The following is a 144179-nucleotide window of genomic DNA, read 5'->3' as shown; positions in this document are numbered from 1 at the left end:
GAATAGTCACATAAGTGTCTGACTACTGTTAGAATTTTTATTTTTATTTTTTATGCTAAATGCACTGTAATAAGATTTCTAGATTGGAATATGGTGAATTCCATATTTCTCAGACCATGGGCCAGGTGTCTTATCTTTGTGTAAATGACACAAAACTTAATGTTTATGAAACCCACAAATCTTTAGTTTCACATTGGTCTTTAAGCCACTCTTTGTCTTACAGTTTTATCCCACCTCTATTTCAACTACAGGAAGGAAATCGTTACACACACATTATAGATAAGCTATCCAAAATACAGGGAGATTAAGGTACTATGCCTGTGGTCATGCTGAGAGTTAATCAAAATTAAAATGCATAGCTCTGAGTTCCCAGGCCACCTCTCAGCCCCTGGAGCAATGCCACTTTGCACCATAAAATGTCTCTATAATTTTAAAAATTTATAATGTACTCAGCAATTTGCATATCTGAGTATGAATTACAAACATTAAAATTGGCTACAACTCCTCATCACCCAATTACTAACAAGAAGCACCTAAAAGGTCAAAGTCATGAAAGACCAAAGTAAATAGATAGGTATGCACCTTTTGCTAAACACCTTGCATACAATCCAACATGTATTCATTATTTTCTGACACTAGAAGATAGTTCAAACCTTGGTTTATTCACAGTAGTTGACTTTGAATTATTAGGATAAATTATAATAACATTTCAAAAATTATTTTAATGTGATTCAGTCATGATGATATCAACTTTAGATTCAAAGTGTTAGGGGAAGGTACTTATATGCATACAAGGCAATAATAAGATAAAATGTAATTTTGAATTAGAAATTGGTACATTTATTTATTTATTTTTTTGCAAATTGCACACTTATTTTTAAAGTTGGTAATATAGGGCCCTATATAAAAAAAGGGCCCTATAGCATTATAACAAATATTAAGCAATGACTAAATACATTCTAGTTTTGGAATTTATTTTTATGAACTTTTATAATAGGAAGTTTTCTAGATTTTTTTACTTTTAAACTGTTTTGTTCTCATATTTTGTCCTATTATGGTTCTATTGTTTGGTTTCTAGCAGTCAGTCTCAATGGAACAATTAACCATATAGAATGATAAGAATACTAACTCAAGAAAATTGTCAAAAGAACAAGGAAAATCCAGGATCTTTTTAAAAAGGCTGATGGTCTCATGAAAACTGTAATTAAAGTATGCGTGATTTTGCTTCTGTGTCTGTTACACAAATCTACCAGTTTTGAATAAAAGAAAATTTGGGGCCCTACAGTGGATTGCAATGGGGAAGCACTTTTATTCTCTAGTCAGTGATAATAAAGTATAACTCCTCAGGGAGGGACTTTCCTCCTATATTATTTGTACCACCTTCCTTTTATATGCTGCTAAGGTTGAAATTAGTGTTGTCCCTCAAAGTACATACGATTAATAATCAGTATTTGAACACAGTTTGGGGGCTAATTACATAAAAATTGATATTAAAAGAATACCACCAAATTGATTGAATTTTACAGTTTGCATTTAGTTTTAAAATTACATGGGTTGAAAGGCATTAGTAAGAAACAATAAAAATCCATTCAAAGCTGCTAAAGCAAATTAAGGTTTACTAGCCCTTTGAAAGACAAATGAGTCAAGCGCTGCAATGTAGAGAAAGCAGTAAAAATGACTGAGATTAACTATAGAATCCAAATGTCAACTGTAACTGCAAACTTATTCTCTAGAGCATTTGAGATCTTACTTCCCAGTAATTGTCATTGGTTTTGGCTCAAATAAACTCTTATAACTATTCTCTATAGGTTTGGATGTTTCTTATCAACACTCTGAAAGGTAGAGAGAAAAAAGCAGGCTGGGTAGCAGACATGGAGATCAAAGGAATGACACAGTGGTGAGTTCCCTGGGTTTTATTTTATGATTAGTACTAGAGGCCATTGGGATCGGACCTAAACGGGAAGTCGGACATCCCTCTCACAATCCAGGACTGCAGGCTCACAACTGCTCACCTGCTTGCCTTCCTGATTGCCCCTAACTGCTTCTGCCTGGCAGCCTAATCACCCCTTAACCACTCCCATGTCAGCTGATTGATGTCTAACTGCTCCCCTGCCAGCCTGTTTGCCCCCAACTTCCCTCCTCTGCCGGCCTTGGTCACCCCTAATTTCCCTCCCCTGCAGGCTTGATCACCACCAACTGCCTTCCCTTACAGGCCTGGTCCCTCTCAACTGCCCTCCCTTACAGGCCTGGTGCCTCCCAACTGCCCTCACCTGCTGGCCATCTTGTGGTGGCCATCTTGTGTCCACATGGGACAGAATCTTTGACCACTTGGGAACAGCCATCTTGTGTGTTGGAGTGTTGGTCAATCTGCATATTACTCTTTTATTAGATAGGATAGAGGCCTGGTGGATGGGTGGAGGCTGGCTGGTTTGCCCTGAAAGTTGGGGGTTCCCTTGGGGCATAGAGGTTGCCTGGGCGAAGGGCCTGTGGTGGTTTGCAGGCCAGCCATGCCCCCCAGCAACCCAAGCAGAGGCCCTGGTATCTGAAATTTAATTGAAACTTTGTAGCCTGGAGTGGAGCCAAGCCTTCCGCTCACTCCTTGACAGCAGCCATTTCTGTTGGAATTTATGTTTCTTCTATAATTGAAACTTTGTACCCTTGAGTGGAGGCCTGGGCCCGCCAGGGTGTGTGCAAAGCTTGGCTTCCTCCATTGCCAGGGAAACCCAAGCCTCCCTCCTGCTCTCTGTGGCTGCAGCCATCTTGGTTGGGTTAATTTGCATAATCATTCCAATTGGCTGATGGGTGTGGCTTGTGGGTATAGAGGAGTGATGGCTAATTTGCATGTTACTCTTTTATTAGATAGGATATTTCAGACTGGATGCTGGAGAAATACCAGAAAACACCAATAGGTCTAGACCATAAAGCTTAGTAAAAGCCTGTTCTGTCTTACCAACAGAACAGAAAAAATAGCCTCGCTGGACAGAAATTTTTAGACAATGACTGCCCTGCTCCATCAAACACCACAGAAAAATGTAAGCCTCTAATTCCTTACCCCTCCAGGAAAGGCCAAGTGGGGAGCCTCAACTTCTACCTTTGCCTGGTTGTCAAAGGCACCCAATCCACCCTCTGAAATTAACAGGGCAAGATGAGTAGTAAGTATATTTATATGAAGAACACACTAAACAAAATAAAATTAGCTTTACTGAACACACACACACACAAAAATAATGCTTAAGACTACAAAAAAATTAAATCAATGACATAGAGGCTAAACTTTAGAAATGTTCCCAGATATATAAATGACTACATAGAGAAAATATGAATTAGAATCTAAAGAGTTTAAACATCATAGCAAACAGATCAGAAACAATAAGCAAAGATAGAATAGAAAAAAAAAATTTCAAGATCTAAGAGAACTAAAACTCAAGTTGTCAAGGCTAAACATATAACTGGTAAAAATTAGGAACAGAGATTAATCCCTACACATAGCTTTGTACAAACCTTAAATTTCTTGATTGATTCAGGAACTTGTAAACAATCAGTACAAACATGCACACATGTGTATACATGGATGCCCATGTGTATTTGCTTTGGGAAATAATTAAAATTGGATTTCCTTTGCAGAAACAGTTATGAAAGCACAGTTGGGGAAGTTTCTATAGAACTTTTAGAGGAAAAGGTAATATTCCAATAATTTTATAAAGTTATGTAATTGTTCATGTGAAATGGCAACTAGAAGACATTCTCAGATACCAAAAGCCACAGAAAATATGTCAGCGAGGTATAAGTTCTGAAAGGCTACTAAAAGATTCTTTTCAACTGGAAAATGAATCAACAGTAGATTGTATCAGATAGAAATGAGAAATGAAATCCAAAATGAGAGAAAACTATAAACATATATGGAGAAAACTAACTGGGAAATGGTTTATATTATCAAAGTGGTTAAAAGGTAGAATTTTAAAATATCAGAAAACTGAAACTTCTTTTTTTAATGACTCCAGATTAAATTAGCAAGAACCAGTGAAAAGAGTTTTAGTGTAGAATGCCAAAACATGAAGTTTCTTGTTGTCCCTAATAAAGTAAGCATTCATTATTTTAATTAATCCAATAAAATAAATGGAATTTTAGCCTTAACTGGTTTGGCTCAGTAGATAGAACATCAGCCTGTGAACTGAAGGGTCCCGGGTTTGATTCCAATCAAGGGCAGATGTCTGGGTTGTGAGCTTAATCCCCTGTGGGGGGTGTGCATGAGGCAGCTGATCAATGACTCTTTCTCATCCTTGATGTTTCTCTCTCTCCCATCCTCTCTGAAATAAAAATTTATTTAAAAAAATAAAAATATAAATTTAGTTTTAAGGGAAATAGTATATTTTAAAACAAGATGTTTCCTTTACAAATCATTAAAGTATACAATCCTATAGAATAAAACCCTAAGATGCAAATCAACTGAACAGCAGAACAACTGAGTAGCTATGAGCTGGAGCTCAATGCAGGAGCTGCCCCCTGGTGGCCAGGGCACACCCACAGGGGGAGCACCACTCAGCCAGAAGCTGGGCTCACAGCTGGCGAGCACAGTGGAGGTGGCAGTAGCCTCTCCTGCCTCCTGGGCACATAGATTCAGCCCCTTCGAAGAGGAGCACACATCTTCAGTTAATGGCCAGTCATCTGCACCACAGCCATGGACATAAATTGTTTCACTTAACTAAAAATCAAAGATTCCCAGGTTGAATTAAAAAAAAAAATTGTCAGATTATAAAAGATACGGTTTAAACAAAACAATAGAGATAGTTCAAACAAAAGTAAAAGGGACTTACATAAAACAAACTCAAGCAAGTAGAATTTACGACAATCACTTAAAAGAGAAAATATTATTTTATTCCATTTTTCCCTATAAAAGAGAAATAAAGACCCCCATTCAGATGAGGGTGTAGTTGGTCCTTCCTTTTCTGACAGGATTCTTTCTGCTTCCTGGCCGAGCAAACGCAGGCAATGCCTCTCTGGTATCCTGTGAATACCTTATTGGTGCCATCTCACATTCCTGAAGCTACTCAAACTGTCTGTCCTCATATTCTCTCTCACTACGTGTATCCACATCTCATCTCAGGCTCTTTAGTCTACTGTACCCACCTCTTGCACACCCCCATTTCCCATCATGCCTGGCTTCCTCTTTGACTCGCTGGCACTGAGCCCAATTTTCTTCTAGCAGCCTTGGCATCTACCAGAGCTTTGGGCAATGTCATTCCTTCCTCATCAGGTGATCTTCCTGGTCTTCAGCTGCTGATTGCTTTCTTTCTGTGGGGCCTGTGTCCCCATAGCTGGATTTTGGCCTACCCAAGCCAGGTCATCACATGGGAACTGATATTAAGTGCCAGATAACAGAGCCAGAATGGCAAAAGCATGAGGACAAAACTGTGTTAGAACCAAAAAGAAATGAATAGAAGTAGTATTATACTTAGATATTTTAACATAGTGCTATCACTCTGGGATAGGGCAACTCGGCTAAAATAAATAAGATTTTAAAGAATAAAAAAATGAATAGCTTAGAAATCTAACAGATTGAAAACTATACCACCCGAATGTAATATAATGTAGAATTCTTAAGATCCTCTGGAATAATACAGAGGCAAGAGTATTTTTTTAAATTCTTAGGGGGAAAAAAGGTATAATTTTAATTACTGCACATGAAAACAATTCTATACTAATTAAAACAGTAAAGTTCTAGCATAAAAAGAGATAGCTAGGTCAATGGAACAGGAAAAAAGACTCTAAATAGAGTATATTGTGTATAACAAATTAACATATCCTAAGGGCTTTACAATTCAATGGGGAAGAAAAGGCTTACCAATGGCTAGTTTGGGATAATTGGTTGGCAATTTAGGAATAGGATCGATTGATTTTGACTTTCTTTTATGCCATATACCAGTGTTTTTTCTATTTACTTCCCCAAAACTGAGTACATTCTCTCAAATATAAGACCAGGGATAAAGGAAAGCAGGAGAGAGAGAGAGAGAGAGAGATGGAACTTAAATTTCTATGTAAGATTTTTGTTTGAAGAAAGTTTGTCTTTGGCTTTTTTTTTTTTAAACCAAAAGAAAGTAAAATGTTTGAAATTTTTCCATACATCAAACTACATTTAAAGGAATAAAATACCATTGAAAATAAAATACTTAACATCTAAGGGAACACATAATTCACTTGTAGTAAAAATGTGAAATAAGTAGAATTCTCCTAAAGTAGATGCTAGAGAAAACATAGAGAAGACTGAGAAATGACTAGATAATAACTTAAAAATTTACATTAAAATAAACCAAAGTAAAAAGTGATTTGTGTCATATTTGAATTTTAGTGTGTTAATTCCTTACTTTTGTATAAATGAATTATAAATTCTATTTCAATTTTAGAAAAAAGTAAATTATGTGGGTACCTATGTCCAAAAGGGAAAAATCCTCATAAATATCAAAACAATAAAGGGAATGTGGATGAGGAATTCCAACCAATTTTGGCAAAATGGAAGGTGGGTTGAGGCGTGGAGGCAACTGGTGACAGAGGGCAGAGGGGCGGGGCCTGCAATGTGTTGAGTGGGTTGATTGCTCTGCCCTGCTGAGCCCCACAGTGGAGCTCTAAAGCATCAGGTAGTGAGACATGGGGCTACAGAGAAACAGGTTCAAAGGCACACAGAATTTACTCAAGTTGTTTCCACCCCATCTAGCTCCCTCCTTCTTACAGATGTACAAGACACACATGCAGAATCCCCAGAAGTTAAGCATTTATTGCCCACCTTAAAAAAGAAAACGAAATCACAGTTTCCTATTCCAAAGAAAACAAACTTTTTTTTTTTTTGGGGGGGGGGGGGGCGGGGAGGGAGAATACAAGAGTGTGATACAGCTGCCCCATAGCAAAGCCGTCCTTCCTTGCTTTAGGACCTCTCAGCATGGTGCTGGCTTCCACACCACTCCCCCCAAACCAAGCATGCCAGTGGGTCAAGTCTGCCATCTATATGAAGCCTATAGTCATTTATTGTTGTTGTTACATTCTTAAGCACAAATAAATAAAATATATCATCATTTGGCATTGTGCAAAGCCTGTAATATGAAAGAGAATAATAACAAACTATAAACAGAAGTGACCATCAAAGAAATACAGATTGTAGGCACAGAAAATAAATTAAGAAAAATAATCTGTGATGTCTCATGAATATTTTATAGCACTATATTTCTAAAGTATAAACAGGATGCTATTAAAAGATGAGTGTCAATTGGAAAATAAGAAAAACTAGTGGAAATTAAAATATAATTGCTAAACACAGAAATAACAAACAAACAGGGGAAAACGAATAACAGTGCAAAAATGCAAATTATGCAAATTAATGCAAAAAAATGTCCAGCTTTGTTGCGCTATTAAATTAATAAAAGCAACAAAAAATTTAATAAAAATACTTAATGCTGATCTTGAGAAAGGAAAAAATTTGGAGCTATTACAATATCTGAGATAAAACCATACTATAAGGCCATTATAATTGAAACAGCCTGGAATTGGCGTTAAGTACAGGCAAATAGATCAATGGAACAGAACAGACAGCACAGAAATAAACCCATGCCTTTATGATCAAATAATATTTAACAAAGGAGGCAGAACATACAATGGAGTCAAGACAGTTTTTTCAATAAATGGTGTTGGGGCCGAAACCGGTTTGGCTCAGTGGTAGAGCGTCAGTCTTTGGACCGAAAGGTCCTAGGTTTGATTCCGGTCAAGGGCATGTACATTGGTTGCGGGCACATCCCCAGTAGGGGGTGTGCAAGAGGCAGTTGGTTGATGTTTCTCTCTCATCGACGTTTCTAGCTCTCTATCTCTCTCCCTTCCTCTCTGTAAAAAATCAATAAAATATATATATTTTTAAAAATAAAATAAATGGTGTTGGGAAAATTGGACAAGTGTATGCAAAAAGGAAGGAGGAGAAGGAGAAAGAAGAGGAGGAGGAGGAGGAGGAGGAGGAGGAGGAGGAAGAGGAGGAACCAGACCACCAACTTATACCACACACAAGAATAAACTCAAAACGAATAAAAGACTTAATTGTAAGTTGCAAAACCTTAAAAATCCTGGAAGAAAACATAGGCAGTAAAATCTCAGACATCTCATATAGCAATATTTTTGCTGATATATCTCCTAGGGTCTCAAACCTCATACTTTAATTTTTTTGAGAAGTAGGAAGCAAGCTCATTTAGGTAAGCAAATTGAAGAATATGGTAAGATGTTGAAATGTCACTGAATCCAAAAGGGAGCTGACAGGGTATTATATAATCTTAGGATTGTGGGACGGCACTGAGGCCCCACACTAAATGTGCAATAGTACCAGTCAGATGATCCTAAGATTTTTCTCTGGATGTTCCCAGCATACTAAGGGTAGCAGAGAAAGTGGTCTGTCAGTTTGGCCAGGATGAGAAGGTGCCAAGTGGATGTGCTGGAGGAACAGTGGTTGAAGAGGCTGGAGATAAAATAGTTGATGTAATGAACCATGTAGTTTAGGCCGGGGTGGAAGGGTGTTAAAAAATTAGGGAAAAACTGATCAGTCAAGAGATTTTTATCAAATAGAGATCAGGTACAGTGAGAGTGGGCCTTTACCTACAATAGGTTTATATTACCATTATTATACGAAAAAATAATTTGTAGAATTTTTTTTAAATTCTCAAGAATCTAAAGTACTTGCATTACAAAACAAACAAACAATCAAAACTTTTACCCTGGAAGAAAAGCTTTTTTTGGGGGAAATGCTTATCTATCATTTTGTTTATAATAGTGTTAGCATTTGCTAGCTCAAATCTAATAAAGCCCTCTCCATGAATGCATCATTAATAAAATCTTCAGAATGGCTTCTCTTAACATTTTCCTTTTGATTTCTCATGATTTAATTAGAAACATCTTTTAAAAAGCTGGTTTTACTGTGGTAGTATCACATCTGCATTTTCAGCAGTATGCAGTTTAATCACATTGGGTTATAAAGTGAAGCTCCCAGTACTTATTGGATTATCTAGTAGGACCCACACATTTCCTGTTTTTAGTGCCCCTGAGTCATCATCTTATATTTGTTCATCAACATTTTAACTGCCCCTCTTTTAAAAAATGTAATTTGATAGTTAATTTTCTAAACTTGTTATTCTTTTATGTCTTTTCAACGTAATGACATTTCATGTCTTTGATAGTCTTCATCCTGCACCTGAACTCTGTTCTCTCACAAGTCATTTTGCTCTTTTTAGCTCATTTAAAAATATATATATTTTGATTGATTTCAGAGCGAAAGGTAGAGGGAGAGATAGAAACATCAATGATAAGAGAGAATCACCAAATGACTGTTTCCTGCATGCCCCCCACTGGAGACCGAGCCTGCAACCTGGACATGAACCAGGGACCCTTTAATCCACAGGCCAACACTCTATCCACTGAGCCAACCTGGCTAGGAACTTTTTACCTTATTTTTTCAATTTTTGTATAGAGACTTGATAAACTTCTAAGAATTAAATGTCATGATCATCAGTAAAATTGAATTAGCAATTTTATGCCACATCATTGGACAGTTTTAGAATACACATAAAACACTATAGTGACAATTTTGCAATCGGTAGCATGACATTAAAGATGTCCTCCAAAAATGTATACACATTTTAATAGCTGATAGCTCAATTTTGAAAATGAAATGCATTTTAATAAACACTGCCTTTATAATTATTCCAAGTATGTGAGTGTATACATTTTGGAGGATACCCTATATATGTGATCTGTTGGTTATTTTGAAAGCAAAAGAATGTTTCTTTCATTATTTTTGAAGGAATGATTTCTTTTCCACTAAAGAACAATTCTCAGATATTTTAATACTCAAAAGAATGGTAAACACAATTTGTAGGTTAAGTGCCGGCTTAAAGTTTTTCATTCATTGTTGCTTATCTGTAACAGAATCAAACAGTATAAAATGGGTCACAAACCTCTTAGTAAAGAACTAAGGTTTGTTTCCTGCTCACCCACCCCACCCTGATTCCTTGATCCCATCCTCATCTTAGTAGGTGTCTGCAGAACACAAATTGAGTGTATTTGACCCCACGGGATGTGGCCTCAGGGACTGAAACACTTAGCACTCCAGTTGACTTTTTAATATATCTTATTGATTTTTTACAAAGAGGAAGAGAGAGGGATAGAGAGTTAGAAACATCGATGAGAGAATCATTGATCAGCTGCCTCTTGCACACCCCCCACTGGGGATGTGCCTGCAACCAAGGTACATGCCCTTGACCTGAATCGAACCTGGGACCTTTCAGTCCGCAGGCGAGGCTCTATCCATTGAGCCAAACCGGTTTCGGCTCCAGTTGATTTTGATGCAAGAGTCTCAAGATACCTTGCAATAAGATGGGCAAGATAAGAAATACTGGAATAAAATCTCAATGCTGCTGCAGCATATCCAAATTGTAAACAAATTGGTACATCATTCCAATAGTGCAGTAAGGAAGACGACCTTTCAAAAAGAGATTTATCCTAGACAGGACAGCTAATCAGTCTTCACGTTCTAGTCCATAGAACCCATAAACCATGCCAGAGAGATCCAAGTATCCTATTTTAGAAGACTTCCATATAATAAAATTCTATAGTATTGATTACACCTCCTGGTGATTATAATGTTAATTATTATTATGTTCTTGGGTAAAATCAGAAACTTGAGCTCTCTTGCTCCTATATTTCCCTTTCTGCACATTTTTTCACCCTCAACTGCTTCTCTAATTTCTTCTTTCAACTTTTTAGTTTCCCTCTCTTATTCTACACTTTTTCTAACCTATATCTGAAAAACATTGAAACTCCTTTTCATTAAAATAATGCAACAATGATAAGGTTCAATGAATAATTCATTTTAAGAACTATTTTTATTTTAAGGTGAGGAAAACCTTAAAGAAACACACATTGAATTTTGGTATTATGGAAACAACTAATGATGTACAGTTGGTTTTGTTGTTGTTGTTTGTTTTGCTGTTCCTTTAACTATACCGCCCTGGATGGCTATGACTGGTAGCCAAAACTATTTGTGGGTTGTTTAAATACTAGGATCATTATATGTATACTCCTTATCACTGTATATGTGCTGTTCTAGTTTGAGTGCTGAGAACTCCATGCTCTGATAATTTCTGAGATATAGGGAAGCAGAATAAAATTGTCCACAATGGTTTTAAAAGCCAGTTGTTACTCTTTGTCCACAGCAGAATAATAATAATAGTACTTGTCATCACTTAAATAGTGCCTTTCATCCTCAGACATTGAGGCACTCCAACATTGTTACTTCCCATTATTTGAGTGAATTTCTTTTGGAAGTCAGGGCAAACTGAGAATCACATAATACATAGTTAGCTATGCTAATTTTGTTTTCTTTAACAAGTGTAAAATAAATAGTCTACTAGAAAGCCAGATATCTTGAAGATAAACCTCTCTAAGGTAGGTTATTCGAAACAGATATTTTGTTCTATATAAATGTTATTTTTTTAAAAAAAATATTCACACAGACATAAATCTTAGACTTGATTAACCAATGCTGATTTCTTTTATTTTGGCTCCTATTCTGTCAGAGAAACAGAAATAAGCAAATTGCTTGCATACAGAAAAAAATGGTTTTAATGAACAGTAAAAGTACAGATTTTTAAAGCTTTGATGCTTTCTAAATTTTATGAGTAAATTTTGTGGAAAACTGTAAATAGAGCATAATCATTTGAAAAATAGAAGCCTTTGTTATTAGTAATTTAACTGTCATGGTTATACAAAGCACCCTGCTGTATAGACAAAGGACTGAAAAAAAGTTACCTGAAGAGAGTTTTTGGCTATTGAAAGAATAAAAACGAAAGCAATGGGGTGAATTTTTGTTTCACAGATGCAAACACTGAATGCTAAATCTGAGGGAAAATCAGTTTAGCCTGATAACCGGATTACTCAGAACAAAAATAGAGAAAATTAAGAACTAAAGAGCAGAAAATTAAGGTGGAATACAATTCAAAGAGCAAGTAAATGATGTAAGCTTTCATTTTCTTCCCCCCCCCCCAGTGTCCAGCTAATTAAAATTACAATCAAAATGAAAGAGTCTAAACTTGTAAATATCTTTAGCTAATGATGTCTTTTTAATCATCTTCACATTCAAAGACTTCTTTCATTCATTTAGGTCTTTACAATAAAATGAAATTGTTTTTCCCTGTAAAAACCCTCCTTTTAATTTTCCTTATCTGCTTCCTTTTATATTATGTATTCTGTAGTGTGCGTTTTTTTCTTTGCCTCTCTCCATGCCAGTTTTTTTTTTTTTCCCCCAGCTTTTTCTTTTCCTTTGAACATACTTTACAGGAGGCAGAATTTGTATAGTTGCCATGTTGTATTATTTTATTTTACAATTTAACTGCCCATCCAAATACAACTTTTCTAGGCTCCCTCATACACAAAGGGCATAATTATTCATTAGATAATATACACCTTATAAAATTACACTTTAAAAAATTAAGTGGATTCAATTTTCTTACTAAAAATATTTCTCCATTTCCTTTCCCATCAGAGATGATTTTTAAGCTCCCAAGCGAAATCACTGCTGAAAATGCTGCTGATAGATGGACATGTTGCTATACATCTGAGTTTACAAGTGTATTATGCTTCAAACTCTTCTGGAATTTGTATTTGGGAACCTAGGAAGTGAAAAGGTGCTAAGGAACATAAGGCCCAAAATGGTGGAATCCTTTAAGTTCTCAAGCTCAATACACATTAATTGGGCACCTCCATTCTATACACCTTGTTGAGAACTTGTTCCTGAACCTAGAGGTCGGGTCTGAGCTTCACATAGCACCCAATCTCTCTCTTAATTAATTTCTGCTCTAATTGCTTAGGTAGCTATCTTATTTTCTGGCTTGCTAGCCCACAAATGTAAGTTAAACCTTGGCACTAAAAGTGTGGATAGCAGCATTCCCACAGCCTAGGAGCCAATCGAAAATACAGAATCTCAGGCAACAAATCAGACATACTGAATCAGATGTATTTCATCTTAACAAGAACCCTAGGAAATGTATGTGCACATTAAAAGTTGAGAAGTACTTCTTAACGCAATCACCTCTAAACATTCTAGATATATGACTACTTCTTTTGGCCCCTTTGTATTCCTTCAGGTCCCACCAATGAGTGGAGAATAGATTGGTATAATGTCTATGGTAGGAAAGGAAGGGATTGGTTTTCATGCCTGGTCAGCATCGGACCTAGCCTAGGATGTCATTTCCCATGACCTGGGTCCATTCCTGATAAGCTGGCTACAATGCCTAAAGCATGCAGCCTGACTTAGGTGGTGATGATGGTGTACCCTCTACAGCCAACTTGTCACTATCAATGCCTGCCTCCTAGATAAGAGAACAGCTTGGTCCAACCTCACTCAGGACCAAGCACAAGGTCAATGTGGGCATGTATTTGGAGGTAGGGGTGGTGTACTTCTACTTTCCACAGCCAAGAGTAGATGCTCCCAGCAGGCATAGGTACATTTAATCTATCATATCCAGCACTGCCAGAAACATTTTGGTTCTGCTGATAAGAGAGGAATCTAATACAATCTCTAAGAACTCTCCTACATTCATTCATTCCATAAATATAGCTGCTGCTACCTGGCTTTCCTCTTACCTCTCTGGTGACTTGCTTTCATTATCTTTTGATGGCCTCCTTTTCTCTACCCAGCCTTGAAATGTTTGAGTTTCTCAAGGCAACCTCTTCTTTTCTTACTCAATTGTCTAGATTTCATTCTATGTTAATGGCTTCAATTACCACCTAAATGCAAAATACTCCCATTTATATCTCCAACCCAGATCTTTCCTCCATGCTTTAAATCCATATAGCTAGTGCCCATTTTTCATATCACTTGGACATTTCACAAGCATCACAATCTCTTTATATTCAATACTGAACTCTAATCACTAACTAGTTCTTTCCCTGTTCATGAGCTTAGTAAATAACTCAACTATGCTTTCAGTTATGCCCATCTTATCTCATAGCCAATTAATCATCAAGCCTTAATGATTCATATTTCTATCTTTAAAATCCTTTGGTTTTTCCTGTATTGCATCATCATCAGCCCTGTCCAATTATCATCATAGCTTATCCAGGCTACTTCAATGGCCTCTCAATGGTCTTTTGCTATCTCCTGGAATGTATGAAAATATAACTTAAAAGATGGCCCTGGGAAAGCTCATTCCAGATAATCACTAGAAACATCCAATGACCTAGTTCAAAGTTAGTAAAAGCAGTTTTCTAACTAGTCTTTTAATTAATCCCTATCTTCACTCTGACACTTCTGTTATTAATACTACAGCCACTAAGATTTTATATAGCAAGCATTTTATATACTACTAGAAGCCCGATGCATGAAATTCGTGCAAGGGGCTCAGCTCTCACAGCTGTGGTAGCTGCCCTGGCCCTTGAAGCCCTGGCTTTGTACATAAAGTTCCAACCTGAAGCAAATAATCCTGCATTCCCAGACTGAAAACTAAGACCTAAAATACCTAAAAATTTGATATAAAAGTCAATTTTATTAGAAGCCAAATTAAAAAAAATTGGCCCATGTTTATAGTGCTTTGTTAACCTCATTTTAGAAGTTATTATTATAAAATTTTATAATAAACACCAAACTGTGTCATAAAAATTAATGCCTGTGCCCATATATATTTCACATATAGAGTATCCCCAAAATATGTATATATACACTTTGATAATTAAATATAAAGGCAGTGTTTATTAAATAGATTTCATTTCCAAAATTGAGCTATCAGCTGTTAAAGTGTGTACACATCTTTGGGGATACCCTGTATTTATATGTATGCTCACGTGCCTCTGTATGAAAGATCATGGCTTAACCTGAGTCTCATGATTATTGTTCTGGTGCTTTCTCTCACTCATTTATGGGCTCAAAGAACAAAGGGATCAGAAGAATTGTCTCTTTTATCCAATCTATTTGATGCAGAATTCCTTGTATACAAACCAGTACATTATATTACATAATTAAAAAAAACAAACACCTGTTATTTTATATTAGATTTAAATAATCTTATTTGGACCTAGTTTTAATGGCCCACTTTCTTGAGTGCCAGGTCACTTTCAGATTCATATGTGTTGCTGTTGCACAAGTTTTTTAAAATGTAAGGCTCAGAATCTTTGACACATCCCATAAGATATATAAGCCTAAAGCTAATAATATATTATTTTGAGGGTTGTTTAAAGAAATAGAGTCTATCAAATCCTGACAAAAATCTTTTATGAATGGAGTAAACAAAGTATTTTTCCCTGGGGAAATATTTTCCTGTGACATTGCAGAGCAGCATTTGTCAAAATAAAATCTTTTTGAAACCCAAGGGTTCAGTTTATAAGATGACCCCATGAAAAATGCTAGTACTAAATTAACTAACATTGTTAGTATTAAGAAAAATAAAACAATTTATGATGTAAGAAATATCTCATCAGTACCATCGATTTACATTATTTTCTTTAGTAACAATTTTAGTATTCATGTATTTTGATGGAGGAAATCTCCTATAAAAAATGATTACTCTTACTCCTTCTCTAGTATAATCTTAATTGTATATTTTTCATACTCTCCTACTGAATGCCAAGTTAAGTAAAGTATTCTAAAGGTGTATTTTATTGGTACCAATATTTCTGGGTTTTAAAGTTTACTATTTTTGCCTCCTGGCAAAATGCCTTTGCAGAATGATTCAGTTCATGTTTTCAAAAAACAGGAATACAAAATTAAAATGCAAATGTTTACCTTTCATCTCCAATAAAAATACAAAATTTAGATTTGACAATTTGAACCTATCCATATGATTAAAATCATATTAAAACATCTTTCACTTGTCTTTTGTATTAATAGCCCACTGACTGGTAAATCCACCATATCAGGGTAGAAAAGAAAAGATAGTTTTTGCTAGCAATTTTTTTAATTAATTTTTTTTAGTTTGGGTAGGGAGGCAGAACAAATGCATATGAAACAAGTAAAAGTGCGTCCAGAGAGACATCAGCAAGTACAAATCACTATAATGCTGAGTCTTCATATAGCACAAAATCAAGGTGCTGATTAAATGTAGATTAAAATTAAGGTGTAATTAGAATGATTAAAATCACTTTTGGAGCCAGGATTTGAAAAAGTAAAAATATATGAATTGGAAGTGAGGGCAGAGCTTTCTAGTGCAAAGAGTAGGGCAAAGACATGGAAAGGAGCAAATAATAGATGGGTCAAGAACTTCTAATGGCCAGAGCAGAGGTTGGATGCAAGATATACCCCTTTTGACCTTCTCACTCCTTTAATCTTACAATCCCATTTCGTTCAGTCTAGCACCAATCACTTCTTTGCCCATTCTGCATAGTCCCATGGTATACCACCTCAATCACTCTGTGACCAGAACACTCAGTGCCTTATACCCTGTCTTGCTTCACTACCCTCCTGCCGACATGGTAAATTTCAGAAATCAGAGGAACATGCACAGAGGTCTGCCTGTGCAGTGGTCGCTAGCAAACTGAACAACTATAGCCAAATCTGAATCTCTCTCTAATGTGACTCACAATCCTGCTCTCAAGCACTGATTCCTCTTCTGTCTTTTCATCATAATCTTAACTTTCATGTTAAACTATTTCTCTGTAATTTTTAAAAAAATTACCAATGTTGCAAAATAGAATTTCCTCAGGTAAGCAATAGTTCCTCTTCTCCATATACAACTCCTCTGAAAGCTGCACTTCTGTTTGTAACCACTGGTAAATCCCCAAATTTGCATCAATCTAATATTTCTGTTCTAAAGTCCAGTATGTTGAAGAAAAACTCATTCTAATTCATATTGCGCCTATAAATTCATCATCTCTGGTTTCATCTGGGCTTTTAGAGCCATTTGACAAAAATTCTACATGCCTCTTGTCTTTTGCAATGCCCTCTCCATGTTCTATTCTCTCCCTTCCAATTCCTCCTCATGCCTCTTTCCCCATCACCACTCTGTTGATGAGATCATTGACCAAATGCCATGCCAGAAGGCCATCCTGCCTACCTGATTATTAAGGGTTCTCCTCTCCATCTCGGGCCTTCTGTTGAGTATTTGTTCGAGGTACAAAATTTTCTAGGTTCTGGGATTATTGTAAGAGATCCAGTCCATACATACACCCATTCCATAAGTTTGCTTTTTACCAATTCTTTGATCTCGTTCCTTCCAAATTCTAGATAATGCATACTATTAGCTCCTGCCCAGGAATCAGTACCTACATCCTGACCTCAGGCCGGATCATCTTCTATGAAATGTATTTAACATGTACAGCACACTAAAGCCATTTCTACTCTCCATTACCCTAAGGGCCAGCAATCTTCTTCCATCCAATAGAGGCATTCAGTGTGGAACCATCCTTAAACCAGGATACCTCACTTCCTCCACTACCTAAATCAGGATATAAAATTGCCTTTGACAACCTCAGTCAATTGTTCATAAGAAACTTTCCCTAAGATAAGCCGGGACCGGTTTGACTCAATGGATAGAGCGTCGGCTTGGGGACTGAAAAGTCCCGGGTTCGATTCCCGTCAAGGGCATGTATCTTGGTTGTGGGCATATCCCCAGTAGGGGGTGTGCAAGAGGCAGCTGATCGATGACTCTCTCTCATCGATGCTTCTAACTCTCTATCTCTCTCCCTTCCTTTCTGTACAAAACCAATAAAATATATTAAAAAAATTAAAAAAAAAAACCTTTCCCTAAGATATGAATGTGAGTTGAAATGAATATTGCAGTTTGCAGAAGGCATAGGGATGGAGATCATATGCAGTTATTAAATTACTGGGCACCACAAACTTTATGGCTGGAATAAGATATAACATAGTTCATTACAAGTAGCATGAACCAAATGAAATCCCATGTTCAGTCTCCTTGGAACTCATATCAAGTCAGGAACTTTTTCACACAATGTTAACTTTTGAAGACAGCATGGCTTTTGTCCAAATTTGAGGGTCCTTCTCTGTGTATCTCCTACCTAGAGTTAGCAAATGTCTATTCAGTATTTGCCAACTATAGACCTATTCACAGTTACTTGCACTACAACAGACCAGGTAGTAAGTTTTATTTTATTATGGACCCCAATTATGAATGGGTAACCTATCTAATAAAAGATTAATATGCAAATTGATCATCACTCTAACACACAAGATAGCTTCCCCTATGTGGTCAAAGATGGTCGCCCCCCCATGTGGACACAAGATGGCCACCACAAGATGGCCAGCAGAAAAGAACAGTTAAGGGTGACCAGGCCAGCACGGGAGAGCAGTTAGAGGTAATTGGGCTGACAGGGGAGCAGTTAGTCGTTGATTAGGCTGGCAACGAAGTGATTATGGGCAATCAGGCAGGCAGGCAGGTGAGCAGTTGGGAGTAAGCAGTGGGATATCCCTGAGGGGTCCCAGATTGGAGAGGGTACAGGCTGGGCTGAGGGACACACACACACATACACACACACACACACACACACACACACATTGGAGAGGGTACAGGCTGGGCTGAGGGACACACACACACATACACACACACACACACACACACACACACACACAAACCATCATGAATTTCATGCACTGGGCCTCTAGTAATTTGAATAATCTTGATAATGGTCAGAGTAAGACATACAAATATACACATTTCATATTTAGATAGCCATTTTGAAAGGAGTAGCTTGGAATGCCATAAATCCTCAAACATCCATCCCTTTTCTGTCAGGTAAGAGGTCTGTAGTTTTAGAGAAGTTCACAGGCATACATGTGACTTACAGAACCATCCAGGATCATTTCTACTTTCTGATCTTCATGTCCTATTAACATGATGTTTTTGTGGATATTGGATAAAAATGATGTATTACTTGGATCAAAGTGGTAACATGCTCAAGGTTCCAGAAAACTAGCTGCTACATACAGTTAGAGAGCTGACATATCCCTGAGGCATGACAATAAAAATTTGTTGGTGCTTCTATCAACGAAGGTAAACTTCTGGTGATGCTTACACCAAGTGGATAAAAATGTCTTTGCAGGGTCAATAACAGCACCATAAGTGTTGAAAAATACATTGATTTATTCTGGTAAGGAGGAAAAAAAACTAGACTAATAACCACTACTGGACCCTCTGTGATCCACAATCATTCTCCAAGGCCTTTGAGATTACAGAAGCCAAATCACCCTGTTAATTAATCACCAAATTTACAACTTTCAGAAAGCAACCTTCAGGATTGTAATGCTCTTCTTCGCTCCTTATTTTGCCAGAAAAGGAGAATGCCAAAGGCCTTCTCTTAGACCTTCCTAAAATACTAGCCTTTACTTATGACATAAGAAACTGTGTGGGAATCTGCCATTTTCCTATCATATCCATTCCAAGAATTAACTCAGGATCTGAGACAATGACACCAAGAAAATATTGGAAGTCCCACTCAGGCTACCATTTTCAAAACTCAGGTCAGAACTCCATTTAAAACCTGGGCTCCGTAATGATCCCCAATTCTGCCAAACTGACTATAATTGGATTACAAGTCCCCAGGAATCAGTGACCACGTGGGGCTGTAACCGATATTTCCAGAGTTGAAGTATTTCCCTTTCCTCGGTGCACATCTATTCGGGTTAACGACTGGCAGCCCCATTAGGAAGGACAAAAGCAGAGCTCGCAGTATGCCTGGGCACTGTTACAGCAGGGTCTTTCCTCATAGGTACCAGCCTCCCCTGCACAGGGTCGGTGAACCCAGAGTTCCCTAGCACCTTGGCTCCAGTGAGGCCTCTGTGCATCAGACCTACAATAGCTTTGGTTAAATAAATCAAGGCACACCTTAATTGGCTGTCTGTCTATTTCATTCCCGGGGACCCCATGATTAATTAACCACAGTCAGAGATTTCTGCTACTGAAGGCATTCCCTGATCCCTGAGTGCAGCATCTGGCTATTAAAACAATACCCGCTTTGCTTCAGACTGTTAACAGTCATCACCTGGGCCAGGCCTCAGCTGGCTTCTCACATCCCCACTGAGATCAGGAATACCATTTTTATTATATCTCCTTCCAAAAGCATTCCAAGCTGAAGGGGAGGTGGGGATGGGGGGGGGGGGGGGGGAGAGGGAGGGGAGAGCCAGCAAAGCACTTTTAAATATTTGGGTATTTCCCTTTTCACTTGATTTTTACTGGCAAAGGAGACTAGTTTTCAGGGCCCAGCCAGGATATAGAGGTGAGACACATGATCCATTTAATCTACTTTTTTTTTAATTTAATTTAAATTTTTTTTTTATTTATCTCCCATAGTCTTTAAATTTTTCCTTCTACATTGTGCCAAGGACTTTCTGGCCTTTTACTTTACCCAAAGAGATCAACAGTGGGTTTGCTTGCTTTAGGAAACCCAGAAAAACTGTTGAAACTACAGTCAACTGCTTGAGCTACCACACATAATGCAGTATGTCTTATTAATAAACTGAATATAATGAATGCAGTTAAGAAAAAAAAATCTTAGATTTCCAACACTGGCTGGCTGCACATAAAAATAATATGAAGAGGTATGTTTTTTGTTTATTTGTTTTTAATATGATGCTTACACTGTCCACTCCCAGATGTTTAAATCAGAAGCCCTGGGGTGAAACCAAGCATCCGTGTTTTCTTAAAACTGCCTAAGTGAATTGGATCCACAGTGAGATTCATGGACCAGGTCTGTAAAAGTTCTCAGTTACTCCTAAGGTTTCTATTACCACTTGTATACTAATGTGTATATTTTTTAATCCTTCTAGGATCTATCTTTTAAGTTTCAGCCCGACTTTCCCCCACTTTTTCAAGAATCTGGAGGCTTACACAATATAAAAGGAATTATCACAAATATATGCACTTACCATGTACCAGGGACACTGCTAAAAAAAAAAAAAAAAAAAAAAAAAAAGTATCTTCTTTGTGTAGACATTTGATTGCCTGTTGTGAGGTTTCTTAACCTTAGCACTACTGACATTTTTGTGCTAGAATATCCTTTGTTGTGGGGTGGAGGAGCTGTCTTGTGGATTGTTTAGGAGCATTCTTAGTCTCTACCCACTGGATTCTAGTAGCATCCTACTACTGTCTCCTCATTGTGACAACCAAAAATACCTTTAGATATGGGCCAAATATCCCCTGGGCATCAAAACTACCATGGCTGAGAATCACTATTCCGAGGTCATCTCTGCATGAACAGTTCACACTTACTTACATTTTAATGTGTTACATATTAAATATATCAATTTTCTCTTTCTTGTTCTTAGTGTTGGATGTTTATCAGTTTTGTACCATTATCCAAACTTCACCACCCAGAAATCTCTCTTTCCCAGGGCAACTGCATATGCTTGCGAAATTGTTTTGTTCAGTATTCAATGTTTTCATATTGCTCTTGAGTGTTAATGTTTCTTAAGTCTCTTTTAAAATTGAACGGTCCTTTTCCCTCCTGTTGTCTTTCCCCAACCCCCTTATTCCCCATCTATCAACTAGATAAATAAATAGGCTCATTTGTCCTGTGGTATACTTGACATTCTGGATTTGTCTGATTGTCCTCCTGATGTCATTCGGCTTGTTCCTGTGTTACCAGGAAACTAGAAGTTACATCCAAAAGCTTCATTAGTTTATGTCAAGTATTTTTGGTGTTGTTCTTATTGCCAAACATCTGTTGACAATGTGTGGCTATGTAGCTTTTAACTAAAGAGGTGTCAGGTGGTGATAGCCTAATCCCACCATTATTAAGTTGATAATTATTCATTATGTTAATACTTATATCATGATAACCTTTCATATTCTGGTTTAAGAATCTATTGGTACTTATTGCCTAAGTCATTTCTTTCTTTAGAAATTATAAAATGGCCATATTTTAGAGGTCCATTTTGACACAATTTGAATATCAATTAGACATCTGAAGTGGAAATAACTTGTAGTAGTAGGTATGCAAGTCTGAACAGTGGGGTGAGAAAGATACATTTAGAAGTTATCAGTATGGCCGAGACCGGTTTGGCTCAGTGGTAGAGTGTCGGTCTGCGGACTGAAAGGTCCCAGGTTCAATTCCGGTTAAGGGCATGTACATTGGTTGCGGGCACAGCCCTGGTAGGGGGTTTGCAAGAGGCAGCTGGTCAATGTTTCTCTCTCATTGACATTTCTAGCTCTCTATCTCTCTCCCTTCCTCTCTGTAAAAAAAAAAAAAAAAAAAAAAAAAAAAAGTTATCAGTATGTAGTAGATTTTAATATTCATATGCTATGTAGGATTACTGAGAGGAGAGGATATGCTGAAAAGGGGGACTAGCAATAAGCATTGAGGTACCCCAACTGTTACAGCTGGATGAAGAGGATATGTCAAAAAAGGCTGAGAGCTTAGCTGAGGTGTCTCAGTGGTTGAGCATCTACCTATGAACCAGGAGGTCATGGTTTGATTCCCAGTCAGGGCACATGCCGTAGTTGAGGCCTCAATTCCCAGTGGGAGGTGGGTGTGGGTGCAGAAGGCAACTGATCAATGGTTCTCTTTCATCACTGATATTTCTCTCTCTCCTTCTCCCTTCCTCTCTAAAATCAATAAAAAAAAAATATATATATATATTTTTTTAAAATGGGCTGAGAGGCAAGATCACCTCCTTAATATCATTTCTCATAACTATTTCTTTAGCACCTTCTCTGGATTATGGTAATCATCTCCTAATTGATCTTACTCTATCATGCTTCACAGAGCTCTCTGAGAAGTTTTTCTAAAAATCAAGTCTATCAAATCAGTTCCCAGATTTACAAAAGCAACATTAATAACTCTACAAAAGCCCAAATATCTACTGTCACCATGTGATACTCTTTCTGATGTTTCTTTCCTATCTCTTCACCTTCCATCTTGCCCTTCCCCATCCCTCACCTGAAATACTTGCTTTTACTTTGTTTTACAGTACTAATTGATATTTAATTTAGTAAATAATCAATGAGCCTTTACTATGTACCAGAAAATATACTAAGCAATTAGGGAGAGGGATAATTTTCAGCAGGTAAAAAAGGTTCCAAAAAGAGGTAGCATCTGAGGACTTTGAAAGAAGGCTAGAGGTTTCACGGGGGGGGGGGGGGGGGGGGGAAAACTTCAGTGTGCATTATAATCACCTGGAGTGGCTTGTTAAATCACAGGTGGTGGGGCCTCTCTCCCAGAGTTTAGGATTTTTTGGGTCTGAGATAGAGGGGTGAGAATGTGAATTACTATAAGGTTCCCAGGTAACGCTGATGCTCTTGGCTGCAGAATCACATTTTGAGAAGCACTGCTTTAGTGCCATTAACATCGAACTGCTGCAGCATTCTTGTTTATCCCTAATCACCCAGAACACTGTGACACATTTGTCAAACTTTAAGGGTCTTTGAGAAGTCTGATTCCACTTGGAGGCCAACAGAGATGGGAAGGGGGTATATATCTTATTCATCTTTGCACAGCTTTGGCATATTACAGAGATGTTTTGCAAATACCATTGATTGGATTAACAAATAACCATGCAGAAACTATCAACAAGTCCCTTACTTAATCAATCCTTAGTAAAAGGGAATAGATGATTACCATTCCTAAGTTAGAAAAATATATAGAAAGTGTTAAAAAAAAAAACAAACAACAACAATAACCCCAACTTTGGTTCACCAAGCGCATCAGTAATCTTTCCTTAGATCATGGTGAGTGCAGTGTATCAGAATTCAGTCTGGTGTTGACCTCAATCTGGATCAGTGCATAGATACTTATGTGTCTCTCAAATACAAGAACACTGAATCGATTTGTTAAGCCACAAAACTGCAATACATTGATATATTAAATGGAATGTAATACATTGCCCTTATATGATATTATGACGTAGAGAATAATACACCTATTATGCTGTATGCTGAGGGCATGCAGGCGACCCTGTAGAGCTGGCTAACAGGGGAGGCGGGTTCCGGGTAAGCCATTGCATACTGGGAGAAATGCAAGGCCAAAGTTGTACAATAGCAGCATTTCCATAACCTCAAAGGACAACACCAGAAGGGTTCCTGTTGCCTTCAGGGCCAGAAGGATCTTGCTCACTGAGATCTGTGAAGCCCAGAACAGCCTTCCCTCCCGCCTCCCCTGGGGGCCAATGCTGGCCCCTACCGAGCCCCATCTATCTCAGCTGGGCTCCAGCCCAGGTGGCCCCGCTCGCAGGAGACTTTCACTTCCGCCCTTGGGCTCCTCCAACTTTTTCCCGCCAACGTCCGGGCTTCCGCCCTCGCCGCCCTAAGGCCGGCGCGACTGCGCATGTGCAGGGCCCGGCCGCCGACCAAGCCCCCCCACCCCCCCAGGCGCCGCGGACGGCGAGCCATGGAGGAGACGGAAGGGAGCCTGTGGCACCAGTTCCCGTTGCTTCTGCCCCAGAACCTGGCGAAAACCGTGTATGAAGGCTTCATTACCGCGCAGGTATTGCCCGGTGGGTGTGGCTCTCTCGCTAGGGCAGCCTCCCTCTCGGGGCGCAGGGCCGCCCCACATGGAGTCTGACCCGAGGGGGTGAGGAGCCCTGACTTACGGGGATTGAGAGGGACGGCAGGTCACGACTCCCCGGACACTATAGGAGTTTGAGAACCGCCGCCGCCGTCGCAAGACGCCGGGGCCAGCGTCCCCGCGAGGGCCCGGGCGTCTGGAGACCCGCGCGCGGAACCTGAGCAGCGGGGGCGTGGCCGGGCGGCGGGGGCGTGGCCGGGATTTGGCCACGCCCCTAGGCCCTCCCCTCTCTGAGTTGCCTCCTTCTCAATGCAGTGGCTGCCCTACATTTAAACTCTGCTCTCTTTTTTGAATTTTTGTGCCTAGCTCTTTCCTCACACCACCGGCACCCACGAAGGTTGGCGGCCGTTCACGGGAATCCCTGCTCATTGGTGTTTCCTGTAGAAGGGACATTTTGGAGGAAAACCTTTTTTTGGGCCCTGTTGCAAATCACGTGTACCGGACCCACCATTTGTGAATTTTTGTAGGAGATTTTGACAACAGAATTGTGTTTGCAGATTCCAGATCGCCTCTCTTGTGGAGTTATTACATGGAGTAACACACGTGTAGGGGCTTTGACGTTTACAAAGCGCTTTCCAAGTACACCATCTCCATATTAACCTCAGCCCCTTAAGGCAGGAATTGAGGAAAAAAATCATTATTCTTGTTTCTTCGTTGAAGAAGTCAAGGCATGGGAGAATGGGGAGGTTTAGTTCCCTTTTCCATGATCGCAACAGAACCCCTTAAACTCGGGCTGATTCCACACCTGGATCTTTCCTCTCTGCGTTTGCACCAAGATACCTTAGGTTAGGATTAGAGTGTAGACTTTTGTTCCCTGACCATTATACTCAACATCATGCCCTCTCCCCAGTACACATATTTTTTTGAGGATTAGGGCTATATCCTAGGAATTACCATTTGTTTTCAAGGCTACTTATAAAATAACCTCTTAAAAATATTGAATTATCAAAATCACTTGCTAAATGAAACTTTTACCTATCCCTAAGAATGGTAGGTGCCAAACAGCTTGAGATTAAGTTGCAGACACAATGACCCTTTATTCCTAAATACTTCAGGTATATTTCACGAGACCAATGACACACGCAGACGTAACCATAATACAATTCTCAAAATCAAGATATTTGACCATGATATAATACCACTATCTAATCGAGTCCATTTACATTTTTTTTAAGTGTTGCAATTACATTATTTTGCTCCCTACCATCTGATTATGTGAGATCTCATATTTAGCTGTCTCTAACATGAAATAGTTTATTAGTCTGTCTTTGGTTTTCATGAACTTGCCATTTCTTTAAATATAAATATATTTTTTACAGAGAGGAAGGGAGAATGATAGAGAGTTAGAAACATCGATGAGAGAGAAACGTCCATCAGCTGCCTCCTGCACATCCCCAGTAGGTACATGTCCTTGACTGGAATCAAACCTGGGACCCTTCAGTCACAGGACAACGCTCTATCCACTGAGCCAAACCGTTTAGGGCTGAACTTGCCATTTCTTAAGAGAACAGGTTAGTTATTAGGTAGAATGCCCCTCAATTTGAGTTTCACTGATGTTTCTTCAAGTTCAGATTATGCAATTTGGCAGAAATGCCCCAGAAAGAATGTTGTGTCCTTTTCAAGGTATTTATATCAGTGGATCTGGTTATTGATAGTGTTTCCTCTGATCACCTATTTAAGTTGGCATCTTTCAGTTATTCATTTGCAATTAATATTATAAGTATTGTACTTTTAGGGAGCTGAAACATTAAACTTAAACTACATACCAGTGCTAAAGTTGTAGCATTGTTGACTTTTGTTTGATTCAGTTAATACTGTGAGAGTTGCCAAATGATTTTTTAGCTCTATCATTTTTTTATTAATTGGCATTCTATGATAAGGAATAGCTTTTCCTTTCCAATTTATATCATAATGGTGTCATGATTTTAAAAATAATTTATTTAATGGGGTATCATCATTGCAATCCTTATTTTTATGTTTATATTGTCCCAGATTTGGCCAGTAAAAGCACATTGTTATTGATATACATTTTGAAATTAAAGTTTTGAATTTCCCTCTTATCACTGTTAAAATTATTTTATGGATGCTAACATGTAGTGATATATCATCATTGTTCAGAACTTTCATAATTTCAAATTTTAGTTCCCTTGCACCTAGGAACTATTTAATAAAAGATTTTTACAAAATTTATCATGGAAGTTCGTTTTTTAAATTTTGTTAACTAATTTCTAGTTTTATTGCATTGTGATGAGATCATATTGTTTATAAAAAGTTTGTGGTTCTTACTGATCCTGTGATCTTGTGTATGTGAGAGAAATTCTTGAGTGATTAAAAGAAGGTGCTTTCTCTGTTATCAGATTATTCCTTTCCTCTTGAGTGAGCTTTGATAGTTTGTTTCCTATCAAACCTAGAAAGGACTTTGTTCATTCATCTAGGTTTTAAAATTTATTGGCTTAAAAGTTACTTATAACATTCTGTTTATCATTATTGTCTTTAGGCTCTGTAATGATGCTCTTTTTATTGGTTATCTTATACTGCATAACTAATTAGTTCAGAGCTTAGTGGCTTAACATAACACATTTATTATTTCAAGATTCTGTGAATCAGGAACTTGGAAGTGACTTAGCCGATGTTTCTGGATCAGTGTTTCTTAGGAAGAAGATGTTGGCCAGGATGTCAGTTATCTAAAAGCTTGACTAGAGCTGAAAGATTTGCTTCCAAGATTGCTTATTCACATAGCCATTGGCTGGAGGCCTCAGTTTTTTTTTATTGCTCTCCGTTAGGAAGGCGTCAGATCCTAACCACAAGGACCTCTGCAGTATTGCTTGACTGTAATGACACGTGGCAGCTAGTTTCCCATGGCTAACTAGTGAGTGATGGGACAGAGAGATCAAGCAGAAAGCTGCACAGTGCCTTTTCTCCCCTAGCCACTGATGTTAACACATATTTATTCAGCTTTGTTCTGTTAGTTAGAAGCAAGTCACAAATGTAGCCCATAGTAAAGGAGGTAATTGAGACACCAACACTGAATGATGGAAGTATTAAAGACATTATGTGCATATTTTATAGCTACCTCCTATCCCAATACTGATAATGGTATTTTGGGTTTCTTCTGATGCATTGGGATAGAGGCTTATACATTTTATTGAAATGATTTCTTCAAGAATCCACTTTTGATATCATTGATTTTTCACTATTTCTGAAGTACTAGTTGAGGTTATTGTAGGATACTCTACTAGGATTTCTCACTATTAGATTGGGGTTATGGGTTTCTGAGAGAAACATCACAGTGTAAGTACCATTTCATCACATCATATTAAGGGTAAAGATTATCAATGTGACATATTACCATTGATGTTGACCTTGATCATTTGGCTGAACTGGTATTTTTCTGGTTTATCTACTGGAAAGTTACTATTCTGCCCTTCCATTCCCCCCTCTGCTACCCCTACACACACACACTTTCCATACTATACTTTTTTCCTTCCCCCATACTGTACTGTTTGGGAGGAAGTCACTATGAGCAGTTCCATTAAAGAATGGGGAGTTATGCTCCCTTTTGAGGTAGTGTTATGTACATAATTTATTCAATTCTTATGCATGGGAGATTAGCTTAACTCCCATTTATTAATTCACTTATTGATAACAGTATGGATTCATTAAACTTATTTTATACTTTGGGTTGTAATAAATTCTTATTTTCTTTGTTGCTTAAATTGAGAGCTTTGGCATTGACAATTACCCTTTAAAGAGATTTTTGAAAAATAAGAAAAGTCTTTATATTTATTTGTTATTAACTGTTTCTGGCACTCTGTTGTATACCAGATTTCCATCTGATTTCACTTAATATCTTCCTGAGTTCCTTTAATATTTCAGGTAGTGTATGTCTACTGATGATTAATTTCTTCAGCTGTTTCATGTCTAAAAAATTGTTTATTTGGATTTTTGAAAGATACTTTCATTGGGTATAAGATTCTAGGTTGACTTTTTTTTTCTTTTAGTGCTTTAAAGATGTCACTTCACTCTCTTGCATTATTTTCTACAAGAACTCTTTTTTTTCTTATTCTTCCTAGTAGTGTGTTATTTTTCCTTTGGCTGCTTTTAAAGTTTTTAATTTTATCTTGGTTTAGTTTTATTTATGTTTTCCCACCACAGAGTTTGTGCAGTTGTTTTTGTTTGTTTGTTTGTTTTAGATCTATAATATAAGGTTGTTTTTCATTTAATTTGGAAAAACTTTAGCCATTATTTCTTAATTTTTTTTTTTTTTTCCCCTCTCTTTTACCTGTATTGGAGACTTCAAATACATGCATGATAGGCCAATTTAAGTTGTTGCATAATTCATTAATGGTCTCCTTTTTTTTTTTTTTTTTTTAACAATCTCTCTGTTTATTTTTGGATGTTCTATTTCTGTTTCAGGTATACTAGTATCTATTTTTGCTAGGTTTAATCTGTTAATACCATCTAGCATATTTATCATGTTAGACATTATATATGCATTTTTAAATCTTTTATTTTTAAAAAAAACATTTATTTATTTTTTAAATATATTTTATTGAATTTTTTACAGAGAGGAAGGGAGAGAGATAGAGAGTTAGAAATGTAGATGAGAGAGAAACATCAACTAGCTGCCTCCTACACATCCCCCACTGGGGATGTGCCCACAACCAAGGTACATGCCCTTGACCCGAATCAAACCTGGGACCTTTCAGTCCGAAAGCCAACGCGTTATCCACTGAGCCAAATCGGTTTCGGCTTTTTTATCTTTTAAATATGGGTCTTCCTTTATATCTCTCCCATGTATATTTAGTATACTCATGCTCTCCTTTACCTTCTTGAATGTCTGTAATATTATACTAACAGTTTAAGAATTTTAAAGCAGTTTTATCATCTGTTTTTGTATTTCTCTTGACTTTTCTTTTTATTATAAATCTTATTTTCCTGCTTCTTTGCATACCTGGTATATTTTGATTGAATGCCAGACATTGTGCATTCTACTTGTGGTATGCTAGATATTATTATTATTATTGCTAGATATTATTTATTCTCTTAAATATTCTTGAGATTTCTTCTAAGCAGCAGTTACTTGGAAGTGGTTTGATCTTTTCAATGTTGGCTTTTAAGCTTTGTTAGGCAGAGAAAGAACAGACTTTGTCTCTATGACTGAGGCAACACTTGTATTTGTTGGCTTTAATAGTACAAGGTTGCCCACTTCGATGGGAAGAAGCTCAACCTTGTGTGAGCTCCAAGATGGTTTTGCATGCTCCATTCTCTTGATTCCTCAGCTTTGGGTGGTTTTCTCACATCCATGTAGCAATCACTATTTAGCTAAAGATTCCTTTGGAAGAATCCTCTGAAGTTCTCTAGTTTACTCGGTAGTTCTTTCTTCTCCATGTATTTCATCTTTGGTGCCGTACATTATGAATCCTGCATACCTTTCCTTCCCCTAATTCACCCCTTTCTTCTTAAGCCAGGGAGAATGTTGGGCTCTATTTCATTCTTCATTTTTGCCCTGCAGCCTGAAAATTCTCCAGGCCATACAGCTGACTATTTACAGAGATTTTCTCATTTGTTTCCCTTTTTCAAGGATTACTGTCCTATATAATGCCTGTTGTTTGATGTCTGACAAATCATTGTTTCATACATATTTTGTCCAACTTTTTAGTTTGTGGGATAGTAAATTCTGTATTTTTTTAAAAATCATGGATAGAAGCAGAAGTTTCCTAAAAATTGTATTCCATTGTTGCTTTTTAAAATCTTCCTTTGAGAAGTCTGATGCCAAAATTATTCTGTCTCCCATATAAGTTATTTGACTTTTTTCTTAGAAGCTATGTACTTTCTACCTTATTTTAAAAGTGTTTTCATTAAGATAAACCTCAAAGTGGGCATTATGAGTCAGTTTTCTCATGTGTCCAGTTGTCCTTTTCAGTATGTGAATTTTCAGAAACTATACTTGGATTATAATTTTAAATAGTATTTTCTTCTATTTTGTTTTCCTTTTTATATTTTCCAATTATTTGTATATTATATTTCCTATACTTGTTTTCCACTTCACTTTTTTCTGATTGTCTTTAATTTTTTATTAATTTGATAATTTTTTTGGTTTTTCTTTGCCTCTTCTGAATTTTTTTTATTCTATTGTTTGTTGAATACCTTTATTACATTTTAATATCTTTTTATATTTTTCTTAATTTTTTTTAAAAAATTCAATTTCTGTCCTTGGTTTTTGAATTTCTGACTCTGGATATAAACACTCAAAAATATATAACTCAGCATTGTAATTTGTTTATCTCTGCAGTTTTGCATGGTAGACTGTCATCACCTGAAATGTTTTGAGTCTCTTATTCTGTTTTTGTCTCATAGTAGTGTGGCACTGATGAAGTCAATAGCTTTTAAGTTTGGAACTGTTTGTTTACAATAGTTTATAAAATTATTAGTTCAGGAATACACTGTTCTGTCAGTGAAGCAAAGTACAGTTTATTTAATGAATGATGTTTTTGTCGTGCTGAGGGGAGGAGTTGAGTGTTTCTATTTTGTTACATAAGATCCCAAGTTGCCACTCTTACTTGTTTATTCCTCCTAGCACGCAGTTTCCAAAGTATTTTTCCCCCTGCCTTTTTACCATCTTCTATTCCTACATTTCCTTTCCAAGACAAACGCCTTGTCTTTTGTGTTCATGTTTAGTCCCTTCTCTGTAGTCAGTGTTCTACCATACTCTGATCTACCAGATTATCTATTATTATTTTTTTTTGTACTTGGTCCAGTCCCCTCTTCTCTCTTCCATGCATTTTTTCTGAAACTCTAGCCATCTAAAAGGAGTTGCTGTTGGAGTTCCAGATTGGAAACACCTGAAAAGCGATCTATATATTTTTTTCCTGCAGTAATTTGAAATTTAGTGTTCTCTGCTTTCTGATTTTACTGAAGATGAGGTGTGTGTGTGTGTGTGTGTGTGTGTGTGTGTGTGTCTTTGTTCTTAATATTCATCTATATAGTGTTTTGGGAGGATGTGTGGAGAGCAATTATCAGTACTTTGGTTTCCTCTAAGCCTGGAAAATCTCCTTTTTGAGAGCAATTAAGAAAAAAAAGCTAATTTGGATATTTTCTTATCATCATAATCAGAAACATATGATGGCATGTGACATGGCATTTGACCTTTTAAAATGGCTGGAGTTTGCAAATAAGGGAGTTTGAAATTTTATTCTTTCAGATAACAGAGCAGTAGAGAAGTTTTACTATTTTTCATGTAAATTTTGAATTCCAGATTGTTCTTACACCTATGTGTGGGATATCTATAAAGTTAGGTTAAAGTTACTACATAATACCTCTTAGTGCTTTAATGAAATAGTGAATTATTGTTACTTGACCTTTTGAAAAGGTCAGTAGTACATTTTGTTTCATTTTTTTAAACGACATTTAAATGTAATGAAAGTCAGAACTGTAATATTACCATGAAAGTAAAGGTTATGGGGTACATTTAATTGTGTTCCTCTATTTTTGAAACTGCTTTGAGGGAGACTGTGCTAAAATTCTTGAGGTAATTGTTTTTCGAGAATTTTATTACTCTTTTTCATTTTATTCTGTTGGAGTAAAAGATTATAATTCTGTTTGTCCTTTTCTGCCTACCTTTGCTCAGATTTCATGTGTATTATCCTATTTAAGTTACAAAGTTTAAGCTGCTTACTCATCTACTTTCTCAAGAAAGTAAAACTGAATATATTTCTGAGGACAGTCTTTCCTTCCTTAGACTCTTGAGTAAAATTTTATGTATTCAAATGTATAGCTAGTGGATATGTAAGTTGAAAGAAGTAATGTAATATGTTAACAATTTTATTAACTGTCTGCAAATGTGGGAGAATTAAATACACTCTGATTTATGAAAATATTTCTCTGATGTTTACATATTTAGATTATTTAACCAAATGTATTTTTATTTTATAAAATATAAAACATTGGAAATATGATTCCTATAATGTATTACATATTATTATTTTTCTTATCAACATCATGGTTTCTATATTCAAAGCAATTTGAAGGAATTTTCTTTTTCATACATTTATTTCCCAAGAAATACACTAACAATTTCTTATAACTCTTATGTTTATGTGAGTGACTATTTGAAAACAATTTTAGTGTTTTGATTTCCCAATAATTACAAAGCTTTGGACAATTACTTTTCCTCAAATGCAATATTATGTTGCTTATATTTTAATAGGTATAAACATTTAGATGAAGTTCCGTTTAGAAAATAAAGGAAACTTTGTCTTTTCTATATGATTCTAAAATTAAGTGAAACTCATAACATTACATGAAAGGTGAGAATTTGAACCTTTTCAATATTTTCCGCAGGGAAGAGACTTCCATCTTAAAATATTGTTGCCTGAAGATTTGCAGCTGAAGAATGCCAGGTAATGTGTTTTGTCCTATACTTGCATCTTTATGGAATGGGAAATCAGTCAATCTGCTATAAACTGATTTCAGTCATTAGAATTTTGCTTAAAATGCTTATTAGTCATTTCTGATTTTCCCAAGTCATTGTGCATTTGTAAATGATTTTCCCTGGTGCTGAAGTACTTTTCAAAGGTGACACATAAATTCTCTACTTTTTTTTTTTTTAATTTAAAGCAGTAAACAGCAACTGTGAAAATTTTACTAACAAATATTGAACTGAAGTATAAAGTGAAAATACAAAATAATTATCATTAGTACAGACAGCCTGTCAAGGAATGTTAAGAGATGAGACTAGAAATTTAGGTAGTGCTCCAAATCTCATTTCTGCTCCTAAATATCTCTAGGAGGAGGGGGTAAGGAAGACTCCGGAGGCATTTACAAGTAGAATTGATGGATTTTGTGGCTGATTAGAAGTGGGAACTAAGAGGGAACGAAGAGTGGAGATACTTTCCAAATTCCTGGCTGAGATCACTAAGCTAGAGAAGAGGGCGTTGATGGAGAAATTGTTTTAAGACATATCCAGTGTGAAATATAAAGACAGGCTATTCCGTAGTAATAGAGTATTGGCGTGTTAATTCCAGTGTGATTCTTGGAATGGAGATGCCTGTGGAATTCACAGTAGGCATGGGTTTGGAGCTCTGAGTACAGACAGACTTTCAGCGCTGCGTGTGTAGGGTGGAAAGAGAAAGCCAGTGAGGGTATACCCAGTGAGGGTAAATAAAGAGGACCTTGGAGGAAGACTAAGGATTGACCAGAAAAGTAAGGGGAAAAACTGAAGCCAAACACAGAGAGACTTAAGGAAGGAGTGGTTAATAGTGCTGAGTGTTGCAAAGGGATCATGTTAGAAATGATTAGGTTTTATGAAGACAGGTGTATTGGGTTTTAGCATGGATGAGTGGGTAGAAAGGAAATGTAAGCAGTATAAACTACTTTGTAGAAAAGGAGTGCCCAACGCTGGGAAAACTCAGGCCTCCCACTTCTAGGTAAGTTAAATCTCTTCCTGGAAGAGTTACTTGCCTAACAATGTTGAAAGCACAGCTGAGATGATCCAGTAGATAGATGAACATTAACTATCAGTAACACAATTAAAAGGCTGTATCCTTTTGGTTATATTACTCTGGAATTTGAAGAAGTATATTAAGATCTAAACTGTTGGTTCTATTTAACCACCTCAGAGCAGAATCTGGTTCAGTAGATAACATTGCTATGTTTTAAAAAAGATGTACTGTTTGCTTGTCATTTATTGATTGCAGTTATTTATATTTTGAAATAAAATTAGTACTGTTAGTTTGAAAACTTTGAACTTTATAAGTGGTAAAAATTTTATTAACTTTTCAGAATTATGTTGGTCATTCTTTTCTGTGCTCATGCCTGTTTGTCTTATCATACATGTAAGTTTTTTCCTATTCTGAACAATTAACACATTATTTTATTCCATTAAATTTTAGATTACTATGTAGTTGGGAGCTAAGGACAATACTTTGTGGATACCAACAAATAATACAACAAGTAAGTACTTTAAAAGGTTTATGTTTTAAGCAAAGGTAAGGAATTACTAAGTTTACTTTTTTAAAAGTCTTACTGTGCAGAATCCTGTAACAAACTAGTTGCTAAATTTTGTAGGTTTAATATCTATGAAATATTTTAAGGATCTATGCATTATGTAAAGTGCTCTTCTGTCTCAGAATCCTTAGCACATCTCTGGGCAGCATTTATATCCAAGATTTCCATCCTTGAGACTTCAGGGTCTTCAAGTACATTTACCCTTATCCATATCCGTCACTTTTTGAGTGATTTTTTCTGCTAAGACTGAATAATGGTGGTATAAAGAAATGCCAGGACCCATTTAGGAGTTGTAGGATATCTGTGACAAAAATGGAAATGTAGTTCTAGATTAGTAACAGAAAAGATGTGGAGATCACTTTAGGATCATGTACATGGACATAATAGGAGTAGCTGTAAAGGCCACATTAGTGAGATATAGGCAGGATTAATTTAGTTATTTTTAAAATTATTGTATACTAGTAACTGGAAGTTTGTACCTTTTGATCACCTTTACCCATTTTACCCACCCTCTGTACCCTGGTTTAGTTATTCTTAATGTTTACGTTCCTCTACCTGAAAATTCCTTTAAAGAGTAAAGAAACTTTAAAACAAAATCATTGTTACTAAAGCAAAGGAAAAGAATGAAATGCTTCTTGTAGAAAAATAAATTAACTAGAAATGCCTTTCATTTGTATGCTTTTCCCTCTTATATTTTCTCTATCTAAAAGGCAGATTATTATCTATGATAACTGACAATGACAGAAACTCTCACATAAAGCATTACCGCACCAAAAAGAAATAATAGGAGAGAAACTATTTGATTGTAGAATGTAGGCTGTAATTGCTGGCAGTATAATTACAGCCATTTTTTAAGGGGATGCTTAAATTATTTCTTCTCTCCTCCCTCCCCCCCCCCCCCCATTGCTCCCTCCCTGTCTCCTGTGTCTATTTATATTTTACTAGAGGCCAGGTGCAGGAAAGTTTTGCCCGGTGGGAGGGGGCATCCCCTCAGCCCAGGCTGCACCCTCTCCAATCTGGGACTCCTCAGAGGATGTCCGACTGCCGGTTTAGGCCCGATCACCGGGATCCTGGACCACTGGCTTCTAATTGCTCACCTGCTGCCTGCCTGGTCACCCCTAACTTCCCCTCCCCCCACCCCCACACCTAGCCTTATCATCCCTAAATCCCCCCACCCTCCTTGTTGGCCTGGTTGCCCCAAGCAGCCTGTTGTTCAGTTGTTTGGTCATCCCTCACTAACCCCCCCCTTGCCAGCCTGGTTGTAGGCAGCCATCTTGTGAGAGTGTGATGGTCAATATGCACATTACCTCTTTATTATATAAGATATCAAAGTTTAAGAAGTGAATCTATTGAGATATTTAATAAGATATCTGGTTTTCTTCACCAATTCACCAAGAAGGTTCCTAAAAAAGTCCTAATTACTTAATCTTCTTTCTGCCCTCCAGTTGGTTATATAGAACCCAATATTAGTTGAGTCTTTGTTTTATTCCAAGTCCAGATGAATATCACTATTCTTTGTTTCATTTTTTTTAATTGAGTTCAAAGAGGGAGGAAGAGAGAGAGAGAGAGAGAGAGAGAGAGAGAGAGAGAGAGAGAGAGAGAAACATAAATTATTAGAGAGAATCATTGATCTGCTGACTCCTACATGACCCATTCGGGGAATTGAGACCACAACCCAGGCATGTGCCCTTGACCAGAATCGAACCTGGCACCCTTCAGTTTGCAGGCTGACACTCTATCCACTGAGCCAAACTGGCTAGGGCTCTTTGTATCATTTTTAACTAGTAAATATGGGTCAGGGGGTCGGCAGCTTTTTTCAGTGAAGGACCAGATAGTACATGTTTGAGATTTTGTGGACCGTAAGTTCTCTGTTACAGCCACTCAACTATGCCCTTTAGCGCCAAAGCAGCCCATGACAAGAAGTAAAGGAATGGCTTAGCTGAATTTCAGTACAGGTTTATTTACAAAAGCATGCATTGGCTGGATTTAGCCTCTGGACGTATACCTTGTATATAACTTATTACTCATTTTTAACAAATTGAGGGGAAGGGAGAGATATTATATAGAAGAAGAGAAAATCAAAGATTTGTTCTAAAACATGAACACACTCAAAGTTGTGTTAAGATGTGAATCTTATGTCTCATTCATTATTGCTAAAATACCTTAGATTATTATTTTTGTTTCTAAAGAGAGTGAACAAATTCATATATTTACTTTGTCTAGAACTGTGTAGCTGTAGTGAGGGCATCACAAAAAGTAACAAAAATACAATATTTTGAATTCAGGCAGTGAAATGATAAAGAACTTTAAGAAAACTATTTAAATTAATTTTTTTGCTTTCTCTTATTGTATAGTTATTTTATTTTAAGAATGATTTCTAAGAAATGGAATAGTGATTCTTTTTAAAAATATATATATTTTATTGATTTTTTACAGAGAGGAAGAGAGAGGCATAGAGAGTTAGAAACATCAATGAGAGAGAATCATCCATCAGCTGCCTCTTGCACACCCGCTACTGGGGATGTGCCCGCAACCAAGGTACATGCCCTTCACCGGAATCGAACCGAGACCTTTCAGTCCATAGGCCGACACTCTATCCACTGAGCCAAACCAGTTTCTGCAAGGAATAGTGATTCTTAACTACTCATTCTACTTTAGAAGTTTTCTTTTGCCATTTTGTTATATTAGTTTTACCTTATTGAAACATTGACTCCTTTTGAATTAATATGGGTTAATCATGAAAGGACAAAAATAATAATTACAGGTCATCTTTAAGGTCAATAAAAATAAAAATAGACAGTATTATAATTATTGATTAATTGCTCTAACTAGATATTTTTAGTTGTATAGATTTGCCTGATTTTTATATTTTATGTGCCTATTTCCACTTTCTTCACTCCCTTAAAAAATAATGATGTGGTTTGCTAGATTTGCTAAACTTGACAGTAATTGGTGCTAAAGAGAGGAGTGTGTGAGTTTTAGGTGACAGTCTACCCAGTTCAGTATATCTCACAAGAGTAGATTTTAAGTTCTAGTTTACTCTTTCAAAATGAAATTCATAGGAATAGTAAGGATGTTGACTAATACTTCATTCTTATACTTTTATTATGTAAATATAATTAATATTTTTCACATTCACATAAGTGTGTATTTTATTTTGGTTTCAGTGAATGGAATATTCATTGTACAAGTGAAATTAATTGGAAATGTCATTTTGATCTAGAGAATGAAGCACTCTCCTGATCTAATGACCTTTATGATGGAGTTGAAGATGGTCTTGGTAGGTATTTGTTTTCTAACACTTACCATAAGTATTGATTGCTTTTGTAATTCCTGTATATTTTTTATCTTACTGTGAAAATCTTGGTTTCTAGTATTAACATTATTATTATTTTTGGTATATTGGTCATTTTATTTCAAAGAAATAATCATTAATTCAAAACTAAAATACTGAATTCATCTCTGAATCACAATATTTTCTTTAGTACATTTATTACTATAATTCTGAATAACATGAGATCATATTTTTTAACTTTCTAAAGAAATATGGACAGTATTGGTGATATTATTACACACTTATGATAGTGTATCTAAAAATGGAAGAATTATTAGTTTATTTGTTGGGATTTGTTATTAGTAATAGGGTTCCTATAATACAATCACTGAAAAAAGCATTGATATCTCAATGAAATCAGTAGTTACTGAATTTGTTCAGGAAATTTTGTAAATCTTCTATGGAGTTTCCTAGTAATAATTGGGCATATAAGAGCTGTTCTGTACACATTTAATAAATGAACAATTACCCATATTTTTAAAAACTGTATGAGGTATAGGTTATTGTATGCCTATTTTAGAGCCGAGTCGTTAACTGCCTAAGACCTCAAAACTAAGAAATATTCACGTTAGGATTTAAAAGCTCTGAGTGTAAATACTCTGCATTCTTTCTATTACATACCTTTGTGTCCTTCTCCACAAAGAAGGCTTTGCTTCTCTGCCTTTGCTTTTTTCCTGTTATGGTTCTACGATAGGAGTGACACGTCTGACCTAAGGAAGAAGGCAGAGTTTACAAATATAAATTTAGGATTAAAATACTGTTTTTATTATTATCCAAGTTTCTTTTTACTTTCAATATTTGAGGGAAGTAATAATTAAAATTTCTGAATAAAAATAGAAATTTCAAAGGAAATACTATACACGTGTTATATGTATAAGTACAGGAACTGTAGTGACATATTTTTTTTAAATAGATAATCTTAGCAAAACAAATATATCTTTATGGACCATCAGGTTATCATCAGATATCATTAAGTGTTTAGTTTGTAAAAAACAAACTCGTGTTTTCTAGGAGTTTACCTTCTAATCAAATTTAAATTGATACTTTGGGCTTTAGAAATCTGCTTTTTCAGGCTTTTTTATTTTTAAAATTATAAAACAGATTTAGAACTTTATTAAAGTACTTCCAGTTAATAGTTCTGATTTTGAAATATACTGTTTTTTAAAGTCTGATTCTTTTCAGTGTTCCCTAAATTTGATAATATGTTATCCTTGTTAAAAAAAAAAAAAAATATAAGCACTAATAATTAAACATATACTTAAAACATTAAAATTTATACCTTTTATTAGGGTTACATTTATATAATTTTTAATGCTTATTTCCATATGGTTTTGGTATTGTATTAGATTTCTTTTGAAATTTTACTTCCTTTAGTTTTTAGATTCCTTTTGATAATTCAGACTATATGAATATCTATATATTTTGTAGATAGCATTCGTTTTTATTTTCCAAATAACACATTCGTCTAGGTTCTCACCTTTGCAGTAATTGTCATTTTTAACCTCAGCAATTCTAGTTATGTTTGTATTGCTTCTAAAGCATAATTTTAGTTTTGTTTGGAGGAACATAAACCATCTTAAACATATCTTAGGTAAGCCTAGTAGAAAAAGCAATTGTGACCTAACCAGATGGCAAAACACTTGAACTTGCCCAGTCTGGGAGTTATACAGAACGAAGAAAGAAATGAGCAGGTAAGTATTTATTGTGAAAATGAAGAATTTTTGTTTATAAGGTAATTCATAATGTGTATTAATGTATCAGTCTAGGTAATATAATTAAGAGTTCAGGTTTTTCTTTAAAGGTACATGTTACTTTCTATCAAACATGTTCCAGGAGTAGTAAGATAGTAATGAAGCCTTGTGGATGAGTATTCTTTAAGAGATGTTTTTCATCTTTGATAAGCATAATAGAGGAGAATATTAAAGTTAAAGTTGAAGGTATAATAATTGACTTTTTTTTTTTAACCATTCTAGTTTCTTAATTGATTTAATAAAGAAGAGAGAGAGAAAGAAACATCAATGATGAGAGAGAATCATCGGCTACCTCTTGTATGCCCTATGCAGTGGATTGAGCCTGACGCCCGGACATGTGCCCTGACCAGGAATTGAACCGTGACCTTCTGGTTCATAGATTGACAATCAACCACTGAGCCACACTGATCAAATAATTGACATTTTTATATGATCTTCAGTGCAGTCCTTTAAATTTTTCATGTCTCTCTCTTTTTTCTTTATGAGAAGTGGAAAGATTCAGTTGGATTTGTTATTAAAAATAATGGACACTTTGGTTAGATACAGAGAAGATTATGAAATTGTTTTGTGTAATCAGGTACTAACAAATCATTGTCTGGCATTCCACAGCTGATCCAAGTTGTTGTTGTTTTTTCTTTTAAATAGGAAGTTGCTTTAAAGAATAAACAAGAAATGCATGCACTACCTCCTTCTCCCCAGTTCTACTCAAGCCTTATTGAAGAAATAGGAATTATTGGTTGGGATAAGTATGTCTATTTTAAAATATGTTTTAGAAATGTCTTTATTTTACACATTTCAACTTAATATTTTTTTCAGTTTTAGCAATCTATTTTATACCTTTATAATAAAACTAGAGGCCCAGTGCACGAAATTCATACATTTGGGGTGGGGGTGTCTCAGCCCGGCCTGTGCCCTCTCACAGTCTGGGAGCCCTCGGGGGATATGTAAGTGCTGGCAGTCGTACATCCTTAGACACTGCTGCTGCTGTGCTCCCCAGCCCTCAGTCTGACTTGTGGCTGAGCGGTGCTTCCCCTGTGGAAGCGCACTGAGACCTGAATTGTACTGTCCCAAAACTGGTATTGCTACATTTTGAGGCCCTGCCTCAGCAGCTAGCTAGCTTTTTCATTTAAAATACTAGAAGCCTGCCAAAACTGGTTTGGCTCAGTGGATAGAGCATCAGCCTAGGGACTGAAAGGTCCCGGGTTCGATTCCGGTCAAGGGCCTATACCTTGGTTGCGGGTGCATCCTCAGTGGGGGGTGTGCAGGAGGCAGCTGATTGATGATTCTCTCTCATCGGTGTTTCTATGTTTCTAGCTCTCTATCCCTCTCTCTTCCTCTGTGTAAAAAATCAATAAAATAAAAAAGTAAAAAATAAATAAAAATAAAATAAAATACTAGAAGCCTATGAGGGCATGTGACAGGGGGTAGGAGAGGATAGGGGAAGACATATAGGGGGGAAAAAGGAGATATATGTACTACTATATAATACTTTAAACAATAAAATTAATAATTAAAAGCAGTGGTATAAATGGCAAAAAATAAAATACTAGAAGCCTGGTGTTTGGATTCATGCACCAATGGGATCCCTCTGCTTAGCCTTTGGGGATCAGGCTGAAACCAGCTCTCTGACATCCCCTGAGGGGTCCTGGATTGCAAGAGGGAGGTTCTTGGGTGATGTACCCGGAATTGGGCTCCCTCCTCTCTGATTCCAGGTATGTCGCCTGAGAACCGCAGCTGCCAAATCACCACAGCTAGGCCGCTCCTATGTTGAGTGACTGCCTCTTGGTAGTGTGTGTCATAGCTATTGGTTGGAGTGTCTGCTCCCCTGGTGGTCATTGCACATCATAGCTACCAGTCAAATGGTCGGCCAGTCACTTGGGCTTTTATATACTGTATATAGATCTTTTTTAAATGATACGCATAATGATTTGTATGACAATCTAGTTTAAGTGGACTATGAGAATCTCAGTGATTGCTAGACCATGTCAATATATCCATATTTCATTTGCATTCTTAGCAATAATCTTATAGATTTGTTAGTGTAATAACAAAATCTGATAATAAAAGAAACATCTTAATGAAGACCTTGCTGTGTTTTTAAATTACATACTTGACATTTCTAATTAACTCTATAGGATCAGGCATTATAAAAAATTAAGTTAGAAATTATATAGAATTAGTAGCCGTCTTAAGTTTGATTGCTGTTGTTATAATTTCTATACATGTTTAAACTTCTTAAAAAGCACACTAAAAACAGCAAGTTGTTCAGAGGATAAAGATGAAGATGATATGACAGTTGGGTGTTATGCTGATTCACAAGGGTGAGGGATGCAAAAAGATGTCTTGATTGGCTGCTGTTAACTTCTGCTTGTGTTGTTTTGTAGAGTAGCTCATATAAAACAAAGGGAATTAAATAGAGTCCTTGGTGTTTAGCAGGATTGTCTGTTTGGTACTATGAATGTCCCGAAGTTACACGTGGGCTGATCTACATCTCACTTTATCTAGGATAGTTCTATTAATGAATGCCTTTTATCCTGACCCCTGTCAATCTCAGAAGTGTCCCAGTTTGGAAGAAATTCATAGTCACCTTATTTATAGCAAATCTTATGGTTGTTTTAATAGTCACATAGCCCCAGATAATTCAGAGATTAAATGGGGAAGGGATGTGATGGTTTTATCATTTTTATAGCATATTACTTATCAGAGTGAGTAGAATTCAGGTATTTGGCCTTTCAGATTTGTCTTGGGAAAGAGCTGAATTTTATCTAATTTGTTGTACCACTGAAGGATTGTTCACATATCTCAACATATATTAAGTTAGATTTTTAATTAAGCCTATTATTTTAGTAATGGATTTGATCCAGTAAATTTATCCAGTGGAATTATGTTCTATAATTCTCAATGAATTTCAAAGAACTACGTAACATATTGGAGTAAATGGAATACTTGTTTATACTAAATTAATTTCAATAACTGGACAAGGACTTTAATTCTGATTTATCAGCTGTGTGACCTCGGTCATGTAATGTAACCTCCCTAAGAGCCACATTTCCTTCATTTTTAGTTTGAAACTAATAATGAGTGTTGAAAAGAAACATGTTATGTGACTCAATTAATCCCTGACTAAAGTTTCTATAAAGTTGTTGAGACACTAGATCACTCAAAAATGTCAGACTGTATATGAGTTTTACAGAGATTTAATTAGTGTTGCGATTTAATTATAACCAGTAATAACTTTTGTTATAAAATGCAAAAGAATATAGATGTTAACAAATTACCTTTATAAGAATGTTTTTCCTCATTCATATCCAAGTCATTTAATAACTGCAAATTATCTAATAGTGAAAAATTTTGTTTTTCTAAATTGGTTGTGTTGATAGTATCTAATGTAAGCAGTTGTTTACTACACACATGTGAAGCATAAAAATGACCGGTCTGAATAGCTTTTCCATGTTCATTTAATACATAGAGCACTGGCACATATTCAGAAGGGTAAAACTTTTATATTCTTTATAAAAAAAAGCAATAAACTTACATGAAAAGCAGCAATGTGAGAGTTTTAAGAAAGGTGAGGTCCTTTTGAGTTACAAATCATTTAAAAAGGTTTGTAGAGAAGGTGGGTTTTGGGATAAGAATGGAAGGAATGTAGAAAGACTTAAAAGGGAGGGATTGGTGGAGGCAAGGCTGTATTGATGGAAATGTACAATTTTTGAACTTTTGAGTAAATCATTCACTCCCATAAGAGAATTAATATGAGGGCGAGACTGACGGGTCTTAATGCTAGACTAAGGATTCTTTCTATGTAGTTGATGAAGGCTCATTGAGTATTTTTGAGCAAGGAGTTACTTAGGTAGATTAATGTAGTCATGGAAGGCAGGATAGGTTGATGTACAGAAAAGACAGGAAGTAAAGACACCAATTAGGGAGGTTGCTTTTTGAAATGTAGGTTTGAAGTGTTAATGCTTAAACTTGAGTGTAGGGTAAAAATAGAAACTTTGATGCTTTATTAAACCATGAAGGTCTTCAGTCTACCTTTTGATGTTATTACTATGTAAATATACCTAGATATTTAAATAAAAGAAAAACTATGTAACTTAGGCTTTTGGTCAAAATAGGTACACTATTTCAAGCACATTCCTTCTGCTGCTCTACTGATAACATTCAGCTACTAACAAGAACAACAAAAATCTCCCTGAGCTGAAGTATCCTTTTTAAGTATTATAAAACTTAACTGCCAAGTTTAGTGCCGTTTTACTTATTGCAAGCATATTTACAAAGAAATGCAGCAAGTGATAAATACAAAGTAAAGTGCCAAAGGTATATTTTATTTCTTTAGATTTTATATATGTTTTATATTTTTAGTCAATTTTGAATGTGCCTAGCTAAGTAATAATACCCAAACTTCTTATCTTAAATGTGATTTCACAACTTTAAAAAATATTGAGCATTTCAATGATGAAAGTTTTTAAAATTTATTATTAAAGTGAATCATTTACCTAAAATGAGTAAAAATTATTCCATGTTGTTTAAATCAAGATACTCACCATAACAATAAAATAGATCGTTTAAAATAGTCTTTTTTAAGAATGATTTTTAAAAATTATTTCTAAGAGCTTATCACTGTTCTCCTCTCTATAATATCTTTTTTTATAGACCAAACACTAAGATATTCTTTCCTACTGTGAATGGATATAAATATGTTCTTTTAGTTAGGGTACAAGTTAAACTGCTATTAACAAAGAGAACCCCAAATCCTCAATATTTCAAACAAGATAGAATTTTAGTAATCTCATTAACAGCTCAGAGGTAGGCAGATGGTCAACAGTGAATACAGGTGGCGCTGTCCCACAAGGTCATCCAAGAACTCAGGTTTCTTTCACTTATTTCTCAACTATCTACTGTTGCTTAATTGTTCAGTGTAGTAGTTACTATCCACATGTGGCTATTGGCATTTATATTTAAACTACATTAAAATTTCAGTGTCTATAACAACTATATTTAAAATTTTTCGTAGCCACGTGTCACGAGGATCTGTTGTTTTGGACAGTGCCTCCATTGTGGAGTACCTCCATTGTTGCTGATTGTTTCAGTGGTCAGAGTGGCAATAAGAGAGTTGTTCTTGTCTGCCTGGTCTTTGCTGGCTTATATTGCTCAGACCTAGTCTAAAGGAAGGGAGAGTGAGAGAGGCACTGGAGAGAGTAAGGCAATATTTTGTCAATAAAAATAATTCAAAAGGTGCACATATCAATCACTTTTATTATCAGTCTAAAATTTAGTGATAGGCTGATACCCAAGGGCAGCTGGGAAGGATTGCTAGCTGAATGGAGTGTGCCCTGCTAAATCTTGGTGTAGTTAGGGGTGCTATAGAGGCAGGGATTCTATTACCAAAAGGAGAAAATTAAAAGAAATACTGGAGGTCATGTAGCAGGGTAGGTCACATCTACTCAAGGTGTTAATAATCATGAGATTTCTCCCTGTTCCTGAAACAAAGTAGAAAGAAATTGACATGGGTAAAATGTATAATTTCAAACGACTAGGCTGAGAGTAACCTAAAGTTATAAATGTTTTTACTGTTTTTACTTGATTTCTTAAAGTTTAACAAAATTAATCTTACCATTTTAACTGCACAACCATATTTTGAGCATGACATTTTTATCTAATGTTTTATCTCCATGTCTTCACCTTTATGGAACGATGATAATCTTTTGTTTGTGTGACTGGAAACAAAAGACTAGAACTTTTATTTCTGTCTAAGAACATCTGGATGAGGAGCAGCAATGTGAAATACAAAAAGGACTAGTTGGTGATATAGTTGTTTCTTTTCTCTCCCCACCCTTCTTATTCTCTATAGGGATATATTCATCATGGTTATAAATGATTTAAGGCTCATAAAGAAAAACAGCAGCCTTTCCCCACACCATTTTTTTAAACTCCAGTCTTATTCTCTGAGGCAAATACTCTGAAATATTTATCCTTACAACTTCCATATTTTTCAATGATATGCCTACATTCAAAATTGCTTGATTATTAATTTTAGGAATTACATAGTGATAACTATAATTAAAGAGGGTTTAGTTCCTATACCACCATCTCCCTCCTTTCTTTACTATTCTTTTATTTTTCAATTAGATTTAATATTTCTTAAACTTCTTTCATGTCCATTTAATTAATGATATGTATCTTTTACTCTCAAATTAGCAATTATAAGTTTTAGTGGTCCGAATCTTCTCTCCTCATTTCTTTCCCCATTCTACTTGTCAATTTTTGTCACCTCTTGTAGTGGTTAAATATATTTACATTCATTTCTGTAGCTACAATTCTTTTAGCTTTGTTTATTCTTGGATTTTCAAAATTGTAATTAGTAAGCAGTTTGATATTTTTCATTAAAAAGTTAATGGTAGAACAATTACAATTTTAACATAGCTTCATTGTTTATAATTTAGATTAAAATTTTCCTTTTCCTTTTTGGTTTCCTTTTTTTTATTATTAAACATTCCCTTAATTTCTCCTTATATATATCATACCCTCTATTCTCTCTATTCTATAGACTTTCTTCCTTTCCTTCCTTTGCCAGCTATCTTGTTCCCTGGATCTTCTTTTTCTGTTTGTTGTTGTTGTTGTTTTTTGTTTGTTTGTTTGTTTGTTTTAATGTGTTTGTCACTCAGTGTTCTTCAAACCACTTATTATTTTTATAAAATTTGCTTTAGTTGATGCTATTTCCTTCTTATTCTTTTTGTAACTATGGATTTATCTACATCTTAAAAATTATTTTTTAGTGAGTAAAGAGAGGATATAAATAAATTATGTGCTATATCAGCATCTTGAATCTGAAGTGTTGATGCTTTCAAAGTTATATGCCCATATATCTGAACTTAGAGTTATATTGATAAAATGTGTGATAAAGTCTCATATTCTATATTTTGGGGGTTAGGGGAATTTGAGATACTTACAGATATAGCTGAAAGAAATTAGTGATTAAACATTTATGTATATCATTGATATTTTTGTGTAAGTAAACATCTTTTCTGGAATCGTTTTTTTCTAAGACCCTAGACTTTTTATAGATTATGATAAACATTCTTCTGCTGATAAAGACTATCTTATCTTTTAGTTTGTTGTTTAGGATATGCACCTTTTTTAGATTTAAATCTATTTTTTATTACAAATAGTGTTCCACAACTTTATTGCCCATTATTTTTGAAATGGACCCACTTTCACTCTTATACCAGGCCAGAGACTAAGCAGCACACAGTGATGTTAAAACATGTTTCCTGGGTTAGAAGGCTAATGTTAGTGCTGACCTCTAATGGGTCTTACCATCAGTCTGGGTGATAAGTTGTGCAATGCTCTTAGGCTACTTTTTATCTTCACAAGAGAATAGTATTGTAAAAATGTCAAAAAATATTCACATGCCCAGTTCACTAGTAAATATACTACTAAATTTGAACATTTTTGGCAGTAGCTTATGCTACTCAAGGGACCATAGTTTTACAGAATGATATATTTCAAAGGGTATTGGTTCCCGTTGCAGAAAATTCATACATTTAGAGCAACTTAAAGCCAAAACAACTACGCTTGTGCTATATGTTTAAAATATTAGTCATCTTGAATGCATTCCCAGGTTAAGTGTCAGAAGCTATCTGTCACAGAAAAAGAAAATTTATTGTTAGGAGATCAGGCTATACCTGTGCTCACACAGCATTTTCCTTAGAGGATCAATTTAAGTATGAACTAATATCGGCCAGGTTTTTGTATAGTAGCATTATTGATAATAAAGGAAAAGTTCATCATGGAGAAAACAAATAAAGGAAGCATAAGAGTCTCATACCGTATAAAACTACAGAAATGGATCAAAGACTTTGACAGGAAGTTTAATGTGTACATAAGTAGAAGCTGACAGGAACATGCTGTGTGTGCCAGAGGTTCCAGTGATGGAAAACCGAAACATAGTGCTCACTGACCACAGCATGAGCCTTGACACACATTGTAAATAATCCAGAGATCTATGACTACATTAAGCACTAGGCTGGTGTATTAATGGCAGTAAATCTATATAGCAGCATAAAGGGCTGGCATGCAGAAACCCCTCTGATTAATTTTGCAATGGATTAATAGAAATATAGCAAATATTTTCATTTCCAATTCTACCATTCTCCACTCCCCCTGCCCCCAGTCCTGTCCTCCCCAGTGTGATCACTTTTTATTCTCTTCTTCTCACCAGACTTGTATATGTGGATTCTTCCTTCAGTACCATCAAGTTAAAAGCTGAAGATGCTTCTGGTAGAGAGCATCTAATCACTCTCAAGTTGAAAGCAAAGGTATGTGCTTTATTAAACTGTTATTGTGGTCAGAAAATGCTTCATGAAATGACCTCTATTAATGTTTTCAATCTAATTAAGTGCCAGCTGCTTCTAAAATATGTACATATGGTACTTTAAAAAATTATTTGGAAAACCTCAAAGAAAATTCAGCAGGTTTCTAAAAGCCTAGATATAATTTCATGTCACTATTGTAGTTCAAATGTGATCAAAATATAGACTTCATAAAAAAGAAATATTGCAGTAAGATTCAGCAGCTTTAAAGTATCAAAATGTTATTTTTGTAACATCCAATACAGAAAAAAGTTGGAAGTTTCCATTATCCCAAGTAAAGTTCTACTAAAGGTCTTTTGTCTTCAACTTGACTATGAATTAATTACCTTTATAGTTCTTATTTCTGACCCACTCCCAACCACCATACACAGTCATACACATACGTGTATTTTTTATTGTTTGTTTTGGCTGATTTTTTTTTTTCTGTTATTTTAAGAATTTGCCAAGGTTATGCTTCTCTTTACAGGGCCTTTATAGGCTAGTGATCTATAACTATTCATTAATTTATTAGCACAAAATATAGCTGTTTTATCTTTATTTTTTAGTTCTAGATTGTGAATTTTGAGAAATAAGTAGAATAAGCAAGTTCAGCATATTAATCATTTATTTAGTAATCACTAGGGAAACATAAGAATTTCAGAAAACCAGGACATCTTTTTTTTATTGTTCCCAGGAGTCATCAATCAACTCTATTTCAGAAGATTGCAGTGATGAAAAGATCAATTGTGTTTGTCCTTTTTAAAAATGTGCCTGGCATTTAAGCTTTCCATGAGAGAGAATTAATATATAAAGCTGTACTGGGTGACACAGAAAAGTTGATATCTTATAGTGCCTCTATATCAGACAAATTGAGAAATTACTCATTCCCTCTCTTTTCTCACATACAGAATGTTTAGGCATATATAATTTTAAGACTCGTGTGATAAGTCCTAAAAAATATGAGTGGGCTAGAAATCTTATTTGTAAAATAAGTTACATGGATATTTTAGTTAAAATAAAAATAAATTATTTTCCCTTTTAATTTTTAAAGCTGTGCTTTTTCTAAAACCAAGGAGAAAACTGTCCTTATTCTTCCAAAGGTCACACATACTGCCAGTGGCAAGGGTTCTGTCATTTCCCTTAAAGCTTTATTTGTTTCTTTTGTTTGTTTGTTTGTTTTTTTAAGAGCCTACTTTTTGCAAGCATTTCTACTTACTGAAGGGATAATGCTTCAAGTCTGCACCTGTACCTATACCTACAAAGATGTTATTATTAATTCTAGTTAATGATGTTAATGGTAGTATTGAGAGCGAGTATGTAGCTATTAGTCTTTTCCTTTTTTCTTATGTCTTCACAAGGTAGATAAGGTGACACTTTTAATATTTCTCTGGAGAATCTTTTCAACTGTCAATTTTTGCAGTATCAATAGCTGTGGAACACTATCATGGATGCCCTGGCAAGAGAGAAGAGAAAGCTTTATTGGAGTTGGGAAAGAATTAGGAAGAAAATCAAATGTGTGTGTTTTTTTGTTTGTTTGTTTTTGCTTTTTTGTTTTTGAAAAGACAGTGGAACTGAATGAATCTTATGTTGGTATGATTTACTAGAGTCTTTAATTGTCCATTTAGTTCCATTTTCATAGAGATAGACCTAAGTTCTTTTTTAGATATGGTCATTTTTTTTTCTAGGAATATTTGGATCTGGGATTGTCAGTTAAAAATAGCGATTAGCTGAAACTGTATTAAAGTACAAAGACACATTTGTAATACCTTAATCAATAAAAATAAATAAATAAAATGGCATATTTATGTGTTAAAAAAAAGTACATAATGCAAAATCTTAATCCAGACTAAGTTTTAAAGGATCAAGTTGATTTAAAAACAAAAAATAACACCTTAATAAGAGGCTTGTTTTGTAAATATACAAAACTTTTTTATGTATATAGTAAAGAAATTCATTAGTTGAAGTATTTTTATTCTGGTATACATACTTCCAATTTTGCTCCTTCCTTTACTATCTGCAAAAACCCACAAAGAAAATAGTATCAGAAACCCCCCCACACAAAAAAATAGTACTAGATGCTTCCTATTAAAAATAAATATATATAAAAAAGAACTATGGTAAGGGAAATAGTTAAGTTTTTTTTGTTTTTATAAGTGATTTTTAGGCAGTACATAATACTTATAGTATATCCTGAACTGTGTGATGTAATTACTTTCTTTCCTTGAGGAAAATAAGTAGCCTAGTGCTTCTTCACCTTTGGCCTAGATCAGGACTATTTGAAAAAACAAATCACAGGTGTATATCAGAGGCTGGACATTCTCTCTCTGATGGACATTTTTATAAATCTGCAATTTGTATGTATTTACTTGGGAAGCCTCGTAGATGGTCCAATGACAGAACAGTTTGGGTTAAATTTTTTCTTAGAACTATATTAGAATTTAAATATATTGGATGTGACAAAAATAAGCACTTTTATAATTTTAGAATTATTTTATATTTATTGATTTGACTGAATCATTTGAATTGAGTTTTTTATACTATATTTAAATTTAAAACAATTGCTATTCTTATTTTTCAATTAATATTCCTTTATGTGGAGTTTTTATTGTCAATTATACTTCTAAAATGAAACTTTTGGTAGTCTTTGGTGATTTTATATAGACCTATCCTACTTACTGAAAACTCTGAATTTTAATAGTTATTTTATAATATTTTTAGTTATCTATGTTGTAGTTAGTACTATAATACAAATAATTCTGAATATCTAGGACACTACTTCATAATTCATGTTAAATTACCCACAAGTATATAAATTTGTGCTTTTTAGGTTCTGTGCAGTTTTATAAAATTTATTATGTAAATAAAGTTGATCTTAAATGGGAATATAATTAACATACATGATATATGCATTTAATTTATAATAGATATATAGAAAGCAAATAGATCAGTCTAATTTATGTTTAGATGTTTGAATAATTATACATAAATGTATTTTGAAGATATTATCTCAGAAACTATCCCACATTTATGTATATGAGATTATGTTATATTTAGCATAGCCTGCTTTTTTGTTTACTTGCTAAATTTCTATGTCAGTGTACATACATAGCATTTATTCTACTAAGACCTACTTAAAAAAAAAGATCATATTCTCTTTTAGCATAATGAGTTATAAGTATTTAATTACTTCCAAACTCATAGATGCTTTACTTGGTTTATCTATTCTAAATACAATAAATATTTCATTAACTTCATACTCTTACTCAGATTGATGATTTAAGTTAGAGAGTTGGTATTGGTCATTGTCAGCATCAGTGGGTGATAAATAACAGTATGCGAAAGCAAACTGAATATTCCATTTTTGACCCATGGAGGTTTCAAATGTGCATTATTAGTTTTACAGATTGTTAACATTTTGGAGGAAAAATAAATTTTATAACCCTTTTAGGTGACTTGCACTATTTTTACTTAAAAACAGAAGTTTACTGACTTGTCCAACATCATGCAAATTAATTGGCAGAACTAATGAAAACTAAAGTCTGCCTATTTACTTTGATATAATCACATGCCTAATAAAAATGGCATACAAATGGTTTTCCAGTGATTACAGCAGTTATACTCTTAAATACATCATCTGATACTTAATTGTCTGAATTAGAGCTCCCTCTTTAATTTCAGCCTAACCTTTCTTAAATTTCCTCCCAAATTAGAGCATAGTTATATTTATATGGTTTCCTGTATTTTTGTCTTCGTGTTATCGGTTCTGCATATCCAGATATTATTAGTCAGGGTTTACAGTAAGTTTTCTTTCCGGTCAACAGATCATTATAACTAAATGTTAATTCATTTCAGAGCATTGACTTCAATGGCATTTTGTAAATACGATAGTGAAAATTTTGTCCCTTTTTGTTTTATTCAGCAAAGTAGTGAAAAATAAACTGCAAAAAGTGAATCTAAAACTTTTTTTAAAGTCTGTCAAATGAAAGTTTTCTTAAAACTAATTTTATTTTAGTAAATTTAGCTTTTTAATGGAAAGAAATTAGTATTTTTAAAATTATATGTGACTTTGAAAAATCCAGAATTGCATTTTAGAGAAATCATGTAGTACAATTCTCTAATAACAAAATTGATTTTAATAATAACTACATTTTGTCTTTAACTTAGAAACCTATTTGTCATAATGACTTTCATTTTTTGTAGAATACTGTTGAAGAATTGATTTTCTGTTTATCAACCATGAAAAATTTTTTTTTTTGGCTTAAAACTAGTACTTTTGTTTTTTCCTTAATAAAGAAGGCATTTTATTCTTTTTAAAACTCTTCTTACTAAAAGTAATTGCTTAATTGTGGAAAATACATTTATTTTATAATTAAGAATTGTTTGTATTTTTATGCATTCCTTGATTCTGATACTGCCTCTTCAAATAGTAGCAGGCTATTTGAGATTAAATTTTACACCGAAAGGAAACTAATATCAATAAGTTTGACCTCTTATTTTAAAGATAAGAAACTTTAAAATAAGAGGCACAGTGTGGTTTCCCTGCAATCACATTAGCAGCTCACCCAACACTGACTTCATTCGTTCTTCCTTGATCAAAATTGATTGTGTTTTCCTCCCCAAATCATCAAACTTTGTATCCCTTGAACATAATTTTAACTGCTATAATCAGTTCTTGACATCTGTAACAGTAAGAGCAAAATATTTATATATAATACATTTGCATTAATAATACTATTCCTAATCAATTTTTCTAAAACACCTCATGTGAAATTGTCACACAGAAGTAAAATTAACCTATATTTTTGCTTTTTCATAGTATCCTGCGGAATCACCAGATTGTTTTGTGGATTTTCCTATTCCATTTTCTGTTTCCTGGACTACACAGGTACATTCTTAAAAAAGCATATTCTGTTTATTTATATGTGGCCATTATAGGTTATAAAGTGATTTTCTTTTAGTTTTCTGTAAGCATTTGTTTATAAACAGGTCTTCTAGAGTATATCTTTTATATTTCCTAGTAGTTAATATTCATTTTCTCTCTGACTGCACACACATACACTCACACACGTAAATACACCATTCAGCCTTTAGATCTTTATGCTTCAGTTTAGACAAACATGAAGAAGCTCTGTTGACAGAAATTTTGCTTTAAATTTAAATTCTAAAGCACTGTTTATAAAACAGTGAGCAGTAAGTAGAAAATTGGGTGACATTTTTCAGACTGTTAAATCTTTTAACATTGTTGACAAAATATCAGAGAATCTTTAAAAGAGAATGAGTTATGATTAAAAATATAAGCCTTTCCCTTTTAACTCTTTTTTTTATTTATTGTTTTTAAGTGTTTTTCCTGCATTCATCCTTGGACCTAGACAATTTTATTTTTGTATGTGTTTCCAAGCATTTATACTTTGAGTGAAGAATATTGGAGATTCTTTCTCCTTATCCTGTCAATTGAATTTCTCAATACATTGATGATATCTAATAAGATAATGTGTTTAGAAGTGCATTGTAAACTGTAACATTATATAGTTATAAGGTATCATTCTCAGTAGTATCATCATCAATATTATATGTGTGGTTTCTGAAGACCTGGCAGAATAGTAGCAGTTAAATTCAAAGAACAACCTAATGATGATGGGCATGGTCCTTCTTTCATGGGTAAATTGTGTCACACATTTCTGTTCTTATGCAAAGAAAACAAAATTCCTAGTGACATTTTACAAATATTTTTTGTTAGGAAATTTTGTTACATTCAAGTGAAAATTTATGCTAGAAATCTATAAAGCAATTGTCCTGTATATGAAGTGTTTTGTTGTTGTTGTTGTTTTTAAAAAAAACACCTAACAGCATTTAAATAGTTTTATGAAGGTTTTACATTTGTAAAAATATATTCAAAATTATTTTTCTCATTTTTTTTTTTCTCTAGAAACATAAAAAAGGCTTTCTCTTTTCAATTAGAATAGAGAAAAAAGCAAAATAAAGGAAAGGAAAAGCCATGTGATTTGCTTTGGGTATTCTGTTATGTATCATAATTATAGTAGAGGCCCAGTGCAAGAATTCATGCACCAGTGAGGTCCCTCTGCCTGGCCCATGGCATTGAGCCAAAACTGGCTCTCTGATATTCCCCAAGAGGTCCTGAATTACAAGAGTGCACAGGCCAGGCCAAGGGACCCCGTGGTGCATGATTGGGGCTGGGGAGGGATGCAAGAGGTTGGCCAGCCAGGGAGGAATCACAGGAGGGCTCCAGGGCATATCTGGCCTGCCTCCCTCAATCCCTATCGATCTACCGGACCCCAACAATAAGCTAACTTATGGGTTGGAGGGTCTGCCTCCTGGTGGTCAGTGCACATCATAGAGACTAGTTGACTGGTTGACTGACCTCTAATGGTCAGTGCGCATCCTTAGCATATCATTAGCATATTAGGCTTCTATTATATAGGATAGAAAATAGTGTGTTGACTTAAAAAAAAAAGATATGAATTGTATAGCTTTGCTTTTTTTAATATACATTGTTTATTTGGCTCTGTAAGCTTTATCTTTGTTAATTTTTAAAAATATGTTTTTATTCATTTCAGAGAGGAAGGGAGAGGATAAAAGAGATAGAAATATCAGTGATGACAGAGATTCATCTATTGGCTGCCTCCTGCATGCTCTCTACTGGGGATCGAGCCTGTTACCTGGGCATACACCCTGACCAGGAATCCAAACATGGCCTCCTGGTCCATGGGCTGATATTTAACCACTGAGCAACACCAGCCAGGCTTTATCTTTTTTTAATATGAGACAGTGCAATAACATTATACCCAGATTGCATTACTCTTTCCAGATATGCTATCTGTAAATTTTACTTCAGTATTTATCAAAACCCAAATTTGAAGAATATGTTTTTGATGTTTCTTCATTTTTTTTTTTAAATGTAGATAACTATACAGGTTTTCCGCAGATTTTATTCTGTGAAAAAAGTTTGCATCTCCACAGAAAAATGCACTTACTTTGTTTTGCCTTTTAACAACATTAATGTGTGACTAGACTAGACTAAAAAAATCTTTGAAGAAATTTTTAAAAAATTTTATATCTTAACATTAGTTCAAGTGCCTTAGATATTAAGTATGAAGTGTTTATAATACTAATTTAAATTCAAAATTTAGATTTAACTGGGTCATACAAATGTTCTGTTTTGTATTAGCTCCAAGAAAATAGAATTAATTAGTAGTAATTGGAATGTCACAAATTAAATTTTAAGTTACAGAATATACTAAAATCCGTAGCAAAGTACAGAAAGAAATTTGGATACCTTATTATCCACAACTCAGTTTTGACAGATGTTAATATTTTGTCACATTCACTACAGAAATATCTCTCCCTGTTTCTGTCCTCTCTTAGGAATAAAATGTTTTTGGAACAACTAAGATTTACCCCTCCTTTTCCTTCCTCCTTTCCTCTTCCTTTTCCTCTCTTCCTTTTGAGAGGTAACCACTTCCCTGAAATGATGTGAATGCTATCTATGCATATTTTTGCTACATTTGTTTATGCCATTTTCTATCACATTTGCAGTCTGATTTTTTACAATGGTTTTTACAATGGTTTACCAATGACCCATGCATGTGTGGCACATTTATTTTAAATGCTTTATATCATTCCATTATATGAATCTACCAGTTAATTTATCTGTTGCCCAGCTGATAAGGTTGTTTGCAATTTCTCACTAAATTTTTTGCTGCAGTGACATCCTAACATGTTTCTTTGCACACATGTGAGACTTTTAGTGCTGCTTTTACCTAGTAGTGAAAATGCAGGGTTGTAGGGAACTGTGCCTCTCCGGGATTACTACATGCTGCTAGTTGCCTACCCAAATTGGTTATATAAGTTTATACTCCTGCCCAGTAATGCATAATAATTCCTACATTTTCAAAGACCTTCCAAATCTTAGTCTGATTTTATTCTGACCTTAATTCTTATTAGGAATGATAAATCATTATTACCGTTTTTATAACCTGAGTCTATTTAATTTTTTTTTTATTATAAGCATTCCTTATATATTCTGGATACTGATTCTTGTTGATTATTTTGAAATTTTAGTATCTTCTCCCTGAAGGATGTCTTTTAACTTTGTTTATTATATGTTTTGTCAATCTGAAGTTTAACAATTTCTTCCTTGTGATTTGTACTTTTTTGGTCTTGAATTGAAAAATCTTGCATATGTTGTTCTGAAAATATATTCTATAGATTGTTCTAAAAGTTATACATTTTTCATATTTAATTAAGTATTTTTCATATTTATTTACTATTTAAGTCTGAGGTAGGAATCTATTTACACTTGGTTATTCTATAGATGCTCATTTGGATGTGGCGTCTTCATTTGTGGAGATTGGGAAGTGATTTCAATTTTTCATTTTTGCATGCCATTAGACTTTAGAACATTTTCAAAATATATCTATCTATTCTTTGAAAATCTACAATAGTTGTACATCGTAAGTATTTTGGTGATGTCACCACGGGAATGAACTCTTGAGTCTTTTAGGTATGAGAAGAGTGTTGGTGATGTGTTTTGAAAGTAAGAAGCCATATTAGACTTGTTTGCTGTTTTTGACTTTTTTTCATTGACTTGGAAATGATTCTCCTTGTGAGAATTATTTTTTTTAAAAACAAGTTTTAAACAGTTGTGGTTCTCAACCAAAATAAATGCTACTATTGTAGTCTAATAGCAAACATTTAAGAGACTGTTAGTAGGCTCCAGATTATTGATTTTAAAAAACAAACAAACATTCCTTTTTTGCTTTTGTACATTTTTTTCCCCGTTGGATTCAGTGTTTCTGGACTTTAAACTTGGAAGATCTTTATTTTCCTTTCTTTTTGTAAAATAATAGACATGGCTTTGTGGCATCCATATTAAAAATGGGTAATTTTCCTTATGGTCCCTGTCTTCCTGCTGGGTTGATAATGTTTTGATGTATTTTTCTCTTGCTCTGATGAGAGGTCTGCTGCTGCTGCTCTGACATATTCATTTGGATGAATAATTATAACTTGCACAATGTCAAGCTGAAGATGGTAGGGTTTTGTGCGTCATGACAAGCCTAGTAGCCAGTGCAGGTGTCTCACAGCATGATCAGCAACAGCCAGTGTATTCTGGCTCAGAGGAGACATTTAGAGAAGTAAGAAATCAGCACCAAGGGCAAGGCTGCTGCTACCACTGCTGCTGTGCTATGTGCCAAAGAAGCACAAAGTGCTTCTCAAAGACAAGTGACTGCACACCTCTTTTCAGATAGCTACTTTGTTTACTCCATTATATTTTTAAAATAGATTTCAGTATAGAACGTAAGAACATGTCATGATTTTAACCTTATCCTACTTCCCAACATGACGAATACTCCGAAATGTGTCTTTAACAGTCTGCTATCTTTTGTACTTTTACATACAGATCATATAATGAGACTATAGAATTCCCTAATGTAAGATTTTAAGTGCATTGATATCAATGATTCTATTTTTTTTTTAAATGATTTTCTCTAGGTTGCTGACCAACCCAAAATGGATGTTAAAATTGAAGTTCTATCTATACTTGTGCCATTCAGGGCAGGCTTGGCGAAGTATTCTTGCCAGGGTGGTTGGAATTTTCAGATTTGGTATTATACAGTAAGCAGTGGTCTTTATATTTTTAACATGAATATCTCAGATTTTTTGGAATAATGCCATGAATGCAAGAAGAGCAAAACTAATGATAAAGCCTCTGGCTGATAATCTGGTGGAGAATGAAGAATTTGTAATTAAAGGAAACAGTCTTATTACATAGCAGGGAGCATGATCCATTAGTTAGAGCAGCAGACTAGCAGTTGGATATCCTGGGTTCTGTTTACAGTTCAGCCATTGATTTAATTGTATAATTTCAAACAAGTCACATGACTGCCCTTTATCTTAGTTCATATATATGTGGAATAATGAACTTTTACTCTTTCACAGAGATGTTAAGAAAAATAAATTTGATTTAAAACAAAAAGAATGTCAGAAGGGGGGAAAAAAAACCTCACTATCCACTGTAAGAATTCTGTGGAAGTACTCCTTTTCTGACCTAATGGATTATCTTTCTTACCCTTTTTCTCTTTGCTGTGTTTGTTAGATAACTCATAGTACTGGATTTTTGTTCACTCTTAAGTTGGTTTAATTAAATATGCTTTTGTCTTCCTGGTAATCTGATTGTTGCTACAATGAAATGGGTAAAAAGGCATTCAGCGATCAAAACAAATAAATTTAATTCATTATTGAGATTATATGATATGGTAGAAAAAGTAGCGAAGTGACCTAATAGATTCAATGACCTATTAATTGCCTTTTTTTTTAATAACGTATCATTAATTTAAAAGTACCCTTCAATTATGAGAAAGAATAGTTTTGAAATTGTACTCATCATTTACCAAAATATATGTTTTTCAAACATTAGTAATTCTAGGAATTTATTTTTCCAGATAATTCTTAGAATCATTTAAGCTTTTAGTTACAATTGGGTTTTCACTTATCCACCAAATTAAGAACTGATATGTTCACAGTCTAGGAACTAGTTATCTCTGCATTTATTTAGGTTTTTGATATCATAGTTATATTTTGCTATATATTTCTTGTACTTAAATTCTTTATTAATAATTTACAGATTTTATTTTTATTCTATTTCTAGTTTGCTAAGTGTTATAAATGAAAGTTGAATTTTATCAAACACATTCTCTATATTAAGGTAATAAAATTATTTTTCTTCTTTAATCTCCTAATAGGATAAATTATGTAGTTTGATTTCCTAATGTTAAACCAATCTTCCATTCTTAAAATAAGCCAAATTAGTTCATGATCTAATTTTATCTGTCAGTCAATTGATCAATCAATTGGAAAGGAAAAAAGCAACAACATAGTTTTAGTAATAGTGAGTGTTGGGAGAGAGTGAAATTAGATGTTTATATTTAATCCACTTATCTTCCTTACCTAGTAGCTTTAACCCTCTTTTTATATAGCCCTACATGTGTAGTTTTTACTTTATTTAAATTATGATGAACACATTAATTTTTTTCATAGCTTTCACCAATGGCCTCTAGTGAAAAGAGACATGGGATCGGAATTTTAAATAAGTATGCTAAATATGAATGAAGTTTCATATTTTCAACTAGAGGCAAGGGACAAAAGTATAAATGCTCCGGTTTATTTCCTGCCCTCTCGTGTGATTTGGTAGGGGTTATCGTGGGTATCAGGGTACTTTGGACATCCCTAGAAATTAGGTAAGGGAGCTGACTCACCAAGGTCTGCTAGGGACTTTATCTCCTTACTTCAGTGCTTTATTGGATAACATTATATAGCTGTCATGGTCAAATCTTCTCTTAATAGTTAACTTTTAAAGTATACAAACAGAAAAGCAAGAAGCAATAGTTTGCAGAAGGAAACAATTTAAATGCAGCAGACATTTTTTATCTACTATATAGGGAGCACTGAGCAGGATCCTAAGGATATTACAGTGAATTAGACAGGCTTCCAAAACCCTAAGTTAGGTTTTTAGGAGTAAACCTCAATCTGATAAGGAGAGAGGCATTTAAAAAGATAATTTCAGTTAAATATGTTGAGCAATATGGTGAGTTGTTTTGATAAGATGAAAAAGAGGCATATAATCTAGCCTGATGTGGTCAAGCAAGTTTTCCAATAAGTTATTACTTAAGCTCAGTGAGTCTTAAGGAATGAGACATTTGGGTTGGGAGGAGAGATGGTACTTCAGGAGAGAACTGTGTTAGTCAAAGAACAAAGGCATGCAATTGTAAGAGATAATGCATGAATTATACCTCACTTGGTACTCTGTGGACTGGAACTTTTGCTAGAGTTAAGCCAGCTCTGCTATACTAATTCTCATGAGCTTGGGCTTTATCCTCAAAGCCTTTGGGTTATATGGAAGTGTAACAGGGTCAGAATCTTGTTTTATAATAGTATTTCTCAAAGTGTTTTTCTGTTTGGTTTGATTTGGGCTTCTAATAGGGATAAGGTGCCCTGGGCAGTTTGGCTCAGTAGATAGTCAGCCTGTGGACTGGGGGTCCCAGGTTTGATTCTGGTCAAGGGGACATGCCCAGATTGCGGGCTCGAGCCCCAGTGAGGGGCGTGCAGGAGGCAGCTGATTGGTGATTCTCATCATTGATGTTTCTATCTTCCTCTCCTCTTCCTTCCTCTCTGAAATCAATGAAAGTTTATATATTTTTTAAATAGGGCTAAGGTGAAGAAAGGACTCTATGATTTAATAAATTCATGAAATTATAGATTTAGATTCTGTTATTTCTTGATTTAGGACTTCTGAGATTTCTTAAGATGCCAAGATGTATTATAACTTTTTAGTATGGCCTCCCCACCCACTACCCAACTCCCTTTTCTCCTCTCAAAACACCTCTCTGGATTAGATTTCAACAAAACATGCCTGTGTGTTTTTGTGCGTGTTTTTGTTTGTTTGTTTTTTAATAGGTCACTCTGTTAGCATAGAGGAGAGTTCTAAGTGAGTAGGTGAAGACTATAGTGAAGGAAGGTGATAGAGGCTATGTATCTCCATGTAGGAAGTAGTGTTTGTTCTAGGTTAATGGTTGCCAGGTAAGAGAAAAGGAGAGTGAGAAAATTTCACATGTTATATTGATATAACTGGATGATTGATTGGGCATGAGGTCTCAAGGATTGCTCCCAATGCTGCTGGTATGGGTGACTGGGTTAGCTGCCAGTACTACTGAGTGAGACAGAGAGTGCAGGAAGAAAGGGTGTAGAGACAAGTTGAGTCTGGAATTTGATTATTTTGATATGCCTACGGTATATGTGTTTAGTTAAATGTGTTTAGTAGGCAGTTGGTATGACTATTATAATTTCAGTTGATTTCTGGGATTATCAAAGTTAGTTGAGTTTTGTAGAAGATTTAGATGTGTGCATTGTGAGCAGGTGAACTACTTTTTGGGATGGCAGCCAGCAGCATGCTGGTATTCTCTTGTAGTCTTGACCATAACTGAAGTAAAGATTTTTGTGACCATTTATTTTCCTATTTTGTTGTTTTTAGTGTGAGTCATGAAAAATTAGGTATAACCAACTTTTTTTTTTTTTTTTTTTTGTCAAGGGTAGCACCTTTTTTTCAGTGTGACCTAAATGGAACAAAAGCTAAGCTAGTTTTTTTAATTGGCTTGATTTTTAAAAATTATATGATTTAACTTCACATCTTAGATGTTTATATTCATGTATTTCATCAAATTTGTGCATTTTTTCTCCATCATCTTTTTTCTTCAAATATCCTTTCTGCCACTTTTGTTCTTCTGGGACCCCACAATGCATGTATTAGTCCTCTTGACAGGATTCCACTGGCTCCTTAGGCTTTGTTCACATTTTTCAATCTTTTTTCTTTCTGTTCCTCAGATTTGGTATTTCCCATTGCCCTATATCCAAGCTTGCAAATTCTTTCTTTTGCCTTCTCAGATCTGCCTTTGAATATTGTTAGTGAAGTTTTCAGTTCCATTGTTGTAACTTTTTGGCTTTCTTTTAGGCTTGCTTTCTCTTTATTGGTATTTCCATTTTGTTCATACATCATTTTCCTGACATTTCCCACATCTTTACTTTTTTAAGCATACTTAAGACAGTTGTCCTAAATTCTCTGTTAGATTTACTATGAAGTCCTTTTTTAGGGACAGTTTCTGTTAAATTTTTTCCCCCTGGGAATCAGGGCCATACTTTCCTGTTTCTTTTTATGCCTTTTGATTTTTTTTTGTTTTTGTTGAAATCTGGAAATTTTAATCTAATAATGTAGTAACTCTAGAAATCAGGTTCACCTCTTTCCTCAGAGCAGAAAGAACAAAATCCCCTGCTTTTGTTATTTATTTTATCATTGTTTGCTGTCTTTGTGCCAAAGATCAACCTGAGGTTTAAACTTACAGGCTTCTCTGGTCCTTTCTGAGCTGAACCTTTCCCTGGGCACACATAGTGACTTCCAGATTTTCCCTGTTTATACAGTTGCTTTTTAATATTCTACTCTGTTTGCCTCCCAAAAAGAGAAAAAAGAGGGCAATGAAAAGATAAGTTAAAAGGGGATTGGCTATTTAAATACCCCAAAAGTCACTTCAGGTAGGGGGGAGAGGCTTGCAACAATGGGGAGAGGTGCATCAATGATGGCCAACAATCTGTCTACCCTTCTGAGATCAGAAGTAGCAATTAGTGATCAGAGCACAGATCACTGATGTTTGAAATACAAGGTCCTTTTTGCCCATCTTGGCTCTAGCAAGCGGTGTGCAAACTGCTCCTGGAATTGTGCAGGACTGTCTATCACGGGTCTGGGACTTGGGTGATGGGTGCCTCCTGCCAGTCTAAGAACTGAAATTAACCAGAGATACAGCCCTCCAATAGACTCCAGAGTTTTAAAATAGGTACATCAGATTGATTCTGTTAGTGTAATTGTGTAGTTGGATAGAGATATTCCTGGTGCTTCCTGCTCAACATCTACTTAGAATATCCTTCTAATTGGCCTCATTTTATAATAATAATTATTTGTAATGATCTACAATATAGGATAGCTATGGGCCAAATAGAAAATGCTTACATCTTTTTTTGAACATTCTATAATGGCTGCACACAAAGTGAATATGTTCCTTTTGACCTTGTGGGCAGATACCTATCTCACATGACTTAAAAATAGTGGCAAGTCTTTTAAATCGTAAGTGATCAGCTATAATTTAAATAAACTTAACTATTGTATATAAAGAGATGAAATATTCTGTATGGATTGCTTGACAGAATAATAGCATCTCATTAAATAGATTTAGTTATAGTAGTACCTAAAAAAGGGTTGAGAACATCAATGAAGCTTGCAAATAAGATCAAATGAACTGAATAGTTAAGAGAGTTATCATCTCTTTAATGATATCTGATTGGAAATATTGCAATTAATATTAAAATTAAATTTCTGAAAAAGTTTAATCTCTTGATATTTCCTTATTCTATTGAAGCCTTTTAAATCCCTCAGAGATAAAGACAAAAATTATTATTAGAGGATTTATCTTCAAGTACTTATAGGAAAGTATAAAAAAATCAGAATGGAAAGCATCTGTTGCAAGTACCAGAAAATTATGCTATTAATTTAAGTGTCATCAGAGCACAAAAGATCACATTTCGGGACTGTGAGAAAATTATTAAAATACTGGAAATAATAGTACTTAAGATGAAGATATTATACTCTAAGATCTGGTTAAGTGACTGACATTATTATATCACTTCAGGTATTATAAAAGTAACAAAATGCTTTTAAAGATAATAAGCGTTACATTTTGAGATTGGCAGTGTTCACACTTTTCTGCTTAAGTGCTTTCCTAGTTTAGCATAATTTAATAACAGTTATGGGGGAATAGCTAACATCTTAGTTCCCATATATATCTTTTCTCCCTCCTTCAATATACACATTTGTATAGATCTATATATACATATGAAAGTGATAAAATTTCACTCTCTAAGTGGTGGGTTTATGAACAGTTGCTCTCCTGCCTTTGTTTGTGCTGTTAGAAATGTTTTAATTTTCTAAGGTTTTTTTAAGCTAATTGTTGAGAAGTCTGCTATAAAGAAGGTATTGGTATTTAGATCCATTAGTGTCCAGAAATCAGAATGAGTTTTTTAAACAGCTCTGTTGTGGTATAATTGATATACAATAAACTGAACATATTTAAAGTATAAATAATTTGGTGAGTTTAGCAAATGTTTACCTCTGTGAAATCATCCCTATAATCAAGGTAATAAACATTTCAATTACACCCAAGTTTCCTCCTTTCCCTTTTTAATTTCACCCATCTCTCCCTTTGTTCCCTAGGCAATTACTGATCTGCTTTTTACAATGTTATATAACTCTATTTCAGGGTTGTTGCTTTTTTTCTCAGCACAATTAGAGATTTATCTATGTTGTAGTATGTAAGAATAGTTTATTTTTATACTAAGTAGTAGTACTCCATTGCATGATATCACATATTGTCCATTTACCTGCTGAAACATACAGTTGTTTTCAAGATTTGGCCATTACAAATAAACTGCTATGTACAGTATGTGTATATTATTGTATGAGTCATATGCTTTCATTTCTCTTCAGCAAATGAGTAGAATGGCTAGATCATATAGGAAATGTACAATATGTTTAACTTTCTAAGAAACTGCTAAACAGTTTTTCCAAAGTGGTTTTGACATTTCACATTTCCAACCATAGTGTCATAGATTTCTGATTCTCTAATCCTTGCTGGTAGTTGTTATGACCAGTCTTTTTTATTTTAGCCATTCTAATTAAAAGTTGCTTAGTGGTAGCTCATTGTGATTTTAACTTGTATTTCCTTAATGTTGATGTTGAGCAAATCTTCATGACATCCACACATCTTTTTTGATAGAGTGTCTGCACTATTTTTTTGCCTAAAGTCAGAAATAAACAGGGATATGCTGCATATTTATGAGTTAAAAGACTCAATACTGTTGTCAGTTCTGTCCAAATTGATGTATAGATATAATGCAATCACAGTCAAAATCCCAACAGGTTTTTTTTTTTTTTTTTTAGAAACTGAAATGATTCTAGAATTTTTTTAGAAACTGAAATGATTCTAGAATTCTTATTTAAATATAAAGGAGCTAGAGTAGTCTAAAAAAATAAAAACAATAAGAATAGAAAGGACTAATCCCACTTAGTTTGCACTGTACATAGTGTTTTTATACCTACCTTCTTTATATTAATAGAATGTAACAAATAATGTTTGTTTTTGAAGAGTTTAGACTTAAGCATACAAAAATTCATCAGTGGGTACTGACAGCGTGGAAACCAGACCACTGATTTATTTCACAAAAAGTACAGTCACTAGCCATGGAACTAATGAGAACTACTTCATCCACCTCCCTATTTACAATATTTATAGCTAGGTACTTCATAAGAAAATGTGACCCCTTTTAAGGTTTTTGAATAATGATACATCCACGTCTTCTGATGGTTTAATTTTATGTGTTAAACATGAATAAGAATAATCAACCCAATGTTTCCTTGCTTCAATATTGAGGTTCTTGACTCATACATGCCTTCCAACATAAAGATTGGCAAGCATTGCCAAAATAGACCGTGCTTCAGCATTATAAAACTGGGCAGGAAAAACAATAAGCCTGTTAGTGTTTTTGTAAGGTCATGGTTTGGTGACTTTTTTTATTTTTATTTTTTTTTATTTTATTTTATTTTTATTTTTATTTTATTTTATTTTTTTATAAGTTTTTATTGTTCATATTATTACAAATGTTCCTTTCCCCCCCCCCACCATTGCTCTCCTCCACCAGGTTCCCACCCCACCCTCTGCCCTTTCCCCTCTCCCCATTGTCCTCATCCATATGTGCACAGTTTATGTTCAGTCTCTTCCCACGCCCCCCTCTCCCCTTTTCCCCAAGAATTGTCAGTTCACTCCCCTTCCATACCTCTGATTCTATTATATTCAATAGTTAATATTGTTCATCAGATTTTTTTAATTTCCTTGGTTTTTAGATTCACTTGTTGATAGTTACGTATTTGTTGTTCATAATTTTTATCTTTGTTTACTTTCTCTTCTGAAAGAACCCCCTTCAGCAATTCATATAAATCTGGTTTGGCGGTGATGAACTCCTTTAGCTTTTTTTTATTAGTGAAGCTCTTTATCTGGCCTTCGATTCTGAGTGATAGCTTTGCTGGGTAGATTATTTTTGGCTGTAGGTTCTTGCTATTCATCACCTTGAATATTTCTTGCCATTCCCTTCTGGCCTGCATGGTTTCTGTTGAGAAGTCAGCTGACAATCGTATAGGTGCTCCTTTATAGATTACTACCTTCTTTGCTCTTGCTTCTTTTAATATTCTCTCTTTGTCTTTTGCTCTTGGAATTTTAATAATGATGTGTCTCGGTGTGGTCCTCTTTGGATTCCTTTTGTTTGGAGTTCTATGCGCTTCCTGGACTTGTAAGTCTAATTCTTTCCCCAGGTGGGGGAAGTTTTCTGTCACTATTTCTTTCAGTATGTTTTCGATATCTTGCTCTCTCTCATCTTCTGGGACCCCAATAATTCTGATGTTGGTTCGCTTGAAGTTGTCCCAGAGGTTTCTTACATTATCTTCAATTTTCTGGATTCTCTTGCCTTCTAGCTTCTGTGGAGGAGTGTCTTCTGGCTCTTTATGTTCCAAATCTTTGACTTGATTCTTGTGATCTTCCCTTCTGTTTTTAGGACTCTGTAAAATATTTTTTATTTCAGACAATGTATTCTTTATGTCTTGTTGATCCCTTATTAATTCTAGTTGATCTCTTTTCATATCCTCATAGGCCTTATCCATCTTTTCTAGGAAATTCTTGAAAAACCTTATAAGCGTAGATTTGAACTCTATATCCAGACGCTTTTTGTCCTCCATTTCTTTCGTTTGTGATCTATTTTGTTGTCGCATTTCCCAGTTACAGATGGGACGGGGTTTCAGGGTGGAGCCTGCAGCTTTGGCTTCCGTCAGCCCCGCCCTATGCGGGTCCGTCAGAGCTCGCTGCCGGCGCCTCTGAGAGAAAGGTGCCCTCGATTTTCGCCTGCTGTCAAACAGTCTATGCTCTCCCACAATGAGCCCGGTATTGGGGTTCAGTTCAGTTGGAAGTGGAGTTGGAGGTGGCGTTCAGAGCAGTCTGGAGCCCCAGTCTCCTTCCCGTCAGGGCAATCCCGCGGCACAGCCGAATGTCCCTTCTCTGCGCGCAGTGTGCGCACCGCTGGGACCTCCTTTCGCCACTTCCCCGGGGTTCCGCCTTACAGCCCGGCTCCCTATGGCTGAGCCTGAGTCCCCGGGGTCTGGCTTAAAACTGGGGATCAGAGCAGTTGGGGGCCCAGCACAGTCGGAGTTTTATCTCCTTTCCGCTAGGGAACGCCCGCCAGGCACTCGGCCTCCCTCCTCTCCGGCTCTGTCCTCTCTGCGCGCCGCGTCTCCGCGTCTCCGTACCTTGGCTTTTCCAGCTCCTCCGCACCTCCTTCTGGTTTTCTCCTTGCTTCTCACTGTAGAATTTCCAGTCAGTCAACCTTCCTGTAGTTCTGGGCAATGTCCGTTTTATATTTTAGTTGTATTTTATTGAAATTGTTGTGTGCGGCTGCGGCTAGGTGTTCACCTGGGCGCAGCCATCTTGGATCTCCGGTTTGGTGACTTTTGAACAGACTTTCTAATGGTTCATGATCTCAAGGTTTAAATGCCAGATCTATCATACTGAACAAGACTGTTCAGAAATCTTTCCAGTTTTGTTCAGAAGTTTATTGGAATCAATGTAGGGGCTCCAGATACAGATATTTCACTGAGAAGCCCATATACAGAACTGTCCAGATACTCTGATTTCAGTGCAGAGAATTTCATTAACGACCTTTGAAACGAAAAAAAGTCAACCAAAAATCGGGGGCAAAAGACCAAAATTGCACAAAAATTACCTGCAGATCTTGACGGCAAAGTAAGTCTTTTCTTTGAAGTGGGGGATAGTCTTATACAGCAAATATAGGCCTAAACCTATGTTTTAACTGTAAAATTAGGGGGTTGTCTTATACGCCGGAAAATACGGTAAGTGCCTTAGGTGATTCTAAATTAGATTGATCTCTTAATATCTTTATGCTTGCTATTTTCAAATCATGGAAAGATATCTATTTTTTCCCTTCAAGATTACACTTGATCTTAGCCAAAAGGCTGAGAAGTGATTTTCCTCAGGATTAATATAGTCTTTTTATTCTTCTGACCTTTGCTTTTAACACAGGAAATTGGACTCCATCTCAGGCAACAGCTCCCCCATTAAACTTAGATCTTCTGCTCCCTGTGAATGTAATGTTATAGAGGCAGTTTTCGAACTTCTGGTATTTAGTCTGTGCCATTCTTCTGTCACAACCTATATAGATATTATACACCACAAGGCAGACAGACACACACACATATAAACTTACCTGATGTGGTTGGAATGCCCTCAGCATGGGCCCTTGCTGCAAATTCTTGGAGTAGAGTAGAATGTAGAATGTACTCTTCTCACCTTGCTTTATAATTTCTAACTTTCTCAGGATCACTCTCTTTTTTTACATTTTAAGGACAAGATATTGTTGAGGTTGTTTTCATCCTGTCATCCCCTCTCTCCCACACCGGAAGGCTTGGGTGAGAGGCTTCTACATCATAGTCCTGGTTTCTGGAATACTTTTCTTCTCTGTGAGATAGTTTGTTGCCTTTGGGAAACAAAGCACTTTGTGTTTGGTTTTTTTTTTTTATACTAATTTCTGTTCTCTTTTTTTCTCCAGGCTTATTTCTATCTCATAGATATCTTGGTTCCTCCATTTCCTTTCCTTTAATCCTGGCCCTATGCGTGTGTGAAAGGAAGGATGATACCTACTTTTGATTAGTAAACTAACCAGTTGCAATATTTTGGTGTTATTTTTGGATCTTCACCACATTTAAGCTATATACCTGCTTTGTTTTTCCAATATTAGGAATTTATGGTTTCAAACCAATTCCAAAAACTCAAAAGTTTTGGGAGACTGACATTTTCCCCTTTAAATAATAGTTCTATAATGCATCTTTCACTTCTTCCTTATATATATTCTATATAATATTATAAAAGGCTAATATGAAATTGTCCCCTCAGGAATTCAACCAACCAGGAGTTTGACTGTAGCTATGACGTGACCACCAGGGGGAGGCACAGAACGAAGGCAGGCCCCAGCTGGCCTTGATTGCCAACCAGACCTAGAGATCTCTACCTGTGCATGAATTTTGTGTACTGGGCCTCTAATAAGGTTCTAAAATAGTAGAGGCCTAGTGCATGAAAATCTGTGCACTGGGGGTCCCTCAGCCCAGCCTGCGCCCTTTCGCAGTCCGGGACTGGGCCTAAGCTGGCTGTCAGACATCCCTCTGGCAGTCCGAGGGCCCTTTGGCAGCTCTTAAGCTGTTAGACCACATGTGTCAAACACAAGGCCCGCGGGCCAAATCCGTCCCGCCAGGCCTTGCAATGTGGCCCGCACCGCGCTGTCATCACTGCACTCCGCTGCGTTTCCATCACAATGACAGTTTATGACTGTTCAGTAAACCATTCGGCCCGCAATTTAGGCTGGATTTTAGATTTTGGCCCCTTCTCTGATTGAGTTCGACACTCCTATGTTAGACGGACATCCTGGCCAGCCTCTGACCGAGTAGCATTCCCCTGTGGCAGCACACTGACCAACAGGGGGCAGCTCCTGCATTGAGTGTCTGACCCCTGGTAGTAGGCGTCATAGCTACCAGTCATTCCACTGTTAGGGTCAATTTAAATACTACCCTTTTATTATTAAGGTTAAGACAAATATTTTGATTCTGATATGTAGTTCTTTTTTTAAAAAATATATATTTTTATTGATTTCTGAGAGGGAGAGGGAGAGAGAAAGATCAATAATGATGCACACCCCACACTGAGGATCGAGCCCACAACCTGGGCATGTAACCTGACAGAGAATCAAACCGTGACCTCTTGGTTCATAGGTTGATATTCAGCCACTGAGCCATGCCTGCTGGGCTGATACATAGTTATTTGGATTAAAGAAATGATTGCTGTAAATTAAAACATACAAATTATTTACATTTAATGTGTGTATGTATGTATATATATATATATATATATATATATATATATATATATATATGTGTGTTCAATTTAAAATCTGTTTTTAAACAATTGGAAATAAATGGGAATACATTATAGTAATCAGGATCTTGAAAAATACTTTTAAGTGGACAGAATGACCTACTTTATGGACTTTTGAAGTTATATTTAGAATTCTTAACTTATAGAGCTGGAAGTGACTTTAGAAGCTATTTGTGCACAACCATCTTTATATTTGCAGTGTTAAGGCTCCAGTTTTTGAATATGTCTTGGTTAAGATCAGTTCTTTGTTATCAAGATTATAGCTGTGTTCTCCTTATGGATTTTTTAATCTTTGTATTAGATTTGAAAATAGTCCTATCAAGTGGTTGAAATATTAGTTAAGTATATTTTTCCCTATGGTGTTCATCTATATGGAAATGGCTGAGGAGTTCTAGAATTCTCCATCTGGCTTAAATAGATTTGGGTAAGATTTAGAGAAGATAGTTACTAAGCCTTGTAGTTGTAAATATATCTATGGAAAGTGTTCCTTTACTCTGTGTAAACATATCTGTGTATACGTACTAAAAAAGAATGATAATTGCAAGCCATGATAAAGAACTGTGGTTTTAATCAGTAATATAATAAAACACAATTTGCAAGCTTCTTGTATATAAAGGTAAACTTAAGAAATAGGATAATCATCAATGATTACTTATGTTATGTAGTTCAGTTTAAATATTTATTGAACAGCTTTTGCAACTTGTTTACTATCATTAAGTAGTGGTATTAGAAAGAAAAAAATATTTTGATAAGAACTGCACCAAAACTGTTTTATGATAGAACAATCAACTTAATTACAGTATAAATGGGCTTTAGGGGAATATGGCTAGAGAGGGGAATACAGTTAAAAAGTTGATATGAATGGTTTTGGGTGGGAAACTGATATGTTCAGTTTTATATTTTAGATCAAGTACTCTACAGTAAGGTAGTTAAAGTCAAGGATGGCTAGTCTGGATATGGAAACAGGAACTAGGGAATTATTCTAATGGCATATATGCTTGGGTAGTAGAGTTGTCAAGATAAATATGTTAAAGTAGAATCAGGTTCTATGTTAACTTATTAAATTTACTAGGTGTAAGGACTTCTAGAAGGATCTAGAAGTTTCTTTTTTTGTAATCTCAAAAATTATGGTGAAACCAGTGGGAAAAAGTAATAAAGTATAGCCCATAATAAAACACACACACACACTTGTGAGTTTAGTTTTCTGATTTCTGGATTCTGACATTTAAACTTGTAGGTAAGTGTAGTATACCAGAAGAGAACAGATATTCTACCTTCAGTATTGTGAAATGTTCTTCTCAGACATTAAGCTCTAGTTTCTATAAGCTTTTCTATATATACTGTAAGTCTGAAAAGTTATTCATCCATAATGTTTAAAAATAATTTAAGTTGCTAATAGTACTGCATTTAACTTGACAATGATAGCAAAAATGGAAATATTTTCATTATAAAATTGTTTAATACTGCCCAAAATATATATACTTTAGTAGTTGTATATATATATCTTGTATTAGTAGTTACTATGTCATATACAATATATAATACAAAATTCATCATACAAATAAATGAAAAAATTTTAAAAATGACATTAAAAAGCCAGTCTTCTTGAGAATTGTATAAAGGAATTCTGTTAATACTGATGGAGGTGAAGAGGTGTGAAGTAGAGCCAGTTGACTCTAGTTTACAAGAGTCTATTTTTAGCTGAAATAAACCAGTTAAAATTCTAAATTTGAATTTTAAAATAAAAGTGAAAGATGGTATGTGCCATACAACTTATTCAGCGTTCATCTATCTTTTTACAGAGCTCCATAGTAAGCATTCACAGTCAGTTTTTGGCAGCTTTGGAATCACTAAAGTCATTCTGGGATGTTATGGATGAAATCGATGAGAAGACTTGGGTTCTTGATCCAGAAAAACCTACACGGAGTGCAACAGCACGCAGAATTGTAGTAGGTGGGGAAAAAGATTAATGAATTTTTTTTCTTTTTAACGTGTTTGATTATATTTTGTGTTACTTAGGAAAATGTATCTAAAGATGACATTGGACTCTTAGGTGAGACTTTGCTGCATGAAGTAAACTATTAAAACTTTCTGGGATGAGCTTTTTTTTAGTACTATGTATTTAAATGTAAATATTCCAGGGGAAAAGGGCAAGTACTGAGGTGTTTCATTATAGAAGGTGATGATCCAATGGAAGCAGCATTCAGAGATGGTGTTAAATTAGCTTTTAATTAGCACAGAAATACTGGAGCAGGCTTTTCAAACCTTACATTACATTAGGAAAAAGAACTATGTTAGAAATAATGAAGTCTTCATCCATGAAACAAGAGAAGATGTGTGTGAACAAATCTGGGAATATTTTCTGAAAAAATATAGAAGAGAATAAAATAACTCACAGGCCTTTGAAGAGTAAACAAAAAGCACAAAATAATAATTGAATATATTTGAAATATTTTCATAATATATGAAATAAATGTAAATATCATCCTTTAAATATCACCATATTCCCTTTACTATAAAATTATTGTTTTATATATTTTAATTATGAGCAAGCAAACCATTTTCAAGGTCTGCCTTTCAAGATTTTAGATATTTTAAACTCCGTTTGAGATCACACTAAATACTGTAGTTGGTTAGAAGATACCTATTCAGATCTTTCCTCCCTCTTTTCCTAGCTCAAATAAATACATTGTTACAAATCATATATTCCGAATGATATCTTAAAATTCTGATGTGGATCATATCCCAATTACTGAGCAATTTTTAGAGTTTTTACCCAGGCATACTATAAAGAGTATTGTTACCCAGTTTGTTAAAAAAAAAGACCTAAAAGGTAGACATTGATTTACCTTTTTAAGACCAAGTTTTCAACAAATTAATTAAAAGGTTACTTAATATAGCCATTGTTAATAACCACTGTTAAAGGAAAGTATTTTCTGGATTCAAAGGCTAAAATAGAATTTGTGTTCATGGTAAAGAATGCATTAGCAAATGAGATTATGAATTAACTTTTTGTATTTTTATTTTTCTCATTGAATGAGAAAACCAAATTTATTTTCTTTGGTTATGTTATTGCCAGATATGTAATAATTGTACTTACATTGTTAGGAGAAGAGGAAAGTATAATTGTACAACAGCTCTACAAAGGGTGTTGTTACCCAGTTAGCCAAAGGCTTATACACTATAGAGTATAGAATTTATCAAGACATTTTTATCATTAAAATGAAATTCAAATTGTCCTTAAAACAATTATACTGTGTACCTTCAAGAATAGTAAAATATATGAAATTTGTACAGTACTCTTGTGTAGTTAAAATTGATTTAAAAAAAAAAAAAAGGTCTGGTACTAAGTAGAAATAGCTTTTTAATAGATTCTGCAAGCAAGATTAGTTGCTGTTTTTACTAAATGAACACTTTCAAATTTAATAGGAATTGAACCATTTAACTTACAGGAGGAAACTTCACATGGAGCAAAAGAATTCTTATAAACCTTCATAAAACTCAAATCTTAAGCATGTTTATTTTTTTTACCATTTGTTGTACTTTCAGTCTATAATTCTGACCATAGTTCTATTATTTCCAAGAAAGTCATGAGAAGTAATTTAGGTATTTCTTACATATTTGATTTATGAATTTAAAAAAAAACAACATTCCATAGAACCTTGTATTTACACTTTATTAGAATGCTAACCAAGATTCTGATCTAAATTAATTATATTAACTTATGGTTTGACTGTTTTTTGAAACTTAGGGTCCCCAAATCTTTAGCCAATTATAATTTCAAAATTTATAGCTTTTAATGAAATTATAATATAGTGATATATTTACTTTTATGAAAAATTTATAAAGCATTTGGTTACTGTTTTCTTATATATACAATGAAATAAGCACCCAGCCAGATGCTCCTTGATTTTTTTGTAAAAACTTTTAATATCTTTTATTTTAGGGAACAATGCTTCCATCCACATCGAGGTGGACCCCAAGCACCCCACCATGCTTCCCGAGTGCTGCTTCCTTGGTGCTGACCATGGTGTGCAATCTCAGGTTCAAGTGTTTTAACAGAATCATAAAATCCTTGTCTACTACTGCTAAAATATTACTCTAAAATATTAGGGGGAATTATTTCAAATGAAAACCTCATTTCAACTGCATACTTTTGTTTTTAATATTTTATTTTCTAATGCAGTAGTAAAACAAAATCTGTAGTTAATACTATATTGTATATCTGAAAGTTACTATGAGATCTCTAAAAGTTTTCATGTTAAGAAAAAAATATCTAGTAATGGATATTAATTTGTGGTACCATTTCACAATATGTACATGTGCCAAATCATGATGTTGTACACCTAAAACAGTGTTGTATGCCAATTTAAGTTGGAAACAAATTTTGTGCCAAATGTGGTTTTACAAAATAAGAACAGCAACCTCTAAATTATTAAACTTTTTATTTCTTTAAATATCTGAAGTGGTGAAACCCCTGGGAATTAAGCTGAGCAGAAACATACATTTGTGGTAGGTATCTTTGCAATAGCATTATTACTTTTCTATGACGTTACAAATTTAATTAAAAAAAATTTATGCTTTCAGGGATCCAGAAAATACTCTATTACAAAATTTGAAAGATGTTTTAGAAATTGATTTCCCAGCTCGTGCTGTCCTAGAAAAATCTGTAAGTGTTTTCATTGCTTTGATATCCCAAATAGTGTTGAAGAATGAAAGTTAAAAGTTCTTTTAGGCACCAGAGAAAAATGAGGTTGAAAGTGAGGGAATTGGAAGAATATTATAACAGACTTCTGAACTGCAAGCAAGTTGCATGAAAGAACTTGTTAACCTTCGACTGATGGTTATGTGTATTTTTCATAGTCTTTGTAACAGTAAATTGACTGACAGACATCTTTATTACTAAAAATAGAGGCAAAGGTCCAAAGTAGCTAATGAAATGTTTGGATTTTCTATACTGTATGCTTCTGGATGACTGAAATGAAGTTCTGATTAGCTTAATATGTGTTTAAGGATAGCAGTACAGTTTTTCAAAACTGAACAGACAAGTCTGCACTGCAAATAAATTTAGAATTGATTTTTGACAAAGCTACTAAATTGTAGAACACTAAAGTGTGTTTTTTTTTTTTGTCTTTTTCCTTTAGTTAACACAATTTCGAAGTTCAGTTAGTATTAGTTCCTGTTTTTACATACTTGAGTGTATATTGATGTACAATATGGGAAAATTACTTAAGCCCAAACATGTTGTGAGAGAATAAACAGAATCTGTGTTTTTTTTTTAAATATATACCCATGTGTATAATTTATTGGATGAATACAATACAAATAGCTTTTCTTAAGTGTTAAATAGTAATGTGACTATTTTCTATAATATAGTGATAGTTACCTTTATAAAAACTATAATTATAAAAATTTAATATTATCTATACCATATTCATTGTCTCATCTTATTTTGTAAGTTTTAAACACACTTATAAATATTTCTTTTGAAGGATTTTTCTATGGATTGTGGAATTTGTTATGCCTATCAACTTGATGGTGCCATTCCTGATCAAGTGTGTGATTATTCCCAGTGTGGACAGCCTTTCCATCAAATATGCTTATATGAGGTAAAATAAAAATAAGACACTTTTTCAGCTAACACAACAAAGAATATAAATTTGAAATATTTAGACTTAAAAATCTATTTCAATATGATCTCCTGTTTTGTCATTAGCTCCTGCATTACTCTACTAGTTCATTCCAGATGTCCTTGTGCTTCATTTTTTCATCATGTCCAGAATACATTCATGGACTCCTATTGACACATAAATTAAATTGATGGTACACTAGAATCTTTCCGGAAACACCTCATGTAACCACTTGCAAACTATTAACTCACCTAGTTGGGAGTGGTAGTGGCAATAAGGTGAAGGGGAACTAGCACTAAGGAGCACCTATTACTTTTTAGGCTAGATTTAAGTATAGAGTAAATGAAATCTTACGTTTGATAAATGAGAACACATTTTGTGATCCGAGTATCTCACAACACTTTTAAGTGACATTTTATTTGCTATATTGAAGTCTGCTTTTATTCCTGTCTCTCATCATTTGCTCTGTATAGCATTCATCTTAGTGCACAATTGACTCATGTTAAACTATATGTGCATCTACATACAAACCACTTAGCAGTTTTTGGTGCTTTCAATTTTCTAAGTCTTCCATAGTATTACTACCTGGTTTTAACAGGGGGTAACTGAGTTAGAGATGTCAGTTTACCTTATTTAAAAAGCATATCAGTTCTAATTATAGGGATTCTCTTAAGGGAACATGTGTTTTCTTTTGTAATAATGAATTTATTCAGTTTTTAAAAATGAACTGATACTTGTAACTAATTTTTGAGAATTAACCCACTATTGGTGATTAACACCAGAATTAAGACTTAACTTTTCAAGAGCCTATCGTATCTTTCATCACATTAGGTCTTAAATTGCAATTAATGTATTTAGGCAGATCTGTGAGCCCCATATGCATTATTTGTCTGTTTCCGGGATAGAAAAGATAATTTTCATCAAAATCTTACTGGGGTCCATAATTTAGTTATACAGCACTGGATATAAACCTGGAAATCCATGTTGGTTTCCCTTGTTATTCCACATATTAGTAGTCTGACATTGGCTCAGAAAATATTCCCCTTACTCTTGCAAAAGAGATTTAAGAAAGTAAAATTTTTTTGGTATTATCTGTAATCATGCTAACACTGCTTCCTTTCTCTTTAATATCTTCAGTGGTTGAGAGGACTGCAGACTAGTCGACAGAGTTTTAACATTTTATTTGGTGAATGTCCATATTGTAGTAAGGTAAGCTATCACATTTCATAAAATATCCTTAGCGTTTAGTTATGTGTTTTAGAAGATATCTTTATGTAAACTTTTCTAAAACTTTCTAAGATACATTAATTATCAGATTGCTCCTTTGATCCTAAGAGGAGGTAATCCCTCTTTTTTGGAGTAACATTTTAAAATTTTCTGGGGATCTGAAACTTTAGAAAAGTATTTTCCAAACTATATCATGACACCATTTCTTGTATAAAAGCAATTTTTAATGTTTTTTTAGAATGTGCACAAACTTTGTTAAAATGTATTTTTTTTTTTTTTAAAGCCAATTACCTTGAAAATGTCTGGGAGAAAGCCCTAAAATAAGAACGTAACATTTCTGTGAATAACTAAAAGCTATCAAAAGGATTTTGTTCAATATCTTCAGAGAAAATATAAAGCAAGACCCATTAACATCAAAAGTAAAAGAATGATGAAGCCATAATAATATACGTCTGCTTTTGCCTCTTCACTAAGGGTAAACTGGGAAATTGCAGACCAAAATCCTGTAGAACTTAAGTCTGTGACTTCCATACCAGCTGTGGAAGTGCACGTGTACCAAGATGGGCATCTGGACTTGAATGTATCTGGATGGGTAGGATCTTGATGGGGTTCATAAAATGAGTTTGGGAACTGCATAAAGCTCTCTTTTTGTGGAGAACTTTTTACTTCATTCAAAAATTCTTGCAACTCACAATATTTTTGTCTTCTCCTTGTGCTTTCCTATGGGAAAAGATATATTTAGTGTTAGATCTGAATTATCCAGTATTTATTTTGTATACTCATGCTAAATAAACTTTTTGTCTTTATTTTACCTGAGAAGTTGTTTTTTTAGATCCTGTATTTTAGGAGTTTATAAAGTACTTACCAGCATCTAACAGTCAAATCTGATTAATTTTATTGATTCTTTTAAACCAGAAAGTAAGCTATCTCTTAACCCAAAAATAATATAGAATATAAAAACTGAATTTTTTGGCAAGACAAAAAAGATTTAATCTTATAGGTGTTGGATAATTATTATAATAACTAGAGGCCTGGTGCATGAAATCCACAGGGATGTGTCCTTCAGCCCAGCCTGGACCCTCTCCAATCAGGGACCCCTTGAGGGATGTCCGATTGCCCGTTTAGGCCCGATCCTCTTGGATCCTCACAAATTTTGTCCCACAGGGACATTCAGCAATTTGTGAAGATATTTTGGGTTGTTACAACTGAGAAGAGGTACTATTGCATCTACTGGTTAAAGGCCAGGGATAGTGGCCTACAATTTCAGAACATCCCCTTACAGCATATATCCTAGCCCAATATGACAAAAGTGATTCTATCAAACTGCATTCTGAGCACCCCTTCTAATTCTGACCATGAGTAATCGGGTATTGATCAGATTTCTCCTCTTGCTTTGAAATCCCATGAAATTAATACAACAATCAAGTTGGACAAAATACAGGTACCAACTTAGACTACAACTTAAGATGACTTTTATCATAGGGCAGCCTATAAAAGTTTAAACAGAAGTCAGGACATATCAAGTTGAACTACCAATAACTTAACTGCCTGCCAGGACAAAATTCAAAACTATTTAATCAAGTCTGGACTCTCAAGAACTTAGCATCCAGAATGTTCAATAAAACTTGACTACACATAAGAAGCAGGAAATTTTGACTCATATCTAGGAGAAAGAAATAGATATGAGTCAGATGGTAGAATTATCAAATAATAAAACATCTACATAAATATGCGCAAAGGCTTAAAGGAAAAATTAGGCACAATTACTGAACAGACTGGGGACTCAGCAGAGAAATAGAAAATATAATGCACTTGTAGAACTGAAAAATATGAAAACTTCATTGTCAAATCAGCTCTTAAATCTAGCAAATCAATGAGAGACCCAGCAAAACAATATCCAAACTGAAATACAGCAACATAAAAAAGTGATTTGATAAATGAACAAAGCTTCAGTTATCTGTTAGAAAAGATAAAACAATCTCAGCTGCATATATTTGGTTATTAGAAGAAGAAATTAAGAGGGGTTAAGGCAGAAAAGAAATCATAGCTGACTTTCAGTTTGATGACAAATATCAATCCAATGATAAAAGAAACTCAATGAACCCAAGCAGAATAAATACAAGACAGCCATCTCCCCCTCTCCGCCCCCCCTCCCCACCCCAAAAATCTAAAAGCAGGATCAATAAGAATAATCATTAACTTCTTACAAGAAAAACACACACCCAAAGGTGGAAACATCTTTAAGAACGTAAAATTCCATACGCAGTGAAGCCTTCAAAATGAAAATGAGCGCATCTGTTAACAGACAAGACAGAGTAAGAGCATTCTAAGTGAAACATCCTGCTAATTACAACTAAAGACTTTGGATAAAAAAACAAAAAAACTAATAAAACATTCTGAAAGTTGCACAATAGAAGGCAGACTGGATAGAGACCTCAGGACATGAAGAATAACCAACCACGAGTCTCACCCCTAGCTCCCTCTTTTTGGATCCTATGTATTGCAGCCTGGCCATAAAGCAGGTGCAATCTGAACACAATATGCACAGACCAAAGAACGTTGAGAAAATCTCTAAGCAGTGGACCTGAGGAGTAGCAGGTTTACAGGACAGAACCGGCCTATACCTGCTCTGTTCTATGTGGAAACCATAAAAAGCTGTGCCTCTCCTATTTCCCACCTCACACCATAAGCATGATTGATTTGAGATGATTTGCAGACCCAAACACAAAACCTGAAACAATGAGCCTTCTAAATATATAAATATAGCAAAGTTACTTTGTGACCTTAAAGTAGACAAAAGCTTCATTACAAAAAATAAAAAAAAATTTGCAAAGCAAAAAATTGGTTAATTGATCTTTAACAAATACTGCCTGGCTGGTGTGGTTCAGTGGTTGAGCATCAACCTATGAACCAGGAGGTTGAGGTTCGATTCCCATCATCTCCCTTCCTTAGAAACCAATAAAAATATTTTTAAAAAATAATAGCTGCTTCTTATCAAAGACACTATTTAAGTGGCTGTCAGAGGGGAGGGGAAAGAGGGAGTGGATGAAAGAAGATGAAGGGATTAGCCAAAGAACATACATATATGCATAACCCATAAACGTAACAGTGTGGTGCTGGCCAGAGTGAAGGGAGGGGAGGATGAAAGGGTTTGGTTAAAGGTAGGCAAGTGAGATGGGGTAGGGTGGGAGGAGCATCTCTAATACTGTCCACAATTAGAAAGAGACACGGCTAACAGGCTGCACACTAAGGAGAATATATCCACAATACAGATATACCTAGGACCCAAGACTTATGTGTAACATATATAAGGAATTCTTACAACTTAATAATATAATTAACTGAAAATGGATCAAAACACTTGAAAAGACATTTAACAAAAGATTTATGAATGGGCATTTAGCACATGAAAAGGTGCTTAAAATTACTAGTCATCAAGTAAGTGATAATTAGAATCACCATGAGATGCTAAGACACATGTTGGAATGGCTAAAATAAAAGACAACACCAAATGTTAGGGAGGATGGAACTCTTGTACATTACCAGGAGAAGAATAAAATGGGAACCATTTTTGAGCTTTTTATAAAGCTGAATATGCATCTGATAATGAAACCCAGCAGTTTCATCTCGGAGGAAAAACAAAACACGTCCATTGGACTTGTGTCAGAATGTTTATAGTAACTATATTTGTGGTGGCTAGAGCCAGGGAGCCCAATTGTACATTAGTAAGAGAATGGATATGGGAATTATGATATAGTTAAAACAAGTGCTACTCAACAAGAAAAAGCAAATTACTTATACATGCAACAGTATAGATAAATCTCAAAAAGCATGCTGAGTCAAGACAGACGCAAAAGTGCATACTGTATGACTACATGTATGTGAAATTCTAGAAAAGGCAAAACTAATCCACTGAAGAGAATTATAAATGTCTAAACAGTGATTGTCCCCAAGGTGAAGGAAGGGACTGGCTGAGAAAGGGAAGAACTTTCTGGAGTGATAAAATCCACACACACATCACACTGCCATCCAATGAAAATAAATGAGTCAGTTCCTAAGCTTGGAACCTGGGCATCTCTCTCTCTATTAGTTTGTATGCTTACTGGATGGACATGAAATGACTAACTAGTATGCTTCTAATTTTGCCTTGTCTGCCAAGAAGTTCAAATGCAACTACAATGCTCAGTTTAGTGATTAACATCACAACTGCCTGATATACCAATTTGGGGGGAAGGGGTGAGGGGTAGAAAGTGGGGGAGTTAAATTTTTCTACTTCACATTTGGGAAAATGATGGTGTACAAATCATATAACATATTGGCCCTTCTGGTATTTTTAATTTTTTTTTTCCCTGAGGATATAAATACATTGTACTCTTGTCAAAAAGTTTAGGTTAGGAAAGACATTTGCTGTTGGCTGAGTGTCGTCTGCTAAAGGTGAGTCACTATCCAACCAAATGATCAAATGATGTAGAAAGTACATCATTTTAAAATGCAACCATACTGACAGGAACACTTCACTTACACTTGATTATAAGGGTTAGAGTGGAGGCATCAAAGTAAAAGTATGGAATACATTAAGAGTCCCTAATGGATCATAGATGGCATAAAAATTTAAGTGCACTTCATTACATTCTTGGGCTAAAGGAAGAAATCAGATCTGTAGGCAAATGTATTCACTGTCATTCTTTTCCTCTGATAACTGGTGTTGGCTGCTTTGCGTTCACCTGCTGGATAGGACATTGACTGTCCCTTCTCATTTAACAAAACTAGACAACCTAGGCCCCCAGAAGAAAGTAAGACATCTTTATTCCCAAAGGGCATATTCTGATGTAACACTTTAGTTATGAAATCATAGTGAAGGTATGCCATAAGGAGAAAGAATCAAAAACACCTCTCACCTGCGCGGCTTCTTTGTTACAGGATCTAGTCCGCTTCTCCTCTTTCTGAACTTCTCTCCCTGTGGCAGAGGGCTCAGCACTGCCCTCACCATGGACACTTTTTTCCATGAACCTGGTTTGCATCTGACTGACTTGCTTTGTTGCAGCCTTTTGCGAATGAACCTGTTGATTTAGAGTAACAATAGGTAATGAAAACTTGACACCTAAGAAAATGCATTTCTATCCAGATTCTTGAAAATTCCAAACTTGCCAAGATTTGGGGGGAGAGGGGGAGGAAGAAATGGAGAGGAAACCAACAAAAGGACGTTATAGAAAAAAATAAGAGTAGTTGGCCAGATCCTGCCCCTTTCTCATCAGGAGGACAAGACCAATTAAAATCAGTGCCTGTGTTGTGCACTCTTTGGAAATTACCTCTGCAGAATACTTGCTTATTGAAAACAGCATTTTTTTTTTACAGAAAACTGTCACATTTTAAAACGGCACATGAATTCATTATTAACCTTTGCTGGGAATGGATCCAGAATATCTTTTTAGTTTAAACTCCTAATTAGAATCTTCCTTTTCTATCACTGAAGGGAGCCTAATTAATGTGAATGTGTGAGAGGAGCTTAGGATGTTGCCTACTTTTTTACACAGGTAATTTAACCTTTAAGCAGGTGAATAATAGTTCATGTCATCTACGCCTGTGTACCAGGAGCAGAGGTTAAGTTCTACAACAAACTTGCTTCTGAGATTTCTTTATCACACTCTGCCGTTATCTGGGGGATGACTGACTCTTCATAACCCTGAAGCAGATAGGGAAATAGAAGCGCAGATCCCTCAGTACGGCTGGGAGATGGAAAGCCGCAGTGAAGATCCTCATGTGAAGTATTTGTTCGGCAGCTTCCTGTTAATAGCAGCTGAAGGCACAGCCACCTTTTTCCCATGGGTTAAGCAGGGGGCAGAAGGCAGGAACAGTGCGAGGGGAAATAACGGAGTAGCCAGTGCCAAAATAGAGAATGAATTACACTGGCTGGGCAAGCAGAGCCTTCATTTGTAGCCTCAATTTTTAGCTTCTATTGCCAAGTGTGCTCACTCTTTCCCTTTAAAATATGCTGGTGTTTTGTGGCTAGGTCTAAGTTGTCACATCATTCTTTTCGGTTAATCCTCACCTGAGGGTATTTTTTCCCAATTGATTTTTAGAGAGTGGAAGGGAGGGAGAGACACAGAGACAGAAACATTGATGTGAGAGAGACACACTGATAGGGGATTGAGCCTGCGACTGAGATAGGTGCCCTTGACCGGAATCAAATCCATGACCTTTCGGTCAGAGGGCTGACACGCTAACCACTGAGCAACGGGCCAGGGCACAACATCCTTCTTTATTCGCCCCTCCACTCGGAGAGCCCAGCTTCTCAAAGAGAAGCAGCCACTGCCTGCCAGTAACCTGAAAGTGGAAATTGCTTCCTAATCACTTAGGGGTTCTTTATTTCCAACACTCCAATCTCCCACACTACTGAGGAAATGCGTGTGTATCCCCCTCCTGAGCCACTCCTGCATCTTGGTAATAAACGCTCATCATGCCACCAGTGTGAAACAAGGAGCTTCCCAAGGCTCTGTGCGGTTTTATCCTAATAAAGCACTGGCTTGCCAATCATCAGGAAAATGTGTTTTATGGCATAGAGGATCAGTTAACATATTGAGTTTTTTTAGTGCTTCCTGTATGCTAGGCATGGTAGGTCTGACAGTTGTTCTGGGAGCCTCTGATGTGCAGAGATTTAGTCTAAGATTCAATTCTCTGTGAGGCTGGATCTGTTGTCGGATGGTTAGGCTGTGCTGCCATGGGACACCTCTACCTACTAAACAAGACGATAGCCACTTTATGCCAAAGTTCTATTTCTAGGGAAAGTTTTAAAATGGCAAGAATGAAGTGGATTGATTAAGTAAACATTTTTCTCTAAGTTATAAAAATACAGAAAACACTCGACATCCCATGTAATCTAAAGGGATGCTATCCAAATGTGTGTCATTTTGAGAAAGTAGCTATTCAAACAAGGTACTTTTTACTTAAATTTCCACTAGTACTTCTCACTATGCTACAGAATCAGGAATACTTTGGGACCCTTAAAATTTCATATACCAAAAAGTGTGTTTATAATGGAGAATTTATATTTTGTTCTTCTCACATACAGAAAATAAACATGAAGTTTAATAGAATTATTTTGAGAATTAAAGTTCAAGAAAGAATTTTATAGACATTTAAACTAGGTTGAAAAATTACCACAGTGATAATAAGTCACTCCTAGCTCTGCTGTAGGAACCTCCAATTTCGGGTGAATGTGGGAACAGACTTTTACTGAAATCTGATTAGCTTGAACATTTTAGCACTGACCTACAGCTACTCCTCTGGGTAGGGGAAGCACTGAGGAAGAATGGGTGGCTCCTGATCCCAGGGTGTCTATACTATGAAACTATGGATTCAGGTATCCTCCTAAGGAAGGAGCTACTGGCAAACTGATAAAAGGATCCACTACACTGGCTCCTGAAGAAACGGCTTATGCAAGGGCTGAATTGGGACTTCAATAACGCTGGTTTTTCAATTTGGCTTTAGCCTTCTCATTTGGGAATTCTAGAGCTTTAGCTCACCTCAGTAAGCATTCTTACTGAAATATGGTTTCCTTCAGTGAGTTTTGGACATTAAATCCCAGTGGATGGCATAAATAGACTGGTGTAGGCCTGATGATAGATTCTTCTAATTTGTCAGTGCTACCTCAGGAGCCGTCAGCACAGCTAGCGGGTGATTTCAGCTACGCACACCATCATTTTGATTGAGGCAAATACCCCCAAAGATTTGCTTTTCAGGAAAAAATATCAACGTCTCTACTATCTTGACATAAATTCATTCCCACTTTAACTTCAGTAACAGCATTTGAGGACTTTGGGAAGAAGGCTCACTTTATAGGGAACAGTTTATGACACCTAGTAAAAACCTAGTGTTGAAAAAAAAATACCTCTTTTTTTTTTTTTTTTTGTAAAAAATTTGCTGAGGTTCATATGGTGATGTGCTATTTTCTAATAGCTAACCAAAACATATTTTTAAGAATTCTAAATGGAAAAGGCACAGCAATTTATAGTGAGGGAAATAACACTTTAAAAAATTAAACATATCTTTCCTTTGAACACTGAATGATAGAAACATTTTATTCATAGAATAGTACTCATTTTTTGATCCATTTGCTTATTTTTAAGTATCTTTAAAAAGTACAAGTCCAAAGTTCATTCATTAATTTGTTACATAACTAAGTGACCCATGTGTAGGTTATTAAGTAATATTTTTAAGGAAATTTTAATGACTAAAAAAAGAAATCTGGGGCCATTCATTAATACTCACTTTGGACTTAAAATTACACTTGTTAGGGAAACAATCAGTTACAGAAACTATCTTATGCTGTATCGGGCAAAGGGGTGAAGTATAGAACAGTTTGTATTGTCATACTTGGCTTTTGAACATTTTCAAGTTTCGTTTTTTAAGCATCACAAAATCTGTAAGTTTTAAAAATAAAAATTAAGGTTTAGCCACATATAGTGAACCTATATTTTATACTATAACTAAATATATTTGTATATTTAAAATGTTAGAGAAATAAAGTCGTTATCCAATAAATATTGACATACTGTGAAATATATCCCCAAATCATCATACTTTATAATGAGGCTGATCATATTGTTAACAGAAGGTAAGGTGTTAAGAATGTTATTTTTAATATTTATCCTTATTGTTCGAAGTCTTACAGATGTCTCTTTATTTTTCTCAATGACCCCTTCCACCCCTCAGCTCCCAGATCTTCACATTCTATTGTCTGTGTTCAAGGGCTATGCATTTATGCATGTAAGTTAATCACTCCCTACCCACTGACCCCCACCCCTGCCTCATTCTTAAAGTTTCCTTTTTACAAAATGCTCTCATCAAAAGAAAAGGGTAGTTGGGTTGGGGTGACTCAGTGGTTGAGCTTCAGCCTATGAACTAGGAGATCCTGGTTCAATTCCTGATCAGAGCACATTCCCAGGTTGCGGGCTCAATTCCTAGTAGGGGCATGCAGGAGGCAGCAGATCAGTGATTTACTTTCAATACTGATGTTTCTATCTCTCTGTTCCTTCCTCTCTGAAATCAATAAAAATATATTATAAAATAAAGAGTAAATCATTTTTGATTGAGGCTCATTGGAAAAACTGTTTTATGTTTATGCATGTTAAAATGGTTTCACAACATCCTTAGAATTTGATGAAACAAAATTCTGGTGAATAATTAAATTTTTATATCAGAGGATATAGCTATCTGTTTTTAAAATGGCCTTTTTTATATTTCAATTAAGTTCGTGAAACTAAAAAACTACAAAAAAGGGAAAAACATTACTTAGTGTAGACTAAATGGTGACCATTATTGCAAGGGAAATACTATGTCAAGGAAATGCTCTTTGTTTTGTTGCAAAAGTGTTAAAACACAAAAGTCAATAAAACTGTTGAAATAAGTCTCCGTAATTACCAAGATCAAAATCCAGTGGCTTTTTATTAAACATGAACTTTTGTTCTGCCTTCTGCAATAAGTAAATAGTGCTGACAATTGGTTTGTGAGGCACTTGCTACAATAAAATGTAATTGTATCATGAGAGAAAGGTGACAATCAGGAGATCATGAAAAAATTACATATTCTCACTAGTAGTTAATTAGCCATGCAAAACCTCCTCAAACAGATATTCTCTTCTATTAGGAATGATTACTATGCAGGCCTACAGATGTCAATACCACAGTCATTCAAATACTTCTTTCCCTACTAATTGAAGGTTGTAAAGCTCTGGTGTCAAGGTTTTGCTTCCAAAGAGCTAATTTATGACTAGAAGGATATTTTATGTCTTCAGTTGCAGCAGCTACAAAATTCAGCAAATCAGAACCATCTGTGCTCAGATACTTGACTCACCGTTCATCCAGCAGCCTATCCGTCACGTTAGTTTGCATCCTGCATTCTTGGCTCATGAACACGTGTGATGATCCAAAGTTCATAAGAAACACTAAAAATGAATGGCATCCTGACCCTACCTTATTATACACGCATGAGGGGAGAAAAAGCCCTTCTATTTTTTATTTTTTGCATGTGGATGGTGGCAAGGGAGAAATGGCCATTTAGTAACCTGTCCAGTCATGTTGCTGACTGCAGTCTCAGGTTTCCCCACCCTCTTAAAAAATAGTTTGTCCTAACTCTTTTGCATTGTTTCAAATTTAATCCTTTTGCAAGTTCTAATTCTTTTTTTTTTTTTTAAATTGGCACGAGGGACTCAGAAAACAGCAGAATAAAGGAGGGGATACGACTTTTTAAAATTGACTTAAAAAAAAGAATTGCTTCTATAAATAGAAATATCAGCATATACAAATAATCTGCTTAAGTCTAAGAATATTATTTTCACCATCAAATTATGGCCAATTTGGTCTGCAAAAAACAGGGAAATAACTAAAGAAAATCTGAAGAAAAGCAGCAAATAAAGGTTCTTATAAATAAAGTCAGATTAGACTTAACCTAGTTGCATCTCTATGACAACAGTGACCATTTTACTGCTTTAATAGTACACAACAGACCACAGATCCTACTATTTTTCTGCAAGAAAGAAACAATACGTCGAACTTTCAACCAAATTCTTGGAGCTGAGTTAAGGGAAATAGGAATTAAATATAATAAATAAAAAACTGAGTTGTCAAACTCATTTGAAACCTAAAACAATCTCACTTGGAAGCAAGCTTCACAGGAGGCAATCATAAAATCCCAGGGACTATGATACTTACTTTTTGATGGTCTGGAGTACGCACATTTACACACTCTCCTTTAGTGGAAAAATCCAATGGTCCTAAAGGTATTCCTCCTGGGTTCAGAATTTTCTTGAGCATTTGATAGTCTGGCTTTTCATCATATGCTAAATTATGAGCACATACCAAATACTGGGCTATTTCATCTGTGAAGTATTAAATTTTTTACATGTCATTCATAATCGGCAAAGGAATGTCAAGACACTAGTATTTTCAAAATCATTTTTCTCTCTTACACACACACACACATCCTAAAGAAACTAAGAATAAACCATTGAATGAAAAGCACTTTTTAAATGATATCCAAAAATGACTGAAACATAGTTACCTATAGATTGACAAGATGAGAGGAACATTTTTTTTTTTACATATTTTTGTATATACAGGGTGTCCCCCCCACTAAAATGTATATACTCTAACAACTTATTGCTCAATTTTAAAAATGAAATGTATTTTAATAAATACTGCCTTTATAATTATTCTAAGTATGTGTTTACATTTTGGAGAGAGGGGGAGGAACACCCTATACTTACTAAATCACTAATCTTATCTAAAGAAAGCAAACTTTTTATATTATAGTGATTTTGATTTATGGGTTACAAGTTCTAAGAACTACCCTAGTAATATGATAGATGCTTTTATCTTATGTTGAGGTTTTAAAAAATCAGTTAAAAACAATTGGTACTTACTATAAACCTCTTTACTTCAAATCAGTGGTTCTCAACCTTTCTAATGTCATGACCCTTTAATATAGTTCCTCATGTTGTGGTGACCCCCAACCATAAAATTACTTTCCTTGCTACTTCATAACTGTAATTTTGCTACCGTTAAAGAATCGTAATGTAAAAATCTGTGTTTTCCGATGGAAAGCAGTTCTCAACTGTTTCAAAGGGAAAAAAAATAATTCCAAATTTTAATTAAGGCTTTGATTTTGAGATTATAGCAGTTTATTTATAAATGACCTTGAATTGTATGTGTTCAGCCGTGATTGACTGCAGACTTCACCAAACCTCCATACCTGGCTAGCCCAATACAAACCCATCACAGCCTTCCTGATTTAGTGCAGAAAAATGAGGAGTTGCTAACTTTTATTTTTTTTCTACTGTCATCTCTTGCTTGGGACTATAAGGTAACTCTCTCCCCACCCCCCCCCAAAAAAAAATATATATATATGAACTACAAACCTTTAAAAACAAATAGAATCAGTAACCAAAAGTTATAAACATAGCAGAGCCTTAAAACAAATGTGGTTTTTGCATCTCTGTTTCATGAAGCTTCAATCTACAATCTATGTACAAGGATAAGACCATACACTGTTTAAAAAGGGGCATGTGTTCCTTTGTTTGTGGTGACGTTTGGAGGTTTAGACTAGTTCACGCACTAGTCTTCACAAGCCTTTCCCCTTCAAAGACGTATCACTAACCCAGACTCAAGTACTTCTCACTTTACCGCGAGGCTGTTCACACCCACAGTGAAGGTATCTGGGAAGCGTGGCAGGAGTGACTTCCAGCCTTCTCTTCCCCTCCCTCCAGCCCTACCTCTGTTCAATCTGGTCCGGGAAAGACAGAGAAACGGGGCTTCAGTGCCCACAGGGAAAAATCCCAAAAGACACAGCCATCATCTGTTTTGCTAGATGAAAGTCAGGGAGTGACCATTACACACCAAACTGTCCACAGCCATTCTCCAGGGACGTCAGGCTCATGTGTTTATTTGTTTGGACACTGTGGCAATTATGCAACCTACTTTACTCCCCCCTCCCCCTCTAATGTATATGAAATCTGTTATCTAGCATTCCATCAGCCAATTTTCTATTAACTGGCAAGTACAGGGGTTCCATCATATTTATAACTAAGGCTTGCGGGAGCCCTCTGGGGGCGTCCAATTCCTGGAGGGATGATCAAGGAGGAAAAAGATTAAATTACATTCACTGCTATTTTAATATAAATATTCTGTGGTTCTTTGCGCCCTTCAAGATTGGCAAGCGTGTATGGTATATCTTACAATTCTATTAACCAAAGTATCCCAAATGGAGAGAGCAGAGCTGGATATGCTGGGAACACTTTTCACCACAAGCCGTTAGAAGACAATGGAAGGAAGACTCCTGGCATTCCACTGGCTGGGAGCAGCTGTTCTGCAAAGCCTTCACAGGTCTGGGGTTTGAAAAACACTAGGTACAAGTGAGGTCGGAGAGGGAGAAAAAGCAAAGACCCGCCTCTGTTACAAATGCATGATTATAATCCTGGAGCTCAGACTTCTGTGATGTAGTACTGGTTTAAATGTTAGCCTTTCAAGATCTGGATTTATTATATTAAGTACACTTTCTAATTTACTAGCATATTTCCAGAGCTATAAAACAAAACACTTTGAGTAGTATGAAATTATGATACCCTTGAATCATCTGCTTTTTAAGCTAGCAAAATATTAAGTATCATTACTGACTATCATTTCAAGAGATAGAAACTTTTGAAACTACTATTATTACACTGAGTTAGGCAAGCATGCTGCAAACTTCTTGGCTGTTTTATTTTGTAAAATGTCTCGATAATGGACCTTTTGTAAATCAGTTTAATTGCCCTGCTTAGAATACCCATTCTCCTAAGCACAATCAACTAACTTAAGAGACCTTCAGTAAATATTAATGGCTCAACGTGTTGTTCTTTAGAAACAGAAATCTGCATTTTATGGAACAGTTCTATAGACTCGACTGCTGAAAGAGAGGGGCCTGGCACTGCCCCCGTGACTTCCACTCTCCTCTTCCTCTGACCGGGCCTTAGCAGTGGAAGTGTCATGGAAGGTTCTCTTACACCACCCAGGGCATCTGGGCGCTCTTTTCTGGCCTGGAACTGCACACTGACCTTTTGTGCAGGAGGGACAGGAAAGGTAAAGGAGATAATACGAGGTGTACAATTAAACATTTTTTATGGAAATCTCCCCAGGTCTCTTGTTTTTTTGCTAAGTGAAACACAAACTGTATGACCTGGTGAAAATGTCAATAACAATATTAGTCGAGCCCAGCTGGCGTGGCTCAGAGGTTGAGCATCCACCTATGAACCAGGAGGTCACTGCTCAATTCCCAGTCAGGGCACATGCCCAGGTTGTGGGCTCGATCCCTGGTAGGGGGTGTGCAGAAGGCAGCCGATCAATGATTCTCATCATTGATGTTTTTATCTCTCTCTTTCTCTTTCTTTCTTCCTCTCTGAAATCAATAATATATATATATATATTTTTTTTTTTTTAAGTATTAGCCAAAAATGAATATTGGCATTTGGACCAAGTTGCTTAGTGCAATTACAAAAACAAAACACTTTCATCTTTCAAACCCATCCCCTAAATGAGGATTCCTTCAGTAACAAAGGGAGGGCAGAAGGCAAGATGGCAGATGTATGGACTTGGGAAATAGCGGTGGCAGAGCAGGTCTGGTTTGTTCCTCTTTGGTTTCCTATGAAAATGAAAACTTTGTCTCTTGTCAAAGAAGGGCTATGTAAGGAAGTTTAAGATGATTTAGCTTTTAAGCCCTCAGATGGAAATTGACACTGTCTGACCTTAGCTAGAGAGTCAGTGTGCATATTCACTTTCATAAGTTAGGTTAAAGCTAACTTTGAGACTGCCCCATATAAACAGAGAACAAGATTCACTCTGCTTATCTATCTCGGAGAAAAAGCAAGCCTGACGGCCAAAGGGTCTATAAGACAATGTAACCCACTTGCTTAAATTGGTGCCTCACTTGTATTGCAAATGGCAGGCACTTTTGTGACTCTGAATCGATTTATTATTTTTACTACTACTGAGGTCAAATTAAAGAGCTCCCAAAATGGTCTAGACTAATTTGGAAGGGAAAATGATTTGATGAAATATTATCTCCAAATTCCAGTACCACATGCTTTTGCCAATCCAAAATTTTGTTGCTGGCTGTTCAGCCAGTGTGTAACCCAGGGTCTAACAACATTCAAGGTTTTAATAATTTTTTTTTTAATTACTGATTTAAAGTCGTGTTTTCATAGATCAACTTTATCTTCTTTCAACAACATATAGAGGAACTAAAATAGGAAGTCAAGATGAAGCTGTGTATTAAACCTGGGCATGATTCCCGTAAGATATGTATATAAAAAACAAAAACAAAAAAAACAAAACAACCACAACAACAAAAATCTCAGTCAGCAGAGCCTAGAAAGCGGCCTAAACACTGGTGCGGTGTTCTCCTGTCCTAAAGTCAGAAGGGACCTAACAGTCTCTGCTCCAGCAACCCGTCTGTAACCCTGGAGAGTTTCCTCCCCGCCCTGAGGAATGGGAGTGGGTGGATTAAAAAGTTGTAAAACAGAAGTGACAAATGTGGTGACCTGTCAAGCATACGGGAGGAGGCAGAAGTTATCATTTACTTACAGCAACTGCTTCCAGAAGGGGCCCATTTAAGCACAGACTCAGGGAGCTCATCCAACAGGCTGAAACAAAAGAGTAACACACAAATGAATTTGTTTAGGATCCTGTGACCCACTGAAACAAAAGAGTAACACACAATGAACCTGTTTGCAATTCCCATTCGGTGATCCACTGCTTTGATTAGCAGACAAAACCCAAAGTCTGCGTTGTTGAGTCACCCATACTTGACCTGAGTACCTTTTTTTCACCACCAGTAATAAATAAGAGGGAAAGTGGAGCTGGGGAAGATCTCCCAATTCTCACTGACCAATCTTATATCAATCCCCTAGAAACTAAACAATGTAGGACTTAATTCAAAGTTTACACGTGTAAAATGGAAGAAGTAGCAATGTCTGTCATTTTTTTTCTTAAGAAAAAATACATAGAAGAAAAATGCATGTTGATTTTAAGGATATTTTTCCTCAAGAACTTATTATTGGGGAGAGGCAAATTATTTAATTACCTATGTATAGTGTTCTCTATTGGGCAGTGTTCCATGCTATTCTATGGTTAAACTGATTAACAAGAAATATCCAAAAACAAATAAACAAAAACAACCATTATTGTAACCATTTCCAATCTTTTAGACTGAACAAGTGCAATTCTCTTAAGTTGCTTCAGCCACAACAATATAAACATTTAATGAAAATTACTGATATGGATGTGTGATTCATAAACTTGGACACAGGCAGAATTGCAATAATAAATGCACCGATACTACCCTATGTCAGGAAAATAAAAGGCATAAGGGAGATATGGTAGTATGGTTGAATATGCAAGTATGCCCTTATGGAAAATTCAGTGTTATGCCTCCTCAGCAAGTGGAATAAATTATGACTATGTATTATACACAATAAGATGTGTGAAAATGTCTACAGTTTACCTTAATTATACATCTCATAATATATTAGCTTTACTGATCTAAAGGTTTTACTAATAAATCAAAATGAAGATATTAATATATGTAAGGACCCCCAAATGTAAATCAAGTTTATATTTATTGGCATTTTATTATTTTACATAATCCCCTATTATTATATTTGAATATACATCTGTAGGCACATTCATTAAAGATATCTAAAATGACTGCATCTATGTATGCAGATTGATAACAGACTAAAATCATCAGAAAGTTTTAATATGAGAAAAACAAATAGTCATTAGAAGTAAATTGCTAATCTTTGAAATAAAGTACAATATTCAAACTCAGTAAACTGAGGTGAAAAATTGCCAGGACTGTTTATTATTTATGCCCATTACTGAGTTTTGACTTGACCCATAGACTGAAAAATGTCAGTTACATGGGGGTTAATACGGATACATTGCTCACTGTAGTGATAACTAATATTGATTTATATAAATGTGTTCATTTTGGGTGAGGGACTAGAGTGATCAAGATTCCAAGTGGAGAAACATTTCTTATAGTAGACAATACATCCATATTTGCAATAATCTGTTATTCTGCATCTGCAGGCTACCCTTTGTCTCTCGTAAGAACCGGTGCCACACTGAATCTGAAAGTTGATTTACGTGAATCAGCTAACTCTTTTGTAAACTTCTGTTGTAACATGCCCTACTGAGAACACAGCTGCCTTGCTGCCTTTCCCGATGCTGATATACTAGTATCTGTGGATAATGACTGTTGGGCATATCTTGGTATATAATAATAAAAAAAAAATGGCTAGTCTGTGCTACATGCAATTGACTTTTTCTTAGGCTTGATAAGTGAGAAAATAGTAAAATAGCAACACACTCTCTTCTCGGTCTGACCTAATTTTCATGCTAACAGATTCTGAGGAAAACTGAATGTGAAATATTAAAAATGTTTATGTGGCTGCAAGATTACTTTTTATATAAACGCCTCCTGTAAAAACTGTTTCTTCTTTCAGAAACAAAACATACTCTCTCCAAGACACAAGATTAAGAAAGAGGTAGGTTCCTCTCCCTTGAAAAATATAGGCCGTGTCTGCCCAATGTGACTGTCTCTCTGTTAATATCAGTCACACCCAGCTCGGGCTGGCTGCATATACGTGCACAATGCTAATTTGAAAACCCTCTTCCTTGAAAACACCACCACCTAGAATCTAAGCTTTGGAAAACACCATGTAAAGGAGCAACTACCTCGCTTTGCATTCTGTATTACCACTCCCGTACATGTGATTTCATAGGCGTCATCCTAATGCATTTGATGTCTGTCAGCTGCTCGGTTTTTCATAAAATATTTTTCAAATTTAAGAAATTTGCTTTAGTGATCATGTTGGGCGAATGGGACACTAACTCCCCCAGTGGGTCCCTGCAGACCTGCTGCCGCACAGGATAGGAGACGTGAAAACCTTTACTTTGTTTTTGCAGCCTGCACAGCCGCCGGGTCCTGCAGGCTCCGCTCCCAGGGCAGCTTCCCGCAGGTCCACCGCAGCAGGCAGTAGCCCAGGATCTCAAGGTCACTCCGTCTGGACAGGGCTAGAGCAGTCGGCGTTGAGAGAGAGAGAGAGGAGGGATAAGCACACGTTTTGAGAGACGGAGAAGCCGCTGATTTCACTACTCCTGATGAAATATGAAAAAGCCAAACGGGCAACGTGTTTTGTTTGTTCAGCTGGAGTAGAACTTAAAACGCCAAGGCGCTTGGCTCCAGCCCGCAGACAGGCAGTGACTTGTGGCTGTTGAAAGGGAGGGTCAGTTTCCTCACCTCCTCCAACTTCATCCTTCCTCAGTCTGGCCTGTCACATGAACTTGATCTCCATGGCCTCTGACATGATCCAGACAACCCATAACCTGGCACCAACACTTTCTCAAAGAGCCAAGCAGTAAAACAAAGAAATAAATGTCTGCAGCTAAATTGCTAACACATGTTCCAGGAAGTCCATGGGGTCTGCATTGGTCATGCAGAGACCCTTTGAGTGCAGACTAAACACTGATGGCCTTTTCCGTTCCCCTCACGCGAGCAGCGTTCGGAGTTGGAAGAATATGACAAAACTGCCATCTAGTGTGCAGGATGGAAAACCAGGGCTGTCTTTAAGATTTTCCATTTAGTGAAAGTGGAGGATACATATGCCTTCTGTTTTGGGTACACGGTTCTAAAAATTTCACAAATATTCGTTATAGATTTAAGCGGAACTAAGCTAAGATTCTGGGTCAAATATCCTGAGTAGAAAATAGAAAGATAAGGCAATGGTGTGCATGGTGGAAGTGGCCGGAAGTCAATTTTGAAGCCAAACAGAAGCTTTCAGCCTTTTTTATATAAAATGCAGTAAAAGAACATGGTTAGGCCACAGCAAATATCGTTTATATCGAACTACAATAATAAATGCTGTAAATTAATTCCATCATAACTTTACATTTTAAAAAGTGCCTGATTTAAAGAGATGGACAACGAAACCTAAGAATCATGTCATATATAAAAATTTTTTTACTGAAATAATGATGAATATATTAATGAAATCTTACAAAATAAACTATTTCTAACCATTCTAACCTGTTACAAAACGACAAGTTGGTATTTACATTTCTGCCACTACGTGCAAGCTCACCGGTGCAGGTATAGACACTCTCCTGAGTGTAATTTGCGGCTGTTCTAATTTTCTGTAAACAGGTATTCTATTTTATCTTTCATGAAATAAACTCCAAAAAAAAAAAATATATATATATATATATATATATATTAATATATTGCTCAGTCACCTTAGTTTTTAGTTTTAAAAGTTATAATGCTAAGAACAATATAATGCTAACACAGCACGCCTACTTTTGGTAACTATGCCTAAGTTTTTATAAAAGCAGAAGACAAGATTAGCTCTCACACGCACTCCATCTTAACTGCTATTAGAGACTGGGACCATTAAAGGCCCTTCAGTCTAGCAGAATGCTGCAATCCCCTGGGTGCCATTTGCTTTCTGCACGAGCTTCAACAATGTCCTAATGCGAGTCCTGGCTCTCGTATTAAAATAAAAACACGGCTTCTACCACACAGTTTTGTAGTGATTTCTTCAGCAATAAATCTCCCATTAATAATGGAATGGCTCCATTTTTACAGATGTGTTCACACGTCCCTTTTCCATTATGGCAATTCCCGATTACCACCACTTAAAAAATCCACGTCCTCTAATTTTTGAAAAATTATATTCTGGCACCTGTTTGGAGGACACAGGCTACACACAAGCAGGCCTCTGAGGAAAAACAATCAAGAATTAAAATTGAATGAATTTTCCAGTCACTTTCTCCCGCCCTCTGACTAAGGGATTAATTGATCCGAAGCAGCAGTAATGACAAGTCATTTAGATTTCTGAAGCCAATCTTTCATAAACTGGTCTCATTGGAAATAGCCCTTTAAGAAGAGTTAACTTTACTTCACTACTACAGTTTGGCCTTACCTAAATAAAATACATCATCACATTTTTCAATGTTTTACTTTTTTTGTTGTAATATTATACAATAAAAAAGGTTAGGTAGGTGTTTTACCAGTGTTTCCATTCAGTTCTATGGAAATAAATGTAATATTTAATAACATCCTATAGTTTCTCTTTCCCACCATTAAAGAATGAGATGAAATATTAAAAATGTTTATAAGTACATGACCTCCCTGAAATTCCCTCCCAGAAAAATAAATTGGGAAAACTGATATGTTTCAGTGAAATTAAATGCTAAGTTTCTACCAACAATTAGGTCTTCTTTCCATCTACTGTACACAAAAAAGTAATTTTAGTATCTGTTAATTTAATTAAAAATAAATATTTTAGATGATATGTCAATATGTGTGCAACACAATCAATTGATCATATATATCTAATTGATTTTAAAATATATCAGACAATAAATGACATGCCAAATAATAATTACTGAATGAATGTTTTGATAGTTACTACATATATCCTATTATTTCCTTTGTATTTCAAAAGAATTAAGTAAAATGCTGAAAATAAAAACAAGAATTGATTATGTTTGAAGAGAACTAATGTCTAAGTATAAAAATATTTAATTTGAAAGTTAAAATATAGTATGGATTCTTTTGTTTCTGTATAATTTGTATTTCTATATAATTTACTGTAACATATGGAGCTCTTCAGTTATATTTATAATATAATCATTAACAGTATATTTTCACATAGACTTCCTAAAAACATCCATTACCTATCGTGCTCTTGGAATGTAACAAATTTGGTTAATAATATCTTCTACACTCTCTTGTTAGTTTCCAAATATAATTTCGCATCTAACTTTCATTTAGCTTATTAATATGAAGCAATGTACATGACTCTTTTTGTGAAAAGCCTGTGGTGTTCTCAATGGTTCAACATTTCTAAATTATAAAATATTGCCTATAGCTGTGGTCGGCAAACTGTGGCTTGCGAGCCGCATGCGTCTCTTTGGCCCCTTGGATGTAGCTCTTCCACAAAATACCATGGCCTGGGTGAGTCTATTTTGAAGAAGTGGCGTTAGAAGAAGTTTGTTTAAAAATTTGGCTCTCAAAATAAATTTCAATCGTTGTACTGTTGATGTTTGGCTCTGTTGACTAATGAGTTTGCCGACCACTGGCCTAGAGGAACAATGACAGAAAAGTAAGGCACAGGGAGGAACTTGAATTCTGTTTCATTAGAAAGCTTACGACAGGAACAGGTGACACTGAAATGTGTCCTTAAAATAAATACAAGTGATGTGATTTATGAAGCTGCTACAGTGCCAGACGCTCTGACTGCTTTGATATTACCTCAGTTACTCATCTTAACAATATAAGGTAGGTATTATTAACCCTGTTGGCAAGTAAGAAAACAGAGGCTTAGGGAGGTTAAATAACTTGCTCAGTATCACAGAGCAATATTTGACATAGCTCTGTACTAAAATCCTTCTTTCAGAATCCAAAGCCCATACTCAATCTAATAATTATTTTGCTTCCAATGTTAGTTTTAACATCATTCAAACAACATTACATATACTCCTTCTATAGTTAGAGACTTACTTGAAGTAGGCATTTTAATTTAACACACCAAAAGATACACAGAGACAAAGACAGTTCTTTGGACAAGAAATAAACCAGCAGCAAATCCTGAGTTCTGAACTGTAGCACAAAAATTTTTCATACAACTACCCTTTCAGGATACTATTTCTTTCAAACTACTTCATTCTAAAGAAGAATTATGTCTAGTTAAAACATTAATTCATAAAGTGTTAAATGGTCCTTCCAAGAGGGTACATGAACAGAGGAGTTACCTTAGAGAGCTGGGCCTTATTCTATTGATAAAACCAAACTGTAGTGAAATCATCTGGGCCCAATTCATCCAATGGAATGAAAGAGGAATTGAGAGAACAAGAAAAGTGCAAGTGTTAATCCCAAAATGAATCTGATTATTTGCCTAAAGGGTTTTCTGTTTAGTTTTATTTCTTACAGAGAGTACCATTATGAAGTGTGAAGAAAAACAAGTTTAGTAGGAAACAATAAAGTGAACTTGAAAACTTTTGCCTCAAGCAAACGGGGTTTAAATGCCCCAAATACTCATTTATATGCTCAGAAATGACAATAGGAATGCAGAATGCATCTGAATAATATGCTCATCTGGGCAAGGCGAAGGTGACTATCTGCAAAACAAATCTAAACTTTAATTTTATGTTTCTAACTAGTAATCTCTGTTATTCAGGATTTTGTAAATTCATATATGTAACAAGCTGGAAACTGTTATGGTGGCCACAAATGTTTGCAATTTCAAAAAGAATGACATTGGGAAGAAAGAATGCAATATGCGACAATGCAAAGAAAATATTAAATCCTTATTTTTTAATGTACCTTTTAAATTCTAAGCCTTAGTTTTTTATGAAACACTACAGTGGCGGGCTTAGGACATGTTACTCAACAGAGCAAAGCTGTAGGCATCTTGCATTTGGTCGATGTGTATTCTTAACCCAACCAAAGAGTTCAAGTCCTATGTCATGACTTCAAAAGTCATGTCTAAATGTCAGAATTGGGTTATGCATGCAGAAGAAATAGTGTCCTCATTAATTCTTATTGATAGATACATCAACCAAAGACTATTTACAGCAGATACATTTACCTAAAAATAGAAATCAACAGTATTTTTTTCTGATTACTAAAAGCTCCAACAGAGCACATCAACAACTTGATGGCTTCCCTTGACATTGGAAAATTGGGTTCCTTTTTTGAATTATTGTTTAAGAAGATAAATATCATGTCACCTCCCCAAGTTTGGTAACATGAAAACACATTCTCAGTTTATTTCACATATATTTTGTAAGTTGGAATGCTAAATTATAGTGAAGTGAAACCATGCAAGAAATAACACAAGACTTGGATTTCATACACGCTAGCAATTGGCAAAAAAAAAAAAAAAAAAAAAAAAAAAGTATGCAATATATCTTTCCTTGATACTGAATATATTACATAAACAAACAGCCACTTAAAATGCAATTTAGATATCATATTTTACGGTCATCCATGATGTCAAATTAAAACAGGCATTATACACTCAATGCACAGGTCTGAAGTATTTAAAAAAGCTCAATATGTTAAACGCAGTATATCTCAAGAGAAATTAGGTATTGACTGCATGCGTCAGTGAGTAGAAAAATCTACAAAAATCCATATCACACATTGATCCAAATATTGCTTTTTTAACATTACTAAGAATGTAACAAATTTTAAAATAGTATATTTGACACAGATATAATTCTCTTTAATTATCAGGCAACGAGCCTAAAATATGTCAATGTTTATACATGTTAGTTTTTAGGAAGAAAAAAAAAATTGATAATAGAAGAGATAAGCCCAACATACATGACTCTAATTTTACACTAAATGAAGCACTTCAGCCACTCAGAAAATACCTTTAGGTCATTCAAGAGAATTGAGTTTGAAAGAGTAACTGCAATTTTTAAAAAACATACAGATATATAGATGTATGATAGTTACAGACATAGTTATTTATCCATTCATCTGTCAATCTAACCACCCCACTGTATGTATCTCTTCAGTTTGTAATAATACAAGCTACCCTGCTTTTAAATAAAGTTGAACTAGAAAATGCTTAGGTCAAACTGCTGATCGACACCTTACACAAACTCCTTAACTATAAAAAAAAACAATTAATCCACAAAAAAATGAGTTAGCTGTGTTTTACGAATAATCACTATAAAAAGTACAGAGATTAGCGAGTCTGATCAGGTTAACAATCTCTGTTAAATGGTTAATTCACAAATCAGTCTCACAGTGAAGCTGGAATATTCCCTGGGCCTGACCAGACACAGACAACTGACACAGGACAAATGCTTTGACACCTAGAGGTTCCATCTCCCAGTGACAGCTTGTTCTGTTCTTTACGTTTTCCTCTGCATTATCTCTCTGAGTATTTATTTGATCTCATAGTCGGACTGTTATAGAAAACATTTTTCTGAGATTAAACTGCACAGTGGCAGTACCAAAAGTAAACACATACATATTTATGAATTTGACCTTCTGCATTAACCTACAGGATTTATGGCCATGTTTATTCTGGTTCCTAGATATAACTAAATGATTATTTCATTTCTAATAAAATCCTAAAGTGAAATGTTTTATTTAGAAAAACTAAATGTAAACCAATTAGAAATGAATTAAAACATAGAGGATATAAAACCCTTTACTTCGTACAGCAGACTAAAATTGCATATTAAATTTCAGTAAATATGTGTGTGTGTGTGTGTGTGTGTGTGTGTGTTAGCTATGTATGTGTGAATATATGTGTATGTATGTAAATAGGTATGCATGAATATCTGTATATTTAGATACAGATATGCCTGGAAGTTTAGTATAAATTCTATTTTAAATGCATTAAGGAGATATTTTTATAGGTATCCTATAAAACCTATAAAAGTAAATATTCACTCCAGCATATGACTTTCCAGCAAATACCAAAAATATATAATACAGACTCTTCTCTGAATAGTCTTGCCAGGAAGATAGTATCTTTCTACCATCATTCTCAGTTTAATATACTCCCCCAAAGCCCTACCATGGTGAAATCTACCTAACTAATCACATGTATAATTATTGAGGGAGGAAAAACCTTAAGCGAACTACAGAATAACAATTTGTTCAAATATTTTATGAGGATAGCACAATAAAGGCAATGCCCTAAACTAGGGGTGTCGAACTCAATCAGAGAAGGGGCCAAAATCTAAAATCCAGCCTAAATCGCGGGCCGAATGGTTTACTGAACAGTCATAAACTGTCATTGTGATGGAAATGCAGCGGAGTGCAGTGATGACAGCGTGGTGCGGGCCACATTGCAAGGCCTGGCGGGACGGATTTGGCCCGCGGGCCTTGTGTTTGACACATGTGCCCTAAACTATGGAATAACTGTAGAGGACTTCTAGATTACCACAGTCCAAACACTGTCCAGATTAACATGTAGCACCTCTTCTTCCCATTCAAATATCACACTGGTTTCTTAGCTGTTTTAATAGCCAAAACCACAATGTATCAAGATCAAAACTACCAGTTGAAATAAGTGGTCCAACCATAAGTTAATATCATCCTATATAATAAAAGGGTAATATGCAAATTGATCAAATGGCAGAAAGACTGGCTGCTGTGCTGCGCACTGACCACCAGGGGGCAGACACTCAATGCAGGAGCTGCCCCTGGTGGTCAGTGTGCTCCCACAGGGGGAGTTTTGCTGAGACAGAAGCCAGGCTCACAGCTGGAGAGAGCAGCAGAGGTGACAGGAGTCTCTGCAGCAGTGCTAAAGATGTCCGACTGAGGGCTTAGGCTCCCTGAGGGTTCCCAAACTGCAAGAGTATGCAGGCTGGGCTGAGGATACCCTCCCCCTCCCCCTCCCCCTCCCCCCCCCCCCCCCCCCCCCCCCCGCCCAGTGCAAGAATGTTGTGCACTTGGCCTCTAGTCATTAACATAATCAGACCAATGCTTAAGAATCTGTATGATGAATTTCCAGTTATACCACTATCAAAAACGGATTCCCAGATTCCTGAAAGTTATTTCACACCGATGAATCTGGCAAAAGAGGAAAATTCACTGACAGCAAAAGAACTTTAAATTGAACAAGAACCCACTCTCAATGAGCATTTGATTCTTATATTTCTTAATTTAATTTAAACCATGTCCGACTTGTATTTTTGAATGCTCCCTGATTCATTAATAATGTAAATGGTGAAAAAATACAGAAGATTTCTTCATTTCTGAGTGGTCATTACTTTCCTAACCAAACTACCCTTGAAAAGTAATGTAGTGATTTCTTTCCTTCTGATCCAAAGTATAAAAGCTAATTTCTATTTCAGAACATGTAACCTATGGTTTTTCCTGAAAGAAAGACAGTATCTATCCCACACACTTGTCTCACTTCTGCACTGGCGTACCTTAAACTGGGGTGGGTTTTAATTGCCCTGGAAAATGATCAAAACCCCTCTCCATTACATGGCCAATGGTCCTTTTAATAGAAAAGGCAATAATATACAGTTGTTTGCACCAACTAAAACTCGTTAGAAAGTCTCAGTTTAGGGTAACAGTTCACCAGTCATTAACAAGTGCACATGTCTAATTGCCTTTTAGTGACAATGTGGTTCTTTCCAAGCTGTTTTATAATTCTTTGTATGGCTTAGCAAACTTGAAAATACTTTTATAAACAAAGTTTAAGGACTATAATTTTGAAAGCCAAAGTTTTTCAATAATCACTTTTTTTTTTTTTTTACTAGCATAACATTAGAATTGACTTTTTGTCTTGCTGACAGAGCAACTAAGAAAGTACAGTTGCATTGACCATATTGATTGTGAACAAAGCAACCATCAGTGGGACTCTGCACCATATATTTTCAATATTGACCTCCTATTTCCTTTTCCATGGCTTTCTGGGCCGGCTATTGGATTTGGACTGCAGTGTAATAAACAGCTAAGGTTTAATTAATGGTAAATGAATACAAGACATAGGTTATGACTTTAACTAATTAGGGAATTGTTGAATTAAGTCTGCCCTGGAATGCAAGGCAGTACAATCAATATCCAATAAAAGGACTATGTATGTAATTTACCTGCAAATGTGTTTCCAATACCATCAAAGTGAGTTTAAATAAGTAAGATATATGAAAGGCGACTAGGAGAGATTTCCACAAATTAACACTTTATAGTTTCAGAAGAGATTTTCTTGTTGTTGAGAGATGGTATCTTCTGAAACTCTGATAAGGGCACAATGAAAAGCAGGAACAATTCTTCACCAAATTCTTTACCAAATCTGCATTCTTCACTACAGCATGGAAGTTCAGTTCTGACCTCCAAGTTTAATCTATGCAAACTACTAATTTCCTGCCCAAAATAAGCATCAAGCTTTACTTCTTTGAAACCCTTGTGCTTTTCCCCCACTGTATCTCCTCTCCCTATAAAACAAATATTCACTAGCAGACAACACCTCACCAGTGCTCTCAGTCCTTGAAGTGACTACGCAAAGGTCATTTCATGGAGTCTTATTATTCTGTAATTATTCTTGTGAAATAAAAAAGAGAAAAAGAGACTTACCTACTCCCTTGTGGGCATCCAAGCTGGTAAACTCCATGGTCCCATTATGGCCTTTTCTAGGGTTTTCCTGATACTGCTTGTGGTTCCCGTTGGGACAATATCTGTAGGCAAGTCCGTAATCTGCAAGATAAACCTGAAAGACAAGTGAACCATGCTTTCATCCTCTGAAAAGGTAACCTTTATCATTAAGTCTTAAGAAACTGTTAGGTTAAGAAGTCTTATACCTACATTTGTATTACACCAAATGGTGCCTTAGGATAGAACAGACACAACAGCTAACTTTCCGGTTTCAAACCTTACTTCATCACAGGTATATCTTGCTTCTGAGTTGACTTAGAGTTTATTCTTTTTATTTTGCTCCCAAATTCCCTCCCCTCCAGTTGGGCACCTAGACATCATAAACCACAACCTGCATTTTTATCTGCATTCATGCAGCTACTGGGCTCTGCCTTTTCTTGTAACCCCTTCTCAGTCACATAAAACTGTTTCAGAGCAAACAATCTACATATACAAACCTAATGTTATAGGCGTTTCCATGAACAGGAAGTATAAAAATAGTGAACTGACTGTAAGAGGTAATGACTCAAAACACACACCAGCAGGTTGTATTTAAGAATGGAACGTCAATGCAGTATTCTGCCATTCAGCCCGATCCATATCGTCACTGTAATCTTTGCAAGCCAGTCAGAATTTGTAAGTCAGTCGGAATTGCAAGTAGGGTTTCCAAACAGAATATAAGTTGATTAAAGCCAGAAGTCAGTTCAGGTGAATTTTCCTCAGATTACTTTGGGGTGAGAAAGAGGAGGGAGACATAGTTTTACAGACACAGCATATACTGAATAGAAACCGTTATGACTAGATATTTATTTTGACATGAAGTCAAAATACAGTCCTTTCCAACTATCTGTTACCATGCTCCCCCCACCCTCCCAAAAAAGCAGTTTCTACTTTTTTAAAAATTTGTGGATTGAGGTAACCTTTCAAGACAATAGAATATTAAAAAACCGGTACTTTAGATTGCCCTGCGTGGCTCCGTGGATGAGCGTCAACCCATGAACCAGGAGGTCATAGTTTCAATTCCCGGTCAGGGCACAAGTCTGGGTTGTGGGCACAATCCCCAATGTAGGGCAGGCAGGAGGCAGCTGATCAATGATTCTCTCTCATCATTCATGTTTCTCTCCTTCTCCTTTCCTCTCTGAAATCAATACAAATAGATCTAAAAGAATAAAAATAAATAAAACTTGCATTTTAAAATATATCTATTAAAAGTATCTTTTAGTTTCTGTAAGGTTTTGGTTTTAGGATAGCTGAAGTAGGAGGTATTTTGAACTGCAAAATATAAACAGCACAGAGTTTTCTTCATTTGTTGGATAACATAGCTTGCTAGTGCCTGAGAACATGGTGTTTTAGTTTTGTCTCTTGCCTACAGATGCTGTTTCTCTACATAGTCTCAGAAGTAACTGATCCCTCTGCTCTAAGTAACTTGACTTCAGGATCACGTGTGCAACTGGTTGCTTGCTTTCACTATTTATGATGCATTTATCTTTATTTATTTCAAGAACTAAGTTGATGATAGGCTTCACTTTACAAAGTAGATATCCCAGAAATGTACATATTGATAATTTAGCAAAATAGAAATATGTATTACACTAGAGTAGTTTACTTAAAAATAAAAAAGAGCCATAAAGAAGCTTTTCATGTAGTCATTAGCCAAAACAATAAGACCTCAATTAAACTTTACGGGGTACTTAATAGACATCAGCGCATGCTAAGAGCTTTACATTCCTTGGCCCATGCCATCCTCCACAGAAATCCTGCATGTAGGTAGCATCATCTCCAGCTCACTTATGCAAATTGACGCTTAGTGAGATTATGTGACTTGTGTAGTAAAATGGAGTCAGAGTCTGACTCCAGAATTTCCATTCTCAGTCACTGTTGGAAGGAAACTGCACTGCACTGCACCTGCTAAGACGACGAGAAAGACCTTATTCAAGGCCTTGCAATAGGGGAGATAGATTAAACTCAACTCCACTGAAACAAAGGTGGGGAAGTTTTTAAGCACTGGGCAGGCTAGTGAAAAGTCCTGGAGGGTATTAGGGGAAGTTGGTCAAAGTGGCTACGTTACCCATGTTTGTTAATTTGTGTTTAGGCCCTACCCCCCTTCAGAGATTGAAGGGATAGGAACACAATGTTTCTTAAAGGAATGACACCCAGGACCTTGAGAAAGGACTTTTCTTTGCTGGGATGTTGTGGGTGTGTGTGTGTGTGTGTGTTATTACTGGTTAAACCTCCCAAGTATCATTGTTCTGTTCAGACGTTTTTATTTCTTCATGATTCAATCTTTTTAAAAAAATGTATTTTATTGATTTTTTTTCTTTTTTTTTTACAGAAAGGAAGGGAGAGGGACAGTTAGAAACATCAATCAGCTGCCCCCTGCATACCCCGGCAACCAAAGCACACACCCTTGACCAGAAATGAACCTGGGATCCTTCAGTCCACAAGCCAACACTCTATCTACTGAGCCAAACCGGCTATGGCTCATGATTCAAACTTGATAGGTTGTATCTTTCGAGGAATTTCTTCTAGGCTATCTAATTTGTCGATATATAATTGTTCATAGTACTTTCTTATGATTCTTATCTGTGTTATCAGTTATAATGTCTCTTCTCTTATTCCTGACTTCATTTACTTGGATCTTCTTTTTTTCTTAGTTTAGCTAAAGGTTTGTCTATTTTGTTTTCAAGATAACAGTTCAGTTTCATTGATATTTTCTATTACCTTTTAAATCTCCATTTCACTTATTTTCACTCTGAAATTTATTATTTCCTTCCCTTTAATAATATTGTGCTTGGTTTGTCCTTTTCCTATGTGTAAAGTTAGATTGTTTTATTTGAGATCTCTCTTTGTTTTTAATGTAGGTGTGTATTGCTATAAACCTCCCTCTTAGAACTGCTTTGGCTGCATTACATAAATTTTGGAATGCTGTGTTCATTTCCATTTGTCTGAGGGTATTTCTTCCCTTTTGATTTCTTCTTTGACATACTGGTTGTTCAAGAGTATGCTGTTTAAGCTCCATATATATATGAATATTATAGTTTTCATTTTGTAACCGATTTCAAGTTTCATATCATTGTGGTTAGAAAAGATGCTTGGCAAGACGTCAATCCTCTTCAATTTACCAAGACTTGTGCCCTAACAAGATCTATTCTAAAGATTGCTCTATGTGCACTTGAGAAGAATGTGTATTCTATTGTTAGATGGAATGTATTGTATGCCAACCAGGTCTATCAGATTTAACATGCAGTTTAAGTCCAATGTTTTCCCATTGATTTTCTGTCTGAATAATCTATCCATTGTCAAAAGTGGGTTATTGAAGCCCCTATCTATTTTTAATGTATTCCTGTCTATTTTCCCCTTCAGATCTGTTCATATATGCTTTATATATTAGGTGCTCCAATATTGGGTGCATAATTGGTGTAGGTAGAAATCAAACAATCACAGAAGGCTATGGAACAAAATAACAAAACAAACATCTATCTATCTTCACCCCTATACATATATTTACTTTTTCAGTTTGTATTTTTATCTACTAGTATAGCCTATGATTAGAAATATTTACATTTTTATAGGTTCAATGAGAATTGAATTCTCTAAAATTCTCATGCAAGTTTTACTACTAGAATATACCAATATTTTTTAAATGATAGGTTGTAAAGCATTAATAAAATAAATTTAGGATGACTGAATTTGGTGGGTAGAGATTTGATGTAGAGGAAGTAAAGCAAATAGTATGTACAAAGTGTTGACAAATTATTTTGTCTCAAATGAGGTCAAAGTGAGAGTTTCTACAAAGATAACTTCATAGAAATACACTGTATAAAATGGTGTTAGAACTATTCAAAATAAGGAAGAAAAAAAAGGCTAGGAAATGTCAAGCAAGATAAGGAAGGAAAGAAAGGAAATAACATTTGTTGAGGTTCTAATTATATGATAATCACTGAGCAAAATACCTTTCACAAATTATTTCATTAAACCAAATCAATCACCCAGCCAAGTAGCATTGGTCTCATTCTACATATGAGAAAGCTGAGCATCTGAGTAGTTAACTTGTCTAAGTCATTGAGCCATAAAAAATAGGATTCAAATCCATACCAGTAAGACTTCAAAGTCCTTTTTTTTTTTTTAATACAACATACAATTTGGGATTCTGCCCATTGCTGAAATTTTGTTGAAGTAAAACCTAAGTTTAAGTAGAACTTAATCTACAGTAGGGTTTGCAGTGTATGCCCTGTTTTTATATGCCTTTGAGCTATGAATAATTTTTGCATCTTTATAGGATTGTAAAAAAAAGAAAAACATAATGTAACTAAAATATTTACTATCTGGCTCTTTACAGAGAAAGTTTACCAACCTTAAATCTAAAGAAAAACTTGGTTTCAGTTAACTTTTTTTATATTATCCTTTTTATTTTCTGTGAAATAAAAAATAACTGGTTAATATTTTTTATTTTAAATATAAATACATATAATGTGCTTTAAGTTTTAGAAGCTAGTAGTAGGAAACCCAAGATCATCTACCAGGTAGATGATTTGCATTATAATAGGAATAGGCACAAGAAAATTTAAAATCCAGCTCCCTAATGCATTTTAAATGATTTTCTTTCTATGCAACTTTTCTGAATTTGGTAACGGATTCCTTTCTCTATGAGTAAAAGGACAGCCCTTCCTGCTTCCCTTTCCTTACACTGTACTGCCCCTCACATTTCTACATGGTACTCATTTTTTTCTCACCTTTCTTAGATATGCTTTAAAAACAAACAAACAAACAAAAAACTGTAAGGTAGGTAGAGATGATGTGTGTCATTATCCACACTTAACAGGTGAAAAATAACGTGATATACCCAAATAATGCATGTTACCAACACTCACCAAGTCCTGCTTCTACAAAGGGTTTTGTTTTAATACATTTCTTAGCACACCTCCTCCCCCAAAAAAACACCACCACCACCACACAGACACACACACACACAAAAAAAAACAACAAAAAAACACACACACCTATTCTGAGCTAATGTTTTCATGGACTTTTGATTTTATTATCTTATTACCTAAGGTAGTGTGTCAGCCACTGAGGTGTAATCCCATCAAGAAAGAACTGGCCTATCACCTGTAAGGAGCACAATAAAGTGAAAACTCCAGAGGCGGGATCATTAGGAATCGCCAGAGCATGTGAGCCAAGGCTACCCTCTTCCTGGGCAGCTCCTGTCAGACAATGACCATGAAGGGGTGGGAGGAAGGAGGTTGCTGTGTGGCCTGTTCTACCTAATCAGAGCTTCTTGTGGACATTGGTTCTTCTGCTGCTCCCCGAGGGTTAGCTGAGCTTTGTCAGAACTGCACCATCGTCAGAGCTCTCCTGCTCAATCCTCCTTGTCCCCTTTCCTTTCCTGGGTGTCACATTAACACCCCCCTCAGAAAGCATCCCTTGTCCAATCCTGCTTCTTGTCCTTTTGCTCTCATAGGTAATATACTTCCTTCCCCAATAAAGCCCTTACACTCCTAATCCTGCCTCAGCATCTGTTCCTCTGAGAACTGGACTTGACACAGATGTTCTGTAAATCACATACAAAAAGATGAAAACAAAGTTGCTTTTGATGACCATGAAAAATACAGCTTTCCTGTACCAACCAAGCCTGTCTCCAATACAACATCCTGTTTATCTACCTGTGCACCTATGTGTGCCTCATCTTCATGTTCCGCACTTAAACCTTTACTTCCCATCTCCTTTGCTTCCTACTGTTGTAGGTGCTTACATTGCTTTACCTTTCCAAATGGATGGGTGACACTAGCAATGGAAGAACACCTATAGTGACTCTTGGAAGGGAATTGCATGGAAAGGGCTGTTGTGTTCAATTTGGCCCCCGGGTGCTCTCCTCTACTTCCTACCACACCTGCTGGATCCACAGTTCACTCCCTGGATTCACCACTGATGAAAGCTAGGGAACAAATCCTTCACCAACAGGCAGCTAACTGCGTTTTCATTTGTGTCCACGCGAATTTACTATTTTAAAATGCACAAAGTTATTCTACTTTATTTATTGTCTTGGCCCCACATTTACAAGATGTAAGCTCCTAGTGAACAAGAGGCAGGATAATGTTGTATAACTTGTTTGTATCCAAACAGCACCCACTCTAAGGTCTTGTGTATAGCAGGCTTAAATAAATTCCCATTGATCAGACTTGATGGTAATAATTGGACAAATTGATGTAAATTTTTTTCAATAGATAGCTGAGTGCCAAGCATGATAAACTATTGACAACTATAATTAAAAAAACAACAACAACAAAGAAAAGTGAATGCATATTATTTTGAATATAGTTGACCCTTGAACAGCACAGGCTTGAACTGCATAGATCCACTTATATACAGATCTTTTTTTCAATAAATACCATAAATGTATTCTCTTAATGTGAAAATGTGATTTTCTTAGTCACATTTTCTTTTCTCTGGCTTAGTTTATTGTACGAGGACAGTACATAATACCAATAACATACAAAAATGCATGTTAATCAACAGTATTGTTTTGAAGAAGTCAAGTCATATGTAGCTTTTTGGCTGTGCAGAAGCAGGGGCGGGGCTGTCTGTGTCCCTACATTGTTCAAGGGTCAACTGTACATGCTATGTGAAAGCATCAAGTACTTCACAGAAATGTAATTGTTTAGCCCTCATGACCCTAAGACTAAACTATTTTAAAATACCTTGAGGATGGAAAAATAGGATGAGTAGGTTAGGTGCTCTGTACAAAACAAACTTACAATAATTGGCAAAGTTGAGATTTGAACCTCAATCAGTCTGACCAGAAGGCTGAGCATTTTTTCACCTACAGGAAGGGAGATGGCATAATCACATCTACAAGTCTAGAGGTAACATGTTCTTTGACAAAAATATAGTAGATTTACATTTAATAGTATTTTAGAACAAGGAGAGGGTATTTTGAATTAGGGAACTCAGAGAGAAAAAAGCTGAGCCTTGAAAATTCCTATACAATAAAAGCTTAATATGCAAATCAACCAAACAGTGGAATGATTGGTTGGCAGGTGGCAGGGTTGATGAGCGGACGGTGCTCAAGGCGGGTGCCAGTGGGCAGAAGGAGGGGATGGTGATCAGGGGCAGCAGTGACTGGCAGCAGTGGTGGTGGGGCAGGGCCGGAGCTGCCCCATGGTGATCAGTGCTTAGGAATCCTAAGCACCGAGCAGCCACACTAACTCAGGTGGCAGCATTTCTCAACATATGATAGGATGGCCACGAATGTCAGCTGGAGAAGGGCACCAGAGATTCTGACACTGGAAGAGAAGGGAGGCGCTAATGTGAACAAATGTCACTGCCCATCAGTAATGTCATTACTACCTTACCTCCACTTTGCAAATTCACATTAGAGAAGAAATATGTATATATAGTCCCAAAATGTGATTCACTTTTCAAGGACTTAATATTGTTGTGTGCAATCTAATACCTTAGCATAATCTAGAATATTTAATATAAATAAATCCTTTTCATTAGCATAACCTGTTGTGGCAAAAAAATGTGTCTGTTAAGCTCTCACTGTCGAGAGACTGATGGAAATTATACTACTGGGGAGACAGTCACTACTCATGACTCTGTTTTAATAGCAATTTAGAAAACACTTTGAAAACTCCAGAAGAACATACAGAGGTACTCGGCAACTGTAGAGACTCTTATACAAGAAGGCCAGCATTTATCTTATTTGAATATGGTATAATATTTTACTATTCTATCAACAAGATTCTGTAATGTGAAAATCGTCACTATAAACTAAATATAATAAATGCTTACTGACTAATGAAAATCACTATCTGCCAAAAGGAGAAAGAAGCATGAAATGAGCAAGCAGCATGTTCATGAAAGTCATGCATATCTGTTATAAAACCTGCATGTAGCCTGAAAGATGCTACTATGTTTTGATATAAATCTGTGCTTCCTATTATTTTTATTACTAGAGGCCTGGTGCATGAAATTCGTGCACGGATAGGGTCCCTAAGCCTGGCTGGCGATTCCCCACCTCCTCGCCTCCTACTTCCCTGGCTCCCTCAGCACCCCGCCACCCCTGCTGCTGATCACCTGCCATGTTCCACGACACCCCCAGCGCATGTCACAGTGAGCGACTGAACTCCCAGTTCAACTCCCAAGGAAACAATTTGCATGTTAACCTTTTATTATATAAGATACAGTACTTCCTTGCTTCTACTCAACATCCCTACCTTGTTTCTGCCAGTAAAATAATGCTACAAATGATACATGTACATTACCACTATTCAGCCTAGACAAAAAAATACAACTTTTAAAACTTGCCAGCTTACTTTTCAAACATGATACTTATTAGAATAAACTCAAAGACATATTTTTCAAAAACATAGTCTGACCTTATCTTTTAGTGAGTGGTAAAAACCCTGCAATGTCTGGTTAATGATAAATGTAACATGTGCTTATACTTAAAATATATGCTTCATAATGTTGGGTTTTCCTTTCTTCTATTGTAGTTCTCATAACTACTCATACTTCAAGTTTGGAATTTTATCCCTTTTATTTATATTTACTTTCAGAGAGAGAGAGAGAGGAGAGAGATTAAAAGACATGCCCAAGGTTTTATGGAGAAGAGGCATAAAAGCTGTATCTCTTATAAATCATTGTCTGTCCACTCCATCTACTGTTCCATCAGGCCCAAATATATGATTCCTTAAATGGTACTATATACTCAGGCTTCCTAACAACATACTGAGGTATATTTAGCAGTGCTTGAAATGATATTAGCATGTTTATTCCAAGACCTGCTTTTCTACTCCAACCTGGTTCTTTTAGCAACATATGGAGGCCTATTTGATCAACTAGGACTGTGACTTAATATACTTTGATGACTTTAGGTTGAAATTCCCTCAATAATTCAGAGGCTCAGAATTGCTCCTTTACTAAAAATGACTTCACCTATAAAAGAAAACTTTTCCAATATAGTCTATTTCCAATTTGTCCTTTTGACACAAGTTCTCAAGGATTATACAAAAGAACCTCTCTTTATAATTTCTAATGTGATATCAAAGCATATAACTTGTGTCTGCCCTTTAACAAATAGACAATGGAAGAGGCTAATCTGAATTGCATCCAATTTATGGCCTTCCTCTTTGTCTAAATCAAATCTAAACTTGAGACTTCAACATGTCAGAAGCATTCTCAGAGCATGGCACATCTGCAAACAGCAGATACTCACAAAATGTTAGCTGATATAATCTGACTGTCATTGCAATAATATTATAAAAACATTCACCACATATAAGTTGTGTCTACATAAACACAGCCATCCAACATTCAAAACAGCTCCCTGTTCTACATTAACTACAAACTCTATTGTTTCAAAGACAGTATTTGAGATTGCCAGCAATGAGGCCATTCTTACATGCAGAGACCCTAAATAAGGGTACCTCTTAACCCACCCAATTTATACAACTCAATGAGTATATTCAGAATTCAAAAATGCCATTTTCCCATTCTAACTGGTAAAAGGAAGAAAAAACCTATATGAAGCCTTTTGTGGGCCAGGATGCTCAACTATCTTGGTCATAAATAGTTCTTTGGTGGATGTCTCTGATCAAACTTCATTCCTGGACAGAACTTTCATTATTAAGTCTAATTCAATGCCATTTTCTTAACAACTAATCAGAACATCGTGTCTTTTCTCCACAAATCCAGAACACAATAAAATATCCTACTGTCATAAGTCTAACAATTATAAAAAATATTACTTTCTATCTATTTCTTACTATTGTATTTACTGTGTGCTTGATATTGGTCTAAGAATTTCACATGTTTAAATTATTTGGTCTTTAAAATATCTCTTTGATGTAATATCCTTATTTTTAGATGTGGACATGGAAGAACTGAGAGGCAAATAATAAGGCAAATAACAAAGAGCTAACAAGAGGCAGAGCCAGAACTCTAAGCCACGGTGTCTGATTCCAGAGCTTCTGGCCTTAACTGTTCTACACTGAATCCCCAACATAATTGAAAGTTATGCAACTAGTCACCATCTTCTATCAAATGTTTTGCCTGGGATTAAGAGAAGGTAAATACCCCTCTTTCTATATCTTCCTTCCTACCTTGAATAAGAACATTTAGCTCCAGGATAAAAAAAAGTAGACAGTATTATAAAGTGGAGGCCCAACACACATATTTAAGAACTAACTGCTTGAAGCATATGGATCTGGTGATGGTGGGGGTGGGGGTGGAGTGTTGGGTGATTGTGTGAGATTGAGAAAAATAGAGAGAGAACTCATGGACAACAGTGTGGTGACTTCAGGGGGAGGGGATGGAGGTGGAAGAGGGCATGAAGGAGATAAATAGTGATGGAAAATATAAATTTTAAAAAATATAAGTGACTTAAATTTTACAAAACGGGGAGGGAACTAACTGGTTGAAGATCCTATGATTAAGAACAAATCATATTTTTAACTGATTTGGCCCTGCCTGGAGTGGCCCCAGGGAAAGTAAAAGAGAATACTTCTTTCTGCCTTTTGTTCTGACTTTCCCCTTTCCCTCTTCTTCCCCTATTCTGGTGCCCAAAGTTCATACATGGCCATGCTAAGGTGTTAACAACTAACATAGAACAGAACATTATCCTGAGATTTTTATTAACATTTTTTGGAAAACATATTATCTCAACTTCCAATCAAAGGTTTATGTCTAAGTCCCTGAATTAGTTTGGCGGGACGGCTATAACAGAGTCCCACAAACTAGATGACTTAAACAATACAAATTTATTGTCTCATAGTTCTGGGGCTAGGAGACTAACACAAGGTGGAGGAGGGCTGGCTGCTGCTGTTGGCTGTGAGGGATAGCCTGCCCAAGCCTCTCTCCTAAGCGTCTGGTAGTCTCAGTTCCTCGGCTTGCTGAAGTCATCCTCTGTCTCTTCATGTAGTCTTTCCTCTCTGATGTCTCTCTTTTTATAAGAAAGACAATCATGAGATGGCTTTTCTCTAGTCATCCTATCTTAACTCAAAGAAGATCAAAAAGATCCAACTTCCCTATGTTTCTATGCAAAGATACTAGGGGTCGGGATTTCAGCATCTCTTGAGGGGGACACACTTCAACCAACAGGAGTCTCCATTCTGTTTCTCTTTGGGAATATGCTGACAGAGCTCTATCCATAAGAATCCACTCACAATGGCTATACTAAGCAGTAAAGATCTCTTGACACAGTTCGATAGATTTCTCCCAATAACAATTTAAGTCTACAAATGGCTTATTTGCTGAACTTGTCTATACCTGTTGGGCTTTACCTGTTATTCCTGAACACTGAGTAGCAAATTCATTTATGCATTAACCTACCCAGTTTCTCATTGCTTATTTATTGAGTGCTTATTATATGCATGTTCTGTGCCAGCTGCTGGATGCACATCAGTGAATCAAACACAATCCCTGTTTTTCTGTTTACAAGACTAGAAACTTCTCCTCCTGATGGACATTTACTAAAAAAAAAATCACGCCTCGTTCTGAACCAATAGCTTCGTAAATCAGATTGTGGCTAACAACTGGTTTTATCCAGGAAGTCTGAGGCAATGAAAGTTAAAAGGGGCCAAAGAGATCACATGATATAGGCTATTCAATTACTGCAAGTTGTGGCAGAGAATCTACTGCAATATGTAATTTTTTTTTAAAAAGGGAAAAGAGAGCTGAAGTACAATTAGAATAGAAATTGTATTCCCTTTTTCTCATGGACTTTAGAGTAAAGAAGAAAGTGGAAGAAATAAAACTTTGATAACTAGAGCCCTGAAGCACGGAATTAGTGCAAGGGGCTCAGCGCTAGCAGCCACGGTGGCTTGTCTCTGCCCTTGCAGCCCCAGCTTCCTCTGGAAGGTCTTCTGGAAGGACGTCCAGAAGGCCATTTGGCTGTCCAGCCTAATCAGCATATGGTGCTTTTGTTATTATAGATTAGGATGATGTAATTTTGTTAAGTGTGGTTAATGGCATTGTTATAATATGATGAACTGTCGTTTTTCTTCAGAAATACAATAAATATTTAAGTACTTGGAAGCAAAATTTCTTGATGTCTATAATTTATTTTAAATTCTTCAGCCAAAAAATAGATAAAACAAAATTTCAAAACCTTAATTTTTAAGTCAAAGTGATGGGTACATGGAATCCTCAATTACTTGGAATATTTTTTAAAATTAAAAAAAAATGTATTATCCTCTTAGAGGTAAAATTACATACTTAACAAATTCTCACCTGTCTCAGAGTCTCAGTCCTAGCAAGTAAGCCTTACAAAATACTCATTTTGAATATGGAGAACATAGCTTCTAAATTATATTTATGATGTTGTTTTCTTCAATATTTTTTACTCATCATCATTCTCCAATAAGACTTAGTAATCCACATTCTTATAGCTGTCATTTATATAGTATTCTGAAATCAGAATGTTAAAAATATGAATCTAATCTGATTTAAAATCAGGCATCATAACATACACATGTTAAGGATAAATTCTGATAACAGGAACACTACAAAGTATCAGATAACAGAGTTAAAAAATAGTAGTATTAACACATTATAGAATATGTGATGGAAATAAAATTTGGGGATGACTTTATTTTCATTTGACACATAATACTAAAAGAATCCCAAAATAGTAAGTGACAGAATTGGTCTATGAATACCACATACATACAAGTTATTAAATTTCAAAAACAACAAATTCATATGACAAATAATTATACTGGGACAATCCAGCAAAAGTGTGTATCTTAAATAATATTAAACTCAAAAAAATGTTCAAAGTTTAACTAAAATCATACGAACAAATTCAATATCTCTTTACTCAACTGAATATATACAGCAAAACCTCACTACAAAGAACATAACACGCTTGCTCTAAGAGACTACATACACCACCATGTGATCTAATCCAGGGTGTAACCCTATGCACCTGATACCACACACATTTAACAGCAGTACCAGCTGTGCCATCTAGTTATAGCATGGTATCACACCAAGCTAAGACACATCACACTCCTCTGGAGATACTAAAATATGGACATATGTTACAGGACTACATTTCATGCGTGTTCAACAAAGAAAAGGTTATCTCTAAATGGCAAACACATATCATGCAAAGTTCTTACAAACACATTCACACTCCATCTTACGAGTAACTGTGATTGATAAATGGATTGTGTTAGAATTCCCTCTAGCAAACAAGGAACAAGCAGCTTTAATGAGGCTTATGACCCTACCCTGCGGATATCCTGGGGAATCTGAAAACGAGTGTTTGCCGCAAGACACAGGTCAGCTGCTACGATTCCTGCTCCCAGAACATTAAAATTTGCTTAAATTTAAACACTTGAACGTCTTTAGCTATGCAACAACAGGCAAGACACCCGGGAAACATTATTGGGAACATCACCTTCTGCAATGAACTTGAAAAACACATTTTCAAACCTATACGGTCGTGTGGACTAATGTCATCCCAATAAATTTAATAAATAAAATTAAAAAAAACTAAACTAAGAAAAAACAAACAGACAAACAAAAAACATGTTTAAAGAGAATCACAGAATTTTAGGACTAGAAGGAACTTTTGAGACCACCTAGACAAAGCCCCAGATATTATACACTAGGAAGCCAAAGTCCACACAGGTTAAATCATTTGCTGAGGGCTGCAATTCTCTCAGTGTCAGAACTGGGACTAAACCCGGGTCTCTTGATTGTCAGTCCAGCATAACCCTAAGTCATGACAGGCTTTCTAAGGCCTATTTATCACTCAGATACTGATGTGGAAAAGTGTCCTCCTCTACCTGTGAGGCCTCCTCTTCAACTGAGTGGGCGGTATGGAGGATAGAAACACACTGAGCATGTCGGCATTGAACAATCAAGGTATTCCCCCGTGGAATGTTCACTTAAATATTCAACTACATTTTTTATAGACTCATTTTTAATATAGTGGCTACCAGCCACATGGGGGTTCTTAAAATTTAAATTAATTAAAATTCAACTTTTCCCCTATGTTTTCTTCTAGTTTTATGATTTTAGGTCTTACATTTAAGTCTTTAATCCATTTTGGGTTAATTTCTGTGTACAGTGTAAGATAAAAGTCCAATTTCATTTTTTGCATGTAGACATCCAGCTTTCCCAACACCATTTACTGAAGAGACCGTCCTTTTCCTGTGGGTGCCTTGGTCAAAGATTACTTGATTATGTATGCCTGGGTTTCTTTCTGAGCTCTCTACTCTGTTCCATTGACTGTTTTGTTTTCATGCCAATAGCATAGCATTTTAATTACTCTAGCATTGTAATATAGTTTGAAATCAGGAACTATTATGTCCCCAGCTTTGTTCTTGCTCTAACTATTCAGGTCTTTTGTAGTGCCATACAGACTCTAAGATGGTATTTTCTATTTCTATGAAAAATGATATTGAAATTTTGATAGAGATTGCACTGAATCTATAAATTGCCTTGGGTAGTAAGGATATTTTAATGATATTAATTCTTCCAATCCACAAACACAGGTCTTAGCAATGATTTTTTGCATATACACCAAGAGCACAGGCAACAAACCCAGAACAAACAAGAGTACTTCAAACTAAAAATATTCTCACAGCCAAGAAAACAATCAACAACATAACAAGGCAACCTATGAGATGGAACAAAATATTTGCAAACTATGTATCTGATAAGGGGTTAATATCCAAAATATATAAGAACTCATTAACAACAACAACAAACCCAACTAACCCTATGTCTCTATAGTTTTGCCTTTTCCAAAATGTTATGTAATTGGAATTATACAGATTTTCACTTAATAATATGCATTACTTAAGGTTCCTCCATGCCTGTTCATGTCTCACTCATTTCTTTTTAATATTGAGTAATACTGCCCTATCCAGATATGCTACAATTTATCTACTCACCTATTAGAGGACATCTTTGTTGCTGTAAATTTTGAAAGCTGCTATATATACCTATGGGTAGGTTTTTGTGTGTTTTTACGTTTTCAGCTCCTTCAGGAAAATCACAAGGAGTATAACTGCTAAATCAAATATTATGAACATGTTCAGTTTTGTAAAACTACCAAATGATCCTCCTCAGTGGTCATATCATTTTGCATTCCCATCACCAATGAATAAGAGTTCCTGTTGCTCCATGTTCTAGCCAGTATTTGGTGGTGTACCCACAATTCAAATGCTTAATGGCCACGTGTTTACATGTGGCTAATGGCTACTGCACTGGACAATAATATACAGAATATGTCCATCATCGCAGAAAGTTCTACTGGAAATGCTGCTCTATTGAAAGCTTAATTGTTTACACACAAAAGAAGCCAATGTGACAGTTTTATTTTTTCTCTGCATAAAAACCCATCTCTTCTCCCACTGGATACTGATGGATCTTTGTATTTGCTCAGGTCAAATTCCTGTTCAGCCACTTGTGAACTAGTTGCCCATTAGCAAATTATTTAACCCTCTGAGTCTCAATTTCCTCATTCTAGTCACTTATTAGTTTAGTGCATTAAAAATTAGATAAGCAAGGTAAGATAAATTACAACATTCATCATGTTAAGTCCTCATTTGTAAACCCATCTGGATTAGGAGTTTGTTTTTTTGAATATCTCAGTATGGCACTATGAGGACTCCTTATGAAAGCAAAGTTTAATATTGCATTTACCCGATCTGGATTTTTGTAGCCCAAGAGTAGATTCGCTGCTTTTATATCGCCATGAACATACTCATTTTCATGTATATATTCCAGTACATCCAACTGTGAAAAGAAATAAATAAGGTTATACAAATGTCTATTTAGAATTCATGATCAACTTGAAGATTTTGAGTTTAGATTTTTATTTTTTTCATACTAATAATGACAGTGACATGCTTTGCAATTATTTTATTTTTTCTAAAGTATTACATGTACTGGCTACTCATCCTGAGAAAAGTTAAGTAAAATGACCCTCTCATATCAAGTGTTTTAATTGAAACTCTAATTAAAGAAAACCAAGATTCAACAATGCCTGTGCTCCTAACAGCCCGGTGGCCAAATCACACTGTGCCAAGAGCAAAAACACAATAAAATCAGAGATCTAAACTGAAATAATCCGGAAGCCCACTCAGAAATTCCTTTCTCGAGGAATAATTATAAATCACGTTTTGGGGATCCCAGAACAGAACACCTTGTCCATCAGCACAGAGAAAGGCATTCTCCCTCTGTACAGAAATGCAATAAACCTTGGTTTCATCATTGAATCCTTTGAGCCTTGCATGTTACCTACACTCAATAAACATTTGCCAGCTGGGTTGATGGGTGAATGGACAAATGGGAAGATTAATGAATTCTATTTGCCACATCTCAACCTGGCATGAGTATTTTCAGTCTATTTAAAATGGAAATAAATAAAATGGAGCTTAGGCAAACCAAACACAAACAAGATAAGACAAATATGTGGCATAAACAAAATGTGTGCATGGGTACTATTAAGATTTCATTGCTCCTTATTTGGCAAAGTATGTATTATTCATTTCCATACTAATTACTGCCACCATCCCAAACTCATAATAAAAACTGTATAGCACCCCCATACCGTCACGTTTAGTATGGGAAATAATATAATCTGCTATAGTTTGCATTATGATAAATATAACTGACAAAAGAGATGTTATTCTTAAAGGGAATGCAAGCTTACTCTTGTGTGTAAAACAAAGCTGTGTGGGAATAATCAGATGGTAGAACCAATGCCTAATCGAATTGGTAGTGCCAAACACAGCACACACTGTTACTTACAGAGCCCACCATTATAAATTTCACCGAAATAGCCCCTTACTCTCAATAACTGACATTCCTAGAGCAATAATCCTTCCTCCCCTGATAATTCCACAAAGGGCAGCACTTTGTAACAAGCAAATAATCTGAAAATAGAACCATGTGAAAGAACTCATTCCTTCTTACCATCCGAACACCTAGCTGCAGGACGGTTGACTTTCTGAAAGTACCATTCTGGTCAGAGATCTTCTGTAAATCCATCCCTAGTCTTTCCATCACCATAAATCTGTAACTGTAAGAGGAAGATGCCAAGAAGAGATCCTAAGATGGCAATTCCTGAAACTTTCTATTTATGAACAAAAAGAAAAAGTATACCCAATCTAACAATAGAGAACAATGTGATATGAACCATTAGAGAATGGATGCACATTAATAATGCTGTTCTTTTGCAGAGAGATGCTATTTAGCATTTTACTTTGAAGTTAGTTTCCTAGAAGAGAATGCTGTGCTTAGACCACACTGTCTTCGATCAGTGGTGGCCAAGCTTTCCGACCTCATGGACCACCAGGGGTCCATGGACTTCTGGTTGGCGACCGCTGTCTTAGGTCACAAGGGGAAAACAATCTATATTAAGTAGTCCTGAATTTAGTTCATTTTGACTCCATTATCTTCTCACCATATAGCCTTGAACAAATGTCTTGTCCATACAGAAAATGTTATTTATATTTGTTTTTGACCTTACAAAAGCATGTGTACTGTCTCTATCCATTTAGAAACATGCCTTTTCTTAAATGCACCTTTTCCTTCCTTCTCTGTTTGGCATCTCTACCCCTGCTTTTCTTCCCTTCACTTACATACCCACATAGGACCCTATTCTATATCTAACTATGTGTGCACACACAAGCACAGACATATAGAAACTTGTCTTCATTTTACAAAAATGCGATCTTATTATATGCACTTTTCTACATCATGCATTTTTCAGTAGGATCTCACTGAAATCCTTCCAAGTCAATGGGTATAACTCTGGCTGACTGACTTGAAGAGTTGTACAATATTGCATGATAGGGATTTACCATGCTTAGCCACTCAGTCTCTTTTTGGCAGCCGTTTACTTTGTAACAAGATTATTGTTTGTTCATTTTGTTTTCACTTAAAGTATTTAAAGACCTTCTGAGCAAAGCATTAACCTCTGAGCCTATTTTTTCACCCAAGAAAGACGTATCACCTATTTTAAAAGGCCGTTGAAAGATCAAAATGGTTACCTAACAAATGACAGCATTTCTTTTTTCCTTTAATATTACTGTTAGTGATTTATATGTGATTATCTATATTTGGTGGTTTTAAAAATATTTCTAAAAATTGTTTTGCCTCTCCTCAAGAGATAGAGCTTCATTAATTCTCTCTTGGGTATGGGCAACTTTTAGTGACTTGTTTCTAGCAAAGAGAATACAGTAGAAATGATAGGACATCACTTCTCACATTTGATTTAAAAAGACTGACTTTCTTCTTGGATGTATGCTCCTGTATATGTGTGTGCGCCTCCCTCCTTCCTTTGAGTTACTTGGTCTGGGGCAGTGGTCAGCAAACTCATTAGTCAACAGAGCCAAATATCGACAGTACAACGATTGAAATTTCTTTTGAGAGCCAAATTTTTTAAACTTAAACTTCTTCTAACGCCACTTCTTCAAAATAGACTCGCCCAGGCCATGGTACTTTGTGGAAGAGCCACACTCAAGGGACCAAAGGGACGCATGTGGCTTGCGAGCCGCAGTTTGCCAACCACGGGTCTAGGGAAAGCCAGCTGCCATGTCTTTGTAACACCAATGGGGAGACCTGCATGGAGAGGATCTGAGGCCTGCCAACAATGACATGAGTGAATTTAGCAACAGATCTTCTTAGGCCTGCCAACAGCCACAGACCTCAATTTAAAGCAGAACCTTCCCCAGGCTAGCCTTGAGATGACTGCAGCCCAACAGACAGCTGAATACATCCTCCTATGAAGTCCTGAGCTAGCACCATTCAGATAAGGCAATTGTAGATAACTAGTGCCCAGGTGCCCAGATTCATGCACATTGACAGGAAATTAGTTAAAAAGTGGCTGGCAGGACGGGACTGGGCCAGATGGGCCAGACACACCCTAGAGCCAACCTCTCCAACCAGCCGCACCTGGGGTAGCGCCATGGCTCAAAGGGCATCTGTGAAGTGAGCAGGGTCCCTCCAGCAGGTGGGATTCCTTGGCCTGACCTGTGGGGATCAGGCGGAAACCGGTTCTCTGCCATCCCCCAAGGGTTCCCGGATTGCAAGAGGGCAATTCTCAGGTGACACACCCCAGAATCGAGCTCCCTCTTCTCTGGTTCCGGGGAGCAATACCCAAGAACCTCTGCTGCCAAGACAATGAACTTGATAACTCATTGTTCATTGATAGCTTCTGCCCCCTGCGTGTCTGTCCCCTGTGGTCAGTACATGTCATAGCTACCAGTCAGTGCATCTGCCCCCAGGTGGTCATTGTGCACCATAACTGCTGATTGGACAGTTGCTTAGCCTTTTATATATATAAAGATGAACCCACAGAAATTAAGATAATATTAGTTTGCCCATCCAGTGTGGCTCAGCATCAACCTATGAACCAGGAAGTCATAATTCAATTCCTTGTCAGAGTACATGCCCAGGTTGCGGGCTTGATCCCTAAGTGGGAGGGACATGCAGGAGGCAGGTGATCTATGATTCTCTCTCATCACTGATGTTTCCCTCTCTCTCTCTCTGAAATCAATAAAAAATATAGTTTATAAAAAGAGATATCAGTTTGTTGTTAAAAAAACAGCGCAGTTTGAGTAATTTTTTATATAGCAACAGATAATTAATTGGCCACATTAGTAATAGTGATGGGACAATATTTGATTACTAGAGGCCCGGTGCACGAAATTGGTGCATTAGGGGAAACGTTCTTCAGTCCAGCCTGTACCCTCTCCTACTCTGGGAGCCCTTGGGGGATGTCCGACTGATGGCTTAGGCCCACTCCCTGAGCAGGCCTAAGCCATCAGTTGGATATCCTTAGCACCGCTGCAGAGGCGGCAGAGACTACTGCCACTGCCGCTGCATTCACCGGCTGGGAGCCTGGCTTCTACCTAAGCAGGCACTCCCCCCGAGTGCATCATTGTGACTGGTCGTCCCACTGTTCGGTTGATTTGCATGTTAGCCTTTTACTATACAGGATAATAATTCCATTTTACCTTCTTCCCTTGAATTCAGTAAGACCAGATCCATAAAACACAGGAATTCCTAAATAATCAAGTTGTTTGCATTCTATCCATTTTTTTACTGCAAAGACAAATTTAAAAGAAAAAAAAACACAAGTTTTTAGAAAGGTATTTCTTACTTTTACATTGATATTAAAACTTACTTAGCTAACCTAAATAGAAACAAGATCTTCCTAAAAAACGTTTTATAAATTAAAGATATCTATGTAATGGCTTAAAATTCTACTGGAGAATTTTTAAGTTAAATATGTTATAACCAGAACAAAAGTAGTCATAGTCATAAAATATAGTTATCATGTACACAAATGTTTGTATTCATGAAAAAGATAATTTCCTTCTATGGTAGTAAATTTTTTAAATATAACATGTCCACCAAAGGATTTTCTTCCTTATTATTTAAAAAATCTAAAGCCATGGTAGTAAAAACAAACAAACAAAACAAAAATTTGGCAGAGAAATCCTCTTACTCTGAAAGTATAAGGAATTTTTTTTTAATTAAATGTAGCTTTGAAAAAAATCAAATCCACTTAAACAATCAGGTAACTTATTAATTTTTCACTTTTCTACCATGTATGTTAATGATTAAGACAGCTCTACTGATAAACAATCAAGTTTAATGGATTCTATTTGTCACCCTGACATTCTTTAAGCAGTCAGTAAACACTAGAGTATTAATGCTTAGAAGATTTTACTAAGAGAAAAAAAGTTAATTATTGAGGCTAGACTCATCATTCTTTTTCCTGAACATAATGTAAAGGACCTTGACTATAAAGTCATTATTCAAATGAACTTCCTTAAAGCTTCACTTAGTCCATGTATAACATAGTGTTTATAAAATGTTTTTATTATTCTTTAGCTCTGCTCATCTCATTTCACATTCAAATCCTCTAACTGGTAGTTTTCATATCTGATATTCAGCTCCGATTAACATTCACATTCTAGCATTTTTAACTTATTTTCTAAATCGTAATGTTTAATCATATCTATACACCTATCCTAATCCATTCTAAGATCATTCCTTTTGTTTAAATATCTACAGCCCATTTTAATTATTTTTTCCTTGAAACCTTCCTATCCAAATGGATGTGTTTTGTTTGTTCTTTTTTAAATTTCATTCTATTATTTTTTACTAGATGCCATGCACAGAATCATGTGTGAGCCGTCACTGTGAGCCCCGCCCTACTACCAAGAGCTACAAGCTACCAGCCAGGAGCCCAGAGCTGCCCCATCCTGCCAAACTGTGAGGGCCACAAGCCACAAGAACTGCCTTACCCCGCCCGCCATGCAAGCTGCTGCTCAGGGGCTGGGGGAGAGAACTGAGAGGTGCTAAATGCACGACACGATGACCGGTGACCGGTTGTTTGGTTGTCCTAGTTATCACGGATACTGGCATTTTATATCTACACTAATAAAAGACAAAAGTAAAAACTGCTAATTGGCCTTACCTTCGCTACGACCACAGCCAATCAGAGCGAGTATGCAAATCAACCAAACAAAGATGGTGGTTAATTTGCATACGCTGAGGGAGGGAGGAGTGAGGACTGAAGACAGCTTAGAAGGAAGAGGGAGGAAAGCAGAAAGCAAGGCGGCTGCCAAAGGGAAAGCAGGGGCGGGTGGGGTGGGGCAGGACGGGGTGGGGGTGGGGGGCTGCTTGCAGGAATCTTCCTGCAAATGGGCTCCAAGTGGGCTCCTAGTATATAGATACTTAGAGAACTATTGGTAGCTTGAATCAACAATATCAAAACTTGTACACCATCTGTCTTTTTTATATGTTGTAACAGTTAACTGAATCACTTTACAATAACATTTCCAATTGAAAAGAATTTTCCAGAAGGCTAGAAAAAGACAAAAATATTTACACTCACTTTAGCAAGTATATATATGGAAGTAAATTGCTTTGCTAATTTTACTTACTACATTCTTTTTTTGCAGCTCGTTGGTAAAATTTAAGTTCTGAAAATAATGGGCCATTTTCTTGATACTCCTATAAAAGAAAAGAACAATTAATTTTATTTTTTAATCCTAAAGATAAAATTGGTATTGCAACTAGGAAAATATGAATATACATATGTATTATATAATAGTACTCTAATCATTTGTTATAAAACACAGGCACCAGATTTCCACTAAAAATTCCCCCCAAAAATACTAAGTAAACTTAAAAGAATCTCATTTTTAACTTTAACACGTTATAATGCTATCTCTATACACGCTTACACATGAAAGTATCTTACTAAAAGAACTTATTAAAAGCACCCAGAGCTATATACATACACAGACACACAATGTGTACCAACAGGCACATCAGGGAATACAATACACTGCAAACTACCTGATGGTTCATTCTACATAACATCTTTACTGAGTACCTACTATATTTCATTCACTGCACTAGATACAGGGGATACAAACAAAACCAAAACCTCACCCCTGCTGGTAACAACCACACCATCTAGAGAATATAGGAAGGATAGGAAGAAAGAGGGGAAGTGGGGGAAGGAAAAGAGGATCTATAGCTAGATAAGATACAAGGGTTATAAATGTTAACACAAAAGAACAAAGTTCTCCAGTCTTCGATTTTTTACAATGTGAAACTACATCATAACATTAGGCTTAATGATAAGTAAAATTATAAAAAATATGTTTAGAAACATTTTTACAAAAATAAGGTAGAAACATTTTTACAAAAACAAGGTAGAAAAGAAAAATTTGTATGTGAAATACAAATTTAAGGGCAATACTTACCACTTTTATTACATGTCTTGCATCTTTATCTGGTTTATTTGTGGGGAAAGCTGCAGAACAAAACACGATGGGGGAAAACAGTTGTTCCAAGTTATTGAATGTCTACTATATTCCAAACACTGTGCTAAGCACTTCACATATATTAGTTTATTACATCCTCCCAAAAACCTTTTATAGCAGGTATCATCTCCATTTTATATAAGATCTCACTAAGGTTTGACAAGTTGAATAATTTTCTAAGAAGTAGCAGATTGGGGATTTAAATCCAAATCTGTCTGACACCATAGTCCACACTCTTTACCAGAACCATGTTTAAATATTCAAATAAGTAACACCAACAAATGATATTAATCACATAGATCTAAATGTCAGGAAAAATATTTTCTAGGTATATAGCATTAAACCCAATAAATGATACATAGTAAAATCTATTGATTAAATTTTACTAAATTAAAATCTATGATAATTCAGAAATGAAAACCGATTCATTTTAAGTAGAAGTTCAAAACAATTTCTACTTGGAAAAATTCTAAAATAAGTCAAGCTAGAATAAGAGTAAAATCTTTTTAAAATTACCTTGCGAGCCTAGCCATCAATTATCCCAACATTAAAGAATACCTATTTCATAGTATAGCTCATTTCAAGCTATCTTACTTCATTTTATTATTTACCACTTGCATTTTGGATATAGTAATCCAACTTCTAAAAACTCCATTGTCAAATGTTTAGATCAAATCAATACTTTTGTCTACATTATTTAAATTATTAACAGATTCCTCTGTTTTCAAATCTTGTTCAGGGAAGTTGACGTGTATATCTATTTGAATTGTGACGTCTAGAATTTTGTCATTCATCTGTTCACTCTTCACCCATTTATTCTTTCATTCAACTAACAAATATTCATTTATCAAGAGGCTGGAATACGCAAGGCACTGTGTTCAGCATTAGGATGATGTTTAAAGGGAAGTGACAGGGGGAAAAAGTGAAACTAGTATCGAATACAACTGAAAATCAGCACTTGGATTGAGAACAAGATCAAGTTCTCCAGGTATGTTTTCAGTATGTTTACAAAATGCTGCACCCTCTTATCCCTACCCCCAGAATTTTTCCTTTTCTTTATCCTAACTCTATCAACTATTCTATTAACTCACAGGATAGATGTAAAAAGTATTCCACCACTACCTTAAAGTATACACCTTATACTTTAGAGTGGTATACACGTACAATTTTCTTAACCATGCTTCAACCTTTTGATGTCTGCAATGCTATTAGTTGAAGAAATATTACTTCAATTTTAGTAAATATTACATATACATTGTGAAACCAAACATCTTTACAACAACAAAGAAACTAAATTTGTATCAATGTCTCTCTTCATTTTTATTCACATAAAGTCATTTCATTTTTACTCATGCAGTAGTCCCAATGGAACTGCAGGAGAAATGGATCATCTGCACCTAAGGAAAGAAAAAAACACACAAAACAAAAGCTATACACAGAAGGGACCTGGTTTTGCCATAGAAGAAGAGGTAGAAACAGCCTTTCCTCCCATCCAATGGCAAACTATTTTTCCCAGTGTGATGCACAACCCTGGGGAGAAACAGGCCTGCCCTCACCTTGGACCACACAGTACAGTACCAACTTCAGACAATGGTCTTTGCTTTCTGAGGAATAAGTTGGTACAAAAACTTCCTGCTTCTTCTCTAAAAGTAAGTGGCCACAGCAGCAAATACATTTCTAAGCCACACAGAATGTAAGAAGCAGAAAAGCACAAAAGGAAAATGGGGATTTCAACTAGAAAAATAACATATTATGTTTCTATTGGGGGGGAGAGGCAGGAAGATATCCAACCAATCCAAAGTCCTACTCCTTGCTGATTTTAATTAGTATTTCTCGACCACTGTATGATCTGAATAGCCCTTTCACTCTATTTCACACAAACATAAGCATGCCTTGACACATTCTTGAAATATCCCCATACTTGTCATTTGATAGTTACACAATGTTCTCTGTAAGCCTCCAACTTAGATTATACTTGAGCATCTAAATCCAGAACCAACTGACTAGAAAGCTTTGGGAGATAGAGGTTAAACAAATAAATTGTCCTAATTACCATGCAGTTCTCTTTACAGTAATCAATCAGTTAATTAATGAAAACAATATTTATTTTCCACTGTAAAGCCAAGCCACATTCTAGTTAGTGAAATTAAATGATCATGGAAAACAGACATGGATCTGCTTTTATAATGTAGTGAAGAACCCAGACATTCATCAAATATTCATACACAAGTGTAAAACTGTAAGTATAATAAATGTTAAAGGGAGAGGTAAATGGTACTATGAGAATGTATAATTTCATTTATATAAAAGGAAATGCTTGAGTAAGATTAGTTGGAGAGGTGGCAAAGGGCTTGATGAAAATCTAGTTTGTAATTTCTAATAAAAGGTTTTTAAAATTTGAGGTATTACAATATATATGGAAGACAAGAAACACAAAATTATTAGATTTGCATTTGGAACAGATCACTGCACACTACACTGTGCAGAATGGACTGAAGGGGAACCACAGTAGATACTGATATATAAGTAAGGATTTAATTTTGGTAGACCAGAGGAGAGAGGACTATAGCTTGAACTAGAGCATCAATGTTCAATATAAAGAAAAAGGAACAGATTCCAGAGATTTCAGAAACTGACAGGATTTAACAGTGGAGGGAAAGGGATCTAGTTTGGCAAGTTACAGCTTGTTTGACTTATTGAGAAGAATGATCAGTCACCAACACTGACAGCATTGAAAGTAGTAGTTTCATATCTTCATTTAAATTTCTGATGAGAAATCTCATGACTTGATAAGATGTGCTGTACACATATGTGATATTTACCTTCCTAGCATTTCTTTTTTATTGGATACTTGATTTGGTTTTCCCTTTGAGGAACCAAACCTTTCAATCCATTTATCTATTTCTCTAACACTCTTAACACTGATATACTCTAATTCAAATGTTTTAATTAGTACCCTGTTTCCCCGAAAATAAGACAGTGTCTTATATTAATTTTTTCTCCCAAAGTTGCACTAGGTCTTATTTTCAGGGGATGTCTTATCTTTCCATGTGCTAGGTCTTATTTTCGGAGGATGTCTTTTTTTCGGGGAAACACAGGGTAGTATTATCTAAAGACATTTTGAGCTTGCCTAAAGGGTTGATATGGAACTTTTTGTTCAACTCTTAACCCTATAATTCCTAAACTTAGTTCATTAATATACTTTCTGAAAAGACATAGTAAATACTCTATTTTAAGTTTAAAAACAAACTATATAAGAACTTTAGCTCCACCCTCACTTTTTGAAACACTTTCTAATATTCATGTTGAAGTTAGGTTAGGTTTCAAATACGGGAAATCTTTCTTGTATCTTTCATTATGATCTCTATTTTGCAGGCCTTCACCTTTTCATGTGATGTTCTTACTATCCAAATCTATAATAATAAAAGTGTAGCATGCTAATTACACTGGTGACCTTCCAGGTGACCCTGGGGCTTCGAGGGAAGCCCGGTCCCAGGTGCCAGAGGGAGGCCTGGTGTCGGCAGCTGGGGAAGGAAGGCCTACTCTTACATAAATTTCATGCATCAGGCTTCTCTATTATAAAAGGCCTGTGGCTGTAATGCCCTAACGCCATAACAACCAAAGACTGGTCACCAGGAGGTGCATGGAGCACCTCTCAGTACCTCCCCCTGGCCCATGATCTTGTGGCTCATGTGTTGTGGCCCACAGGCTCTGATTGCAGCAAGGCTGGCAGCCAGCAAGTGGGCAGGGTGGTGGGCTGCAGGCAGGTGGGTATAGGGAGGTGGGCGCGGTGAGCAGTGAGGGTGCGCAGGTGGGCGGGAGTGCGAGTGGGGTGAGGCACGTGTGAGGGGGTGGGGTGGTGCGATTTCACGCACTGGGCTTCTAGTACACTAATGAACAGATAATAGAACCATCATTTTTTTTACATGATGATCTCTTTTTGTCATTTCCTCTGTGACTTAGATTTGCTTAGCTCGCTCATTAATAGTACAACTCTTTGCTCAGTTGAGTTAACTCTTTCCTTAAAGTTTGTTTTCCATGTTTTTCTATCTCTCACCATCTTTCAAGATCTCACAGGTGTTTAGGAACTCAAAAATTCTTCCCCCAATGAAAACTGTCATTTTTACAAAGATTCCATAATGAATTCAATTTACATTACACTAGATAATTTCAGAACATTTATATCTGGTTCTCCATTTCTGCTGGAGTAGAAATTTTGAAATCAGACGTCTATACAATTTTTTTTCCTTCGTTTTGGTATCACACAGCAACACATGCACATTAGCTACACAACTCTGTTTTGCTTTATTCTCACTTTTCTTGGAATGTATTGTGAGAGAATTTTTTCATAGGTTTTATTACTTCCTTCTACCATCCTAACAATTAGTAAGATAGCTCTGCACGAGTAATACTCCTTCTCAAACATTAATACATTTGACACTGGATATCTACATTAGATTTGTAACACGTGATAATCTATTAGAAACAAAAAAAAAGTCAAGCTTTTCTTCATGTTCTCCAGAAATTAAAATTGTAACCCCGTTAATAGCACCATAAATGCTCAAAAACATATATACTGATGTAATAGGAATTTTGTTCATTTTTTCCTTTGCTATGTATATACACCAAAAAATATTCTAGCATACAAATTAGCATTACAATAATAAATATCTCTTCTCTGTTAAAAATACCTTAAAATTTTCCTCTAGACCAAATGTTATAATTTTTTTCATAAAATCATGTGTAAGTATCTAATAAATCACTACTATTATATAATATCTTAAAATAACTAAAAAAAACACAAAAAACTATGCATCTATTATAAAATAAAATATGTTGGTATCTGAACAAAGTCTGTAAGAAAATGTTTTGTTTATCAAGATTCCATTTATCCAAGCATTTGTTCATCTTCCTTTTTGAAAGACCTAGACTTCTAAATAGTATATCTTTAAATTACAATGCATTAAAGAAAAAGATATGCTAAAGAATAATTCGGTATTTTTTTAAATATCTATTTTTACATCCTTATGAAAATTCTGTCATTGGAGGTTAAAGAGGTCTCTTTTGATCTTCCTATTGCTTATGAGACTCAAAGCAAACACACAAGATCCTTATAGTAGACTAGGCAAATTTATCCATTTCTGAAAAAGCAGGAAAATCCACCAAATGTTTCTCATCAGTCTGTATGTACTATTGGTTGCCTATTCTCACTTTTCATAAAACTTTTATCTGACCTAAGTATCATACATTTTAAAATGCATTTTTTCCAGTTCTTAACATTGGATTTACTATAAATATCAGATGTTCTCTCACAGATTTCATGAACATAATATTAAAAACATATCACTGATGCTCTACACCTCGAGTTGTCAATCTGAATGAAAATGACACCATTAGCATCATCACTAACAGATTTCTCAAATTAGCTGCCAATACTATCAATTAGATAGTTCACTGTTATTTTAGAAATGAGGATGTCATAAGCGTGTCATTTGCCACTATTTTTTTTCTGGCTAGAATTAATTCAAAGTGCTCCTGACAAAGGACCTCAATCGGGAGAGCAGAGAAATCTGAGTTCAAAGGTAGATGGAGACAATTACGGTGGCATGGAGGCAAATTACTTAACCTCCTGAGGCTTCCATGTCTTTCATATTAAGTTGTTGGGAGGATTAAATGAAGTAATGTGCGTAAAGCATTTAACACAGAGCTTGGCACACACTAGTAAAATAACTGAGTACTAGATGATGATTTCTTAAAAAAAAACAACAACAAACAAACAAACAAACAAAAAAAACCCCAAACTATCCTAATAGGCAGCAGATACCACAGACAACATCTGACTCATCAGCTACTCTACCGGATTCTGTTTCATTCTTTTCTACTTTTCTATGTTCTATGCTCAGGCCCAGCTCAGGGAAGGTTTGGTAACATTACCTGCAAGTATGTCATTAGGTGGCTCTCAGAGCACCTTACAATGGAGGCTGCCCCCGCCAGGAGGCTGTGCTCTTTCACACACATCGCAGCTTCCCCGTGCTCTGGAAACAAAGTTGTGGAGGCTGCCTTTCCTCCACCCCGAGCACCGGAGAGAAAAATGGCCAGTGTCTCTGGGGAATAATTAACAAAAGACAGTTTGTTTCATCTTCATGATAAAATACAGCATCCCTATTAAAAGGCAAATTCATCATTCCCAAAAGTTAAGTAGAATGACACTTTAGAAGTAATTCCAGCTGATTAGATTTAGGGTTCTGAAAAAAAATTTTTTTTTTTTTTTTAATTCATGAATATACTCTGAGTCTTTCATTTGATTTTAAAATGTATAAATGTTCATTTAACTTTGAGCCCTTGCCGCTCAGTGTTCTATTCTGAGCTAGTCAAACAAGTGGGAGCAGGCATGCTGGGCACAATAATACTGCCTCTCGTATTTAAATACTCTTTGTCGGTTGGATTGCAAATTAAAGACAGTCTCCTGAATACTGACACATTTTCAATGATTGATTTTGCAAAACGTGTTGATTTTTTTCCTACACTGTTTTGCCTCTGTGTGTGTCAACTTTGGCCTTCTTTTCTTGCTCCTTTGCAGCACTGCTGTCTCTTTGAAGCAATTGTCTGCCTGATATGAAAAATGTACATTAAGCCTCATGACTAATTACACAGATAAAAATTCCTGATCTCCACTATGAAGTACCTGTGCCCAGCAACCAGGACAAAAGCTTCTGACTATGTACAAAACTCTTAAATCAAACCTGTCATTCGCTTAAAAAGAAATTCCAATAATTTATTTCCCATTAAAGTTGTGTTTACATTCTGTGAAAAGTGGATTTCTTATGCATGTGACATGCCTTACAAGTCAATTCATTGAACAATAAACACCATCCCTTCCCTCCGCACCATTTCATACTTGCTGTTAGGTCTACTTCAAATAAGTGCTACTCAGTGGAGCTGTTTTAATCTAGACACCACTGTTTAGTCTTAATACCATGGATATTAACTCTCTCTTCACTGCGCATGAGCAAAGCAGACTTTCCCCAATAAATCCTACAATTTATGGAGTATTTAAAAAATACCGTGCCTTATCCCTACACCACATGTTACAGCACAAAATTTCATCTCAGACCGTTGCTGGGAATATTACTTTTTCCATAACAAACTACTTCTGAAGTTCATTAACCCAATCATTTTTAGAGAACTATCACAAGCAAGGCCTGGGTTAAGCACCCTGAGAATGCCTACAATGAGCTTATCATCTAATGTTGGTTGGGGGCGGGGGGGGGGTGACTAGGACAATATACAAATAATGATCAAACAAAGCAAGATGAGCACTGAAAGAGAGCATGCTATAATAACAAAGAGAAAGGAAAGGTGTGGATATTCCCCTAAGTTAGCATGTTAGAATTTCCAGAAGGCCCACCAGCCATTTGTTTTCACAAGTGGTCCTAGCCACAGACTCCCCTCATTCCCAGTTTACCAAACCTGGGTACTCTGAAGTGTGGCTGTAACAAGTGCAGTAAATGCATCACATGCCATCACACTGCCATTTTGGGAAGCCCTACAATGAATACCAGTGTACCTACTGGCTAGTCCAATCCTGGCTATGAAATTGTGGTTGCTTGATAATGATCTTTCAGCATGGAAGGATGGGGGGGAGGGGAGAGATGAACCACACATCTCACTAGAAATGGCCACAATACCTAAGAAGAGCAAGTTGGATGGTCTGCACATGAGCCAAAGCTGAGAGTTTCATTGCCTTTGTTGGCTCGTGTCACTTCTTTAATTAATGTCACTTTCTCTGGTTTAATATCAGAGCAAGTGACAAGAGTGCTTCTGGATGAATTGTGTTTTCCGAGGCCTGTATGGCACACTCTCCCGCAGTCTGACGGGGGGACGTGCCAGTTTCACTTGGCAGTTGCCGAGCACCAGCTTTAGTTTTAGTGGTTTAATTTGTGGCAGTTATATGTTTTGAATACGTTGAAGTATTCACAACGGTCTCGTGGAATCTGTTCCATAGATAACGTTTACACAGTGGAAAAGAAAAAGCAATGGCTATACGGCGATTGGGAAAAGCCTCTCTTGGCCACAGCTGGTCGTACAGGCATTCCTGTAAATTGAAGAGCTTTGAGGGGATATGATTGAAGTGATCACAAGAAATGATGCCCTTTTTTTTCTTTTTCTTTTTTTTTTTTTTTGGCTACTTCTGTAGTTGGTGTGAGACGATCATAAGGAATACGATATTTAGAACTCGATTTTTATGCAACATCTATTATTCACGAAGCGAAGTTTATGTACATGATAGACATGCAATGGAATACATGTTAGAACAGGAAGCTGTGTTACTCACGCCTCAAGTCGGTTCTAACATTTTGGTAAACTACGTGTTTATTGGTATAAAATTCAGAAGAATCTCTGCCTTGAGGAAAAAGGACTGAACTTTTCCTTTGGTTTGATAAAGATCTTCCTGTTTCAAGCTGAAGCGCTTTTATTTGGAGTTTTTCCTTCTTCTTTTTATACACTTTTGTGAAGCCTCATCAGTTCATGGCAAGAGCGGCCACCAAGGAGTTCTTGCAAACTTTGCTCGCCCTTTCTAAATTTAGGGTTCTTTACTGCAGCGGCTGAAGACCTGGCTCTGACTGCACCTGACTCTGCGGGAGAAGAGAAATACTCCTCTCCACCGAACGCATGCTGCTTAAGTGCTGGAGGCACTTGCAGGAGAGGAACTCTCATCGGAAACTTCATTACAATACTGTCTCTCCCCTACATGGAGTAGTAATTCTCACTCACCAAAGATAGAATTTTTCCCGGCACAGCCACGGGAGCTCCTGTTTGACTTTCAAAATTAATCAACCTCCAAGCTAGAGTAGAAATGGCATGTCCTTTCACCTTAAGCACAAAAAAGCTCTCAACAGACTGCCGTTTTTACATCCCTGGATGGAAGTTTGGGCCCCTGATACTTAAACTTGATGCACATACTGGGTTTCTGGCAGGCTTTTGCCCATCCCCATCTGCTTGCCTGGCACGGCGCCCGTTCAGAAGGTGTGATGCCAGTTTCAATAGGGCATAGGTGCCAATCAAAGATGGGGTTTGGAGGGGTGGCATGCAGAACGCAGCAAAAGTCAGCTCTTCTGCCAGAAGATCCTCCTGTTATCATACAATGCCAATGGAGGGCCACATGCTTCATTGCTTGGGTTCACATTGCATCTGTAGAGGTTTCTGGCCTTCGATGGATGGCTTTGTACGGCATCTTTTTCCTCAAGTGATTGGAGATGTCAGCAAAGCAAAGTCTACCTGACTAATGGAAGGCCATCCTTTTAAAACAATGGGAAACTTCAACAACTGTCTTGGAATAACTGTTGTCTGTCTTTGTCTCTTACAAAACCACCTACATACGCAGTCTAAAACCCATGAAAAACTATGTATTGTTGTTAAGTGTGAATGTGTGAACGGTAGACAAACTGTCATCATCCAAATAGATAATTTCTATGAGTTCTCCTATTTAGAGCTTTGAAATTTCACTTTTCATTTATTTTATAATCACAGACATGCCTATGTCTTAAAAGAATGACCATACCTCCTCCTACTTCTTCTTCTATATCTAAAGAGAAGACCCTAAAATACATCTCATAAGCAAAAGTCTATCCACATGTTATAAGGAAGCCAGACTCTCTCAAAAACTGAGACGTCTTTTACTCTACGGCAGGAGAGGTGAGATCATCTCATGAAGAAGATCTGTCTCTACAGCAATAGGCTTCACATGTTAAAACCTCTATCATTGTAAATGGTTACAAATTAGTAACAGGTGCAGTGGAAGAGACATATGTAAGTCACTAAAGAACAACAGTGTTTGTAAATGTTTCCCAAAGCAAGAGATTAACAGCAAAAAAATGTCAAAGATGAAAACAATAATATAATTATGATAAAAAGGCTGGACACTTAGAAAAATTAAAAAGACATGCAAAGGCTAAGACTTAGAAGGACTCTTCCTTTTTGTTTACAAAGCCAAACTTTTGTGAATACTTAGATTTCTTAACTGATAGGAAAATAGACAGTGCTCTCTCTTTAAAAACTCAAATTTAATAGTCTGTGGATAGCACATACAAAATTAAAATACAACTGCCAGGGCCTCTTAAGTAGAGGCCCAACCAATATATCAAATTCACATGGTCCTTTTCTCTCTCTACACCTTCATCTGTAAACTAACTTATCCCATATAATTTCTAGTACAAGTTACCCTTATTTCCTACTGATGTCCTCCTTTCCACCCCCACAGTCAGTATTGCTTGCATAATATCCTAGTAACAGTTATGACAAGCATCAAAATGGTGCCCTGTGTCAAATAAGACTGCCTATCTCAAAGCCTTCTCTGTATAACACTGCCAGAATAACACTTAATACAGCAATGTGCAATGAAGCAATGTGTGTTCCAATAACTGCATTTTGGTGATAGGCTCTTCTGAACATTACTCTGCATACATTAACAATCAGCCCATTACAGCTGAATAAAAAATAAGTAAAAATCACACTAGTATAAATAGTATTTCTTTATAGGTAGAAGTATGTTTCCTTAACAATCAAATTAGTGGGTTAAATTTTGATAATTTCTAAAAATCCTAGTATCCCTACCCACTCCCCTGCCTCTGTATTTCTGAAGATCAAAATTGAGCTACCTGGAGAGCATGGCCAAAAAAGTGTAATGATGGTCATTTAGATGAAATCTAAACACTCATCCATGCATAAAGGATTCAGTCATAAGGCTTCACCAGAGTTCATTTTAGTTCTAGTACTGTATTCTTCTTCATAAAAGGTGCTATTGATTAAGTATCAATAAAGCATACATAGATTATTTTAGGTGACATCCTGCTATTTAACTTGTCCCAGCCTTTCGTGTGGCTCTAAGATTACAGGCTGGAATTACGGGTGACATCTATAATAATGGAAGAGAATAAAGCAAACTGGCTTGTATGGGTTAAATACCCTGATCTCAGTCTCAGTCTCTCAGGCCAATAACTCTTGAACATCCTCTACTCTGTATTTGATATTCTTTCTCTTTTTAAAATATATTTTATTGATTTTTTTTACAGAAAGAAAGGAAGAGGGATAGAGAGTTGGAAATATCAATGGGAGAGAAACATCCATCAGCTGCCTCCTGCCCACCTCCTACTAAGGATGTGCCTGCAACCAAGATACATGCCCCTGACCTTAATCAAACCTGGAACCCTTCAATCTACAGGCCCACCCTCTATCCACTGAGCCAAACCGGTCAGGGCTGTACTTGATATTTTAAAGCTGCTAAAGAGTCACCACTATGCCCAACTTCAAAAACTAAAACTTCCACAGATAAATAATTTTCATTTTTCCTCATACAAGACCACTCCTGCTCATAGTGGTCTATGCCAGCAGGGCACCATTTTGATGCCGCCAAAACTGTTACTAGGACATTTTGCAAACGATACTGACTGTGGGGGTGGAAAGGAAGACATCATAGGAAATAAAGGTAACTTGTACTAGAAATTATATGGGATAAATTAGTTCACAGATAAAGGTGAAAAAATAAGCTGAAACTTATTACCTATGATTCTGTGTTTCTGGATTTTTTACTAACTTCTAAAACCCATTATCGCTCACATCTGGAGCAAACAAGACAGCTTAAAGGAGAACTTTCCACTATGTCATCGTGGCTACTACTGTAAACTTTAAGGGGAAAATGGTTGGTAAGTAAAATGCAATAGTCTTCCACTGACATTCCCTACATTCTTAGTTATACCACATTAGTAGCTAATCTATCACAATCCTTGGCAGGATAAATGGAAAACCCCTCCAATAGATGTTTTTGTCACCATCCTAACCCCCTGTGGCACCAAACACTGAATCTAGAGTTAGTTCAGTTATCACTGAGGATGGGAAATTCTAATTAAATAAACAAATTAAATGTAAGTGCTTACCAAGTTCTAAATCGTTTAAAAGTATTATTTCAATCCTCACAATTAATATTATTCCAATTACACAAAATAGAAAGACTCCATTTTTAGGTGGCTTAGTAAGCTCAGAATTCAACCCAGATTGGCCAAACACCAAAACCTGTGCTCTTACTTGTGCAGTTCTCTGAGAGCAGAATTCATACTCAGTCCTCTCTCCTTCCCGGGAGTCTTAAAAACATTTCCACTTACTTCATACTACAAGGACAACATTTTCCCCCCATCCTTTAAACCAGTTTCCTTTCTTCCTTTTTCTCTCTCTTTACATACTGTATACAAAAAAGAACCTTCACTTTGTTCTTGTATTCACATTTTTCCCCACTTATAAGTGTTACTACTAATGCTACAGGCACATCATTTCTTCAAGTCAAGAGTAAACAGCAAACTTCTCTGCCCTTCACACTGAAAGGTCTTAGCCATGGGTCTCAAAACTAGAGCACAGCTGTTATGTACAATGAGCTAGACAGAGAGGCTAGTTTTTCCTCAGCCTTCAGTAACAAATGCTGATAAAGTGTCTGCTAAAACAGTTTATCTGAAATTACTGGCTTCTCCACTTTTACACGAGAAGTGATGAGAACCATGGTAAAATACAAAAGCATGATGTAATTTCCAATAGATTTGCTTAGAGAACTTCCAAAATAATCAATACAAACTTGTTTAATGAAGTTATTGCTGAAGGCATCTCACTGAAGAGCTGATTCTGTGAGTCATGGATGCCACTTTTGATGGAACAGTGACAACATTTGGGACACAGTTTTATTACAGTTTCTTTGTGGAGCCTTTTCCTCAAACCTAAACCCTTTTTAATGGCCTTTCCTCAATGGTGTTCACTTGCTAATATTTTTAGGATCCAGGTTCTAAAATTTAGACAGTAGGAGGTATTACAAACATATAGGACCTTGAAAATTGTTGTACAACATATACTGTTTGGCAATGAGAAAAAATAAGCAAAAAAAAAACACATATGGCATGTATTTAGACTAAAAGAAGCAAAGATTTTTCTGTATTTGAAAAGAGACAAATCACATGCCTGAGCAAATAAATTCCTTTTCATCACACAAGTAGTATGTGCACATGGTATGTGTATATATATATATATATATATATATATATATATATCTGTATACACTGTCATATCCTCCATCTATTTTTCTAAGGGACTATTCATCTACTCCCTTCTTATGTTTCCCTACTAAGATCCTATATAATAAAAAGCTAATATACAGATGGACCAAATGGCAGAACGACTGGTCACAATGATGCGCACTGACCACCAGGGGCAGACACTCAATGCAGGAGCTGCCCCCTGGTGGTCAGTGTGCTCAGCCAGAAGCTGGGCTCACCACCAGCAAGCACAGCAGCAGTGGCGGGAGCCTCTCCTGCTTCCGTGGCAGCACTAAGGACCTCTCGGGGGGATATCAGACTTCAGACTGCCTGCTTAGGCCCGCTCCCTGGTGGGAGCGGGTCTAAGCCAGTAGTCAGACATCCCCCAAAGGGTCCAGGAATGCGAGAGGGCGCAGGCTGGGCTGAGGGAGCCACCCACAGTGCACGAATGTCATGCACCAGGCCTCTAGTGGTATATAAGTGCTCACATCTCACCACTTTCTGGGATGTTCCCCCCTTTTTTTTCCTATAATATCTCTGTGCTTATAACATTAAAATGAATAAATTTGTACACTTGTTTCCTGTTAATCTACCTGTTGTCAATTCATTTCATAAATCCAGCTATCGAACCTAGAAGGGTACAGGGATAGTCCTTTCCTCCCCAGCAGTTTGAAATGTTTAATGAGGAACCCAAGATTCCCGCAATGGGGTCTTTTACCAACTTCTTAAACTCCTTCAGAAACAGATGTAATGAGTCAATACATTTAGGAAAACTTGTCCTTGAAGGTACTTTTTTTATATCACTAATATTTATCTTATTTTATTCATTAAATCTAGTCTTGTTATAGATATCCTCTAATCATTCAACTACAGGTTTACGGTAGCCCTGAATGAGCCTTTTAAAATTTAGTGTAAACATTTTAAAATATAGTGTACAAGTGTAAATATAGTGTAAATATACTCAGCCAAGGCTCCATGCACCAAAGAACTCAGAAAATAATACTGAGCATCTATTTTCTCAATTATCCCAAAGACAACACATAACCATTAGACTCTAGAGATGCACAGGAGAGAAAATTCGATCCAAGAAGTAGATGCTTTGAGATATTAAAGGGCAATTCTCTGGTGGAGCCTAATTAAGAAATGACCTAGACCTTATATTAATTAAATATTAATCAGATTTACAAGTGGAAAGTGTTTGTATTCGTGTAGTTGTGGTTTCCCAGCTGTAAAAAAGCAATGTTTCCAGGAAAACACACTCTCAAAAAAGAACATTAACATGAACACTATGTCTGAGAGAGTCCTTCAGAAAAAAAAAAAGAACAATGAGGACTGAGACCAGTCATGTTGTGAAACTAGGAGTTCTACTCCACATTAGCTATCTTCGTATTACTAAAGCACATTTATTCCCTTTTATCTCAAAGTTTCAATTTCAAAACATTACAGTCACATATATAAGAACACGTGATCAGATACAGTTATACTTTACCTAAATATATCAATCCAAACCCTCCAGCACCAATCATCTTGCCCAGCACCCATTGCTTTCCTTCCATGTCATTCAGAACCTTGCCTTCTGGAAGTGGGTCGGGAAGTTTGTATTTCCCATTTCTTCTTGGGGGCATCACTTCTGCTGGCAGAAGAGGGGAGAGGCCGGCGATTAAAAACAGAAACAGCAGCAACAAAATATTCCGGTTAATATACCTTTCTCAAAGTGTCTTCTAGGGGGGCACTTTCCCACGTTCCTAGAAATTAGGATTCTGGTCAATTGGGTTTGTTCAAACGGAAGCTTCACATATATTACAATGTTGAAAACTAGGAAGTGCTGCCAGTCAAAAAAAAGATAAACAAGCAAACAAACAAAAAAACATAACACAAAATACAAGCCTGTTTAATTTAATACAACATTTCCAAAATTCATTTGGGGGTCTATGATACTTCACATTTTCTGATGAAAAAGAATACATTTTACAAATTCCTTTCATTGGCATGAGGTTTTGGGTCTGTAGGAAAGAATACAAAACTATGGACTGGGAAAATGGCAATGTTCACCATTGCCAAACACAGCAAATGGCATGGAATATTTGTTAAAGAAGCTGGGGATTTTCATGGGTTTATAACTTATAAGAAGCACTTATAATTTAGCAGAAGTCTAGGCCGCTGGGCAGTTTCAGGCCTGCACATGCCTCCTTCAGCTTCTTTCGGTTTTTCTATACCTTGTCCCTTCCCCACCCTCACCAAATGTGAAAATTGCCCTGCCTGAGAGATGAGTGTGGTATTGGCAACAACAAAAGCATAGACTCCTCAGAACAGTCACACCTCTTTAATCAATTAATTGTAATTGAACACAGGTTAGTAAATTTCACAATTAGAGATTTTGCCCTGGAAGAGAACATTTCTTCAGGGTGTGGAAGGGGACAGCATATATGCCTGAAACCAATTTAAATGTGATGGTAACTGCAATCCTGTTATTTCCAAATAATTTTTTAAAAGTGTTGAGAGCTTCTGAATAAAAGTTAATGCAAAGTTCTTTCGTGTCATCTTCCCATCTTCCGAATGAGAACGTTTCTGTTCCTTTTCATAGGTTTTTCTGTCCTTCCCTTACTTTAATCCAGGGCCCTGCTATCTTTTGCAACAAGGCCTCAGGTAGCCTAAAAGCAAAGAAACAGCTGAAACCTTCCAGGATATTCACCTGTCCCCCTCCTAACAGGAGCCCGGGGAAGCCTGGAAGTTAGATGGTGATCTGAGTCCAAAGTAGAAAAAAGTTTTGGAGAGGATCTCCCTGAACCAGTACTTTGTATTTCCTAGTGTCCACTACCTATTCGCTGGTGTACAACCTCAAGGCTGAAAACAAACAAACAAACAAACAAAACAAAAAACAACGTCTAGACAAACATCCTAACTAAGTCTGAAGCGGGTAAAGGCAGCGTGCGACCTGGAGACCCGTAATGAAACTGGCGTGAAATGCACGCCGGGTTCCCGTTCCCGCAGCCTCCCTCCAGGCCCGGGCCGGGCGTCCTGCCTCCGGACCTCATCCCGGGGCTGGGAAAGGGGCTCACCGCCGGCTTCCGGGGGGCAGACCGGTACCCGAACCTGAACGCGAGCCGGGGCCGGGCGTGGGGCGGGAGCGCGCGGCCCCGAACCCGGTTCGCGGGGAAGGCCGGCCGGACCCCGCGCGCAGCCGGACTCCCCGCCCTCGCTCTCCCGGGGCCGAAGCGAGGGAAGCCTCCCCGCTTCCCCGCCGGCGCTTCGGGCAAAGGCGAGTTCCGGGGGGCGCCGGGTTCTCCCTGGAGTTGGGAAAAGTAAGGAACCAACCGCGGAAGCAGGGACTGTGCGGCCGGCGTCTCCCTCCGAGGCGGCTCCTCCTCCCGGGCGGGAGCCGGAGCGGGAGGAGGAGCGCGGGCCCCCGGAGGCCACACCGCGCGCGCGCTCCGCGGCCCGGGCGGGGCGGCGGGCCCAATCCCGCGGGGAGGCGGGCCGCCCCGGGCCGGTGCCGCACGGACTGGCCCGCACTCGGGCCGCCCCGCTCGGGGCGGAGACGCGGGCCCGGGGCCCGCGGGTAGCCGGGTGGGCGCGGCCGGGGCTTTCCTCCCCTCCAGCCTGTCTGCGCTCCCGGGCCGCCCAGGGGAAGAGGAAGTGGCGGGTCTGAGAGCTGGTGAGCCCCACGCACCCCTGCCCGCCAGCCTGGAACATCAGCCATCAATTCCGCCTGCAACATCCAGGACGCACACTTGTGTAGCTGGGACTTTAGGTCTCTTGTTCAATGATCAAAGGCTTAGGGGAAGTAAGAAAAAACACTTTAAAAAACATTTTAATAATGTATTAATGTCATTAACCCAAAGTCAGAACTTCTGGGTAAGGGTAATGCCTTCTAAGTAACTAGAGTTTCCAACTCAATCACCAAGTACTGAAAACTCACATGCCAGCTGGGCCTTGGGAAGCAGCAGGGCTAGTGTGAGCAGGAGTGCTGGAACCCAGCGATTAGGCTCTTGTTTTTACTTTTGTTTTTCAATTACAGCTTATGTGTAATATTAGTTTGTATTTGGTTCAGGGATACAGTGCAGTGGTTTGACAATCACATAGTTGACAAAGTATTCCCCCAGATGTTTCCAGTACCCACCTGGCAATATAGTTACTACAATATTATTGGCTATATTCTCTATGCTGTACTGTACATCCTGTGACTGTTCTGTAACTACCAATTTGTTTTTTTTTATTTTATTGATTATGGTATCACATAATTGTCCTAATCCCCCCATTCCCATCCCAAACTCCTCCCCACATATACCCTCACCCCCTGTTGTCCATGACCACTGGTTAGGCTTATATGCATACACACAAGTCCTTTGGTTGATCAATTTGTATTTCTTAATCCCGTGACCTATTTTTCATCCATCCCCTTACCCCCCTGCCCTCTGGCAACTATCAGTCTGTTCTCTAGGAGCCTGTTTCTAATTGTGTTTGTTTTATTTCACATATAAATGAAATCATACCGCATTTGTCTTTCTCTGTCTGACTTATTTCACTTAGCATAATACCCTCTGGGTCTATCCATGTTGTCACAAACGGTAAGATTTCTTTTTTTCTTTTTCTTTTAAGGGTGGAATAATACTCCAGTGTGTATATGTACCACCACTTTTTATCCAGTTGTCAATTGATGGGCAATTGGGTTGCTTCCATATCCCAAATTCCCACTTTGGCCTGTATTCCACATTCCAAATTCCCACTTTGGCCTGTATGCCAAATACAGGAATTTACAGTGAAGAAGCAGTGGATAGAATATTACCAAAAGGGAACAGCAGGAGTAAGGGGAGAATTCTGACTAAGCTGAGCTCACAGGATTCTGTAGCAGGCCAGGGAAATCAGACATCTAAGGGGTCATAGGGTACCTTGGTTGCAGGCATATCCCCAGAAGGGGGTGTGCAGGAGGCAGCTGATCTCTCATCAATGTTTCTTACTCTCTATCCCTTTCCCTTCCTCTCTGTAAAAAAATCAATAAAATATATACTTAAAAAAACTGATTTAAAAGAATGGCCAAAGAGAATGATGGGAAGAACCTGAGTCCTTGAGATCATTACTGATATATTCATTTAATTGACATTGAAGC

The 144179-nt window shown here is 36.2% G+C and overlaps 2 protein-coding genes across 22 annotated transcripts; one reads left to right on the top strand and one right to left on the bottom strand.

Annotated features, from left to right (window-relative positions):
* Window positions 1–24297: 24297 nt before the first annotated feature.
* Window positions 24298–77274, top strand: FANCL (FA complementation group L). Of its 12 annotated transcripts, none has more exons than XR_006741423.1 (15): window positions 24301–24441; window positions 31325–31396; window positions 32863–32924; window positions 34416–34476; window positions 37754–37810; window positions 40261–40361; window positions 47837–47933; window positions 52783–52851; window positions 71422–71572; window positions 73566–73649; window positions 74086–74131; window positions 74207–74288; window positions 75112–75228; window positions 75336–76458; window positions 76760–77274. XR_006741423.1 is itself a non-coding variant. In XM_036435388.2 (15 exons), exons 1-15 carry the CDS (start codon window positions 24346–24348, stop codon window positions 76793–76795), a joined length of 1203 nt encoding a protein of 400 aa, XP_036291281.1. In that variant the 5' UTR covers window positions 24302–24345; the 3' UTR covers window positions 76796–77274. The 12 variants fall into 12 exon arrangements, 8 of the variants coding, with proteins under 8 accessions (XP_036291284.1, XP_036291286.1, XP_036291283.1 ...); XM_036435388.2 differs by having other exon boundaries at window positions 24302–24441; window positions 76387–76458; XM_036435391.2 differs by lacking the exon at window positions 31325–31396 and having other exon boundaries at window positions 24298–24441; window positions 32866–32924; window positions 76387–76458.
* On the bottom strand, window positions 48574–142518 carry VRK2 (VRK serine/threonine kinase 2). Of its 10 annotated transcripts, XM_036435387.2 has the most exons (15): window positions 142361–142381; window positions 140562–140702; window positions 125943–125992; window positions 125112–125181; window positions 123171–123258; window positions 120124–120229; window positions 118849–118941; window positions 103126–103258; window positions 93962–94082; window positions 91587–91645; window positions 87186–87352; window positions 81375–81536; window positions 78739–78771; window positions 77169–77196; window positions 71830–71981 (listed from the first exon to the last, which is right to left on the bottom strand). In XM_036435387.2, the coding sequence occupies exons 2-13, from the start codon at window positions 140695–140697 to the stop codon at window positions 78751–78753; spliced, it is 1206 nt and encodes a 401-aa protein (XP_036291280.1). In that variant the 5' UTR covers window positions 140698–140702; window positions 142361–142381; the 3' UTR covers window positions 71830–71981; window positions 77169–77196; window positions 78739–78750. The 10 variants fall into 10 exon arrangements, with proteins under 10 accessions (XP_036291278.1, XP_036291280.1, XP_036291275.1 ...); XM_036435385.2 differs by lacking the exons at window positions 71830–71981; window positions 78739–78771 and adding an exon at window positions 48574–49419; XM_036435382.2 differs by lacking the exon at window positions 78739–78771 and having other exon boundaries at window positions 77010–77196; window positions 142361–142382.
* Between the last annotated feature and the right edge of the window lie 1661 nt (window positions 142519–144179).

Source organism: Pipistrellus kuhlii, unplaced genomic scaffold (assembly GCF_014108245.1).
Source record: "Pipistrellus kuhlii isolate mPipKuh1 unplaced genomic scaffold, mPipKuh1.p scaffold_m20_p_13, whole genome shotgun sequence".
Taxonomy (NCBI): Eukaryota; Metazoa; Chordata; class Mammalia; order Chiroptera; family Vespertilionidae; genus Pipistrellus; species Pipistrellus kuhlii.
This window is presented reverse-complemented; position numbering and strand designations above follow the sequence as displayed.

Bases quoted from the DNA above. Each gene is read 5' to 3' on its own strand.
- FANCL (XM_036435388.2), top strand. From the start codon at position 24,346: ATGGAGGAGACGGAAGGGAGCCTGTGGCACCAGTTCCCGTTGCTTCTG. The intron at 52,852-71,421 runs GTACATTCTTAA...ATCTTTTTACAG, and splicing joins CTGTTTCCTGGACTACACAG to AGCTCCATAGTAAGCATTCA. The intron at 76,459-76,759 runs GTAAGCTATCAC...TTTTTTTTAAAG, and splicing joins AATGTCCATATTGTAGTAAG to CCAATTACCTTGAAAATGTC.
- VRK2 (XM_036435380.2), bottom strand. From the start codon at position 140,697: ATGCCCCCAAGAAGAAATGGGAAATACAAACTTCCCGACCCACTTCCA. The intron at 125,182-125,942 runs GTAAGTATTGCC...TTTCTTTTATAG, and splicing joins CAAGACATGTAATAAAAGTG to GAGTATCAAGAAAATGGCCC. The intron at 120,230-123,170 runs GTAAAATGGAAT...TTCCTCTTACAG, and splicing joins ACTGAATTCAAGGGAAGAAG to TTACAGATTTATGGTGATGG.